The sequence below is a fragment of the Salmo salar genome, chromosome ssa20 (assembly GCF_905237065.1).
Source record: "Salmo salar chromosome ssa20, Ssal_v3.1, whole genome shotgun sequence".
Taxonomy (NCBI): domain Eukaryota; kingdom Metazoa; phylum Chordata; class Actinopteri; order Salmoniformes; family Salmonidae; genus Salmo; species Salmo salar.
The window spans coordinates 45,549-189,727 of record NC_059461.1 but is presented as its reverse complement, the minus strand read 5'-3'; the positions used below and the strand labels follow the sequence as shown (position 1 = coordinate 189,727).

The 144,179-nt window shown below is 41.8% G+C and overlaps 1 pseudogene; it reads left to right on the top strand.

Moving 5' to 3' along the window:
• Nucleotides 1-81,384: 81,384 nt before the first annotated feature.
• Nucleotides 81,385-84,144, top strand: LOC123729322 (piggyBac transposable element-derived protein 4-like; annotated as a pseudogene).
• The last annotated feature ends 60,035 nt before the right edge of the window (nucleotides 84,145-144,179 follow it).

Below are 144,179 nucleotides of genomic sequence, written 5' to 3'. Positions count from 1 at the left end.
ATCGGAATCATCGTTTTTAGGGACAAAATAGAAATCTGCAATTTTTGTGGAAAAGGTTTTAATTTTTTTTTTAGGCCTGTCCAGAATGTCGCTAGTTCGGCATGATCGGAGTCATCGTTTTTAGGGACAATATAGAAATCTGCAATTTTTTGTGAAAATTGTTTTAAAATGTTTTTTTTAGGCCTGTCCAGAATGTCGCTAGTTCGGCATGACCGGGGTCACTGTTTTTGTGTCACGAAAATGAAAAAAAAAAATCTGCAATTTTTTGTGAAAATGGTTTTAAAAAAATTTTAGGCTGTCCAGAATGTCGCTTTTTCGGCATGATCGGAGTCATCGTTTTTAGGGACAATATAGAAATCTGCAATTTTTGTGAAAATGATTTTAAAATGTTTTTTTAGGCCTGTCCAGAATGTCGATAGTTCGGCATGACCGGGGTCACTGTTTTTGTGTCAAAAAATGAAAAAAAAATTCAGAGCTTTTTTTTGGAAAATGGTTCTAAAATGTGTTTTTTAGGCCTGTCCAAAATGTCGCTAGTTCGGCATGATCGGAGTCATCGTTTTTGTGTCACGAAAATGAGAAAAAAAAAATCTGCAATTTTTTGTGAAAATGGTTTTAAAAAAAAATTTTAGGCTGTCCAGAATGTCGCTTTTTCGGCATGATCGGAGTCATCGTTTTTAGGGACAATATAGAAATCTGCAATTTTTGTGAAAATGATTTTAAAATGTTTTTTAGGCCTGTCCAGAATGTCGATAGTTCGGCATGACCGGGGTCACTGTTTTTGTGTCAAAAAATGAAAAAAAAAATTCAGAGCTTTTTTTTGGAAAATGGTTCTAAAATGTGTTTTTTTAGGCCTGTCCAAAATGTCGCTAGCTCGGCATGACCGGGGTCACTGTTTTTGTGTCACGAAAATGATAAAAAAACTGAGCTTTTTTTGTGAAAATGGTTCTAAAATGGGTTTTTTTAGGCCTGTCCAAAATGTCGCTAGTTCGGCATGATCGGAGTCATCGTTTTTGGTGACAAAAATAGAAATCTGCAATTTTTTGTGAAAATGGTTTTAAAATGTTTTTTTAGGCCTGTCCAGAATGTCGCTAGTTCAGCATGACCGGGGTCACTGTTTTTGTGTCACGAAAATGAAAAAAAAAAATCTGCAATTTTTTGTGAAAATGGTTTTGAACATTTTTTTTAGGCCTGTCCAGAATGTCGCTTTTTCGGCATGATCGGAGTCATCGTTTTTAGGGACAATATAGAAATCTACAATTTTTTGTGAAAATGGTTTTAAAATGTTTTTTTAGGCCTGTCCAGAATGTCGCTTTTTCGGCATGATCGGAATCATCGTTTTTAGGGACAAAATAGAAATCTGCAATTTTTTGTGGAAAAGGTTTTAATTTTTTTTTTAGGCCTGTCCAGAATGTCGCTAGTTCGGCATGATCGGAGTCATCGTTTTTAGGGACAATATAGAAATCTGCAATTTTTTGTGAAAATTGTTTTAAAATGTTTTTTTTAGGCCTGTCCAGAATGTCGCTAGTTCGGCATGATCGGAGTCATCGTTTTTAGGGACAATATAGAAATCTGCAATTTTTTGTGAAAATTGTTTTAAAATGTTTTTTTTAGGCCTGTCCAGAATGTCGCTAGTTCGGCATGACCGGGGTCACTGTTTTTGTGTCACGAAAATGAAAAAAAAAATTCTGCAATTTTTTGTGAAAATGGTTTTAAAAAATTTTTTTAGGCCTGTCCAGAATGTCGCTTTTTCGGCATGATCGGAGTCATCGTTTTTAGGGACAATATAGAAATCTGCAATTTTTTGTGAAAATGATTTTAAAATGTTTTTTAGGCCTGTCCAGAATGTCGATAGTTCGGCATGACCGGGGTCACTGTTTTTGTGTCAAAAAATGAAAAAAAATCAGAGCTTTTTTTTGGAAAATGGTTCTAAAATGTGTTTTTTTAGGCCTGTCCAAAATGTCGCTAGTTCGGCATGATGGGAGTCATCGTTTTTGTGTCACGAAAATGAAAAAAAAAATCTGCAATTTTTTGTGAAAATGGTTTTAAAAATTTTTTTAGGCTGTCCAGAATGTCGCTTTTTCGGCATGATCGGAGTCATCGTTTTTAGGGACAATATAGAAATCTGCAATTTTTGTGAAAATGATTTTAAAATGTTTTTTAGGCCTGTCCAGAATGTCGATAGTTCGGCATGACCGGGGTCACTGTTTTTGTGTCAAAAAATGAAAAAAAAATTCAGAGCTTTTTTTGGAAAATGGTTCTAAAATGTGTTTTTTAGGCCTGTCCAAAATGTCGCTAGTTCGGCATGACCGGGGTCACTGTTTTTGTGTCACGAAAATGATAAAAAAACTGAGCTTTTTTTTTGAAAATGGTTCTAAAATGTTTTTTTTTAGGCCTGTCCAAAATGTCGCTAGTTCGGCATGATCGGAGTCATCGTTTTTGTGTCACGAAAATGAAAAAAAAATATCTGCAATTTTTTGTGAAAATGGTTTTAAAATGTTTTTTTTAGGCCTGTCCAGAATGTCGCTAGTTCGGCATGACCGGGGTCACTGTTTTTGTGTCACGAAAATGAAGAAAAAAAAATCTGCAATTTTTTGTGAAAATGGTTTTGAAAAATTTTTTTAGGCCTGTCCAGAATGTCGCTTTTTCGGCATGATCGGAGTCATCGTTTTTAGGGACAATATAGAAATCTGCAATTTTTGTGAAAATGGTTTTAAAATGTTTTTTTTAGGCCTGTCCAGTATGTCGCTAGTTCGACATGACCGGGGTCACTGTTTTTGTGTCACGAAAATGAAAAAAAATCGGAGCTTTTTTTTTGTGAAAATGGTTCTAAAATGTTTTTTTTAGGCCTGTCCAAAATGTCGCTAGTTCGGCATGATCGGAGTCATCGTTTTTGGTGACAAAAAGAAACTGCAATTTTTGTGGAAATGGTTTAAAAAAATTTTTTAGGCCTGTCCAGAATGTTGCTAGTTCGGCATGACCGGGGTCACTGTTTTTGTGTCACGAAAATGAAAAAAAATATCTGCAATTTTTTTGTGAAAATGGTTTTAAAATGTTTATTTTAGGCCTGTCCAGTATGTCGCTAGTTCGGCATGATCGGAGTCATCGTTTTTAGGGACAATATAGAAATCTGCAATTTTTGTGAATATTGTTTTAAAATGTTTTTTTAGGCCTGTCCAGAATGTCGCTAGTTCGGCATGACCGGGGTCACTGTTTTTGTGTCACGAAAATGAAAAAAAAAAATCTGCAATTTTTTGTGAAAATGGTTTTAAAAATTTTTTTTAGGGTGTCCAGAATGTCGCTTTTTCGGCATGATCGGAGTCATCGTTTTTAGGGACAATATAGAAATCTGCAATTTTTTGTGAAAATGATTTTAAAAATTTTTTTTAGGCCTGTCCAGAATGTTGCTAGTTCGGCATGACCGGGGTCACTGTTTTTGTGTCACGAAAATGAAAAAAAAATATCTGCAATTTTTTTGTGAAAATGGTTTTAAAATGTTTATTTTAGGCCTGTCCAGTATGTCGCTAGTTCGGCATGATCGGAGTCATCGTTTTTAGGGACAATATAGAAATCTGCAATTTTTTGTGAATATTGTTTTAAAATGTTTTTTTAGGCCTGTCCAGAATGTCGCTAGTTCGGCATGACCGGGGTCACTGTTTTTGTGTCACGAAAATGAAAAAAAAAAATCTGCAATTTTTTGTGAAAATGGTTTTAAAATTTTTTTTTAGGGTGTCCAGAATGTCGCTTTTTCGGCATGATCGGAGTCATCGTTTTTAGGGACAATATAGAAATCTGCAATTTTTTGTGAAAATGATTTTAAAATGTTTTTTTAGGCCTGTCCAGAATGTCGCTAGCTCGGCATGACCGGGGTCACTGTTTTTGTGTCACGAAAATGATAAAAAAAACTGAGCTTTTTTGTGAAAATGGTTCTAAAATGGGTTTTTTAGGCCTGTCCAAAATGTCGCTAGTTCGGCATGATCGGAGTCATCGTTTTTGGTGACAAAAATAGAAATCTGCAATTTTTGTGAAAATGGTTTTAAAATGTTTTTTAGGCCTGTCCAGAATGTCGCTAGTTCAGCATGACCGGGGTCACTGTTTTTGTGTCACGAAAATGAAAAAAATATCTGCAATTTTTTGTGAAAATGGTTTTAAAATGTTTTTTTAGGCCTGTCCAGAATGTCGCTAGTTCGGTATGACCGGGGTCACTGTTTTTGTGTCACGAAAATGAAAAAAAAAATCTGCAATTTTTTGTGAAAATGGTTTTGAACATTTTTTTAGGCCTGTCCAGAATGTCGCTTTTTCGGCATGATCGGAGTCATCGTTTTTAGGGACAATATAGAAATCTACAATTTTTTGTGAAAATGGTTTTAAAATGTTTTTTTAGGCCTGTCCAGAATGTCGATAGTTCGGCATGACCGGGGTCACTGTTTTTGTGTCAAAAAATGAAGAAAAAAAAAATCTGAGCTTTTTTTGTGAAAATGGTTCTGAAATGTTTTTTTTTAGGCCTGTCCAAAATGTCGCTAGTTCGGCATGATCGGAGTCATCGTTTTTGGTGACAAAAAAAGAAACTGCAATTTTTTGTGGAAATGGTTTTAAAATGTTTTTTTAGGCCTGTCCAGAATGTCGCTTTTTCGGCATGATCGGAATCATCGTTTTTAGGGACAAAATAGAAATCTGCAATTTTTTGTGGAAAAGGTTTTAATTTTTTTTTTTAGGCCTGTCCAGAATGTCGCTAGTTCGGCATGATCGGAGTCATCGTTTTTAGGGACAATATAGAAATCTGCAATTTTTTGTGAAAATGATTTTAAAATGTTTTTTTAGGCCTGTCCAGAATGTCGATAGTTCGGCATGACCGGGGTCACTGTTTTTGTGTCAAAAAATGAAAAAAAAAATTCAGAGCTTTTTTTTGGAAAATGGTTCTAAAATGTGTTTTTTTAGGCCTGTCCAAAATGTCGCTAGTTCGGCATGACCGGGGTCACTGTTTTTGTGTCACGAAAATGATAAAAAAACTGAGCTTTTTTTTTGAAAATGGTTCTAAAATGTGTTTTTTTAGGCCTGTCCAAAATGTCGCTAGTTCGGCATGATCGGAGTCATCGTTTTTGTGTCACGAAAATGAAAAAAAAATATCTGCAATTTTTTGTGAAAATGGTTTTAAAATGTTTTTTTTAGGCCTGTCCAGAATGTCGCTAGTTCGGCATGACCGGGGTCACTGTTTTTGTGTCACGAAAATGAAGAAAAAAAAATCTGCAATTTTTTGTGAAAATGGTTTTGAAAAATTTTTTTTAGGCCTGTCCAGAATGTCGCTTTTTCGGCATGATCGGAGTCATCGTTTTTAGGGACAATATAGAAATCTGCAATTTTTTGTGAAAATGGTTTTAAAATGTTTTTTTTTAGGCCTGTCCAGTATGTCGCTAGTTCGACATGACCGGGGTCACTGTTTTTGTGTCACGAAAATGAAAAAAAAAATCGGAGCTTTTTTTTTGTGAAAATGGTTCTAAAATGTTTTTTTTAGGCCTGTCCAAAATGTCGCTAGTTCGGCATGATCGGAGTCATCGTTTTTGGTGACAAAAAAGAAACTGCAATTTTTTGTGGAAATGGTTTAAAAAAATTTTTTTAGGCCTGTCCAGAATGTCGCTAGTTCGGCATGACCGGGGTCACTGTTTTTGTGTCACGAAAATGAAAAAAAAATATCTGCAATTTTTTTGTGAAAATGGTTTTAAAATGTTTATTTTAGGCCTGTCCAGTATGTCGCTAGTTCGGCATGATCGGAGTCATCGTTTTTAGGGACAATATAGAAATCTGCAATTTTTTGTGAATATTGTTTTAAAATGTTTTTTTTAGGCCTGTCCAGAATGTCGCTAGTTCGGCATGACCGGGGTCACTGTTTTTGTGTCACGAAAATGAAAAAAAAAAATCTGCAATTTTTTGTGAAAATGGTTTTAAAAAATTTTTTTAGGGTGTCCAGAATGTCGCTTTTTCGGCATGATCGGAGTCATCGTTTTTAGGGACAATATAGAAATCTGCAATTTTTTGTGAAAATGATTTTAAAATGTTTTTTTAGGCCTGTCCAGAATGTCGATAGTTCGGCATGACCGGGGTCACTGTTTTTGTGTCAAAAAATGAAAAAAAAAATTCAGAGCTTTTTTTTGGAAAATGGTTCTAAAATGTGTTTTTTTAGGCCTGTCCAAAATGTCGCTAGTTCGGCATGATGGGAGTCATCGTTTTTGGTGACAAAAAAAGAAACTGCAATTTTTTGTGGAAATGGTTTAAAAAAATTTTTTTAGGCCTGTCCAGAATGTCGCTAGCTCGGCATGACCGGGGTCACTGTTTTTGTGTCACGAAAATGATTAAAAAAACTGAGCTTTTTTTGTGAAAATGGTTCTAAAATGGGTTTTTTTAGGCCTGTCCAAAATGTCGCTAGTTCGGCATGATCGGAGTCATCGTTTTTGGTGACAAAAATAGAAATCTGCAATTTTTTGTGAAAATGGTTTTAAAATGTTTTTTTAGGCCTGTCCAGAATGTCGCTAGTTCAGCATGACCGGGGTCACTGTTTTTGTGTCACGAAAATGAAAAAAAAATATCTGCAATTTTTTGTGAAAATGGTTTTAAAATGTTTTTTTTAGGCCTGTCCAGAATGTCGCTAGTTCGGTATGACCGGGGTCACTGTTTTTGTGTCACGAAAATGAAAAAAAAAAATCTGCAATTTTTTGTGAAAATGGTTTTGAACATTTTTTTTAGGCCTGTCCAGAATGTCGCTTTTTCGGCATGATCGGAGTCATCGTTTTTAGGGACAATATAGAAATCTACAATTTTTGTGAAAATGGTTTTAAAATGTTTTTTAGGCCTGTCCAGAATGTCGATAGTTCGGCATGACCGGGGTCACTGTTTTTGTGTCAAAAAATGAAGAAAAAAAAATCTGAGCTTTTTTTGTGAAAATGGTTCTGAAATGTTTTTTTTAGGCCTGTCCAAAATGTCGCTAGTTCGGCATGATCGGAGTCATCGTTTTTGGTGACAAAAAAGAAACTGCAATTTTTTGTGGAAATGGTTTTAAAATGTTTTTTAGGCCTGTCCAGAATGTCGCTTTTTCGGCATGATCGAGTCATCGTTTTTAGGGACAATATAGAAATCTGCAATTTTTTGTGAAAATGATTTTAAAATGTTTTTTTAGGCCTGTCCAGAATGTCGATAGTTCGGCATGACCGGGGTCACTGTTTTTGTGTCAAAAAATGAAAAAAAAAATCAGAGCTTTTTTTTGGAAAATGGTTCTAAAATGTGTTTTTTTAGGCCTGTCCAAAATGTCGCTAGTTCGGCATGATCGGAGTCATCGTTTTTGTGTCACGAAAATGAGAAAAAAAAATCTGCAATTTTTTGTGAAAATGGTTTTAAAAATTTTTTTTAGGCTGTCCAGAATGTCGCTTTTTCGGCATGATCGGAGTCATCGTTTTTAGGGACAATATAGAAATCTGCAATTTTTTGTGAAAATGATTTTAAAATGTTTTTTTAGGCCTGTCCAGAATGTCGATAGTTCGGCATGACCGGGGTCACTGTTTTTGTGTCAAAAAATGAAGAAAAAAAATTCAGAGCTTTTTTTTGGAAAATGGTTCTAAAATGTTTTTTTTAGGCCTGTCCAGAATGTCGCTAGTTCGGCATGACCGGGGTCACTGTTTTTGTGTCACGAAAATGAAAAAAAAAAATCTGCAATTTTTTGTGAAAATGGTTTTAAAAAAAAATTTTAGGCTGTCCAGAATGTCGCTTTTTCGGCATGATCGGAGTCATCGTTTTTAGGGACAATATAGAAATCTGCAATTTTTTGTGAAAATGATTTTAAAATGTTTTTTTAGGCCTGTCCAGAATGTCGATAGTTCGGCATGACCGGGGTCACTGTTTTTGTGTCAAAAAATGAAAAAAAAAATTCAGAGCTTTTTTTGGAAAATGGTTCTAAAATGTGTTTTTTAGGCCTGTCCAAAATGTCGCTAGTTCGGCATGATCGGAGTCATCGTTTTTGTGTCACGAAAATGAGAAAAAAAAAATCTGCAATTTTTTGTGAAAATGGTTTTAAAAATTTTTTTAGGCTGTCCAGAATGTCGCTTTTTCGGCATGATCGGAGTCATCGTTTTTAGGGACAATATAGAAATCTGCAATTTTTGTGAAAATGATTTTAAAATGTTTTTTAGGCCTGTCCAGAATGTCGATAGTTCGGCATGACCGGGGTCACTGTTTTTGTGTCAAAAAATGAAAAAAAAGAATCTGAGCTTATTTTGTGAAAATGGTTCTAAAATGTGTTTTTTTAGGCCTGTCCAAAATGTTGCTAGTTCGGCATGATCGGAGTCATCGTTTTTGGTGACAAAAATAGAAATCTAAAATTTTTGTGAAAATGGTTTTAAAATGTTTTTTTAGGCCTGTCCAGAATGTCGCTAGTTCGGCATGACAGGGGTCACTGTTTTTGTGTCACGAAAATGAAAAAAAAATCTGCAATTTTTGTGATAATGGTTTTAAAATGTTTTTTTTTAGGCCTGTCCAGAATGTCGCTAGTTTGGCATGACCGGGGTAACTGTTTTTGTGTCACGAAAATGAAAAAAAAAAATCTGCAATTTTTTGTGAAAATGGTTTTAAAAAAAATTTTAGGCTGTCCAGAATGTCGCTTTTTCGGCATGATCGGAGTCATCGTTTTTAGGGACAATATAGAAATCTGCAATTTTTTGTGAAAATGATTTTAAAATGTTTTTTTAGGCCTGTCCAGAATGTCGATAGTTCGGCATGACCGGGGTCACTGTTTTTGTGTCAAAAAATGAAAAAAAAAATTCAGAGCTTTTTTTTGGAAAATGGTTCTAAAATGTGTTTTTTTAGGCCTGTCCAAAATGTCGCTAGTTCGGCATGATCGGAGTCATCGTTTTTGTGTCACGAAAATGAGAAAAAAAAAATCTGCAATTTTTTGTGAAAATGGTTTTAAAAAATTTTTTTAGGCTGTCCAGAATGTCGCTTTTTCGGCATGATCGGAGTCATCGTTTTTAGGGACAATATAGAAATCTGCAATTTTTTGTGAAAATGATTTTAAAATGTTTTTTTAGGCCTGTCCAGAATGTCGATAGTTCGGCATGACCGGGGTCACTGTTTTTGTGTCAAAAAATGAAAAAAAAGAATCTGAGCTTATTTTGTGAAAATGGTTCTAAAATGTGTTTTTTTAGGCCTGTCCAAAATGTTGCTAGTTCGGCATGATCGGAGTCATCGTTTTTGGTGACAAAAATAGAAATCTAAAATTTTTTGTGAAAATGGTTTTAAAATGTTTTTTTAGGCCTGTCCAGAATGTCGCTAGTTCGGCATGACAGGGGTCACTGTTTTTGTGTCACGAAAATGAAAAAAAAAATCTGCAATTTTTTGTGATAATGGTTTTAAAATGTTTTTTTTTAGGCCTGTCCAGAATGTCGCTAGTTTGGCATGACCGGGGTAACTGTTTTTGTGTCACGAAAATGCAAAAAAAAAATCTGCAATTTTTTGTGAAAATGGTTTTTAAAAAAAAATTTTAGGCCTGTCCAGAATGTCGCTTTTTCGGCATGATCGGAGTCATCGTTTTTAGGGACAATATAGAAATCTGCAATTTTTTGTGAAAATGGTTTTAAAATGTTTTTTTAGGCCTGTCCAGAATGTCGATAGTTCGGCATGACCGGGGTCACTGTTTTTGTGTCACGAAAATGATAAAAAAACTGAGCTTTTTTTGTGAAAATGGTTCTAAAATGGGTTTTTTTAGGCCTGTCCAAAATGTCGCTAGTTCGGCATGATCGGAGTCATCGTTTTTGGTGACAAAAATAGAAATCTGCAATTTTTTGTGAAAATGGTTTTAAAATGTTTTTTTAGGCCTGTCCAGAATGTCGCTAGTTCAGCATGACCGGGGTCACTGTTTTTGTGTCACGAAAATGAAAAAAAAATATCTGCAATTTTTTGTGAAAATGGTTTTAAAATGTTTTTTTTAGGCCTGTCCAGAATGTCGCTAGTTCGGCATGACCTGGGTCACTGTTTTTGTGTCACGAAAATGAAGAAAAAAAAATCTGCAATTTTTTGTGAAAATGGTTTTGAAAATTTTTTTAGGCCTGTCCAGAATGTCGCTTTTTCGGCATGATCGGAGTCATCGTTTTTAGGGACAATATAGAAATCTGCAATTTTTTGTGAAAATGGTTTTAAAATGTTTTTTTTTAGGCCTGTCCAGTATGTCGCTAGTTCGACATGACCGGGGTCACTGTTTTTGTGTCACGAAAATGAAAAAAAAAATCGGAGCTTTTTTTGTGAAAATGGTTCTGAAATGTTTTTTTTTAGGCCTGTCCAAAATGTCGCTAGTTCGGCATGATCGGAGTCATCGTTTTTGGTGACAAAAAAAGAAACTGCAATTTTTTGTGGAAATGGTTTTAAAATGTTTTTTTAGGCCTGTCCAGAATGTCGCTTTTTCGGCATGATCGGAATCATCGTTTTTAGGGACAAAATAGAAATCTGCAATTTTTTGTGGAAAAGGTTTTAATTTTTTTTTTTAGGCCTGTCCAGAATGTCGCTAGTTCGGCATGATCGGAGTCATCGTTTTTAGGGACAATATAGAAATCTGCAATTTTTTGTGAAAATTGTTTTAAAATGTTTTTTTTAGGCCTGTCCAGAATGTCGCTAGTTCGGCATGACCGGGGTCACTGTTTTTGTGTCACGAAAATGAAAAAAAAAAATCTGCAATTTTTTGTGAAAATGGTTTTAAAAAAAAAAATTTCGGCCAGTCCAGAATGTCGCTTTTTCAGCATGATCGGAGTCATCGTTTTTAGGGACAAAATAGAAATCTGCAATTTTTTTTGTGAAAATGATTTTAAAATGTTTTTTAGGCCTGTCCAGAATGTCGATAGTTCGGCATGACCGGGGTCACTGTTTTTGTGTCAAAAATGAAGAAAAAAATTCAGAGCTTTTTTTTGGAAAATGGTTCTAAAATGTGTTTTTTTAGGCCTGTCCAAAATGTCGCTAGTTCGGCATGATCGGAGTCATCGTTTTTGTGTCACGAAAATGAGAAAAAAAAAATCTGCAATTTTTTGTGAAAATGGTTTTAAAAATTTTTTTAGGCTGTCCAGAATGTCGCTTTTTCGGCATGATCGGAGTCATCGTTTTTAGGGACAATATAGAAATCTGCAATTTTTGTGAAAATGGTTTTAAAATGTTTTTTTAGGCCTGTCCAGAATGTCGATAGTTCGGCATGACCGGGGTCACTGTTTTTGTGTCACGAAAATGAAGAAAAAAAATCTGCAATTTTTTGTGAAAATGGTTCTAAAACTGTTTTTGTGTCAAAAAATGAAAGAAAAAAAATCTGAGCTTTTTTGTGAAAATGGTTCTAAAATGTTTTTTTAGGCCTGTCCAAAATGTCGCTAGTTCGGCATGATCGGAGTCATCGTTTTTGGTGACAAAAAAGAAACTGCAATTTTTGTGGAAATGGTTTAAAAAAATTTTTTTTTAGGCCTGTCCAGAATGTCGATAGTTCTGCATGACCGGGGTCACTGTTTTTGTGTCAAAAATGAAAAAAAGAATCTGAGCTTAATTTGTGAAAATGGTTCTAAAATGTGTTTTTTTAGGCCTGTCCAAAATGTTGCTAGTTCGGCATGATCGGAGTCATCGTTTTTGGTGACAAAAATAGAAATCTAAAATTTTTGGTGAAAATGGTTTTAAAATGTTTTTTAGGCCTGTCCAGAATGTCGCTAGTTCGGCATGACAGGGGTCACTGTTTTTGTGTCACGAAAATGAAAAAAAAATCTGCAATTTTTGTGATAATGGTTTTAAAATGTTTTTTTTAGGCCTGTCCAGAATGTCGCTAGTTTGGCATGACCGGGGTAACTGTTTTTGTGTCACGAAAATGCAAAAAAAAAATCTGCAATTTTTTGTGAAAATGGTTTTAAAAAAAAATTTTTAGGCCTGTCCAGAATGTCGCTTTTTCGGCATGATCGGAGTCATCGTTTTTAGGGACAATATAGAAATCTGCAATTTTTTGTGAAAATGGTTTTAAAATGTTTTTTTTTAGGCCTGTCCAGTATGTCGCTAGTTCGACATGACCGGGGTCACTGTTTTTGTGTCACGAAAATGAAAAAAAAAATCGGAGCTTTTTTTGTGAAAATGGTTCTGAAATGTTTTTTTTTAGGCCTGTCCAAAATGTCGCTAGTTCGGCATGATCGGAGTCATCGTTTTTGGTGACAAAAAAAGAAACTGCAATTTTTTGTGGAAATGGTTTTAAAATGTTTTTTTAGGCCTGTCCAGAATGTCGCTTTTTCGGCATGATCGGAATCATCGTTTTTAGGGACAAAATAGAAATCTGCAATTTTTTGTGGAAAAGGTTTTAATTTTTTTTTTTAGGCCTGTCCAGAATGTCGCTAGTTCGGCATGATCGGAGTCATCGTTTTTAGGGACAATATAGAAATCTGCAATTTTTTGTGAAAATTGTTTTAAAATGTTTTTTTTAGGCCTGTCCAGAATGTCGCTAGTTCGGCATGACCGGGGTCACTGTTTTTGTGTCACGAAAATGAAAAAAAAAATCTGCAATTTTTTGTGAAAATGGTTTTAAAAAAAAAATTTTCGGCCAGTCCAGAATGTCGCTTTTTCAGCATGATCGGAGTCATCGTTTTTAGGGACAAAATAGAAATCTGCAATTTTTTTTGTGAAAATGATTTTAAAATGTTTTTTTAGGCCTGTCCAGAATGTCGATAGTTCGGCATGACCGGGGTCACTGTTTTTGTGTCAAAAACTGAAAAAAAAATATCTGCAATTTTTTGTGAAAATGGTTTTAAAATGTTTTTTTTAGGCCTGTCCAGAATGTCGCTAGTTCGGCATGACCGGGGTCACTGTTTTTGTGTCAAAAACTGAAAAAAAAATATCTGCAATTTTTTGTGAAAATGGTTTTGAAAATTTTTTTTTAGGCCTGTCCAGAATGTCGCTTTTTCGGCATGATCGGAGTCATCGTTTTTAGGGACAATATAGAAATCTGCAATTTTTTGTGAAAATGGTTTTAAAATGTTTTTTTTTAGGCCTGTCCAGTATGTCGCTAGTTCGGCATGACCGGGGTCACTGTTTTTGTGTCACGAAAATGAAAAAAAAAAATCGGAGCTTTTTTTTTGTGAAAATGGTTCTAAAATGTTTTTTTTTTAGGCCTGTCCAAAATGTCGCTAGTTCGGCATGATCGGAGTCATCGTTTTTGGTGACAAAAAAGAAACTGCAATTTTTTGTGGAAATGGTTTTAATTTATTTTTTTTGGCCTGTCCAGAATGTCGCTAGTTCGGCATGATCGGAGTCATCGTTTTTAGGGACAATATAGAAATCTGCAATTTTTTGTGAAAATTGTTTTAAAATGTTTTTTTTAGGCCTGTCCAGAATGTCGCTAGTTCGGCATGAACGGGGTCACTGTTTTTGTGTCACGAAAATGAAAAAAAAAAATCTGCAATTTTTTGTGAAAATGGTTTTAAAAATTTTTTTTAGGGTGTCCAGAATGTCGCTTTTTCGGCATGATCGGAGTCATCGTTTTTAGGGACAAAATAGAAATCTGCAATTTTTTTTGTGAAAATGATTTTAAAATGTTTTTTTAGGCCTGTCCAGAATGTCGATAGTTCGGCATGACCGGGGTCACTGTTTTTGTGTCAAAAAATGAAGAAAAAAAATTCAGAGCTTTTTTTTGGAAAATGGTTCTAAAATGTGTTTTTTTAGGCCTGTCCAAAATGTCGCTAGTTCGGCATGATCGGAGTCATCGTTTTTGTGTCACGAAAATGAGAAAAAAAAAATCTGCAATTTTTTGTGAAAATGGTTTTAAAAAATTTTTTTAGGCTGTCCAGAATGTCGCTTTTTCGGCATGATCGGAGTCATCGTTTTTAGGGACAATATAGAAATCTGCAATTTTTTGTGAAAATGGTTTTAAAATGTTTTTTTAGGCCTGTCCAGAATGTCGATAGTTCGGCATGACCGGGGTCACTGTTTTTGTGTCACGAAAATGAAGAAAAAAAAATCTGCAATTTTTTGTGAAAATGGTTCTAAAACTGTTTTTGTGTCAAAAAATGAAAGAAAAAAAAATCTGAGCTTTTTTGTGAAAATGGTTCTAAAATGTTTTTTTAGGCCTGTCCAAAATGTCGCTAGTTCGGCATGATCGGAGTCATCGTTTTTGGTGACAAAAAAAGAAACTGCAATTTTTTGTGGAAATGGTTTAAAAAAATTTTTTTAGGCCTGTCCAGAATGTCGATAGTTCTGCATGACCGGGGTCACTGTTTTTGTGTCAAAAAATGAAAAAAAAGAATCTGAGCTTATTTTGTGAAAATGGTTCTAAAATGTGTTTTTTTAGGCCTGTCCAAAATGTTGCTAGTTCGGCATGATCGGAGTCATCGTTTTTGGTGACAAAAATAGAAATCTAAAATTTTTGGTGAAAATGGTTTTAAAATGTTTTTTTAGGCCTGTCCAGAATGTCGCTAGTTCGGCATGACAGGGGTCACTGTTTTTGTGTCACGAAAATGAAAAAAAAAATCTGCAATTTTTTGTGATAATGGTTTTAAAATGTTTTTTTTTAGGCCTGTCCAGAATGTCGCTAGTTTGGCATGACCGGGGTAACTGTTTTTGTGTCACGAAAATGCAAAAAAAAAATCTGCAATTTTTTGTGAAAATGGTTTTAAAAAAAATTTTTAGGCCTGTCCAGAATGTCGCTTTTTCGGCATGATCGGAGTCATCGTTTTTAGGGACAATATAGAAATCTGCAATTTTTTGTGAAAATGGTTTTAAAATGTTTTTTTTAGGCCTGTCCAGTATGTCGCTAGTTCGACATGACCGGGGTCACTGTTTTTGTGTCACGAAAATGAAAAAAAAAATCGGAGCTTTTTTGTGAAAATGGTTCTGAAATGTTTTTTTTAGGCCTGTCCAAAAATGTCGCTAGTTCGGCATGATCGGAGTCATCGTTTTTGGTGACAAAAAAGAAACTGCAATTTTTGTGGAAATGGTTTTAAAATGTTTTTTTAGGCCTGTCCAGAATGTCGCTTTTTCGGCATGATCGGAATCATCGTTTTTAGGGACAAAATAGAAATCTGCAATTTTTTGTGGAAAAGGTTTTAATTTTTTTTTTAGGCCTGTCCAGAATGTCGCTAGTTCGGCATGATCGGAGTCATCGTTTTTAGGGACAATATAGAAATCTGCAATTTTTTGTGAAAATTGTTTTAAAATGTTTTTTTTAGGCCTGTCCAGAATGTCGCTAGTTCGGCATGACCGGGGTCACTGTTTTTGTGTCACGAAAATGAAAAAAAAATCTGCAATTTTTGTGAAAATGGTTTTAAAAAAAAAAATTTCGGCCAGTCCAGAATGTCGCTTTTTCAGCATGATCGGAGTCATCGTTTTTAGGGACAAAATAGAAATCTGCAATTTTTTTTGTGAAAATGATTTTAAAATGTTTTTTTAGGCCTGTCCAGAATGTCGATAGTTCGGCATGACCGGGGTCACTGTTTTGTGTCAAAAACTGAAAAAAAATATCTGCAATTTTTTGTGAAAATGGTTTTAAAATGTTTTTTTAGGCCTGTCCAGAATGTCGCTAGTTCGGCATGACCGGGGTCACTGTTTTTGTGTCAAAAACTGAAAAAAAAATATCTGCAATTTTTTGTGAAAATGGTTTTGAAAATTTTTTTTTAGGCCTGTCCAGAATGTCGCTTTTTCGGCATGATCGGAGTCATCGTTTTTAGGGACAATATAGAAATCTGCAATTTTTTGTGAAAATGGTTTTAAAATGTTTTTTTTTAGGCCTGTCCAGTATGTCGCTAGTTCGGCATGACCGGGGTCACTGTTTTTGTGTCACGAAAATGAAAAAAAAATCGGAGCTTTTTTTTGTGAAAATGGTTCTAAAATGTTTTTTTTTTAGGCCTGTCCAAAATGTCGCTAGTTCGGCATGATCGGAGTCATCGTTTTTGGTGACAAAAAAGAAACTGCAATTTTTTGTGGAAATGGTTTTAATTTATTTTTTTTGGCCTGTCCAGAATGTCGCTAGTTCGGCATGATCGGAGTCATCGTTTTTAGGGACAATATAGAAATCTGCAATTTTTTGTGAAAATTGTTTTAAAATGTTTTTTTTAGGCCTGTCCAGAATGTCGCTAGTTCGGCATGAACGGGGTCACTGTTTTTGTGTCACGAAAATGAAAAAAAAAAATCTGCAATTTTTTGTGAAAATGGTTTTAAAAATTTTTTTTAGGGTGTCCAGAATGTTGCTTTTTCGGCATGATCGGAGTCATCGTTTTTAGGGACAAAATAGAAATCTGCAATTTTTTTTGTGAAAATGATTTTAAAATGTTTTTTTAGGCCTGTCCAGAATGTCGATAGTTCGGCATGACCGGGGTCACTGTTTTTGTGTCAAAAAATGAAGAAAAAAAATTCAGAGCTTTTTTTTGGAAAATGGTTCTAAAATGTGTTTTTTTAGGCCTGTCCAAAATGTCGCTAGTTCGGCATGATCGGAGTCATCGTTTTTGTGTCACGAAAATGAGAAAAAAAATCTGCAATTTTTTGTGAAAATGGTTTTAAAAATTTTTTTAGGCTGTCCAGAATGTCGCTTTTTCGGCATGATCGGAGTCATCGTTTTTAGGGACAATATAGAAATCTGCAATTTTTGTGAAAATGGTTTTAAAATGTTTTTAGGCCTGTCCAGAATGTCGATAGTTCGGCATGACCGGGGTCACTGTTTTTGTGTCACGAAAATGAAGAAAAAAAATCTGCAATTTTTGTGAAAATGGTTCTAAAACTGTTTTTGTGTCAAAAAATGAAAGAAAAAAAAATCTGAGCTTTTTTTGTGAAAATGGTTCTAAAATGTTTTTTTAGGCCTGTCCAAAATGTCGCTAGTTCGGCATGATCGGAGTCATCGTTTTTGGTGACAAAAAAGAAACTGCAATTTTTGTGGAAATGGTTTAAAAAAAATTTTTTAGGCCTGTCCAGAATGTCGATAGTTCTGCATGACCGGGGTCACTGTTTTTGTGTCAAAAAATGAAAAAAAAGAATCTGAGCTTAATTTGTGAAAATGGTTCTAAAATGTGTTTTTTTAGGCCTGTCCAAAATGTTGCTAGTTCGGCATGATCGGAGTCATCGTTTTTGGTGACAAAAATAGAAATCTAAAATTTTGGTGAAAATGGTTTTAAAATGTTTTTTTAGGCCTGTCCAGAATGTCGCTAGTTCGGCATGACAGGGGTCACTGTTTTTGTGTCACGAAAATGAAAAAAAAAATCTGCAATTTTTTGTGATAATGGTTTTAAAATGTTTTTTTTTAGGCCTGTCCAGAATGTCGCTAGTTTGGCATGACCGGGGTAACTGTTTTTGTGTCACGAAAATGCAAAAAAAAAATCTGCAATTTTTGTGAAAATGGTTTTAAAAAAAATTTTTAGGCCTGTCCAGAATGTCGCTTTTTCGGCATGATCGGAGTCATCGTTTTTAGGGACAAAATAGAAATCTGCAATTTTTTGTGAAAATGGTTTTAAAATGTTTTTTTTTAGGCCTGTCCAGTATGTCGCTAGTTCGACATGACCGGGGTCACTGTTTTTGTGTCACGAAAATGAAAAAAAAATCGGAGCTTTTTTTTGTGAAAATGGTTCTAAAATGTTTTTTTTAGGCCTGTCCAAAATGTCGCTAGTTCGGCATGATCGGAGTCATCGTTTTTGGTGACAAAAAGAAACTGCAATTTTTGTGGAAATGGTTTAAAAAAATTTTTTAGGCCTGTCCAGAATGTCGCTAGTTCGGCATGACCGGGGTCACTGTTTTTGTGTCACGAAAATGAAAAAAAAATATCTGCAATTTTTTTGTGAAAATGGTTTTAAAATGTTTATTTTAGGCCTGTCCAGTATGTCGCTAGTTCGGCATGATCGGAATCATCGTTTTTAGGGACAAAATAGAAATCTGCAATTTTTTGTGGAAATGGTTTTAATTTATTTTTTTGGGCCTGTCCAGAATGTCGCTAGTTCGGCATGATCGGAGTCATCGTTTTTAGGGACAATATAGAAATCTGCAATTTTTTGTGAAAATTGTTTTAAAATGTTTTTTTTAGGCCTGTCCAGAATGTCGCTAGTTCGGCATGACCGGGGTCACTGTTTTTGTGTCACGAAAATGAAAAAAAAAAATCTGCAATTTTTTGTGAAAATGGTTTTAAAAAAATTTTTTAGGGTGTCCAGAATGTCGCTTTTTCGGCATGATCGGAGTCATCGTTTTTAGGGACAAAATAGAAATCTGCAATTTTTTTTGTGAAAATGATTTTAAAATGTTTTTTTAGGCCTGTCCAGAATGTCGATAGTTCGGCATGACCGGGGTCACTGTTTTTGTGTCAAAAACTGAAAAAAAATATCTGCAATTTTTTGTGAAAATGGTTTTAAAATGTTTTTTTTAGGCCTGTCCAGAATGTCGCTAGTTCGGCATGACCGGGGTCACTGTTTTTGTGTCACGAAAATGAAAAAAAAAATCTGCAATTTTTTGTGATAATGGTTTTAAAATGGGTTTTTAGGCCTGTCCAGAATGTCGCTAGTTTGGCATGACCGGGGTAACTGTTTTTGTGTCACGAAAATGCAAAAAAAAAATCTGCAATTTTTTGTGAAAATGGTTTTGAAATTTTTTTTTTTGGCCTGTCCAGAATGTCGCTTTTTCGGCATGATCGGAGTCATCGTTTTTAGGGACAATATAGAAATCTGCAATTTTTGTGAAAATGGTTTTAAAATGTTTTTTTAGGCCTGTCCAGTATGTCGCTAGTTCGGCATGACCGGGGTCACTGTTTTTGTGTCACGAAAATGAAAAAAAAAATCGGAGCTTTTTTTGTGAAAATGGTTCTAAAATGTTTTTTTTAGGCCTGTCCAAAATGTCGCTAGTTCGGCATGATCGGAGTCATCGTTTTTGGTGACAAAAAGAAACTGCAATTTTTGTGGAAATGGTTTAAAAAAATTTTTTTAGGCCTGTCCAGAATGTCGCTAGTTCGGCATGACCGGGGTCACTGTTTTTGTGTCACGAAAATGAAAAAAAAATATCTGCAATTTTTTTGTGAAAATGGTTCTAAAATGGGTTTTTTTAGGCCTGTCCAGTATGTCGCTAGTTCGGCATGATCGAGTCATCGTTTTTAGGGACAATATAGAAATCTGCAATTTTTTGTGAATATTGTTTTAAAATGTTTTTTTAGGCCTGTCCAGAATGTCGCTAGTTCGGCATGACCGGGGTCACTGTTTTTGTGTCACGAAAATGAAAAAAAAAATCTGCAATTTTTTGTGAAAATGGTTTTAAAAAAATTTTTAGGGTGTCCAGAATGTCGCTTTTCGGCATGATCGGAGTCATCGTTTTTAGGGACAATATAGAAATCTGCAATTTTTTGTGAAAATGATTTTAAAATGTTTTTTAGGCCTGTCCAGAATGTCGATAGTTCGGCATGACCGGGTCACTGTTTTTTGTATCAAAAAATGAAAAAAAAATTCAGAGCTTTTTTTGGAAAATGGTTCTAAAATGTGTTTTTTAGGCCTGTCCAAAATGTCGCTAGTTCGGCATGATCGGAGTCATCGTTTTTGGTGACAAAAAAGAAACTGCAATTTTTGTGGAAATGGTTTAAAAAATTTTTAGGCCTGTCCAGAATGTCGCTTAGCTCGGCATGACCGGGGTCACTGTTTTTGTGTCACGAAAATGATAAAAAAAACTGAGCTTTTTTGTGAAAATGGTTCTAAAATGGTTTTTTTAGGCCTGTCCAAAATGTCGCTAGTTCGGCATGATCGGAGTCATCGTTTTTGGTGACAAAAATAGAAATCTGCAATTTTTTGTGAAAATGGTTTTAAAATGTTTTTTTAGGCCTGTCCAGAATGTCGCTAGTTCAGCATGACCGGGGTCACTGTTTTTGTGTCACGAAAATGAAAAAAAAATCTGCAATTTTTGTGAAAATGGTTTTGAAAATTTTTTTTGGCCTGTCCAGAATGTCGCTTTTTCGGCATGATCGGAGTCATCGTTTTTAGGGACAATATAGAAATCTGCAATTTTTTGTGAAAATGGTTTTAAAATGTTTTTTAGGCCTGTCCAGTATGTCGCTAGTTCGGCATGACCGGGGTCACTGTTTTTGTGTCACGAAAACGAAAAAAATAATCTGAGCTTTTTTTGTGAAAATGGTTCTAAAATGTTTTTTTTAGGCCTGTCCAAAATGTCGCTAGTTCGGCATGATCGGAGTCATCGTTTTTGGTGACAAAAAAGAAACTGCAATTTTTTGTGGAAATGGTTTAAAAAAATTTTTTTAGGCCTGTCCAGAATGTCGCTAGTTCGGCATGACCGGGGTCACTGTTTTTGTGTCACGAAAATGAAAAAAAAATATCTGCAATTTTTTTGTGAAAATGGTTTTAAAATGTTTATTTTAGGCCTGTCCAGTATGTCGCTAGTTCGGCATGATCGGAGTCATCGTTTTTAGGGACAATATAGAAATCTGCAATTTTTTGTGAATATTGTTTTAAAATGTTTTTTTAGGCCTGTCCAGAATGTCGCTAGTTCGGCATGACCGGGGTCACTGTTTTTGTGTCACGAAAATGAAAAAAAAATCTGCAATTTTTTGTGAAAATGGTTTTAAAATTTTTTTTAGGGTGTCCAGAATGTCGCTTTTTCGGCATGATCGGAGTCATCGTTTTTAGGGACAATATAGAAATCTGCAATTTTTTGTGAAAATGATTTTAAAATGTTTTTTAGGCCTGTCCAGAATGTCGATAGTTCGGCATGACCGGGGTCACTGTTTTTGTATCAAAAAATGAAAAAAAATTCAGAGCTTTTTTTGGAAAATGGTTCTAAAATGTGTTTTTTTAGGCCTGTCCAAAATGTCGCTAGTTCGGCATGATCGGAGTCATCGTTTTTGGTGACAAAAAAGAAACTGCAATTTTTGTGGAAATGGTTTAAAAAAATTTTTTTAGGCCTGTCCAGAATGTCGCTAGCTCGGCATGACCGGGGTCACTGTTTTTGTGTCACGAAAATGATAAAAAAACTGAGCTTTTTTTGTGAAAATGGTTCTAAAATGGGTTTTTTTAGGCCTGTCCAAAATGTCGCTAGTTCGGCATGATCGGAGTCATCGTTTTTGGTGACAAAAATAGAAATCTGCAATTTTTGTGAAAATGGTTTTAAAATGTTTTTTAGGCCTGTCCAGAATGTCGCTAGTTCAGCATGACCGGGGTCACTGTTTTTGTGTCACGAAAATGAAAAAAAAATATCTGCAATTTTTTGTGAAAATGGTTTTAAAATGTTTTTTTTAGGCCTGTCCAGAATGTCGCTAGTTCGGTATGACCGGGGTCACTGTTTTTGTGTCACGAAAATGAAAAAAAAAAATCTGCAATTTTTTGTGAAAATGGTTTTGAACATTTTTTTTAGGCCTGTCCAGAATGTCGCTTTTTCGGCATGATCGGAGTCATCGTTTTTAGGGACAATATAGAAATCTACAATTTTTTGTGAAAATGGTTTTAAAATGTTTTTTTAGGCCTGTCCAGAATGTCGATAGTTCGGCATGACCGGGGTCACTGTTTTTGTGTCAAAAAATGAAGAAAAAAAATCTGAGCTTTTTTGTGAAAATGGTTCTGAAATGTTTTTTTTAGGCCTGTCCAAAATGTCGCTAGTTCGGGCATGATCGGAGTCATCGTTTTTGGTGACAAAAAAGAAACTGCAATTTTTTGTGGAAATGGTTTTAAAATGTTTTTTTAGGCCTGTCCAGAATGTCGCTTTTTCGGCATGATCGGAATCATCGTTTTTAGGGACAAAATAGAAATCTGCAATTTTTTGTGGAAAAGGTTTTAATTTTTTTTTTTAGGCCTGTCCAGAATGTCGCTAGTTCGGCATGATCGGAGTCATCGTTTTTAGGGACAATATAGAAATCTGCAATTTTTGTGAAAATTGTTTTAAAATGTTTTTTAGGCCTGTCCAGAATGTCGCTAGTTCGGCATGACCGGGGTCACTGTTTTTGTGTCACGAAAATGAAAAAAAAAAATCTGCAATTTTTTGTGAAAATGGTTTTAAAAAAAATTTTAGGCTGTCCAGAATGTCGCTTTTTCGGCATGATCGGAGTCATCGTTTTTAGGGACAATATAGAAATCTGCAATTTTTTGTGAAAATGATTTTAAAATGTTTTTTTAGGCCTGTCCAGAATGTCGATAGTTCGGCATGACCGGGGTCACTGTTTTTGTGTCAAAAAATGAAAAAAAAAATTCAGAGCTTTTTTTGGGAAAATGGTTCTAAAATGTGTTTTTTTAGGCCTGTCCAAAATGTCGCTAGTTCGGCATTATCGGAGTCATCGTTTTTGGTGACAAAAAAAGAAACTGCAATTTTTTGTGGAAATGGTTTAAAAAAAATTTTTTAGGCCTGTCCAGAATGTCGCTAGCTCGGCATGACCGGGGTCACTGTTTTTTGTCACGAAAATGATAAAAAAACGGAGCTTTTTTTGTGAAAATGGTTCTAAAATGGGTTTTTTTAGGCCTGTCCAAAATGTCGCTAGTTCGGCATGATCGGAGTCATCGTTTTTGGTGACAAAAATAGAAATCTGCAATTTTTGTGAAAATGGTTTTAAAATGTTTTTTTTAGGCCTGTCCAGAATGTCGATAGTTCGGCATGACCGGGGTCACTGTTTTTGTGTCACGAAAATGAAGAAAAAAAAATCTGCAATTTTTTGTGAAAATGGTTCTAACACTGTTTTTGTGTCAAAAAATGAAAAAAAAGAATCTGAGCTTATTTTGTGAAAATGGTTCTAAAATGTTTTTTTTAGGCCTGTCCAAAATGTTGCTAGTTCGGCATGATCGGAGTCATCGTTTTTGGTGACAAAAATAGAAATCTAAAATTTTTTGTGAAAATGGTTTTAAAATGTTTTTTTAGGCCTGTCCAGAATGTCGCTAGCTCGGCATGACCGGGGTCACTGTTTTTGTGTCACGAAAATGATAAAAAAACGGAGCTTTTTTTGTGAAAATGGTTCTAAAATGGGTTTTTTTAGGCCTGTCCAAAATGTCGCTAGTTCGGCATGATCGGAGTCATCGTTTTTGGTGACAAAAATAGAAATCTGCAATTTTTTGTGAAAATGGTTTTAAAATGTTATTTTAGGCCTGTCGAGAATGTCGCTAGTTCAGCATGACCGGGGTCACTGTTTTTGTGTCACGAAAATGAAAAAAAAATATCTGCAATTTTTTGTGAAAATGGATTTAAAATGTTTTTTTTAGGCCTGTCCAGAATGTCGCTAGTTCGGCATGACCGGGGTCACTGTTTTTGTGTCACGAAAATGAAAAAAAAAAATCTGCAATTTTTTGTGAAAATGGTTTTTAACATTTTTTTTAGGCCTGTCCAGAATGTCGCTTTTTCGGCATGATCGGAGTCATCGTTTTTAGGGACAATATAGAAATCTGCAATTTTTTGTGAAAATGGTTTTAAAATGTTTTTTTAGGCCTGTCCAGAATGTCGATAGTTCGGCATGACCGGGGTTTTTGTGTCACGAAAATGAAGAAAAAAAAATCTGCAATTTTTTGTGAAAATGGTTCTAAAACTGTTTTTGTGTCAAAAAATGAAAGAAAAAAAAATCTGAGCTTTTTTTGTGAAAATGGTTCTAAAATGTTTTTTTTAGGCCTGTCCAAAATGTCGCTAGTTCGGCATGATCGGAGTCATCGTTTTTGGTGACAAAAAAAGAAACTGCAATTTTTTGTGGAAATGGTTTAAAAAAAAATTTTTAGGCCTGTCCAGAATGTCGATAGTTCGGCATGACCGGGGTCACTGTTTTTGTGTCAAAAAATGAAAAAAAAGAATCTGAGCTTATTTTGTGAAAATGGTTCTAAAATGTGTTTTTTTAGGCCTGTCCAAAATGTTGCTAGTTCGGCATGATCGGAGTCATCGTTTTTGGTGACAAAAATAGAAATCTAAAATTTTTTGTGAAAATGGTTTTAAAATGTTTTTTTAGGCCTGTCCAGAATGTCGCTAGTTCGGCATGACAGAGGTCACTGTTTTTGTGTCACGAAAATGAAAAAAAAAATCTGCAATTTTTGTGATAATGGTTTTAAAATGTTTTTTTAGGCCTGTCCAGAATGTCGCTAGTTTGGCATGACCGGGGTAACTGTTTTTGTGTCACGAAAATGCAAAAAAAAAATCTGCAATTTTTTGTGAAAATGGTTTTTAAAAAAAAATTTTAGGCCTGTCCAGAATGTCGCTTTTTCGGCATGACAGGGGTCACTGTTTTTGTGTCACGAAAATGAAAAAAAAAATCTGCAATTTTTTGTGAAAATGGTTTTTAAAAAATTTTTTTAGGCCTGTCCAGAATGTCGCTTTTCGGCATGATCGGAGTCATCGTTTTTAGGGACAAAATAGAAATCTGCAATTTTTTGTGAAAATGGTTTTAAAATGTTTTTTTTTAGGCCTGTCCAGTATGTCGCTAGTTCGACATGACCGGGGTCACTGTTTTTGTGTCACGAAAATGAAAAAAAAAATCGGAGCTTTTTTTTGTGAAAATGGTTCTAAAATGTTTTTTTTAGGCCTGTCCAAAATGTCGCTAGTTCGGCATGATCGGAGTCATCGTTTTTGGTGACAAAAAGAAACTGCAATTTTTGTGGAAATGGTTTAAAAAAATTTTTTAGGCCTGTCCAGAATGTCGCTAGTTCGGCATGACCGGGGTCACTGTTTTTGTGTCACGAAAATGAAAAAAAATATCTGCAATTTTTTGTGAAAATGGTTTTAAAATGTTTATTTTAGGCCTGTCCAGTATGTCGCTAGTTCGGCATGATCGGAATCATCGTTTTTAGGGACAAAATAGAAATCTGCAATTTTTGTGGAAATGGTTTTAATTTATTTTTTTTGGCCTGTCCAGAATGTCGCTAGTTCGGCATGATCGGAGTCATCGTTTTTAGGGACAATATAGAAATCTGCAATTTTTTGTGAAAATTGTTTTAAAATGTTTTTTTTTAGGCCTGTCCAGAATGTCGCCAGTTCGGCATGACCGGGGTCACTGTTTTTGTGTCACGAAAATGAAAAAAAAAAATCAGCAATTTTTTGTGAAAATGGTTTTAAAAATTTTTTTTAGGGTGTCCAGAATGTCGCTTTTTCGGCATGATCGGAGTCATCGTTTTTAGGGACAAAATAGAAATCTGCAATTTTTTTTGTGAAAATGATTTTAAAATGTTTTTTTAGGCCTGTCCAGAATGTCGATAGTTCGGCATGACCGGGGTCACTGTTTTTGTGTCAAAAACTGAAAAAAAATATCTGCAATTTTTTGTGAAAATGGTTTTAAAATGTTTTTTTAGGCCTGTCCAGAATGTCGCTAGTTCGGCATGACCGGGGTCACTGTTTTTGTGTCACGAAAATGAAAAAAAATCTGCAATTTTTGTGATAATGGTTTTAAAATGTTTTTTTTTAGGCCTGTCCAGAATGTCGCTAGTTTGGCATGACCGGGGTAACTGTTTTTGTGTCACGAAAATGCAAAAAAAAAATCTGCAATTTTTGTGAAAATGGTTTTGAACATTTTTTTTAGGCCTGTCCAGAATGTCGCTTTTTCGGCATGATCGGAGTCATCGTTTTTAGGGACAATATAGAAATCTGCAATTTTTTGTGAAAATGGTTTTAAAATGTTTTTTTTTAGGCCTGTCCAGTATGTCGCTAGTTCGGCATGACCGGGGTCACTGTTTTTGTGTCACGAAAATGAAAAAAAAAATCGGAGCTTTTTTTTTGTGAAAATGGTTCTAAAATGTTTTTTTTTAGGCCTGTCCAAAATGTCGCTAGTTCGGCATGATCGGAGTCATCGTTTTTGGTGACAAAAAAGAAACTGCAATTTTTTGTGGAAATGGTTTAAAAAATTTTTTTAGGCCTGTCCAGAATGTCGCTAGTTCGGCATGACCGGGGTCACTGTTTTTGTGTCACGAAAATGAAAAAAAAATATCTGCAATTTTTTTGTGAAAATGGATTTAAAATGTTTATTTTAGGCCTGTCCAGTATGTCGCTAGTTCGGCATGATCGGAATCATCGTTTTTAGGGACAAAATAGAAATCTGCAATTTTTTGTGGAAATGGTTTTAATTTATTTTTTTTGGCCTGTCCAGAATGTCGCTAGTTCGGCATGATCGGAGTCATCGTTTTTAGGGACAATATAGAAATCTGCAATTTTTTGTGAAAATTGTTTTAAAATGTTTTTTTTAGGCCTGTCCAGAATGTCGCTAGTTCGGCATGACCGGGGTCACTGTTTTTGTGTCACGAAAATGAAAAAAAAAAATCTGCAATTTTTTGTGAAAATGGTTTTGAACATTTTTTTAGGCCTGTCCAGAATGTCGCTTTTTCGGCATGATCGGAGTCATCGTTTTTAGGGACAATATAGAAATCTACAATTTTTTGTGAAAATGGTTTTAAAATGTTTTTTTAGGCCTGTCCAGAATGTCGATAGTTCGACATGACCGGGGTCACTGTTTTTGGTGACAAAAAAAGAAACTGCAATTTTTTGTGGAAATGGTTTTGAACATTTTTTTTAGGCCTGTCCAGAATGTCGCTTTTTCGGCATGATCGGAGTCATCGTTTTTAGGGACAATATAGAAATCTACAATATTTTGTGAAAATGGTTTTAAAATGTTTTTTAGGCCTGTCCAGAATGGCGCTTAGTTCGGCATGACCGGGGTCACTGTTTTGTGTTACGAAAATGAAAAAAAAAAACTGAGCTTTTTTGTGAAAATGGTTCTAAAATTGTTTTTTTAGGCCTGTCCAAAATGTCGCTAGTTCGGCATGATCGGAGTCATCGTTTTTGGTGACAAAAATAGAAATCTGCAATTTTTGTGAAAATGGTTTTAAAATGTTTTTTAGGCCTGTCCAGAATGTCGATAGTTCGGCATGACCGGGGTCACTGTTTTTGTGTCACGAAAATGAAGAAAAAAAATCTGCAATTTTTTGTGAAAATGGTTCTAAAATGTTTTTTTTTAGGCCTGTCCAGAATGTCGCTAGTTCGGCATGACCGAGGTCACTGTTTTTGTGTCACGAAAATGAAAAAAAAATCTGCAATTTTTTGTGAAAATGGTTTTACATTTTTTTTTAGGCCTGTCCAGAATGTCGCTTTTTCGGCATGATCGGAGTCATCGTTTTTAGGGACAATATAGAAATCTGCAATTTTTGTGAAAATGGATTTAAAATGTTTTTTTAGGCCTGTCCAGAATGTCGATAGTTCGGCATGACCGGGATCACTGTTTTTGTGTCAAAAAAGAAAAAAAGAATCTGAGCTTATTTTGTGAAAATGGTTCTAAAATGTTTTTTTTTAGGCCTGTCCAAAATGTCGCTAGTTCGGCATGATCGGAGTCATCGTTTTTGGTGACAAAAAAGAGACTGCAATTTTTTGTGGAAATGGTTTAAAAAAATTTTTTTAGGCCTGTCCAGAATGTCGCTAGTTCGGCATGACCGGGGTCACTGTTTTTGTGTCACGAAAATGAAAAAAAAATATCTGCAATTTTTTTGTGAAAATGGTTTTAAAATGTTTTTTTTAGGCCTGTCCAGTATGTCGCTAGTTCGGCATGATCGGAATCATCGTTTTTAGGGACAAAATAGAAATCTGCAATTTTTTGTGGAAATGGTTTTAATTTATTTTTTTGGCCTGTCCAGAATGTCGCTAGTTCGGCATGATCGGAGTCATCGTTTTTGGTGACAAAAATAGAAATCTGCAATTTTTGTGAAAATTGTTTTAAAATGTTTTTTTAGGCCTGTCCAGAATGTCGCTAGTTCGGCATGACCGGGGTCACTGTTTTTGTGTCACGAAAATGAAAAAAAATATCAGCAATTTTTTGTGAAAATGGTTTTAAAATGTTTTTTTAGGCCTGTCCAGAATGTCGCTAGTTCGGCATGACCGGGGTCACTGTTTTTGTGTCACGAAAATGAAAAAAAAAATCTGCAATTTTTGTGAAAATGGTTTTGAACATTTTTTTAGGCCTGTCCAGAATCTCGCTTTTTCGGCATGATCGGAGTCATCGTTTTTAGGGACAATATAGAAATCTGCAATTTTTTGTGAAAATGGTTTTAAAATGTTTTTTTAGGCCTGTCCAGAATGTCGATAGTTCGGCATGACCGGGGTCACTGTTTTTGTGTCACGAAAATGAAGAAAAAGAATCTGCAATTTTTGTGAAAATGGTTCTAAAACTGTTTTTGTGTCAAAAATGAAAGAAAAAAAATCTGAGCTTTTTTTGTGAAAATGGTTCTAAAATGTTTTTTTTAGGCCTGTCCAAAATGTCGCTAGTTCGGCATGATCGGAGTCATCGTTTTTGGTGACAAAAAAAGAAACTGCAATTTTTTGTGGAAATGGTTTAAAAACATTTTTTTAGGCCTGTCCAGAATGTCGCTAGTTCGGCATGACAGGGGTCACTGTTTTTGTGTCACGAAAATGAAAAAAAATCTGCAATTTTTGTGATAATGGTTTTAAAATGTTTTTTTTAGGCCTGTCCAGAATGTCGCTAGTTTGGCATGACCGGGGTAACTGTTTTTGTGTCACGAAAATGCAAAAAAAAAATCTGCAATTTTTTGTGAAAATGGTTTTGAAAAATTTTTTTTAGGCCTGTCCAGAATGTCGCTTTTTCGGCATGATCGGAGTCATCGTTTTTAGGGACAATATAGAAATCTGCAATTTTTTGTGAAAATGGTTTTAAAATGTTTTTTTTAGGCCTGTCCAGTATGTCGCTAGTTCGGCATGACCGGGGTCACTGTTTTTGTGTCACGAAAATGAAAAAAAAAAATCGGAGCTTTTTTTTTGTGAAAATGGTTCTAAAATGTTTTTTTTTAGGCCTGTCCAAAATGTCGCTAGTTCGGCATGACCGGGGTCACTGTTTTTGTGTCACGAAAATGAAAAAAAAAAATCGGAGCTTTTTTTTTGTGAAAATGGTTCTAAAATGTTTTTTTTTAGGCCTGTCCAAAATGTCGCTAGTTCGGCATGATCGGAGTCATCGTTTTTGGTGACAAAAAAGAAACTGCAATTTTTTGTGGAAATGGTTTAAAAAAAATGTTTTAGGCCTGTCCAGAATGTCGCTAGTTCGGCATGACCGGGGTCACTGTTTTTGTGTCACGAAAATGAAAAAAAAATATCTGCAATTTTTTTGTGAAAATGGTTTTAAAATGTTTTTTTTAGGCCTGTCCAGTATGTCGCTAGTTCGGCATGATCGGAATCATCGTTTTTAGGGACAAAATAGAAATCTGCAATTTTTTGTGGAAATGGTTTTAATTTATTTTTTTTGGCCTGTCCAGAATGTCGCTAGTTCGGCATGATCGGAGTCATCGTTTTTGGTGACAAAAATAGAAATCTGCAATTTTTTGTGAAAATTGTTTTAAAATGTTTTTTTTAGGCCTGTCCAGAATGTCGCTAGTTCGGCATGACCGGGGTCACTGTTTTTGTGTCACGAAAATGAAAAAAAAATATCAGCAATTTTTTGTGAAAATGGTTTTAAAATGTTTTTTTAGGCCTGTCCAGAATGTCGCTAGTTCGGCATGACCGGGGTCACTGTTTTTGTGTCACGAAAATGAAAAAAAAAAATCTGCAATTTTTTGTGAAAATGGTTTTGAACATTTTTTTTAGGCCTGTCCAGAATCTCGCTTTTTCGGCATGATCGGAGTCATCGTTTTTAGGGACAATATAGAAATCTGCAATTTTTTGTGAAAATGGTTTTAAAATGTTTTTTAGGCCTGTCCAGAATGTCGATAGTTCGGCATGACCGGGGTCACTGTTTTTGTGTCACGAAAATGAAGAAAAAGAATCTGCAATTTTTGTGAAAATGGTTCTAAAACTGTTTTTGTGTCAAAAATGAAAGAAAAAAAAATCTGAGCTTTTTTGTGAAAATGGTTCTAAAATGTTTTTTTAGGCCTGTCCAAAATGTCGCTAGTTCGGCATGATCGGAGTCATCGTTTTTGGTGACAAAAAAAGAAACTGCAATTTTTTGTGGAAATGGTTTAAAAACATTTTTTTAGGCCTGTCCAGAATGTCGATAGTTCGTGTCACGAAAATGATAGTCGATAGTTTGTGTCACGAAAATGAAAAAAAAAAATCTGCAATTTTTTTTGAAAATGGTTCTAAAATGGTTTTTTTTAAGCCTGTCCAGAATGTCGCTAGTTCGGCATGATCGGAGTCATCGTTTTTGGTGACAAAAATAGAAATCTGCAATTTTTTGTGAAAATGGTTTTAAAATGTTTTTTTTTAGGCCTGTCCAGAATGTCGCTTTTTCGGCATGATCGGAATCATAGTTTTTAGGGACAAAATAGAAATCTGCAATTTTTTGTGAAAATGGTTTAAAAAAAATGTATAAGGCCTGTCCAGAATGTCGCTTTTTCGGCATGATCTTAGTCGTCGTTTTTAGGGACAAAATAGAAATCTGCAATTTTTTGTGAAAATGGTTTTAAAATGTTTTTTAGGCCTGTCCAGAATGTCGCTAGTTCGGCATGACCGGGGTCACTGTTTTTGTGTCACGAAAATGAAAAAAAAATATCTGCAATTTTTGTGAAAATGGTTTTTAATTTTTTTTTTAGGCCTGTCCAGAATGTCACTTTTTCGGCATGATCGGAGTCATCGTTTTTAGGGACAAAATAGAAATCTGCAATTTTTTAAGAAAATGGTTTAAAAAAAAATGTTTAGGCCTGTCCAGAATGTCGCTTTTTCGGCATGATCGGAGTCATCGTTTTTAGGGACAAAATAGAAATCTGCGATTTTTTGTGAAAATGGTTTTAAAATGGTTTTTTAGGCCTGTCCAGAATGTCGATAGTTGGGCATGACCGGGGTCACTGTTTTTGTGTCACGAAAATGAAAAAAAAATATCTGGAATTTTTTGTGAAAATGGTTTTCAATTTTTGTTTTAGGCCTGTCCAGAATGTCGCTTTTTCGGCATGATCGGAGTCATCGTTTTTAGGGACAAAATAGAAATCTGCAATTTTTTGTGAAAATGGTTTTAAAATGTTTTTTTAGGCCTGTCCAGAATGTCGATAGTTCGGCATGACCGGGGTCACTGTTTTTGTGTCACGAAAATGAAAAAAAAATATCTGCAATTTTTTGTGAAAATGGTTCTAAAATGTTTTTTTTTAGGCCTTTACAAAATATCACTAGTTCGGCATGATCGGAGTCATCATTTTTGGTGACAAAAATAGAAATCTGCAATTTTTTGTGGAAATGGTTTTAATTTTATTTTTTAGGCCTGTCCAGAATGTCGCTAGTTCAGCATGACCGGGGTCACTGTTTTTGTGTCACGAAAATGAAAAAAAAATATCTGCAATTTTATTGTGAAAATGGTTTTAAAATGTTTTTTTAGGCCTGTCCAGAATGTCGCTAGTTCGGCATGACCGGGGTCACTGTTTTTGTGTCACGAAAATGAAAAAAAAATCTGCAATTTTTGTGAAAATGGTTTTAACATTTTTTTAGGCCTGTCCAAAATGTCGCTAGTTCGGCATGATCAGAGTCATCGTTTTTGGTGACAAAAATAGAAATCTGCAATTTTTGTGAAAATGGTTTTAAAAAGTTTTTTAGGCCTGTCCAGAATGTCGCTAGTTCAGCATGACCGGGGTCACTGTTTTTGTGTCACGAAAATGAAAAAAAAATATCTGCAATTTTATTGTGAAAATGGTTTTAAAATGTTTTTTTTAGGCCTGTCCAGAATGTCGCTAGTTCGGCATGACCGGGGTCACTGTTTTTGTGTCACGAAAATGAAAAAAAAAATCTGCAATTTTTTGTGAAAATGGTTTTAACATTTTTTTTTAGGCCTGTCCAGAATGTCGCTTTTTCGGCATGATCGGAGTCATCGTTTTTGGTGACAAAAATAGAAATCTGTAATTTTTTGTGAAAATGGTTTTAAAATGTTTTTTTAGGCCTGTCCAGAATGTCGCTAGTTCAGCATGACCGGGGTCACTGTTTTTGTGTCACGAAAATGAAAAAAAAATATCTGAAATTTTTTTGTGAAAATGGTTTTAAAATGTTTTTTTTAGGCCTGTCCAGTATGTCGCTAGTTCGGCATGATCGGGGTCACTGTTTTTGTGTCACGAAAATGAAAAAAAAAAACTGAGCTTTTTTTGTGAAAATGGTTCTAAAATGGTTTTTTTTAGGCCTGTCCAAAATGTCGCTAGTTCGGCATGACCGGGGTCACTGGTTTGTGTCACGAAAATGAAAAAAAAAATCTGCAATTTTTGGTGAAAATGGTTTTAACATTTTTTTTTAGGCCTGTCCAGAATGTCGCTTTTTTGGCATGATCGGAGTCATCGTTTTTGGTGACAAAAATAGAAATCTGTAATTTTTTGTGAAAATGGTTTTAAAATGTTTTTTTAGGCCTGTCCAGAATGTCGCTAGTTCAGCATGACCGGGGTCACTGTTTTTGTGTCACGAAAATGAAAAAAAATATCTGCAATTTTTTTGTGAAAATGGTTTTAAAATGTTTTTTTTAGGCCTGTCCAGTATGTCGCTAGTTCGGCATGATCGGGGTCACTGTTTTTGTGTCACGAAAATGAAAAAAAAAACGGAGCTTTTTTGTGAAAATGGTTCTAAAATGGGTTTTTTAGGCCTGTCCAAAATGTCGCTAGTTCGGCATGATCGGAGTCATCGTTTTTGGTGACAAAAATAGAAATCTGCAATTTTTTGTGAAAATGGTTTTAAAATGTTTTTTTAGGCCTGTCCAGAATGTCGCTAGTTCAGCATGACCGGGGTAACTGTTTTTGTGTCACGAAAATGAGAAAAAAAATATCTGCAATTTTATTGTGAAAATGGTTTTAAAATGTTTTTTTTAGGCCTGTCCAGAATGTCGGTAGTTCGGCATGACCGGGGTCACTGTTTTTGTGTCACGAAAATGAAAAAAAAAATCTGCAATTTTTTGTGAAAATGGTTTTAAATTTTTGTTTTAGGCCTGTCCAGAATGTCGCTTTTTCGGCATGATCGGAGTCATCGTTTTTAGGGACAAAATAGAAATCTGCAATTTTTTGTGAAAATGGTTTTAAAATGTTTTTTTTAGGCCTGTCCAGAATGTCGATAGTTCGGCATGACCGGGGTCACTGTTTTTGTGTCACGAAAATGAAAAAAAAATATCTGCAATTTTTTGTGAAAATGGTTCTAAAATGTTTTTTTTTAGGCCTTTCCAAAATATCACTAGTTCGGCATGATCGGAGTCATCGTTTTTGGTGACAAAAATAGAAATCTGCAATTTTTTGTGGAAATGGTTTTAATTTTATTTTTTAGGCCTGTCCAGAATGTCGCTAGTTCGGCATGCCCGGGGTCTCCGTTTTTGTGTCACGAAAATGAAAAAAAAATATCTGCAATTTTTTGTGAAAATGGTTTTAAAATGTTTTTTTAGGCCTGTCCAGAATGTCGATAGTTCGGCATGACCGGGGTCACTGTTTTTGTGTCAAAAAATGAAGAAAAAAAAATATCTGCAATTTTTTGTGAAAATGGTTTTAAAATGTTTTTTTAGGCCTGTCCAGAATGTCGATAGTTCGGCATGACCGGGGTCACTGTTTTTGTGTCAAAAAATGAAGAAAAAAAAAATCGGAGCTTTTTTTGTGGAAATGGTTTCAAAAATTTTTTTTAGGCCTGTCCAGAATGTCGCTAGTTCGGCATGACCGGGGTCACTGGTTTGTGTCACGAAAATGAAAAAAAAAACGGAGCTTTTTTTGTGAAAATGGTTCTAAAATGGGTTTTTTTAGGCCTGTCCAAAATGTCGCTAGTTCGGCATGATCGGAGTCATCGTTTTTGGTGACAAAAATAGAAATCTGCAATTTTTTGTGAAAATGGTTTTAAAATGTTTTTTTAGGCCTGTCCAGAATGTCGCTAGTTCAGCATGACCGGGGTCACTGTTTTTGTGTCACGAAAATGAGAAAAAAAATATCTGCAATTTTATTGTGAAAATGGTTTTAAAATGTTTTTTTTAGGCCTGTCCAGAATGTCGGTAGTTCGGCATGACCGGGGTCACTGTTTTTGTGTCACGAAAATGAAAAAAAAAATCTGCAATTTTTTGTGAAAATGGTTTTAAATTTTTGTTTTAGGCCTGTCCAGAATGTCGCTTTTTCGGCATGATCGGAGTCATCGTTTTTAGGGACAAAATAGAAATCTGCAATTTTTTGTGAAAATGGTTTTAAAATGTTTTTTTTAGGCCTGTCCAGAATGTCGATAGTTCGGCATGACCGGGGTCACTGTTTTTGTGTCACGAAAATGAAAAAAAATATCTGCAATTTTTGTGAAAATGGTTCTAAAATGTTTTTTTTTAGGCCTTTCCAAAATATCACTAGTTCGGCATGATCGGAGTCATCGTTTTTGGTGACAAAAATAGAAATCTGCAATTTTTTGTGGAAATGGTTTTAATTTTATTTTTTAGGCCTGTCCAGAATGTCGCTAGTTCGGCATGCCCGGGGTCTCCGTTTTTGTGTCACGAAAATGAAAAAAAATATCTGCAATTTTTGTGAAAATGGTTTTAAAATGTTTTTTAGGCCTGTCCAGAATGTCGATAGTTCGGCATGACCGGGGTCACTGTTTTTGTGTCAAAAAATGAAGAAAAAAAAATATCTGCAATTTTTTGTGAAAATGGTTTTAAAATGTTTTTTTAGGCCTGTCCAGAATGTCGATAGTTCGGCATGACCGGGGTCACTGTTTTTGTGTCAAAAATGAAGAAAAAAAAAATCGGAGCTTTTTTGTGGAAATGGTTTCAAAAATTTTTTTTAGGCCTGTCCAGAATGTCGCTAGTTCGGCATGACCGGGGTCACTGGTTTGTGTCACGAAAATGAAAAAAAAACGGAGCTTTTTTTGTGAAAATGGTTCTAAAATGGGTTTTTTAGGCCTGTCCAAAATGTCGCTAGTTCGGCATGATCGGAGTCATCGTTTTTGGTGACAAAATAGAAATCTGCAATTTTTTGTGAAAATGGTTTTAAAATGTTTTTTAGGCCTGTCCAGAATGTCGCTAGTTCAGCATGACCGGGGTCACTGTTTTTGTGTCACGAAAATGAGAAAAAAATATCTGCAATTTTATTGTGAAAATGGTTTTAAAATGTTTTTTTAGGCCTGTCCAGAATGTCGGTAGTTCGGCATGACCGGGGTCACTGTTTTTGTGTCACGAAAATGAAAAAAAAATCTGCAATTTTTTGTGAAAATGGTTTTAAATTTTTGTTTTAGGCCTGTCCAGAATGTCGCTTTTTCGGCATGATCGGAGTCATCGTTTTTAGGGACAAAATAGAAATCTGCAATTTTTGTGAAAATGGTTTTAAAATGTTTTTTTAGGCCTGTCCAGAATGTCGATAGTTCGGCATGACCGGGGTCACTGTTTTTGTGTCACGAAAATGAAAAAAAATATCTGCAATTTTTTGTGAAAATGGTTCTAAAATGTTTTTTTTAGGCCTTTCCAAAATATCACTAGTTCGGCATGATCGGAGTCATCGTTTTTGGTGACAAAAATAGAAATCTGCAATTTTTTGTGGAAATGGTTTTAATTTTATTTTTTAGGCCTGTCCAGAATGTCGCTAGTTCGGCATGCCCGGGGTCTCCGTTTTTGTGTCACGAAAATGAAAAAAAAATATCTGCAATTTTTTGTGAAAATGGTTTTAAAATGTTTTTTAGGCCTGTCCAGAATGTCGATAGTTCGGCATGACCGGGGTCACTGTTTTTGTGTCAAAAAATGAAGAAAAAAAATATCTGCAATTTTTTGTGAAAATGGTTTTAAAATGTTTTTTTTAGGCCTGTCCAGAATGTCGATAGTTCGGCATGACCGGGGTCACTGTTTTTGTGTCAAAAAATGAAGAAAAAAAAAATCGGAGCTTTTTTTGTGGAAATGGTTTCAAAAATTTTTTTTAGGCCTGTCCAGAATGTCGCTAGTTCGGCATGACCGGGGTCACTGGTTTGTGTCACGAAAATGAAAAAAAAATATCTGCAATTTTTTTGTGAAAATGGTTTTAAAATGGTTTTTTTAGGCCTGTCCAGTATGTCGCTAGTTCGGCATGATCGGGGTCACTGTTTTTGTGTCACGAAAATGAAAAAAAAAAACTGAGCTTTTTTTGTGAAAATGGTTCTAAAATGTTTTTTTTTAGGCCTGTCCAAAATGTCGCTAGTTCGGCATGATCAGAGTCATCGTTTTTGGTGACAAAAATAGAAATCTGCAATTTTTTGTGAAAATGGTTTTAAAATGTTTTTTTAGGCCTGTCCAGAATGTCGATAGTTCGGCATTGTTTTTGTGTCAAAAAATGAAGAAAAAAAAAATCGGAGCTTTTTTTGTGGAAATGGTTTCAAAAAATTTTTTTAGGCCTGTCCAGAATGTCGCTAGTTCGGCATGACCGGGGTCACTGTTTTTGTGTCACGAAAATGAAAAAAAAATATCTGCAATTTTTTTGTGAAAATGGTTTTAAAATGTTTTTTTTAGGCCTGTCCAGTATGTCGCTAGTTCGGCATGATCGGGGTCACTGTTTTTGTGTCACGAAAATGAAAAAAAAAAACGGAGCTTTTTTTGTGAAAATGGTTCTAAAATGTTTTTTTTTAGGCCTGTCCAAAATGTCGCTAGTTCGGCATGATCGGAGTCATCGTTTTTGGTGACAAAAATAGAAATCTGCAATTTTTTGTGAAAATGGTTTTAAAATGTTTTTTAGGCCTGTCCAGAATGTCGCTAGTTCAGCATGACCGGGGTCACTGTTTTTGTGTCACGAAAATGAGAAAAAAAATATCTGCAATTTTATTGTGAAAATGGTTTTAAAATGTTTTTTTTTAGGCCTGTCCAGAATGTCGCTAGTTCGGCATGACCGGGGTCACTGTTTTTGTGTCACGAAAATGAAAAAAAAAATCTGCAATTTTTTGTGAAAATGGTTTTCAATTTTTGTTTTAGGCCTGTCCAGAATGTCGCTTTTTCGGCATGATCGGAGTCATCGTTTTTAGGGACAAAATAGAAATCTGCAATTTTTTGTGAAAATGGTTATAAAATGTTTTTTTTTAGGCCTTTCCAAAATATCACTAGTTCGGCATGATCGGAGTCATCGTTTTTGGTGACAAAAATAGAAATCTGCAATTTTTTGTGGAAATGGTTTTAATTTTATTTTTTAGGCCTGTCCAGAATGTCGCTAGTTCGGCATGACCGGGGTCACCGTTTTTGTGTCACGAAAATGAAAAAAAAATATCTGCAATTTTTTGTGAAAATGGTTTTAAAAAGTTTTTTTAGGCCTGTCCAGAATGTCGCTAGTTCAGCATGACCGGGGTCACTGTTTTTGTGTCACGAAAATGAAAAAAAAATATCTGCAATTTTATTGTGAAAATGGTTTTAAAATGTTTTTTTTAGGCCTGTCCAGAATGTCGCTAGTTCGGCATGACCGGGGTCACTGTTTTTGTGTCACGAAAATGAAAAAAAAAATCTGCAATTTTTTGTGAAAATGGTTTTAACATTTTTTTTTAGGCCTGTCCAGAATGTCGCTTTTTCGGCATGATCGGAGTCATCGTTTTTGGTGACAAAAATAGAAATCTGTAATTTTTGTGAAAATGGTTTTAAAATGTTTTTTTTAGGCCTGTCCAGAATGTCGCTAGTTCAGCATGACCGGGGTCACTGTTTTTGTGTCACGAAAATGAAAAAAAATATCTGCAATTTTTTTTGTGAAAATGGTTTTAAAATGTTTTTTTAGGCCTGTCCAGTATGTCGCTAGTTCGGCATGATCGGGGTCACTGTTTTTGTGTCACGAAAATGAAAAAAAAAAACTGAGCTTTTTTGTGAAAATGGTTCTAAAATGTTTTTTTTAGGCCTGTCCAAAATGTCGCTAGTTCGGCATGATCGGAGTCATCGTTTTTGGTGACAAAAATAGAAATCTGCAATTTTTTGTGAAAATGGTTTTAAAATGTTTTTTAGGCCTGTCCAGAATGTCGCTAGTTCAGCATGACCGGGGTCACTGTTTTGTGTCACGAAAATGAAAAAAAATAAATCTGCAATTTTTTGTGAAAATGGTTTTAAAATGTTTTTTTAGGCCTGTCCAGAATGTCGCTAGTTCGGCATGACCGGGGTCACTGTTTTTGTGTCACGAAAATGAAAAAAAAAAAATCTGCAATTTTTTGTGAAAATGGTTTTAACATTTTTTTTAGGCCTGTCCAAAATGTCGCTAGTTCGGCATGATCAGAGTCATCGTTTTTGGTGACAAAAATAGAAATCTGCAATTTTTTGTGAAAATGGTTTTAAAAAGTTTTTTTAGGCCTGTCCAGAATGTCGCTAGTTCAGCATGACCGGGGTCACTGTTTTTGTGTCACGAAAATGAAAAAAAAATATCTGCAATTTTATTGTGAAAATGGTTTTAAAATGTTTTTTTTAGGCCTGTCCAGAATGTCGCTAGTTCGGCATGACCGGGGTCACTGTTTTTGTGTCACGAAAATGAAAAAAAAAATCTGCAATTTTTTGTGAAAATGGTTTTAACATTTTTTTTTAGGCCTGTCCAGAATGTCGCTTTTTTGGCATGATCGGAGTCATCGTTTTTGGTGACAAAAATAGAAATCTGTAATTTTTTGTGAAAATGGTTTTAAAATGTTTTTTTAGGCCTGTCCAGAATGTCGCTAGTTCAGCATGACCGGGGTCACTGTTTTTGTGTCACGAAAATGAAAAAAAAATATCTGCAATTTTTTTGTGAAAATGGTTTTAAAATGTTTTTTTTAGGCCTGTCCAGTATGTCGCTAGTTCGGCATGATCGGGGTCACTGTTTTTGTGTCACGAAAATGAAAAAAAAAACTGAGCTTTTTTTGTGAAAATGGTTCTAAAATGTTTTTTTTTAGGCCTGTCCAAAATGTCGCTAGTTCGGCATGATCGGAGTCATCGTTTTTGGTGACAAAAATAGAAATCTGCAATTTTTTGTGAAAATGGTTTTAAAATGTTTTTTAGGCCTGTCCAGAATGTCGCTAGTTCAGCATGACCGGGGTCACTGTTTTTGTGTCACGAAAATGAAAAAAAAAATCTGCAATTTTTTGTGAAAATGGTTTTCAATTTTTGTTTTAGGCCTGTCCAGAATGTCGCTTTTTCGGCATGATCGGAGTCATCGTTTTTAGGGACAAAATAGAAATCTGCAATTTTTTGTGAAAATGGTTTTAAAATGTTTTTTTAGGCCTGTCCAGAATGTCGATAGTTCGGCATGACCGGGTCACTGTTTTTGTGTCACGAAAATGAAAAAAAATATCTGCAATTTTTTGTGAAAATGGTTCTAAAATGTTTTTTTAGGCCTTTCCAAAATATCACTAGTTCGGCATGATCGGAGTCATCGTTTTTGGTGACAAAAATAGAAATCTGCAATTTTTGTGGAAATGGTTTTAATTTTATTTTTTAGGCCTGTCCAGAATGTCGCTAGTTCGGCATGCCCGGGGTCTCCGTTTTTGTGTCACGAAAATGAAAAAAAAATATCTGCAATTTTTTGTGAAAATGGTTTTAAAATGTTTTTTAGGCCTGTCCAGAATGTCGATAGTTCGGCATGACCGGGGTCACTGTTTTTGTGTCAAAAAATGAAGAAAAAAAAATATCTGCAATTTTTTGTGAAAATGGTTTTAAAATGTTTTTTTAGGCCTGTCCAGAATGTCGATAGTTCGGCATGACCGGGGTCACTGTTTTTGTGTCAAAAATGAAGAAAAAAAATCGGAGCTTTTTTGTGGAAATGGTTTCAAAAATTTTTTTTAGGCCTGTCCAGAATGTCGCTAGTTCGGCATGACCGGGGTCACTGGTTTGTGTCACGAAAATGAAAAAAAAATATCTGCAATTTTTTTGTGAAAATGGTTTTAAAATGTTTTTTTTAGGCATGTCCAGTATGTCGCTAGTTCGGCATGATCGGGGTCACTGTTTTTGTGTCACGAAAATGAAAAAAAAAACTGAGCTTTTTTTGTGAAAATGGTTCTAAAATGGTTTTTTTTAGGCCTGTCCAAAATGTCGCTAGTTCGGCATGATCGGAGTCATCGTTTTTGGTGACAAAAATAGAAATCTGCAATTTTTTGTGAAAATGGTTTTAAAATGTTTTTTTAGGCCTGTCCAGAATGTCGCTAGTTCAGCATGACCGGGGTCACTGTTTTTGTGTCACGAAAATGAGAAAAAAAATATCTGCAATTTTATTGTGAAAATGGTTTTAAAATGTTTTTTTTAGGCCTGTCCAGAATGTCGCTAGTTCGGCATGACCGGGGTCACTGTTTTTGTGTCACGAAAATGAAAAAAAAAATCTGCAATTTTTGTGAAAATGGTTTTAAAAAATGTTTTTAGGCCTGTCCAGAATGTCGCTTTTTCGGCATGATCGGAGTCATCGTTTTTAGGGACAAAATAGAAATCTGCAATTTTTTGTGAAAATGGTTTTAAAATGTTTTTTTAGGCCTGTCCAGAATGTCGATAGTTCGGCATGACCGGGGTCACTGTTTTTGTGTCACGAAAATGAAAAAAAATATCTGCAATTTTTTGTGAAAATGGTTCTAAAATGTTTTTTTTTAGGCCTTTCCAAAATATCACTAGTTCGGCATGATCGGAGTCATCGTTTTTGGTGACAAAAATAGAAATCTGCAATTTTTTTGTGAAAATGGTTTTAAAATGTTTTTTTTAGGCCTGTCCAGTATGTCGCTAGTTCGGCATGATCGGGGTCACTGTTTTGTGTCACGAAAATGAAAAAAAAAAACTGAGCTTTTTTTGTGAAAATGGTTCTAAAATGGTTTTTTTTAGGCCTGTCCAAAATGTCGCTAGTTCGGCATGATCGGAGTCATCGTTTTTGGTGACAAAAATAGAAATCTGCAATTTTTTGTGAAAATGGTTTTAAAATGTTTTTTTAGGCCTGTCCAGAATGTCGCTAGTTCGGCATGACCGGGGTCACTGTTTTTGTGTCACGAAAATGAAAAAAAAAATCTGCAATTTTTTGTGAAAATGGTTTTCAATTTTTGTTTTAGGCCTGTCCAGAATGTCGCTTTTTCGGCATGATCGGAGTCATCGTTTTTAGGGACAAAATAGAAATCTGCAATTTTTTGTGAAAATGGTTTTAACATTTTTTTTTAGGCCTGTCCAGAATGTCGCTTTTTTGGCATGATCGGAGTCATCGTTTTTGGTGACAAAAATAGAAATCTGTAATTTTTGTGAAAATGGTTTTAAAATGTTTTTTTAGGCCTGTCCAGAATGGCGCTAGTTCAGCATGACCGGGGTCACTGTTTTTGTGTCACGAAAATGAAAAAAAAATATCTGCAATTTTATTGTGAAAATGGTTTTAAAATGTTTTTTTTAGGCCTGTCCAGAATGTCGCTAGTTCGGCATGACCGGGGTCACTGTTTTTGTGTCACGAAAATGAAAAAAAAAATCTGCAATTTTTTGTGAAAATGGTTTTAACATTTTTTTTTATGCCTGTCCAGTATGTCGCTAGTTCGGCATGATCGGGGTCACTGTTTTTGTGTCACGAAAATGAAAAAAAAAACAGCTTTTTTTGTGAAAATGGTTCTAAAATGTTTTTTTTTAGGCCTGTCCAAAATGTCGCTAGTTCGGCATGATCGGAGTCATCGTTTTTGGTGACAAAAATAGAAATCTGCAATTTTTTGTGAAAATGGTTTTAAAATGTTTTTTTAGGCCTGTCCAGAATGTCGCTAGTTCAGCATGACCGGGGTCACTGTTTTTGTGTCACGACAATGAGAAAAAAAATATCTGCAATTTTATTGTGAAAATGGTTTTAAAATGTTTTTTTTTAGGCCTGTCCAGAATGTCGCTAGTTCGGCATGACCGGGGTCACTGTTTTTGTGTCAAAAAATGAAAAAATACATTCTGAGATTTTTTTTTGAAAATGGTTCTAAAATGTGTTTTTTTAGGCCTGTCCAAAATGTCGCTAGTTCGGCATGATCGGAGTCATCGTTTTTGGTGACAAAAATAGAAATCTGTAATTTTTTGTGAAAATGGTTTTAAAATGTTTTTTTAGGCCTGTCCAGAATGTCGCTAGTTCAGCATGACCGGGGTCACTGTTTTTGTGTCACGAAAATGAAAAAAAAATATCTGCAATTTTTTTGTGAAAATGGTTTTAAAATGTTTTTTTAGGCCTGTCCAGTATGTCGCTAGTTCGGCATGATCGGGGTCACTGTTTTTGTGTCACGAAAATGAAAAAAAAAACTGAGCTTTTTTTGTGAAAATGGTTCTAAAATGGTTTTTTTTAGGCCTGTCCAAAATGTCGCTAGTTCGGCATGATCGGAGTCATCGTTTTTGGTGACAAAAATAGAAATCTGCAATTTTTTGTGAAAATGGTTTTAAAATGTTTTTTTAGGCCTGTCCAGAATGTCGCTAGTTCAGCATGACCGGGGTCACTGTTTTTGTGTCACGAAAATGAGAAAAAAATATCTGCAATTTTATTGTGAAAATGGTTTTAAAATGTTTTTTTTAGGCCTGTCCAGAATGTCGCTAGTTCGGCATGACCGGGGTCACTGTTTTTGTGTCACGAAAATGAAAAAAAAAATCTGCAATTTTTTGTGAAAATGGTTTTAACATTTTTTTTTAGGCCTGTCCAAAATGTCGCTAGTTCGGCATGATCAGAGTCATCGTTTTTGGTGACAAAAATAGAAATCTGCAATTTTTTGTGAAAATGGTTTTAAAAAGTTTTTTTAGGCCTGTCCAGAATGTCGCTAGTTCAGCATGACCGGGGTCACTGTTTTTGTGTCACGAAAATGAAAAAAAAATATCTGCAATTTTATTGTGAAAATGGTTTTAAAATGTTTTTTTTAGGCCTGTCCAGAATGTCGCTAGTTCGGCATGACCGGGGTCACTGTTTTTGTGTCACGAAAATGAAAAAAAAAATCTGCAATTTTTTGTGAAAATGGTTTTAACATTTTTTTTTAGGCCTGTCCAGAATGTCGCTTTTTCGGCATGATCGGAGTCATCGTTTTTGGTGACAAAAATAGAAATCTGTAATTTTTGTGAAAATGGTTTTAAAATGTTTTTTTAGGCCTGTCCAGAATGTCGCTAGTTCAGCATGACCGGGGTCACTGTTTTTGTGTCACGAAAATGAAAAAAAATATCTGCAATTTTTTGTGAAAATGGTTTTAAAATGTTTTTTAGGCCTGTCCAGTATGTCGCTAGTTCGGCATGATCGGGGTCACTGTTTTTGTGTCACGAAAATGAAAAAAAAAACTGAGCTTTTTTGTGAAAATGGTTCTAAAATGTTTTTTTTTAGGCCTGTCCAAAATGTCGCTAGTTCGGCATGATCGGAGTCATCGTTTTTGGTGACAAAAATAGAAATCTGCAATTTTTTTGTGAAAATGGTTTTAAAATGTTTTTTTAGGCCTGTCCAGAATGTCGCTAGTTCAGCATGACCGGGGTCACTGTTTTTGTGTCACGAAAATGAAAAAAAAAATCTGCAATTTTTTGTGAAAATGGTTTTCAATTTTTGTTTTAGGCCTGTCCAGAATGTCGCTTTTTCGGCATGATCGGAGTCATCGCTTTTTAGGGACAAAATAGAAATCTGCAATTTTTTGTGAAAATGGTTTTAAAATGTTTTTTTAGGCCTGTCCAGAATGTCGATAGTTCGGCATGACCGGGGTCACTGTTTTTGTGTCACGAAAATGAAAAAAAAATATCTGCAATTTTTTGTGAAAATGGTTCTAAAATGTTTTTTTTAGGCCTTTCCAAAATATCACTAGTTCGGCATGATCGAGTCATCGTTTTTGGTGACAAAAATAGAAATCTGCAATTTTTGTGGAAATGGTTTTAATTTTATTTTTAGGCCTGTCCAGAATGTCGCTAGTTCGGCATGCCCGGGGTCTCCGTTTTTGTGTCACGAAAATGAAAAAAAATATCTGCAATTTTTTGTGAAAATGGTTTTAAAATGTTTTTTTAGGCCTGTCCAGAATGTCGATAGTTCGGCATGACCGGGGTCACTGTTTTTGTGTCAAAAATGAAGAAAAAAAATATCTGCAATTTTTTGTGAAAATGGTTTTAAAATGTTTTTTTAGGCCTGTCCAGAATGTCGATAGTTCGGCATGACCGGGGTCACTGTTTTTGTGTCAAAAAATGAAGAAAAAAAAAATCGGAGCTTTTTTTGTGGAAATGGTTTCAAAAATTTTTTTTAGGCCTGTCCAGAATGTCGCTAGTTCGGCATGACCGGGGTCACTGGTTTGTGTCACGAAAATGAAAAAAAAATATCTGCAATTTTTTTGTGAAAATGGTTTTAAAATGTTTTTTTTAGGCATGTCCAGTATGTCGCTAGTTCGGCATGATCGGGGTCACTGTTTTTGTGTCACGAAAATGAAAAAAAAAAACTGAGCTTTTTTTGTGAAAATGGTTCTAAAATGGTTTTTTTTAGGCCTGTCCAAAATGTCGCTAGTTCGGCATGATCGGAGTCATCGTTTTTGGTGACAAAAATAGAAATCTGCAATTTTTTGTGAAAATGGTTTTAAAATGTTTTTTTAGGCCTGTCCAGAATGTCGCTAGTTCAGCATGACCGGGGTCACTGTTTTTGTGTCACGAAAATGAGAAAAAAAATATCTGCAATTTTATTGTGAAAATGGTTTTAAAATGTTTTTTTAGGCCTGTCCAGAATGTCGCTAGTTCGGCATGACCGGGGTCACTGTTTTTGTGTCACGAAAATGAAAAAAAAATCTGCAATTTTTTGTGAAAATGGTTTTAAAAAATGTTTTTTAGGCCTGTCCAGAATGTCGCTTTTTCGGCATGATCGGAGTCATCGTTTTTAGGGACAAAATAGAAATCTGCAATTTTTGTGAAAATGGTTTTAAAATGTTTTTTTAGGCCTGTCCAGAATGTCGATAGTTCGGCATGACCGGGGTCACTGTTTTTGTGTCACGAAAATGAAAAAAAAATATCTGCAATTTTTGTGAAAATGGTTCTAAAATGTTTTTTTTAGGCCTTTCCAAAATATCACTAGTTCGGCATGATCGGAGTCATCGTTTTTGGTGACAAAAATAGAAATCTGCAATTTTTTGTGGAAATGGTTTTAATTTTATTTTTTAGGCCTGTCCAGAATGTCGCTAGTTCGGCATGACCGGGGTCACCGTTTTTGTGTCACGAAAATGAAAAAAAATATCTGCAATTTTTTGTGAAAATGGTTTTAAAATGTTTTTTTAGGCCTGTCCAGAATGTCGATAGTTCGGCATGACCGGGGTCACTGTTTTTGTGTCAAAAAATGAAGAAAAAAAAATATCTGCAATTTTTTGTGAAAAAGGTTTTAAAATGTTTTTTTAGGCCTGTCCAGAATGTCGCTAGTTCGGCATGACCGGGGTCACTGTTTTTGTGTCACGAAAATGAAAAAAAAAATCAGCAATTTTTTGTGAAAATGGTTTTAACATTTTTTTTTAGGCCTGTCCAGAATGTCGCTTTTTCGGCATGATCGGAGTCATCGTTTTTGGTGACAAAAATAGAAATCTGTAATTTTTTGTGAAAATGGTTTTAAAATGTTTTTTTAGGCCTGTCCAGAATGTCGCTAGTTCAGCATGACCGGGGTCACTGTTTTTGTGTCACGAAAATGAAAAAAAAATATCTGCAATTTTATTGTGAAAATGGTTTTAAAATGTTTTTTTTTAGGCCTGTCCAGAATGTCGCTAGTTCGGCATGACCGGGGTCACTGTTTTTGTGTCACGAAAATGAAAAAAAAAACTGAGCTTTTTTTGTGAAAATGGTTCTAAAATGTTTTTTTTAGGCCTGTCCAGAATGTCGCTAGTTCGGCATGACCGGGGTCTCTGTTTTTGTGTCACGAAAATGAAAAAAAAAATCTGCAATTTTTTGTGAAAATGGTTTTCAATTTTTGTTTTAGGCCTGTCCAGAATGTCGCTTTTTCGGCATGATCGGAGTCATCGTTTTTAGGGACAAAATAGAAATCTGCAATTTTTTGTGAAAATGGTTTTAAAATGTTTTTTTAGGCCTGTCCAGAATGACGCTTTTTCGGCATGATCGGAGTCATCGTTTTTGGTGACAAAAATAGAAATCTGTAATTTTTTGTGAAAATGGTTTTAAAATGTTTTTTTAGGCCTGTCCAGAATGGCGCTAGTTCAGCATGACCGGGGTCACTGTTTTTGTGTCACGAAAATGAAAAAAAAATATCTGCAATTTTATTGTGAAAATGGTTTTAAAATGTTTTTTTTAGGCCTGTCCAGAATGTCGCTAGTTCGGCATGACCGGGGTCACTGTTTTTGTGTCACGAAAATGAAAAAAAAAATCTGCAATTTTTTGTGAAAATGGTTTTAAAATTTTTTTTTATGCCTGTCCAGTATGTCGCTAGTTCGGCATGATCGGGGTCACTGTTTTTGTGTCACGAAAATGAAAAAAAAAAGCTTTTTTTGTGAAAATGGTTCTAAAATGTTTTTTTTAGGCCTGTCCAAAATGTCGCTAGTTCGGCATGATCGGAGTCATCGTTTTTGGTGACAAAAATAGAAATCTGCAATTTTTTGTGAAAATGGTTTTAAAATGTTTTTTTAGGCCTGTCCAGAATGTCGCTAGTTCAGCATGACCGGGGTCACTGTTTTTGTGTCACGAAAATGAAAAAAAAAAATCTGCAATTTTTTGTGAAAATGGTTTTGAACATTTTTTTTAGGCCTGTCCAGAATGTCGATAGTTCGGCATGACCGGGGTCACTGTTTTTGTGTCACGAAAATGAAAAAAAATATCTGCAATTTTTTGTGAAAATGGTTTTAAAATGTTTTTTTAGGCCTGTCCAGAATGTCTTTAGTTCGGCATGACCGGGGTCACTGTTTTTGTGTCACGAAAATGAAAAAAAATATCTGCAATTTTTGTGAAAATGGTTTTAAAAAATGTTTTTAGGCCTGTCCAGAATGTCGCTTTTCGGCATGATCGGAGTCATCGTTTTTAGGGACAAAATCGAAATCTGCAATTTGTTGTGAAAATGGTTTTAAAATGTTTTTTTAGGCCTGTCCAGAATGTCGATAGTTCGGCATGACCGGGGTCACTGTTTTTGTGTCACGAAAATGAAAAAAAAAAATCTGCAATTTTTTGTGAAAATGGTTTTGAACATTTTTTTTAGGCCTGTCCAGAATGTCGATAGTTCGGCATGACCGGGGTCACTGTTTTTGTGTCACGAAAATGAAAAAAAAATATCTGCAATTTTTTGTGAAAATGGTTTTAAAATGTTTTTTTAGGCCTGTCCAGAATGTCCCTAGTTCGGCATGACCGGGGTCACTGTTTTTGTGTCACGAAAATGAAAAAAATATCTGCAATTTTTTGTGAAAATGGTTTTAAAAAATGTTTTTAGGCCTGTCCAGAATGTCGCTTTTTCGGCATGATCGGAGTCATCGTTTTTAGGGACAAAATAGAAATCTGCAATTTGTTGTGAAAATGGTTTTAAAATGTTTTTTTTAGGCCTGTCCAGAATGTCGATAGTTCGGCATGACCGGGGTCACTGTTTTTGTGTCACGAAAATGAAAAAAAAATATCTGCAATTTTTTGTGAAAATGGTTTTAAAAAATGTTTTTAGGCCTGTCCAGAATGTCGCTTTTTATTCATGATCGGAGTCATCGTTTTTAGGGACAAAATAGAAATCTGCAATTTTTTGTGAAAATGGTTTTAAAATGTTTTTTTAGGCCTGTCCAGAATGTCGATAGTTCGGCATGACCGGGGTCACTGTTTTTGTGTCACGAAAATGAAAAAAAAAAATCTGCAATTTTTTGTGAAAATGGTTTTGAACATTTTTTTTAGGCCTGTCCAGAATGTCGATAGTTCGGCATGACCGGGGTCACTGTTTTTGTGTCACGAAAATGAAAAAAAAATATCTGCAATTTTTTGTGAAAATGGTTTTAAAATGTTTTTTTTAGGCCTGTCCAGAATGTCTTTAGTTCGGCATGACCGGGGTCACTGTTTTTGTGTCACGAAAATGAAAAAAAAATATCTGCAATTTTTTGTGAAAATGGTTTTAAAAAATGTTTTTAGGCCTGTCCAGAATGTCGCTTTTTCGGCATGATCGGAGTCATCGTTTTTAGGGACAAAATCGAAATCTGCAATTTGTTGTGAAAATGGTTTTAAAATGTTTTTTTTAGGCCTGTCCAGAATGTCGATAGTTCGGCATGACCGGGGTCACTGTTTTTGTGTCACGAAAATGAAAAAAAAAATCTGCAATTTTTTGTGAAAATGGTTTTGAACATTTTTTTAGGCCTGTCCAGAATGTCGATAGTTCGGCATGACCGGGGTCACTGTTTTTGTGTCACGAAAATGAAAAAAATATCTGCAATTTTTGTGAAAATGGTTTTAAAATGTTTTTTTTAGGCCTGTCCAGAATGTCGCTAGTTCGGCATGACCGGGGTCACTGTTTTTGTGTCACGAAAATGAAAAAAAATATCTGCAATTTTTTGTGAAAATGGTTTTAAAAATGTTTTTAGGCCTGTCCAGAATGTCGCTTTTTCGGCATGATCGGAGTCATCGTTTTTAGGGACAAAATAGAAATCTGCAATTTGTTGTGAAAATGGTTTTAAAATGTTTTTTTTAGGCCTGTCCAGAATGTCGATAGTTCGGCATGACCGGGGTCACTGTTTTTGTGTCACGAAAATGAAAAAAAAATATCTGCAATTTTTTGTGAAAATGGTTTTAAAAAATGTTTTTTTTGGCCTGTCCAGAATGTCGCTTTTTCGGCATGATCGGAGTCATCGTTTTTAGGGACAAAATAGAAATCTGCATTTTTTTGTGAAAATGGTTTTAAAATGTTTTTTTAGGCCTGTGCAGAATGTCGATAGTTCGGCATGACCGGGGTCACTGTTTTTGTGTCACGAAAATGAAAAAAAAATATCTGCAATTTTTTGTGAAAATGGTTTTAAAAAATGTTTTTAGGCCTGTCCAGAATGTCGCTTTTTCGGCATGATCGGAGTCATCGTTTTTAGGGACAAAATAGAAATCTGCAATTTTTTGTGAAAATGGTTTTAAAATGTTTTTTAAGGCCTGTCCAGAATGTCGCTAGTTCGGCATGACCGGGGTCACTGTTTTTGTGTCACGAAAATGAAAAAAAATATCTGCAATTTTTTGTGAAAATGGTTTTAAAATGTTTTTAGGCCTGTCCAGAATGTCGCTTTTTCGGCATGATCGGAGTCATCGTTTTTAGGGACAAAATAGAAATCTGCAATTTTTGTGAAAATGGTTTTAAAATGTTTTTTAGGCCTGTCCAGAATGTCGCTAGTTCGGCATGACCGGGGTCACTGTTTTTGTGTCACGAAAATGAAAAAAAATATCTGCAATTTTTTGTGAAAATGGTTTTAAAATGTTTTTTTAGGCCTGTCCAGTATGTCGCTAGTTCGGCATGATCGGGGTCACTGTTTTTGTGTCACGAAAATGAAAAAAAAAACTGAGCTTTTTTTTGTGAAAAATGGTTCTAAAATGTTTTTTTTAGGCCTGTCCAAAATGTCGCTAGTTCGGCATGATCAGAGTCATCGTTTTTGGTGACAAAAATAGAAATCTGCATTTTTTGTGAAAATGGTTTTAAAATGTTTTTTAGGCCTGTGCAGAATGTCGATAGTTCGGCATGACCGGGGTCACTGTTTTTGTGTCACGAAAATGAAAAAAAATATCTGCAATTTTTTGTGAAAATGGTTTTAAAAAATGTTTTTTAGGCCTGTCCAGAATGTCGCTTTTTCGGCATGATCGAGTCATCGTTTTTAGGGACAAAATAGAAATCTGCAATTTTTTGTGAAAATGGTTTTAAAATGTTTTTAAGGCCTGTCCAGAATGTCGCTAGTTCGGCATGACCGGGGTCACTGTTTTTGTGTCACGAAAATGAAAAAAAATATCTGCAATTTTTGTGAAAATGGTTTTAAAAAATGTTTTTTAGGCCTGTCCAGAATGTCGCTTTTTCGGCATGATCGGAGTCATCGTTTTTAGGGACAAAATAGAAATCTGCAATTTTTTGTGAAAATGGTTTTAAAATGTTTTTTTAGGTCTGTCCAGAATGTCGCTAGTTCGGCATGACCGGGGTCACTGTTTTTGTGTCACGAAAATGAAAAAAAATATCTGCAATTTTTTGTGAAAATGGTTTTAAAATGTTTTTTTAGGCCTGTCCAGAATGTCGCTAGTTCGGCATGACCGGGGTCACTTTTTTTGTGTCACGAAAATGAAAATAAAAAATCTGCAATTTTTTGTGAAAATGGTTTTACATTTTTTTTAGGCCTGTCCAGAATGTCACTTTTTCGGCATGATCGGAGTCATCGTTTTTAGGGACAATATAGAAATCTGCAATTTTTTGTGAAAATTGTTTTAAAATGGTTTTTTAGGCCTGTCCAGAATGTCGATAGTTCGGCATGACCGGGGTCACTGTTTTTGTGTCAAAAAATGAAAAAAAAATCTGAGCTTTTTTTGTGAAAATGGTTCTAAAATGTGTTTTTTTAGGCCTGTCCAAAATGTCGCTAGTTCGGCATGATCGGAGTCATCGTTTTTGGTGACAAAAATAGAAATCTACAATTTTTTGTGAAAATGGTTTTAAAATGTTTTTTTTAGGCCTGTCCAGAATGTCGCTTTTTCGGCATGATCGGAGTCATCGTTTTTAGGGACAAAATAGAAATCTGCATTTTTTTGTGAAAATGGTTTTAAAATGTTTTTTTAGGCCTGTGCAGAATGTCGATAGTTCGGCATGACCGGGTCACTGTTTTTGTGTCACGAAAATGAAAAAAATATCTGCAATTTTTTGTGAAAATGGTTTTAAAAAATGTTTTTAGGCCTGTCCAGAATGTCGCTTTTTCGGCATGATCGGAGTCATCGTTTTTAGGGACAAAATAGAAATCTGCAATTTTTTGTGAAAATGGTTTTAAAATGTTTTTTTAGGCCTGTCCAGAATGTCGATAGTTCGGCATGACCGGGGTCACTGTTTTTGTGTCACGAAAATGAAAAAAAAATATCTGCAATTTTTTGTGAAAATGGTTTTTAAAAAATGTTTTTAGGCCTGTCCAGAATGTCACTTTTTCGGCATGATCGGACTCATCGTTTTTAGGGACAAAATAGAAATCTGCAATTTTTTGTGAAAATGGTTTTAAAATGTTTTTTTAGGTCTGTCCAGAATGTCGCTAGTTCGGCATGACCGGGGTCACTGTTTTGTGTCACGAAAATGAAAAAAAAATATATGCAATTTTTTGTGAAAATGGTTTTAAAATGTTTTTTTTTAGGCCTGTCCAGTATGTCGCTAGTTCGGCATGATCGGGGTCACTGTTTTTGTGTCACGAAAATGAAAAAAAAAATCTGCAATTTTTTGTGAAAATGGTTTTAACATTTTTTTTTAGGCCTGTCCAGAATGTCGCTTTTTCGGCATGATCGGAGTCATCGTTTTTAGGGACAAAATAGAAATCTGCAATTTTTTGTGAAAATGGTTTTAAAATGTTTTTTAGGCCTGTCCAGAATGTCGATAGTTCGGCATGACCGGGGTCACTGTTTTTGTGTCAAAAAATGAAAAAATTAAATCTGAGCTTTTTTGTGAAAATGGTTCTAAAATGTGTTTTAGGCCTGTCCAGAATGTCGATAGTTCGGCATGACCGGGGTCACTGTTTTTGTGTCACGAAAATGCAAAAAAAAAATCTGCAATTTTTTGTGAAAATGGTTCTAAAATGTGTTTTTTTAGGCCTGTCCAAAATGTCGCTAGTTCGGCATTGTTCGGAGTCATCGTTTTTGGTGACAAAAATAGAAATCTACAATTTTTTGTGAAAATGGTTTTAAAATGTTTTTTTTAGGCCTGTCCAGAATGTCGCTTTTTCGGCATGATCGGAGTCATCGTTTTTAGGGACAAAATAGAAATCTGCAATTTTTTGTGAAAATGGTTTTAAAATGTTTTTTTAGGCCTGTCCAGAATGTCGATAGTTCGGCATGACCGGGGTCACTGTTTTTGTGTCACGAAAATGAAAAAAAAATCTGCAATTTTTTGTGAAAATGGTTTTAAAAAATGTTTTTAGGCCTGTCCAGAATGTCACTTTTTCGGCATGATCGGACTCATCGTTTTTAGGGACAATATAGAAATCTGCAATTTTTTGTGAAAATGGTTTTAAAATGTTTTTTAGGCCTGTCCAGAATGTCGCTAGTTCGGCATGACCGGGCGTCACTGTTTTTGTGTCACGAAAATGAAAAAAAAATATCTGCAATTTTTTGTGAAAATGGTTTTAACATTTTTTTTTAGGCCTGTCCAAAATGTCGCTAGTTCGGCATGATCAGAGTCATCGTTTTTGGTGACAAAAATAGAAATCTGCAATTTTTTGTGAAAATGGTTTTAAAATGTTTTTTTAGGCCTGTCCAGAATGTCGCTAGTTCAGCATGACCGGGGTCACTGTTTTTGTGTCACGAAAATGAAAAAAAAATATCTGCAATTTTTTTGTGAAAATGGTTTTAAAATGTTTTTTTTAGGCCTGTCCAGAATGTCGCTTTTTATTCATGATCGGAGTCATCGTTTTTAGGGACAAAATAGAAATCTGCAATTTTTTGTGAAAATGGTTTTAAAATGTTTTTTTAGGCCTGTCCAGAATGTCGATAGTTCGGCATGACCGGGGTCACTGTTTTTGTGTCACGAAAATGAAAAAAAAAATCTGCACTTTTTTGTGAAAATGGTTTTGAACATTTTTTTTAGGCCTGTCCAGAATGTCGATAGTTCGGCATGACCGGGGTCACTGTTTTTGTGTCACGAAAATGAAAAAAAAATATCTGCAATTTTTTGTGAAAATGGTTTTAAAATGTTTTTTTTAAGGCCTGTCCAGAATGTCGCTAGTTCGGCATGACCGGGGTCACTGTTTTTGTGTCACGAAAATGAAAAAAAAATATCTGCAATTTTTTGTGAAAATGGTTTTAAAAAATGTTTTAGGCCTGTCCAGAATGTCGCTTTCGGCATGATCGGAGTCATCGTTTTTAGGGACAAAATAGAAATCTGCAATTTGTTGTGAAAATGGTTTTAAAATGTTTTTTTTAGGCCTGTCCAGAATGTCGATAGTTCGGCATGACCGGGGTCACTGTTTTTGTGTCACGAAAATGAAAAAAAAAATCTGCAATTTTTTGTGAAAATGGTTTTAACATTTTTTTTTAGGCCTGTCCAGAATGTCGCTTTTTCGGCATGATCGGAGTCATCGTTTTTAGGGACAAAATAGAAATCTGCAATTTTTTGTGAAAATGGTTTTAAAATGTTTTTTTAGGCCTGTCCAGAATGTCGATAGTTCGGCATGACCGGGGTCACTGTTTTTGTGTCAAAAAATGAAAAAATAAATCTGAGCTTTTTTTGTGAAAATGGTTCTAAAATGTGTTTTAGGCCTGTCCAGAATGTCGATAGTTCGGCATGACCGGGGTCACTGTTTTTGTGTCACGAAAATGAAAAAAAAAAATCTGCAATTTTTTGTGAAAATGGTTCTAAAATGTGTTTTTTTAGGCCTGTCCAAAATGTCGCTAGTTCGGCATTGTTCGGAGTCATCGTTTTTGGTGACAAAAATAGAAATCTACAATTTTTTGTGAAAATGGTTTTAAAATGTTTTTTTTAGGCCTGTCCAGAATGTCGCTTTTTCGGCATGATCGGAGTCATCGTTTTTAGGGACAAAATAGAAATCTGCAATTTTTTGTGAAAATGGTTTTAAAATGTTTTTTAGGCCTGTCCAGAATGTCGATAGTTCGGCATGACCGGGGTCACTGTTTTTGTGTCACGAAAATGAAAAAAAAATATCTGCAATTTTTTGTGAAAATGGTTTTAAAAAATGTTTTTAGGCCTGTCCAGAATGTCGCTTTTTCGGCATGATCGGAGTCATCGTTGTTAGGGACAAAATAGAAATCTGCAATTTTTTGTGAAAATGGTTTTAAAATGTTTTTTAGGCCTGTCCAGAATGTCGCTAGTTCGGCATGACCGGGGTCACTGTTTTTGTGTCACGAAAATGAAAAAAAATATCTGCAATTTTTTGTGAAAATGGTTTTAAAAAAATGTTTTTTAGGCCTGTCCAGAATGTCGCTTTTCGGCATGATCGGAGTCATCGTTTCTAGGGACAAAATAGAAATCCGCAATTTTTTGTGAAAATGGTTTTAAAATGTTTTTTTAGGCCTGTCCAGAATGTCGATAGTTCGGCATGATCGAGTCATCGTTTTTGGTGACAAAAATAGAAATCTACAATTTTTTGTGAAAATGGTTTTAAAATGTTTTTTTTAGGCCTGTCCAGAAATGCGGCTAGTTCAGCATGACCGGGGTCACTGTTTTTGTGTCACGAAAATGAAAAAAAATATCTGCAATTTTTGTGAAAATGGTTTTAAAAAATGTTTTTAGGCCTGTCCAGAATGTCACTTTTTCGGCATGATCGCACTCATCGTTTTTAGGGACAATATAGAAATCTGCAATTTTTTGTGAAAATGGTTTTAAAATGTTTTTTTAGGCCTGTCCAGAATGTCGCTAGTTCGGCATGACCGGCGTCACTGTTTTTGTGTCACGAAAATGAAAAAAAAATATCTGCAATTTTTTGTGAAAATGGTTTTAACATTTTTTTTTAGGCCTGTCCAAAATGTCGCTAGTTCGGCATGATCAGAGTCATCGTTTTTGGTGACAAAAATAGAAATCTGCAATTTTTTGTGAAAATGGTTTTAAAATGTTTTTTTAGGCCTGTCCAGAATGTCGCTAGTTCAGCATGACCGGGGTCACTGTTTTTGTGTCACGAAAATGAAAAAAAATATCTGCAATTTTTTGTGAAAATGGTTTTAAAATGTTTTTTTAGGCCTGTCCAGAATGTCGCTTTTTATTCATGATCGGAGTCATCGTTTTTAGGGACAAAATAGAAATCTGCAATTTTTGTGAAAATGGTTTTAAAATGTTTTTTTAGGCCTGTCCAGAATGTCGATAGTTCGGCATGACCGGGGTCACTGTTTTTGTGTCACGAAAATGAAAAAAAAATCTGCACTTTTTTGTGAAAATGGTTTTGAACATTTTTTTTAGGCCTGTCCAGAATGTCGATAGTTCGGCATGACCGGGGTCACTGTTTTTGTGTCACGAAAATGAAAAAAAATATCTGCAATTTTTTGTGAAAATGGTTTTAAAATGTTTTTTTAGGCCTGTCCAGAATGTCGCTAGTTCGGCATGACCGGGGTCACTGTTTTTGTGTCACGAAAATGAAAAAAAATATCTGCAATTTTTTGTGAAAATGGTTTTAAAAAATGTTTTAGGCCTGTCCAGAATGTCGCTTTTTCGGCATGATCGGAGTCATCGTTTTTAGGGACAAAATAGAAATCTGCAATTTGTTGTGAAAATGGTTTTAAAATGTTTTTTTAGGCCTGTCCAGAATGTCGATAGTTCGGCATGACCGGGGTCACTGTTTTTGTGTCACGAAAATGAAAAAAAAATATCAGCAATTTTTTGTGAAAATGGTTTTAAAAAATGTTTTTAGGCCTGTCCAGAATGTCGCTTTTTCGGCATGATCGGAGTCATCGCTTTTTAGGGACAAAATAGAAATCTGCAATTTTTGTGAAAATGGTTTTAAAATGTTTTTTAGGCCTGTCCAGAATGTCGCTAGTTCGGCATGACCGGGGTCACTGTTTTTGTGTCACGAAAATGAAAAAAAAATATCTGCAATTTTTTGTGAAAATGGTTTTAAAATGTTTTTTTTAAGGCCTGTCCAGAATGTCGCTAGTTCGGCATGACCGGGGTCACTGTTTTTGTGTCACGAAAATGAAAAAAAAATATCTGCAATTTTTTGTGAAAATGGTTTTAAAAAATGTTTTTAGGCCTGTCCAGAATGTCGCTTTTTCTTCATGATCGGAGTCATCGTTTTTAGGGACAAAATAGAAATCTGCAATTTTTTGTGAAAATGGTTTTAAAATGTTTTTTTAGGCCTGTCCAGAATGTCGATAGTTTGGCATGACCTGGGTCACTGTTTTTGTGTCACGAAAATGAAAAAAAAAAATCTGCAATTTTTTGTGAAAATGGTTTTGAACATTTTTTTTAGGCCTGTCCAGAATGTCGATAGTTCGGCATGACCGGGGTCACTGTTTTTGTGTCAAAAAATGAAAAAATAAATCTGAGCTTTTTCTGTGAAAATGGTTCTAAAATGTGTTTTAGGCCTGTCCAGAATGTCGATAGTTCGGCATGACCGGGGTCATCGTTTCTAGGGACAAAATAGAAATCTGCAATTTGTTGTGAAAATGGTTTTAAAATGTTTTTTTAGGCCTGTCCAGAATGTCGATAGTTCGGCATGACCGGGGTCACTGTTTTTGTGTCACGAAAATGAAAAAAAAATATCTGCAATTTTTTGTGAAAATGGTTTTAAAAATTTTTTTTAGGCCTGTCCAGAATGTCGCTAGTTCGGCATGACCGGGGTCACTGTTTTTGTGTCACGAAAATGAAAAAAAAATATCTGCAATTTTTTGTGAAAATGGTTTTAAAAAATGTTTTTAGGCCTGTCCAGAATGTCGCTTTTCGGCATGATCGGAGTCATCGTTTTTAGGGACAAAATAGAAATCTGCAATTTGTTGTGAAAATGGTTTTAAAATGTTTTTTTTAGGCCTGTCCAGAATGTCGATAGTTCGGCATGACCGGGGTCACTGTTTTTGTGTCACGAAAATGAAAAAAAAATATCTGCAATTTTTGTGAAAATGGTTTTAAAAAATGTTTTTGGCCTGTCCAGAATGTCGCTTTTTCGGCATGATTGGAGTCATCGTTGTTAGGGACAAAATAGAAATCTGCAATTTTTGTGAAAATGGTTTTAAAATGTTTTTTTAGGCCTGTCCAGAATGTCGCTAGTTCGGCATGACCGGGGTCACTGTTTTTGTGTCACGAAAATGAAAAAAAATATCTGCAATTTTTGTGAAAATGGTTTTAAAAAATGTTTTTAGGCCTGTCCAGAATGTCGCTTTTTCGGCATGATCGGAGTCATCGTTTCTAGGGACAAAATAGAAATCCGCAATTTTTGTGAAAATGGTTTTAAAATGTTTTTTAGGCCTGTCCAGAATGTCGATAGTTCGGCATGACCGGGCTCACTGTTTTTGTGTCACGAAAATGAAAAAAAAATCTGCAATTTTTTGTGAAAATGGTTTTAAAAAATGTTTTTTAGGCCTGTCCAGAATGTCGCTTTTTCGGCATGATCGGAGTCATCGTTTTTAGGGACAAAATAGAAATCTGCAATTTGTTGTGAAAATGGTTTTAAAATGTTTTTTTAGGCCTGTCCAGAATGTCGATAGTTCGGCATGACCGGGGTCACTGTTTTTGTGTCACGAAAATGAAAAAAAAATATCTGCAATTTTTTGTGAAAATGGTTTTAAAAAATGTTTTTAGGCCTGTCCAGAATGTCGCTTTTTCGGCATGATCGGAGTCATCGTTGTTAGGGACAAAATAGAAATCTGCAATTTGTTGTGAAAATGGTTTTAAAATGTTTTTTTAGGCCTGTCCAGAATGTCGCTAGTTCGGCATGACCGGGGTCACTGTTTTTGTGTCACGAAAATGAAAAAAAAATATCTGCAATTTTTTGTGAAAATGGTTTTAAAAAATGTTTTTAGGCCTGTCCAGAATGTCGCTTTTTCGGCATGATCGGAGTCATCGTTTCTAGGGACAAAATAGAAATCCGCAATTTTTTGTGAAAATGGTTTTAAAATGTTTTTTTAGGCCTGTCCAGAATGTCGATAGTTCGGCATGATCGGAGTCATCGTTTTTGGTGACAAAAATAGAAATCTACAATTTTTTGTGAAAATGGTTTTAAAATGTTTTTTTTAGGCCTGTCCAGAATGTCGCTAGTTCAGCATGACCGGGGTCACTGTTTTTGTGTCACGAAAATGAAAAAAAAATATCTGCAATTTTTTGTGAAAATGGTTTTAAAATGTTTTTTTTAGGCCTGTCCAGAATGTCGCTAGTTCGGCATGACCGGGGTCACTGTTTTTGTGTCACGAAAATGAAAAAAAATATCTGCAATTTTTTGTGAAAATGGTTTTAAAAAATGTTTTTAGGCCTGTCCAGAATGTCGCTTTTTCGGCATGATCGGAGTCATCGTTTTTAGGGACAAAATAGAAATCTGCAATTTTTTGTGAAAATGGTTTTAAAATGTTTTTTTAGGCCTGTCCAGAATGTCGATAGTTCGGCATGACCGGGGTCACTGTTTTTGTGTCACGAAAATGAAAAAAAATATCTGCAATTTTTTGTGAAAATGGTTTTAAAATGTTTTTTTTAGGCCTGTCCAGAATGTCGCTAGTTCGGCATGACCGGGGTCACTGTTTTTGTGTCACGAAAATGAAAAAAAAATATCTGCAATTTTTTGTGAAAATGGTTTTAAAAAATGTTTTTAGGCCTATCCAGAATGTCGCTTTTTCTTCATGATCGGAGTCATCGTTTTTAGGGACAAAATAGAAATCTGCAATTTTTTGTGAAAATGGTTTTAAAATGTTTTTTTAGGCCTGTGCAGAATGTCGATAGTTCGGCATGACCGGGGTCACTGTTTTTGTGTCACGAAATTGAAAAAAAATATCTTCAATTTTTGTGAAAATGGTTTTAAAATGTTTTTTTAGGCCTGTCCAGAATGTCGCTAGTTCGGCATGACCGGGGTCACTGTTTTTGTGTCACGAAAATGAAAAAAAATATCTGCAATTTTTTGTGAAAATGGTTTTAAAAAATGTTTTTTAGGCCTGTCCAGAATGTCGCTTTTTCGGCATGATCGGAGTCATCGTTTTTAGGGACAAAATAGAAATCTGCAATTTTTTGTGAAAATGGTTTTAAAATGTTTTTTTAGGCCTGTCCAGAATGTCGCTAGTTCGGCATGACCGGGGTCACTGTTTTTGTGTCACGAAAATGAAAAAAAAATATCTGCAATTTTTTGTGAAAATGGTTTTAAAAAATGTTTTTAGGCCTGTCCAGAATGTCGCTTTTTCGGCATGATCGGAGTCATCGTTTCTAGGGACAAAATAGAAATCCGCAATTTTTTGTGAAAATGGTTTTAAAATGTTTTTTTAGGCCTGTCCAGAATGTCGATAGTTCGGCATGATCGGAGTCATCGTTTTTGGTGACAAAAATAGAAATCTACAATTTTTTGTGAAAATGGTTTTAAAATGTTTTTTTTAGGCCTGTCCAGAATGTCGCTAGTTCGGCATGACCGGGGTCACTGTTTTTGTGTCACGAAAATGAAAAAAAATATCTGCAATTTTTGTGAAAATGGTTTTAAAATGTTTTTTTAGGCCTGTCCAGAATGTCGCTAGTTCGGCATGACCGGGGTCACTGTTTTTGTGTCACGAAAATGAAAAAAAAATATCTGCAATTTTTTGTGAAAATGGTTTTAAAAAATGTTTTTAGGCCTGTCCAGAATGTCGCTTTTTCGGCATGATCGGAGTCATCGTTTTTAGGGACAAAATAGAAATCTGCAATTTTTTGTGAAAATGGTTTTAAAATGTTTTTTTAGGCCTGTCCAGAATGTCGATAGTTCGGCATGACCGGGGTCACTGTTTTTGTGTCACGAAAATGAAAAAAAAATATCTGCAATTTTTTGTGAAAATGGTTTTAAAATGTTTTTTTTAAGGCCTGTCCAGAATGTCGATAGTTCGGCATGACCGGGGTCACTGTTTTTGTGTCACGAAAATGAAAAAAAATATCTGCAATTTTTGTGAAAATGGTTTTAAAAAATGTTTTTAGGCCTATCCAGAATGTCGCTTTTTCTTCATGATCGGAGTCATCGTTTTTAGGGACAAAATAGAAATCTGCAATTTTTTGTGAAAATGGTTTTAAAATGTTTTTTTAGGCCTGTGCAGAATGTCGATAGTTCGGCATGACCGGGGTCACTGTTTTTGTGTCACGAAATTGAAAAAAAAATATCTTCAATTTTTTGTGAAAATGGTTTTAAAATGTTTTTTTAGGCCTGTCCAGAATGTCGCTAGTTCGGCATGACCGGGGTCACTCTTTTTGTGTCACGAAAATGAAAAAAAAATATCTGCAATTTTTTGTGAAAATGGTTTTAAAATGTTTTTTTTAGGCCTGTCCAGAATGTCGCTAGTTCGGCATGACCGGGGTCACTGTTTTTGTGTCACGAAAATGAAAAAAAAATATCTGCAATTTTTTGTGAAAATGGTTTTAAAAAATGTTTTTAGGCCTGTCCAGAATGTCGCTTTTTCGGCATGATCGGAGTCATCGTTTCTAGGGACAAAATAGAAATCCGCAATTTTTGTGAAAATGGTTTTAAAATGTTTTTTTAGGCCTGTCCAGAATGTCGATAGTTCGGCATGATCGGAGTCATCGTTTTTGGTGACAAAAATAGAAATCTACAATTTTTTGTGAAAATGGTTTTAAAATGTTTTTTTAGGCCTGTCCAGAATGTCGCTAGTTCAGCATGACCGGGGTCACTGTTTTTGTGTCACGAAAATGAAAAAAAAATATCTGCAATTTTTTGTGAAAATGGTTTTAAAATGTTTTTTTAGGCCTGTCCAGAATGTCGCTAGTTCGGCATGACCGGGGTCACTGTTTTTGTGTCACGAAAATGAAAAAAAATATCTGCAATTTTTTGTGAAAATGGTTTTAAAAATGTTTTTAGGCCTGTCCAGAATGTCGCTTTTTCGGCATGATCGGAGTCATCGTTTTTAGGGACAAAATAGAAATCTGCAATTTTTTGTGAAAATGGTTTTAAAATGTTTTTTTAGGCCTGTCCAGAATGTCGATAGTTCGGCATGACCGGGGTCACTGTTTTTGTGTCACGAAAATGAAAAAAAATATCTGCAATTTTTTGTGAAAATGGTTTTAAAATGTTTTTTTTAAGGCCTGTCCAGAATGTCGCTAGTTCGGCATGACCGGGGTCACTGTTTTTGTGTCACGAAAATGAAAAAAAAATCTGCAATTTTTTGTGAAAATGGTTTTAAAAAATGTTTTTAGGCCTATCCAGAATGTCGCTTTTTCTTCATGATCGGAGTCATCGTTTTTAGGGACAAAATAGAAATCTGCAATTTTTGTGAAAATGGTTTTAAAATGTTTTTTTAGGCCTGTCCAGAATGTCGATAGTTCGGCATGACCGGGGTCACTGTTTTTGTGTCACGAAATTGAAAAAAAATATCTTCAATTTTTTGTGAAAATGGTTTTAAAATGTTTTTTTAGGCCTGTCCAGAATGTCGCTAGTTCGGCATGACCGGGGTCACTCTTTTTGTGTCACGAAAATGAAAAAAATATCTGCAATTTTTTGTGAAAATGGTTTTAAAATGTTTTTTTAGGGCCTGTCCAGAATGTCGCTAGTTCGGCATGACCGGGGTCACTGTTTTTGTGTCACGAAAATGAAAAAAAATATCTGCAATTTTTTGTGAAAATGGTTTTAAAAATGTTTTTAGGCCTGTCCAGAATGTCGCTTTTTCGGCATGACCGGAGTCATCGTTGTTAGGGACAAAATAGAAATCTGCAATTTTTGTGAAAATGGTTTTAAAATGTTTTTTAGGCCTGTCCAGAATGTCGCTAGTTCGGCATGACCGGGGTCACTGTTTTTGTGTCACGAAAATGAAAAAAAATATCTGCAATTTTTTGTGAAAATGGTTTTAAAAAATGTTTTTAGGCCTGTCCAGAATGTCGCTTTTTCGGCATGATCGGAGTCATCGTTTCTAGGGACAAAATAGAAATCCGCAATTTTTTGTGAAAATGGTTTTAAAATGTTTTTTTAGGCCTGTCCAGAATGTCGATAGTTCGGCATGATCGGAGTCATCGTTTTTGGTGACAAAAAATAGAAATCTACAATTTTTTGTGAAAATGGTTTTAAAATGTTTTTTTAGGCCTGTCCAGAATGTCGCTTTTTCGGCATGATCGGAGTCATCGTTTTTAGGGACAAAATAGAAATCTGCAATTTTTTGTGAAAATGGTTTTAAAATGTTTTTTAGGCCTGTCCAGAATGTCGCTAGTTCGGCATGACCGGGGTCACTGTTTTTGTGTCACGAAAATGAAAAAAAAATATCTGCAATTTTTTGTGAAAATGGTTTTAAAATGTTTTTTTTAAGGCCTGTCCAGAATGTCGCTAGTTCGGCATGACCGGGGTCACTGTTTTTTGTGTCACGAAAATGAAAAAAAATATCTGCAATTTTTTGTGAAAATGGTTTTAAAAAATGTTTTTAGGCCTGTCCAGAATGTCGCTTTTTCTTCATGATCGGAGTCATCGTTTTTAGGGACAAAATAGAAATCTGCAATTTTTTGTGAAAATGGTTTTAAAATGTTTTTTTAGGCCTGTCCAGAATGTCGATAGTTCGGCATGACCGGGGTCACTGTTTTTGTGTCACGAAAATTGAAAAAAATATCTTCAATTTTTGTGAAAATGGTTTTAAAATGTTTTTTAGGCCTGTCCAGAATGTCGCTAGTTCGGCATGACCGGGGTCACTCTTTTTTGTGTCACGAAAATAGAAAAAAATATCTGCAATTTTTGTGAAAATGGTTTTAAAATGTTTTTTTAGGCCTGTCCAGAATGTCGCTAGTTCGGCATGACCGGGGTCACTGTTTTTGTGTCACGAAAATGAAAAAAAAATATCTGCAATTTTTGTGAAAATGGTTTTAAAAAATTTTTTTAGGCCTGTCCAGAATGTCGCTTTTCGGCATGATCGGAGTCATCGTTGTTAGGGACAAAATAGAAATCTGCAATTTTTTGTGAAAATGGTTTTAAAATGTTTTTTTAGGCCTGTCCAGAATGTCGCTAGTTCGGCATGACCGGGGTCACTGTTTTTGTGTCACGAAAATGAAAAAAAATCTGCAATTTTTTGTGAAAATGGTTTTAAAAAATGTTTTTTAGGCCTGTCCAGAATGTCGCTTTTTCGGCATGATCGGAGTCATCGTTTCTAGGGACAAAATAGAAATCCGCAATTTTTTTGTGAAAATGGTTTTAAAATGTTTTTTTTAGGCCTGTCCAGAATGTCGATAGTTCGGCATGATCGGAGTCATCGTTTTTGGTGACAAAAATAGAAATCTACAATTTTTGTGAAAATGGTTTTAAAATGTTTTTTTAGGCCTGTCCAGAATGTCGCTTTTTCGGCATGATCGGAGTCATCGTTTTTAGGGACAAAATAGAAATCTGCAATTTTTGTGAAAATGGTTTTAAAAATGTTTTTAGGCCTGTCCAGAATGTCGCTAGTTCGGCATGACCGGGGTCACTGTTTTTGTGTCACGAAAATGAAAAAAAAAATCTGCAATTTTTGTGAAAATGGTTTTAAAATGTTTTTTTTTAAGGCCTGTCCAGAATGTCGCTAGTTCGGCATGACCGGGGTCACTGTTTTTGTGTCACGAAAATGAAAAAAAAATCTGCAATTTTTTGTGAAAAATGGTTTTAAAAAATGTTTTAGGCCTATCCAGAATGTCGCTTTTTCTTCATGATCGGAGTCATCGTTTTTAGGGACAAAATAGAAATCTGCAATTTTTTGTGAAAATGGTTTTAAAATGTTTTTTAGGCCTGTCCAGAATGTCGATAGTTCGGCATGACCGGGGTCACTGTTTTTGTGTCACGAAAATGAAAAAAAATATCTTCAATTTTTTGTGAAAATGGTTTTAAAATGTTTTTTTAGGCCTGTCCAGAATGTCGCTAGTTCGGCATGACCGGGGTCACTCTTTTTTGTGTCACGAAAATGAAAAAAAATATCTGCAATTTTTTGTGAAAATGGTTTTAAAATGTTTTTTTAGGCCTGTCCAGAATGTCGCTAGTTCGGCATGACCGGGGTCACTGTTTTTGTGTCACGAAAATGAAAAAAAAATCTGCAATTTTTTGTGAAAATGGTTTTAAAAAATGTTTTTAGGCCTGTCCAGAATGTCGCTTTTTCGGCATGATCGGAGTCATCGTTGTTAGGGACAAAATAGAAATTGCAATTTTTTGTGAAAATGGTTTTAAAATGTTTTTTTAGGCCTGTCCAGAATGTCGCTAGTTCGGCATGACCGGGGTCACTGTTTTTGTGTCACGAAAATGAAAAAAAAAATCTGCAATTTTTTGTGAAAATGGTTTTAAAAATGTTTTTAGGCCTGTCCAGAATGTCGCTTTTTCGGCATGATCGGAGTCATCGTTTTCTAGGGACAAAATAGAAAAAAAATCCGCAATTTTTTGTGAAAATGGTTTTAAAATGTTTTTTAGGCCTGTCCAGAATGTCGATAGTTCGGCATGATCGGAGTCACCGTTTTTGGTGACAAAAATAGAAATCTACAATTTTTTGTGAAAATGGTTTTAAAATGTTTTTTTAGGCCTGTCCAGAATGTCGCTTTTTCGGCATGATCGGAGTCATCGTTTTTAGGGACAAAATAGAAATCTGCAATTTTTGTGAAAATGGTTTTAAAATGTTTTTTTAGGCCTGTCCAGAATGTCGCTAGTTCGGCATGACCGGGGTCACTGTTTTTGTGTCACGAAAATGAAAAAAAATATCTGCAATTTTTTGTGAAAATGGTTTTAAAATGTTTTTTAAGGCCTGTCCAGAATGTCGCTAGTTCGGCATGACCGGGGTCACTGTTTTTGTGTCACGAAAATGAAAAAAAATATCTGCAATTTTTGTGAAAATGGTTTTAAAAAATGTTTTTAGGCCTGTCCAGAATGTCGCTTTTTCTTCATGATCGGAGTCATCGTTTTTAGGGACAAAATAGAAATCTGCAATTTTTTGTGAAAATGGTTTTAAAATGTTTTTTTAGGCCTGTCCAGAATGTCGATAGTTCGGCATGACCGGGGTCACTGTTTTTGTCTCACGAAAATTGAAAAAAAATATCTTCAATTTTTTGTGAAAATGGTTTTAAAATGTTTTTAGGCCTGTCCAGAATGTCGCTAGTTCGGCATGATCGGGTCACTCTTTTTGTGTCACGAAAATGAAAAAAAAATATCTGCAATTTTTTGTGAAAATGGTTTTAAAATGTTTTTTTTAGGCCTGTCCAGAATGTCGCTAGTTCGGCATGACCGGGGTCACTGTTTTTGTGTCACGAAAATGAAAAAAAATATCTGCAATTTTTTGTGAAAATGGTTTTAAAAAATGTTTTTAGGCCTGTCCAGAATGTCGCTTTTTCGGCATGATCGGAGTCATCGTTTTTAGGGACAAAATAGAAATCTGCAATTTTTTGTGAAAATGGTTTTAAAATGTTTTTTTAGGCCTGTCCAGAATGTCGATAGTTCGGCATGACCGGGGTCACTGTTTTTGTGTCACGAAAATGAAAAAAAAATCTGCAATTTTTTGTGAAAATGGTTTTAAAATTTTTTTTAGGCCTGTCCAGAATGTCGCTAGTTCGGCATGACCGGGGTCACTGTTTTTGTGTCACAAAAATGAAAAAAATAAATCTGATTTTTTCTGTGAAAATGGTTTTAAAATGTTTTTTAGGCCTGTCCAGAATGTCGCTAGTTCGGCATGACCGGGAGTCATCGTTTTTAGGGACAAAATAGAAATCTGCAATTTTTTGTGAAAATGGTTTTAAAATGTTTTTTTAGGCCTGTCCAGAATGTCGCTAGTTCGGCATGACCGGGGTCACTGTTTTTGTGTCACGAAAATGAAAAAAAAATCTGCAATTTTTTGTGAAAATGGTTTTAAAAAAATGTTTTTTTAGGCCTGTCCAGAATGTCGCTTTTTCGGCATGATCGGAGTCATCGTTTTTAGGGACAAAATAGAAATCTGCAATTTTTTGTGAAAATGGTTTTAAAATGTTTTTTTAGGCCTGTCCAGAATGTCGCTAGTTCGGCATGACCGGGGTCACTGTTTTTGTGTCACGAAAATGAAAAAAAATATCTGCAATTTTTTGTGAAAATGGTTTTAAAAAATGTTTTTTAGGCCTGTCCAGAATGTCGCTTTTTCGGCATGATCGGAGTCATCGTTTTTAGGGACAAAATAGAAATCTGCAATTTTTTGTGAAAATGGTTTTAAAATGTTTTTTAGGCCTGTCCAGAATGTCGATAGTTCGGCATGACCGGGGTCACTGTTTTTGTGTCACGAAAATGAAAAAAAAAATCTGCAATTTTTTTGTGAAAATGGTTTTGAACATTTTTTTTTAGGCCTGTCCAGAATGTCGCTAGTTCGGCATGACCGGGGTCACTGTTTTTGTGTCACGAAAATGAAAAAAATATCTGCAATTTTTTGTGAAAATGGTTTTAAAATGTTTTTTTAAGGCCTGTCCAGAATGTCGATAGTTCGGCATGACCGGGGTCACTGTTTTTGTGTCACAAAAATGAAAAAATAAATCTGAAGTTTTTTGTGAAAATGGTTTTAAAAATTGTTTTTAGGCCTGTCCAGAATGTCGCTAGTTCGGCATGATCGGGGTCATCGTTTCTAGGGACAAAATAGAAATCTGCAATTTGTTGTGAAAATGGTTTTAAAATGTTTTTTTAGGCCTGTCCAGAATGTCGATAGTTCGGCATGACCGGGGTCACTGTTTTTGTGTCACGAAAATGAAAAAAATATCTGCAATTTTTTGTGAAAATGGTTTTAAAATGTTTTTTTAGGCCTGTCCAGAATGTCGCTTAGTTCGGCATGACCGGGGTCACTGTTTTTGTGTCACGAAAATGAAAAAAAATATCTGCAATTTTTGTGAAAATGGTTTTAAAAAATGTTTTTTAGGCCTGTCCAGAATGTCGCTTTTTCGGCATGATCGGAGTCATCGTTTTAAGGGACAAAATAGAAATCTGCAATTTTTTGTGAAAATGGTTTTAAAATGTTTTTTAGGCCTGTCCAGAATGTCGATAGTTCGGCATGACCGGGGTCACTGTTTTTGTGTCACGAAAATGAAAAAAAAAATCTGCAATTTTTTGTGAAAATGGTTTTAAAAAATGTTTTTTAGGCCTGTCCAGAATGTCGCTTTTTCGGCATGATCGGAGTCATCGTTGTTAGGGACAAAATAGAAATCTGCAATTTTTTGTGAAAATGGTTTTAAAATGTTTTTTTAGGCCTGTCCAGAATGTCGCTAGTTCGGCATGACCGGGGTCACTGTTTTTGTGTCACGAAAATGAAAAAAAATATCTGCAATTTTTTGTGAAAATGGTTTTAAAAAATGTTTTTTAGGCCTGTCCAGAATGTCGCTTTTTCGGCATGATCGGAGTCATCGTTTTTAGGGACAAAATAGAAATCCGCAATTTTTGTGAAAATGGTTTTAAAATGTTTTTTTAGGCCTGTCCAGAATGTCGCTAGTTCGGCATGACCGGGTCACTGTTTTTGTGTCACGAAAATGAAAAAAAATATCTGCAATTTTTTGTGAAAATGGTTTTAAAATGTTTTTTTAGGCCTGTCCAGAATGTCGATAGTTCGGCATGACCGGGGTCACTGTTTTTGTGTCACGAAAATGAAAAAAAAATCTGCAATTTTTTGTGAAAATGGTTTTAAACATTTTTTTTTAGGCCTGTCCAGAATGTCGCTTTTTCGGCATGATCGGGGTCACCGTTTTTGTGTCACAAAAATGAAAAAAATCTGCAATTTTTGTGAAAATGGTTTTAAAATGTTTTTTTAGGCCTGTCCAGAATGTCGATAGTTCGGCATGACCGGGGTCACTGTTTTTGTGTCACAAAAATGAAAAAAATAAATCTGCAAGTTTTTCTGTGAAAATGGTTTAAAATGTGTTTTTAGGCCTGTCCAGAATGTCGCTAGTTCGGCATGACCGGGTCATCGTTTCTAGGGACAAAATAGAAAAATCTGCAATTTGTTGTGAAAATGGTTTTAAAATGTTTTTTTAGGCCTGTCCAGAATGTCGCTAGTTCGGCATGACCGGGGTCACTGTTTTTGTGTCACGAAAATGAAAAAAATATCTGCAATTTTTTTGTGAAAATGGTTTTAAAAAATGTTTTTAGGCCTGTCCAGAATGTCGCTTTTTCGGCATGATCGGAGTCATCGTTTTTAGGGACAAAATAGAAAATCTGCAATTTTTGTGAAAATGGTTTTAAAATGTTTTTTAGGCCTGTCCAGAATGTCGCTTAGTTCGGCATGACCGGGGGTCACTGTTTTTGTGTCACGAAAATGAAAAAAATATCTGCAATTTTTTGTGAAAATGGTTTTAAAAATGTTTTTAGGCCTGTCCAGAATGTCGCTTTCGGCATGACCGGAGTCATCGTTTTTAGGGACAAAATAGAAATCTGCAATTTTTTGTGAAAATGGTTTTAAAATGTTTTTTAGGCCTGTCCAGAATGTCGCTAGTTTCGGCATGACCGGGGTCACTGTTTTTGTGTCACGAAAATGAAAAAAATCTGCAATTTTTGTGAAAATGGTTTTAAAAAATTTTTTTAGGCCTGTCCAGAATGTCGCTAGTTCGGCATGACCGGGGTCACTGTTTTTGTGTCGCGAAAATGAAAAAAAAATCTGCAATTTTTTGTGAAAATGGTTTTAAAATGTTTTTTTAGGCCTGTCCAGAATGTCGCTAGTTCGGCATGACCGGGGTCACTGTTTTTGTGTCACGAAAATGAAAAAAAATCTGCAATTTTTTTGTGAAAATGGTTCTAAAAATGTTTTTTAGGCCTGTCCAGAATGTCGCTAGTTCGGCATGATCGGAGTCATCGTTTTTAGGGACAAAATAGAAATCTGCAATTTTTTGTGAAAATGGTTTTAAAATGTTTTTAGGCCTGTCCAGAATGTCGATAGTTCGGCATGACCGGGGTCACTGTTTTTGTGTCACGAAAATGAAAAAAAAAAATCTGCAATTTTTGTGAAAATGGTTTTAAAAATGTTTTTTTTAGGCCTGTCCAGAATGTCGCTAGTTCGGCATGACCGGAGTCACTGTTTTTGTGTCACGAAAATGAAAAAAATATCTGCAATTTTTTGTGAAAATGGTTTTAAAAAATGTTTTTAGGCCTGTCCAGAATGTCGCTTTCGGCATGATCGGAGTCATCGTTTTTAGGGACAAAATAGAAATCTGCAATTTTTTGTGAAAATGGTTTTAAAATGTTTTTTTAGGCCTGTCCAGAATGTCGATAGTTCGGCATGACCGGGGTCACTGTTTTTGTGTCACGAAAATGAAAAAAAATATCTGCAATTTTTTGTGAAAATGGTTTTAAAAATGTTTTTTTAGGCCTGTCCAGAATGTCGCTTTTTCGGCATGATCGGAGTCATCGTTTTTAGTGACAAAATAGAAATCTGCAATTTTGTGAAAATGGTTTTAAAAATGTTTTTAGGCCTGTCCAGAATGTCGCTAGTTCGGCATGACCGGAGTCACTGTTTTTGTGTCACGAAAATGAAAAAATATCTGCAATTTTTGTGAAAATGGTTTTAAAAAATGTTTTTAGGCCTGTCCAGAATGTCGCTTTCGGCATGATCGGAGTCATCGTTTTTAGGGACAAAATAGAAATCCGCAATTTTTTGTGAAAATGGTTTTAAAAATGTTTTTTTAGGCCTGTCCAGAATGTCGATAGTTCGGCATGACCGGGGTCACTGTTTTTGTGTCACGAAAATGAAAAAAATTCTGCAATTTTTTGTGAAAATGGTTTTAAAAATGTTTTTTAGGCCTGTCCAGAATGTCGCTTTTCGGCATGATCGGAGTCATCGTTTTTAGGGACAAAATAGAAATCTGCAATTTTTGTGAAAATGGTTTTAAAATGTTTTTTTTAGGCCTGTCCAGAATGTCGCTAGTTCGGCATGACCGGGTCACTGTTTTTAGTGTCACGAAAATGAAAAAAATATCTGCAATTTTTGTGAAAATGGTTTTAAAAAATGTTTTTTAGGCCTGTCCAGAATGTCGCTTGTTCGGCATGATCGGAGTCATCGTTTTTGGGACAAAATAGAAATCCGCAATTTTTGTGAAAATGGTTTTAAAATGTTTTTTTAGGCCTGTCCAGAATGTCGCTAGTTCGGCATGACCGGAGTCATCGTTTTTGGTGTCACGAAAATAAAAAAATCTGCAATTTTTGTGAAAATGGTTTTAAAATGTTTTTTTAGGCCTGTCCAGAATGTCGCTTTTTCGGCATGATCGGAGTCATCGTTTTTGGTGACAAAATAGAAATCTGCAATTTTTTGTGAAAATGGTTTTAAAATGTTTTTTTTAGGCCTGTCCAGAATGTCGCTAGTTCGGCATGACCGGGGTCACTGTTTTTGTGTCACGAAAATGAAAAAAATATCTGCAATTTTTTGTGAAAATGGTTTTAAATGTTTTTTTTAGGCCTGTCCAGAATGTCGCTAGTTCGGCATGACCGGGGTCACTGTTTTTGTGTCACGAAAATGAAAAAAAATTCTGCAATTTTTGTGAAAATGGTTTTAAAATGTTTTTTAGGCCTGTCCAGAATGTCGCTTTTTCGGCATGATCGGAGTCATCGTTTTTAGGGACAAAATAGAAATCTGCAATTTTTTGTGAAAATGGTTTTAAAATGTTTTTTTAGGCCTGTCCAGAATGTCGCTAGTTCGGCATGACCGGGGTCACTGTTTTTGTGTCACGAAAATGAAAAAAAAATATCTGCAATTTTTTGTGAAAATGGTTTTAAAATGTTTTTTTAGGCCTGTCCAGAATGTCGCTAGTTCGTCACTGTTTTTGTGTCACGAAAATGAAAAAAAAATATCTGCAATTTTTTGTGAAAATGGTTTTAAAATGTTTTTTTAGGCCTGTCCAGAATGTCGCTAGTTCGGCATGACCGGGGTCACTGTTTTTGTGTCACGAAAATGAAAAAAATATCTGCAATTTTTAGAAAATGGTTTTAAAAATGTTTTTTTAGGCCTGTCCAGAATGTCGCTTGTTTCGGCATGATCGGATCATCGTTTTTGGTGACAAAATAGAAATCTGCAATTTTTTGTGAAAATGGTTTTAAAATGTTTTTTTAGGCCTGTCCAGAATGTCGCTTGTTCGGCATGACCGGAGTCATCGTTTTTGGGACAAAATAGAAAAAAATCTGCAATTTTTGTGAAAATGGTTTTAAAATTTTTTTTTAGGCCTGTCCAGAATGTCGCTAGTTCGGCATGATCGGGGTCACCGTTTTTGTGTCACGAAAATGAAAAAAATATCTGCAATTTTTTGTGAAAATGGTTTTAAAATGTTTTTTTAGGCCTGTCCAGAATGTCGCTAGTTCGGCATGACCGGGGTCACTGTTTTTGTGTCAAAAAAATGAAAAAAAATCTGCAATTTTTTGTGAAAATGGTTTTAAAATGTTTTTTTTAGGCCTGTCCAGAATGTCGCTAGTTCGGCATGACCGGGGTCATCGTTTTGTGTGACAAAATGAAAAAATATCTGCAATTTTTTGTGAAAATGGTTTTAAAATGTTTTTTTAGGCCTGTCCAGAATGTCGCTAGTTCGGCATGACCGGGGTCACTGTTTTTGTGTCACGAAAATGAAAAAAAATCTGCAATTTTTGTGAAAATGGTTTTAAAAATTTTTTTTAGGCCTGTCCAGAATGTCGCTAGTTCGGCATGACCGGGGTCACTGTTTTTGTGTCACGAAAATGAAAAAAATCTGCAATTTTTTGTGAAAATGGTTTTAAAATGTTTTTTTAGGCCTGTCCAGAATGTCGCTTTTTCGGCATGATCGGAGTCATCGTTTTTAGGGACAAAATGAAATCTGCAATTTTTGTGAAAATGGTTTTAAAATGTTTTTTAGGCCTGTCCAGAATGTCGCTAGTTCGGCATGACCGGGGTCACTGTTTTTGTGTCACGAAAATGAAAAAAAATATCTGCAATTTTTGTGAAAATGGTTTTAAAAATGTTTTTTTAGGCCTGTCCAGAATGTCGCTTTTCGGCATGATCGGGTCATCGTTTTTAGGGACAAAATAGAAATCTGCAATTTTTGTGAAAATGGTTTTAAAATGTTTTTTTAGGCCTGTCCAGAATGTCGCTAGTTCGGCATGACCGGGGTCACTGTTTTTGTGTCACGAAAATGAAAAAAAATATCTGCAATTTTTTGTGAAAATGGTTTTAAAAATGTTTTTTTAGGCCTGTCCAGAATGTCGCTTTCGGCATGATCGGGGTCATCGTTTTTGTGTCACGAAAATAGAAAATTCTGCAATTTTTGTGAAAATGGTTTTAAAATGTTTTTTTAGGCCTGTCCAGAATGTCGCTAGTTCGGCATGACCGGGGTCACTGTTTTTGTGTCACGAAAATGAAAAAAATATCTGCAATTTTTTGTGAAAATGGTTTTAAAAAATGTTTTTTAGGCCTGTCCAGAATGTCGCTAGTTCGGCATGATCGGAGTCATCGTTTTTAGGGACAAAATAGAAAATCTGCAATTTTTTGTGAAAATGGTTTTAAAATGTTTTTTTAGGCCTGTCCAGAATGTCGCTTGTTCGGCATGACCGGGGTCACTGTTTTTGTGTCACGAAAATGAAAAAAAATCTGCAATTTTTTGTGAAAATGGTTTTAAAAATGTTTTTTTAGGCCTGTCCAGAATGTCGCTTATTCGGCATGATCGGAGTCATCGTTTTTGGGACAAAATAGAAATCTGCAATTTTTTGTGAAAATGGTTTTAAAATGTTTTTTTAGGCCTGTCCAGAATGTCGCTAGTTCGGCATGACCGGGGTCACTGTTTTTGTGTCACGAAAAATGAAAAAAAAATCTGCAATTTTTTGTGAAAATGGTTTTAAAATGTTTTTTTAGGCCTGTCCAGAATGTCGCTAGTTCGGCATGATCGGAGTCATCGTTTTTGTGACGAAAATGAAAAAAATATCTGCAATTTTTGTGAAAATGGTTTTAAAATGTTTTTTAGGCCTGTCCAGAATGTCGCTTTTCGGCATGATCGAGTCATCGTTTTTAGGGACAAAAATAGAAATCTGCAATTTTTTGTGAAAATGGTTTTAAAATGTTTTTTTTAGGCCTGTCCAGAATGTCGCTAGTTCGGCATGACCGGGGTCACTGTTTTTGTGTCACGAAAATAGAAAAAAATCTGCAATTTTTTGTGAAAATGGTTTTAAAATGTTTTTTTAGGCCTGTCCAGAATGTCGCTAGTTCGGCATGACCGGGGTCACTGTTTTTGTGTCACGAAAATGAAAAAAAAATCTGCAATTTTTTTGTGAAAATGGTTTTAAAATGTTTTTTTAGGCCTGTCCAGAATGTCGCTTTTTCGGCATGATCGGAGTCATCGTTTTTAGGGACAAAATAGAAATCTGCAATTTTTTGTGAAAATGGTTTTAAAATGTTTTTTTAGGCCTGTCCAGAATGTCGCTAGTTCGGCATGACCGGGGTCACTGTTTTTGTGTCACGAAAATGAAAAAAAAATCTGCAATTTTTTGTGAAAATGGTTCTAAAATGTTTTTTTAGGCCTGTCCAGAATGTCGCTTTTTCGGCATGATCGGAGTCATCGTTTTTAGGGACAAAATAGAAAATCTGCAATTTTTTGTGAAAATGGTTTTAAAATGTTTTTTTAGGCCTGTCCAGAATGTCGCTAGTTCGGCATGACCGGGGTCACCGTTTTTGTGTCACGAAAAATAGAAAAAAATCTGCAATTTTTTGTGAAAATGGTTTTAAAATGTTTTTTTAGGCCTGTCCAGAATGTCGCTAGTTCGGCATGACCGAGGTCACTGTTTTTGTGACGAAAATGAAAAAAAAATCTGCAATTTTTTGTGAAAATGGTTTTAAAAATGTTTTTTTAGGCCTGTCCAGAATGTCGCTTTTTCGGCATGATCGGAGTCATCGTTTTTGGTGACAAAAATAAAAATCTGCAATTTTTTGTGAAAATGGTTTTAAAATGTTTTTTTAGGCCTGTCCAGAATGACGCTAGTTCGGCATGACCGGGTCACTGTTTTTGTGTCACGAAAATGAAAAAAAAATCTGCAATTTTTTGTGAAAATGGTTTTAAAATGTTTTTTTTAGGCCTGTCCAGAATGTCGCTTGTTCGGCATGATCGGAGTCATCGTTTTTAGTGACAAAATAGAAATCTGCAATTTTTGTGAAAATGGTTTTAAAATGTTTTTTTAGGCCTGTCCAGAATGTCGCTAGTTCGGCATGACCGGGGTCACTGTTTTTGTGTCACGAAAATGAAAAAAATCTGCAATTTTTTGTGAAAATGGTTTTAAAAATGTTTTTTTAGGCCTGTCCAGAATGTCGCTTTTTCGGCATGATCGGAGTCATCGTTTTTAGGGACAAAATAGAAATCTGCAATTTTTGGTGAAAATGGTTTTAAAATTTTTTTTTAGGCCTGTCCAGAATGTCGCTTGTTCGGCATGATCGGGTCACCGTTTTTGTGTCACGAAATAGAAAAATCTGCAATTTTTTGTGAAAATGGTTTTAAAATGTTTTTTTAGGCCTGTCCAGAATGTCGCTAGTTCGGCATGACCGGGGTCACTGTTTTTGTGTACGAAAATGAAAAAAAAATCTGCAATTTTTGTGAAAATGGTTTTAAAATGTTTTTTTTAGGCCTGTCCAGAATGTCGCTTTTTCGGCATGATCGGAGTCATCGTTTTTAGGGACAAAATAGAAATCTGCAATTTTTTGTGAAAATGGTTTTAAAATGTTTTTTTTAGGCCTGTCCAGAATGTCGCTAGTTCGGCATGACCGGGGTCACTGTTTTTGTGTCACGAAAATGAAAAAAAATCTGCAATTTTTTGTGAAAATGGTTTTAAGATTTTTTTTAGGCCTGTCCAGAATGTCGCTTTTTCGGCATGATCGGAGTCATCGTTTTTTAGGGACAAAATAGAAATCTGCAATTTTTGTGAAAATGGTTTTAAAATGTTTTTTAGGCCTGTCCAGAATGTCGCTAGTTCGGCATGACCGGGGTCACTGTTTTTGTGTCACGAAAATGAAAAAAATCTGCAATTTTTTGTGAAAATGGTTTTAAAAATGTTTTTTAGGCCTGTCCAGAATGTCGCTTTTTCGGCATGATCGGAGTCATCGTTTTTGGGACAAAATAGAAATCTGCAATTTTTTGTGAAAATGGTTTTAAAATGTTTTTTTAGGCCTGTCCAGAATGTCGCTAGTTCGGCATGACCGGGGTCACTGTTTTTAGTGTTACAAAAATGAAAAAAAAATCTGCAATTTTTGTGAAAATGGTTTTAAAATGTTTTTTAGGCCTGTCCAGAATGTCGCTAGTTCGGCATGATCGGGGTCATCGTTTTTGTGTCACGAAAAATAGAAATCTGCAATTTTTTGTGAAAATGGTTTTAAAAATGTTTTTTTAGGCCTGTCCAGAATGTCGCTTGTTCGGCATGACCGGAGTCATCGTTTTTAGGGACAGAAAATGAAAAATTCTGCAATTTTTTGTGAAAATGGTTTTAAAATGTTTTTTTAGGCCTGTCCAGAATGTCGCTTTGTTCGGCATGACCGGAGTCATCGTTTTTAGGGACACAAATAGAAAAAATATCTGCAATTTTTTGTGAAAATGGTTTTAAAATGTTTTTTTAGGCCTGTCCAGAATGTCGCTAGTTCGGCATGACCGGGGTCACCGTTTTTGTGTCACAAAAATGAAAAAAAATCTGCAATTTTTTGTGAAAATGGTTTTAAAAATGTTTTTTAGGCCTGTCCAGAATGTCGCTTAGTTCGGCATGACCGGGATCATTGTTTTTGTGTCAAAAATGGAAAAAATCTGCAATTTTTGTGAAAATGGTTTTAAAAATGTTTTTTTTAGGCCTGTCCAGAATGTCGCCCTTTTTCGGCATGATCGGAGTCATCGTTTTTAGGGACAATATAGAAATCTGCAATTTTTGTGAAAATGGTTTTAAAATGTTTTTTTAGGCCTGTCCAGAATGTCGCTAGTTCGGCATGACCGGGGTCACTGTTTTTGTGTCACAAAAATGAAAAAAAATCTGCAATTTTTTTGTGAAAATGGTTCTAAAATGTGTTTTTTTAGGCCTGTCCAGAATGTCGCTAGTTCGGCATGATCGGAGTCATCGTTTTTGGTGACAAAATAGAAATCTGCAATTTTTGTGAAAATGGTTTTAAAATGTTTTTTTAGGCCTGTCCAGAATGTCGCTAGTTCGGCATGACCGGGGTCACTGTTTTTGTGTCACGAAAATGAAAAAAAAATCTGCAATTTTTTGTGAAAATGGTTTTAAGATTTTTTTTAGGCCTGTCCAGAATGTCGCTATTTCGGCATGATCGGAGTCATCGTTTTTAGGGACAATATAGAAATCTGCAATTTTTTGTGAAAATTGTTTTAAAATGTTTTTTTAGGCCTGTCCAGAATGTCGCTAGTTCGGCATGACCGGATCACTGTTTTTGTGTCACAAAAATGAAAAAAAATCTGCAATTTTTTTGTGAAAATGGTTCTAAAATGTTTTTTTTTAGGCCTGTCCAGAATGTCGATTGTTCGGCATGATCGGAGTCATCGTTTTTGGGGCACGAAAATGAAAAAAATATCTGCAATTTTTGTGAAAATGGTTTTAAAATGTTTTTTTAGGCCTGTCCAGAATGTCGCTAGTTCGGCATGACCGGGGTCACTGTTTTTGTGTCACGAAAATGAAAAAAAAATCTGCAATTTTTTGTGAAAATGGTTTTAAAATGTTTTTTTAGGCCTGTCCAGAATGTCGCTAGTTCGGCATGATCGGGGTCACTGTTTTTGTGTCACGAAAATAGAAAAAAATATCTGCAATTTTTTGTGAAAATGGTTTTAAAAATGTTTTTTTGGCCTGTCCAGAATGTCGCTTTTTCGGCATGATCGGAGTCATCGTTTTTGGGACAAAATAGAAATCTGCAATTTTTGTGAAAATGGTTTTAAAATGTTTTTTAGGCCTGTCCAGAATGTCGCTAGTTCGGCATGACCGGGGTCACTGTTTTTGTGTCAAAAAATGAAAAAAAATTATCTGCAATTTTTTTGTGAAAATGGTTCTAAAAATTTTTTTTAGGCCTGTCCAGAATGTCGCTAGTTCGGCATGATCGGAGTCATCGTTTTTGGTGACAAAATAGAAATCTGCAATTTTTTGTGAAAATGGTTTTAAAATGTTTTTTTAGGCCTGTCCAGAATGTCGCTAGTTCGGCATGACCGGGGTCACTGTTTTTGTGTCACGAAAATGAAAAAAAAATTCAGCAATTTTTTGTGAAAATGGTTTTAACAAATTTTTTTTAGGCCTGTCCAGAATGTCGCTTTTTCGGCATGATCGGAGTCATCGTTTTTAGGGACAAATAGAAATCTGCAATTTTTTGTGAAAATGGTTTTAAAATTTTTTTTAGGCCTGTCCAGAATGTCGCTTGTTCGGCATGACCGAAGTCACCGTTTTTAGTGTACAAAATGAAAAAAAATCTGCAATTTTTTGTGAAAATGGTTTTAAAATGTTTTTTTAGGCCTGTCCAGAATGTCGCTTTTCGGCATGATCGGAGTCATCGTTTTTAGGACAAAATAGAAATCTGCAATTTTTTGTGAAAATGGTTTTAAAATGTTTTTTTAGGCCTGTCCAGAATGTCGCTAGTTCGGCATGACCGGGGTCACTGTTTTTGTGTCACGAAAATGAAAAAAAAATCTGCAATTTTTGTGAAAATGGTTTTAAAATGTTTTTTTTAGGCCTGTCCAGAATGTCGCTAGTTCGGCATGATCGGAGTCATCGTTTTTAGTGACAAAATAGAAATCTGCAATTTTTTTGTGAAAATGGTTTTAAAATTTTTTTTTAGGCCTGTCCAGAATGTCGCTTTCGGCATGACCGGGGTCACCGTTTTTTTGGTGACAAAAATAAAAAATCTGCAATTTTTGTGAAAATGGTTTTAAGTTTTTTTTGGGCCTGTCCAGAATGTCGCTTTTCGGCATGATCGGAGTCATCGTTTTTAGGGACAATATAGAAATCTGCAATTTTTGTGAAAATTGTTTTAAAATGTTTTTTAGGCCTGTCCAGAATGTCGATAGTTCGGCATGACCGGGGTCACTGTTTTTGTGTCACAAAAATGAAAAAAAAATCTGAGCTTTTTTGTGAAAATGGTTCTAAAATGTTTTTTTTTAGGCCTGTCCAGAATGTCGCTTTTCGGCATGATCGGAGTCATCGTTTTTGGTGACAAAATAGAAATCTGCAATTTTTTGTGAAAATGGTTTTAAAATGTTTTTTTAGGCCTGTCCAGAATGTCGCTAGTTCGGCATGACCGGGGTAACTGTTTTTGTGTCACGAAAATGAAAAAAAAAATCAGCAATTTTTTGTGAAAATGGTTTTAACAATTTTTTTTAGGCCTGTCCAGAATGTCACTTTTTCGGCATGATCGGAGTCATCGTTTTTAGGGACAATATAGAAATCTGCAATTTTTGTGAAAATGGTTTTAAAATTTTTTTTAGGCCTGTCCAGAATGTCGCTTTTTCGGCATGATCGGAGTCATCGTTTTTAGGGACAAAATAGAAATCTGCAATTTTTTGTGAAAATGGTTTTAAAATGTTTTTTTAGGCCTGTCCAGAATGTCGCTAGTTCGGCATGACCGGGGTCACTGTTTTTGTGTCAAAAAATGAAAAAAAAATCTGCAATTTTTTTGTGAAAATGGTTCTAAAATGTTTTTTTAGGCCTGTCCAAAATGTCGCTTAGTTCGGCATGATCGGAGTCATCGTTTTTGGTGACAAAATAGAAATCTGCAATTTTTTGTGAAAATGGTTTTAAAATGTTTTTTTTAGGCCTGTCCAGAAAGTCGCTAGTTCGGCATGACCGGGGTAACTGTTTTTGTGTCACGAAAATGAAGAAAAAAAAATCTGCAATTTTTTGTGAAAATGGTTTTACCAATTTTTTTTTAGGCCTGTCCAGAATGTCGCTTTTTCGGCATGATCGGAGTCATCGTTTTTAGGGACAATATAGAAATCTGCAATTTTTGTGAAAATGGTTTTAAAATGTTTTTTTAGGCCTGTCCAGAATGTCGCTAGTTCGGCATGACCGGGGTCACTGTTTTTGTGTCACGAAAATGAAAAAAAAATCTGCAATTTTTTGTGAAAATGGTTCTAAAATGTTTTTTTAGGCCTGTCCAGAATGTCGCTAGTTCGGCATGACCGAGGTCATCGTTTTTGGGTACAAAATAGAAATCTACAATTTTTTGTGAAAATGGTTTTAAAAATGTTTTTTTAGGCCTGTCCAGAATGTCGCTAGTTCGGCATGACCGGGGTCACTGTTTTTGGTGACACGAAAATAAAAAAATCTGCAATTTTTTGTGAAAATGGTTTTAAAAAATTTTTTTAGGCCTGTCCAGAATGTCGCTTTCGGCATGATCGGAGTCATCGTTTTTAGGGACAAAATAGAAATCTGCAATTTTTTGTGAAAATGGTTTTAAAATGTTTTTTTAGGCCTGTCCAGAATGTCGATAGTTCGGCATGACCGGGGTCACTGTTTTTGTGTCACGAAAATGAAAAAAATAATATCTGCAATTTTTGTGAAAATGGTTTTAAAATTTTTTTTTAGGCCTGTCCAGAATGTCGCTTTTTCGGCATGACCGGAGTCACCGTTTTTTGTAGGCCGACAATATAAAAATCTGCAATTTTTTGTGAAAATGGTTCTAAAATGTTTTTTTAGGCAATTCCAGAATGTCGCTAGTTCGGCATGACCGGGGTCATCGTTTTTGTGTCACAAAAATTAAAAAAAATCTGCAATTTTTTGTGAAAATGGTTTTAAAATGTTTTTTTTAGGCCTGTCCAGAATGTCGCTGTTCGGCATGACCGGAGTCATCGTTTTTGTGCACAAAAATGAAAAAAATCTGCAATTTTTTGTGAAAATGGTTTTAAAATTTTTTTTTAGGCCTGTCCAGAATGTCGCTAGCTCGGCATGACCGGAGTCACCGTTTTTGGGTCACGAAAATGAAAAAAAAATCTGCAATTTTTTGTGAAAATGGTTTTGAAAATTTTTTTAGGCCTGTCCAGAATGTCGCTTTTTCGGCATGATCGGAGTCATCGTTTTTAGGGACAATATAGAAATCTGCAATTTTTTGTGAAAATGGTTTTAAAATGTTTTTTAGGCCTGTCCAGAATGTCGCTAGTTCGGCATGACCGGGGTCACTGTTTTTGTGTCACGAAAATGAAAAAAAAATTCTGAAGCTTTTTTTTTGAAAATGGTTCTAAAATGTTTTTTTTAGGCCTGTCCAGAATGTCGCTAGTTCGGCATGACCGGGGTCACCGTTTTTGTGTCACGAAAAAAGAAAATCTACAATTTTTTGTGAAAATGGTTCTAAAAATGTTTTTTTAGGCCTGTCCAGAATGTCGCTAGTTCGGCATGACCGGGGTCACTGTTTTTGTGTCACGAAAATGAAAAAAAAATTTCTGCAATTTTTTGTGAAAATGGTTTTAAGATGTTTTTTTTAGGCCTGTCCAGAATGTCGCTTGTTCGGCATCACCGGGGTCATCGTTTCTGGGTGACAATAATAAAAATCTGCAATCATTTGGTGAAAATTGTTTTAAAATTTTTTTTAGGCCTGTCCAGAATGTCGCTAGTTCGGCATGACCGGGGTCACTGTTTTTGTGTACAATAATAAAAAAAATCAGAATTTTTTTTGAAAATGGTTCTAAAATGTTTTTTTAGGCCTGTCCAGAATGTCGCTAGTTCGGCATGACCGGGTAACTTTTTGTGTCACGAAAAGAAAAAAAATATCTGCAATTTTTGTTGAAAATGGTTTTAAAATGTTTTTTTTAGGCCTGTCCAGAATGTCGCTAGTTCGGCATGACCGGGGTCACTGTTTTTGTGTCACGAAAATGAAAAAAAAAATCTGCAATTTTTTGTGAAAATGGTTTTAAAATGTTTTTTTTAGGCCTGTCCAGAATGTCGCTAGTTCGGCATGACCGGGGTCACTGTTTCTGTGTCACGAAAATGAAAAAAAAATCTGCAGCAATTTTTGTGAAAATGGTTTTAAAAAATCTTTTTGGGAGGCCTGTCCGAATGTCGCTAGTTCGGCATGACCGGGGTCACTGTTTTTGTGTCACGAAAATGAAAAAAAAATCTGCAATTTTTTGTGAAAATGGTTATAACCCTCCCGTTGTCCAGGCCGGGTCAGAGCGACCCGCCGGCTCGGCCGCGCGTTAGGAGCCGTTCCCCCGCGTCCAGGCCGGGTCAGAGAGACCCCCCCTGGCTCGGCCACGCGTTAGGAGCCGTTCCACCCCGAGTCCAGGCCGGGTCAGAGAGACCCGGGGGGAAGCGTCAGCAGCGCGTACGTCGTAATCACCCCTCTGCAGTTGTCCAGGCCCGGGTCAGAGAGACCCCCCCGGGGGCCGGGCGCGCGTCAGCAACGCGTACGTCGTAATCACCCCTCTGCAGTTGTCCAGGCCCGGGTCAGAGAGACCCCCCCCCGGGGCCGGGCGCGCGTCAGCAACGCGTACGTCGTAATCACCCCTCTGCAGTTGTCCAGGCCCGGGTCAGAGAGACCCCCCCGGGGGCCGGGCTCGCGTCAGCAGCGCGTACGTCGTAATCACCCCTCTGCAGTTGTCCAGGCCCGGGTCAGAGAGACCCCCCCGGGGCCGGGCGCGCGTCAGCAACGCGTACGTCGTAATCACCCCTCTGCAGTTGTCCAGGCCCGGGTCAGAGAGACCCCCCGGGGGCCGGGCGCGCGTCAGCAACGCGTCGGCGGCGCGTTAGGAGCCGTTCCACCCCGAGTCCAGGCCGGGTCAGAGAGACCCGGGGGAAGCGTCAGCAGCGCGTACGTCGTAATCACCCCTCTGCAGTTGTCCAGGCCCGGGTCAGAGAGACCCGGGGGGAAGCGTCAGCAGCGCGTACGTCGTAATCACCCCTCTGCAGTTGTCCAGGCCCGGGTCAGAGAGACCCCCCCCGGGCCGGGCGCGGCGCGTCAGCGTGCAGTCGGCCGGCCGTAGAGAGGCTACTAATATTGTCAGGAAGAAGAAGAAGAAGAAGAAGAAGAAGAAGAAGAAGAAGAAAAAGAAAAAGAAAAAGACAAACACGACGAACACGACGAGGACGACGATGAGGACGATGGCGAGGTGTACGGCCCCGCCGAGCGCGAGGCAGCAGCCGGCGCCTCGCCGCGGTCCCGATTTCAGCGCGGCTCAGGTCCTGGAACAGATAGCCTCCAGCGTCGACCGAGAAGACGAAGAAGACTTTTGCGATTCCGAAGAGGAGGACGTTTCGGAAGACGAAGACGGCGAGGAATACGACCCCGAACGTGACGCGGACGACTCGGCCTTGCGGTCGCGCTCCTCTTCTTCTTGTTCTTCTTCTTCTTCTTCTTGTTCTTCGGAGGAGGAAGAGCGAGAGGGAGACACGGCCGCCGCCCGAGAGCGAGACAGAGAGCCAGAGCCAGAGGACACGGCGGGCGGCGGGCGGCGGCGCGGCGGCCTCTGCCCAAAGGGGCCCGAAGGGAGACGTTGCTGTCAAAAAACGGCAAAATCAAATGGTCCTCCGAGGCCTATCGCGGCCCCGGACCCGCCTCGCGCCGTCCGCCACCCCGGCCCCGCGGTGACGCCCGGCCCTACGGCCTACGCGGGCGTCGCGCGCGCTCGACATCGAGTCCGCCTTCCGGCTGTTTGTCACGCCCGGCGATAGAAAGGATCGTGGTGGACATGACCAATCTGCAGGGGGTGAGAAAATACGGCGACGGCTGGCGACCCATGGACTCGGTCGACCTGCGCGCCTACCTAGGGCTGCTGATCCTAGCGGGCGTCTACAGGTCCCGGGGCGAGGCCGCGGCCAGCCTGTGGGACGCGGAGAGCGGCAGGACCGTGTTCCGAGCCACCATGCCGCTCAAGGTCTTTCACAAGTACTCGAGGCTGCTGCGATTCGACGACCGCCGGTCGAGACCCGCGAGACTCGCCGCCCGACAGACTGGCGGCCATAAGAGAGGTCTGGGACCTGTGGGAGGAGCGGCTGCCGGCCCTCTACAACCCGGGGCCCGACTTGACGGTGGACGAACAACTGGTCCCGTTCAGAGGTACCGTCTGCGTGTGTGTGCGTGTGTGTGCGTGTGTGTGCGTGTGTGTGCGTGTGTGTGCGTGTGTGTGCGTGTGTGTGTGCGTGTGCGTCTGCTGTGAGTGTCTGTGCGTCTGCTGTGAGTGTCTGTGCGTATCTGCAGTGAGTGTACTATAGAGAGGTAGCGTCGGCGTGTAACATAAACGCCGTGCGTGCGCCCCCGATGATGAGCCAGCGGTAGTATAGAGGGGTAGCGGCATCATCGTCGGCAACAGCATCATCATCGTCGGCAACAGCGGCGTCGTCAGCAACAGCAGCAGTAGCATCAGCAGCAGTAGCATCAGCAGCACGACGCTGCTAATCTCCTTCCTCTCAACCCGGGGTCTGACTTGACGGTGGACCAACAACTGGTCCCGTTCAGAGGTACCGTCTGTGTATCTGTGTATCTGTGTATCTGTGTATCTGTGTATCTGTGTATCTGTGTAGTATAGAGAGGTAGCGTCAGCGGTAGCATCGGCGGCGTGTAACATAAACGCCGTTCGACCCCCACCCCAATGATGAGCCAGCGGTAGTATAGAGGGGTAGCGGCATCATCATCATCATCAACATCATCATCATCATCATCATCATCATCAGCAGCAGCATCAGCGTCAGCATGACGCTGCTTGATGAGCCAGCGGTAGTATAGAGAGTTAGCGTCAGCATCAGTGACTCCGCCGCCGCCGCCGCCTCCTCTAATCTCCTTCCTCTCCCTCTCCCGAAAGGGCGCTGTCCTTTCCGACAGTACATCCCCAGCAAGCCGGCCAAATACGGAATCAAGTCGTGGGTGGCCTGCGACGCCAAGTCCAGCTACGCTTGGAAGATGCAAGTCTACACCGGTAAGGCGGCCGGCGGAGCCCCCGAGAAGAACCAGGGCGCCCGCGTCGTCCTCGATCTCACGCAGGGGCTGCCCGCCGGTCACAACGTCACCTGCGACAATTTCTTCACCTCCTACGAACTCGGCCAGCGGCTCCTCGAGAGGAACCTCACCATGGTCGGCACGGTGCGAAAGAACAAGCCCGAGCTCCCTCCCGCTGCTCCAGTCAAAGGGCAGACAGGTCTCGTCCTCCAGGTTCGCCTTCACGCCCACCGCCACTCTGGTGTCCTACCTGGCAAAGAGAAATAAGAACGTGCTGCTCCTGAGCACGCTGCACGCGGAGGCCGACGTCAGCGATCGCCGCGACCGGAAGCCGGCCCTCATCCTAGACTACAACCGCAACAAGGGCGGCGTGGACAACCTAGACAAGGTGGTCGGCACCTACAGCTGCAGACGGATGACCGCCCGCTGGCCCCTGGTCATCTTCCACAACATCCTCGACGTGTCCTCCTACAACGCCTTTGTCATATGGCGAGAGATCAAGCCCGACTGGATGCCTCGGAAGCGGAACAAGAGGAGGGTGTTCCTGGAGCAGCTGGGAAAGGCGCTTGTCAAGCCCTTGATACAAAGAAGGCAGCGTCTCCCCCGCACCGAAGCCGCGTCCGCGCTCGTCAAAGTCCTGCAGAGTGCCGACCGCGACGCCGCTCCTCCGCCGGCCCGGGAGCGCGCCGCCGGCCCGGACGCCGCTGGCCCGGCCGCCGCCCCGCTGGTGGCCAGTAAGAGGAAGAGGTGTCAGCTCTGCCCGCCCAAGAAGGACGCCAAGACACACACGGCGTGCTGCAGGTGTAAGAAATACATCTGCAAAGGCTGTTCGCACGCCTACTGTCACACTTGTGCCCTCTGGGCCTTTAGCCGAGACGGGACAGGGTGACCCGCCCGGGGACACGGGGAGTAGGCAGAATGGGAGGACAACGGGAGGGTTATATAACAACAAACACACACAATGTCCACATCAAAGGGAAGGTAGTGTAGGAAGGGGGGGCGTTTTTAGAATCCATACCCAAACTCACACGGGGCCCAAGGGCAGTACGGGGGCCACCTGGCTGTTCGCGAACAGAGCCCTTGGTCGGAATGTGTCGCGTGTGAGAATAGATCCAGCTATCAGTAGTGTAGCAACCCATGTATCAGTTATCCAACGTTTGATGTTCTACCCAACGTAATAATACAGGGAAGTACTTATATGTCAGTTCGGGTTGTTAGAAGAGTTTACATTTATCAACAACACTGGGGAAGAGGTATCAGCTACAGCTATATCCAGCATGACTATTATGTGTAACCTGTTCATCTTTGTTGCAACAATGCACTTGTCTCTATGTGTGCATCTGTACGGAAAGCACAGTGTCATCAGTGATGGACCTGTACTTGAAGAAAACTACCTGGGTGTGGATGGGGGACTTGAACTTGACGGAGAATATCATGGTATGGACGGGGGACCTGAGTTTGTCGGAGAAGACGGGGTTGTGACCCGAGGCCTTGAGTTCGACAGACCCCGATTACAAGGGAGATCTAGAGTGTCCCGCTCTATCCGAGGTGGTTCGAATGACCACTCTACGCCTGACCTCATTCGGGTAGACAATGGTTATTGCTACAGAAACATTTGTAGGCAATTTGACACCTGGAACGTAACTTACCGGGTGACATTGATGAAACCATACCAAGTGTATACATTTGATGGTAAATGTCTGCCTATCACTCTAGTGCACTACTACGGAAAAGGAAAGCCTGACGTCTCAGTGTTCGCTGTGGTGTTTAACTGGAAGACAACGTCTACTCAGTCTCTATTACCCAGTGTATCACAATACAAGGCAGGTGCACAGCTCTTGGTGAACTGTGCATCTGGAAGAGACATGGATGGCCCCGGAACAGCCGTGGTAGATCGGCCTTACTACGCAGCCTGTCCTGTGGACTGTACCGGATACAACGTGAACACTGGCGCCAGACTACATTCCCTGGGTCTCAGTGTACTGAAGACTGAAGGTGTGAGGATGATGGACCCGGCATCGGTCTCACTGAATATGACACTGCTCCGTGAAAGTATGGGGGAGATGTAATTATCCTAACAGTTGAAATGTTATATTGTATTCATTTGGTAATATGGACCTCTTTTATCAATAAAGTACTTGACAGTTGCTTGTCTGAGCATACTTTATTTGTACTTGCATTCAACACTATTATAAACTATAACATGGCTATAATGTTAGTGTAATGGTGCTATTTACAAGTGTAGCTGTACATTTCACTTTCCATGTCATTACCTAGAGCATAGTGGTTAATAACATGTCCATAATAGCCTCATACCCAAGCCCTCTCAGTGAGCAAGCCAGGAAACCTTATGGGCTCCTGTGGCTTCTGTCAAGCTCTGTGTGATTGATGACGCATTCCTTTAGGCCCGCACTATCATGACTCAGTGAGCAAGCCTGGAAACCTTATGGGCTCCTGTGGCTTCTGTCAAGCTCTGTGTGATTGATGACGCATTCCTCTAGGCCCGCACTATCATGACTCAAGTGAGCAGAACTGTGTGTCTTTGACAATAGGGGTCAAATCGATATATTAATGACTATACTGATGTCTCTCAAGAAGCAGAACAGATTGTATAATGGCACATGGGGAATCACAGTCTTTCTATAAACTCAGATGTGGTAATACAGCAAAGGAAAATGACAGTAGTGACGACTCAGACATTGACTTTGTCAGTGACAGCACATGCAGAGAGCTGCAGTTCAACCCTGTTACAGTTGAAGATGCCCAGTTGCTGTGTACTAGGCTGAAGGTGCAGTGTAAGAAGAGGTCTCTCAGTCAAACTGCGTCTGGTGTGTTAGGTGCTCCTTGTAAGAATGTGAAAATAAAAGCTGACGGAAATTGTTTCTTCAGAGCGGTCAGTGAAGCACTATGTGGTACAGAGGAGTACCATGAACCGATTAGACATGCGGTGGTGCAGCAGCTACAGAGCAACCAACATAGGTATAGGACCATCCTGAGAGTGTGTTACCGTTCAGTGTCAGAGTACATTACGGAGTCCAAAATGAATTGTGTAGGTAGTTGGGCGACCGAAGTGGAGATTCAAGCCGCTGCAGACATTTTGGGTGTAAGCATATATACATACTATACCAACCGTTGGATTGAATACAGATCTAATGGTTCAGAGGTGTCTAAGCAGGGCATATATTTAGAGAATAGTCGGAACCATTATGAGACAGTTGTTTGTGTCAAGAGGCCTCAGTCTCAGTCTTGTTACGGTTACTGCCAGGTTTATGAGATTGAGAACAGCGGTATACCACAAGCAGTTAGGTCCTCAGGCTCGAACTCATCCGATTCCGAAAACAGTTGTAACTCGGCCATGGCAGGTGACTACGAGGATTGGATGTGTGATGATTATCAGGACTATTGTCAAGAGGACTATACCCATGACCGAGATACTCCCGATGCTGACACAGAGGATACCAGAGACCAGGAGGCTGAAACTAGTCCCCATGATCGTTCAACCGATAGTCTTGTGGACTACGATATTTTCGACTCCGAGGAGTCAGACTACGAGGTCCACAACCAAGACGTCGATAGTGAACAGCTCTACTGTGAACAGGTTGACGACGAAGATGTGGTATACTGCGAAGAGGTCTACGGTGAAGAGGTTGACACCGGCGCTGTCGTGGAATGTGAACAAGTCTATGATGACGAAGTGGTGGACTGTGGTGACGCGGTGTACGATGAAGAGGTTTACGATGACAAAGTGGTGGACAGCAACGAAGGATACGATGAAGAGGGTGGCGAGAGACAGGTTTACTGTGAAGAGGGTGACGACTCGATTCGAGCTGTGCAAGATTCGGGAAAGCAACATCAGATGGAAAGCATGCTTAATTGGTCTATACTGAACACATCATGGCATTCCTTCCTAGAATGGCTGGGGGAGCGCTGGTGGGGATCAGTCTCTAAAGAGCAGATTATCACATTCATGGATACAGCTGACAGTCGCAAAGGGGACATTGTCGTCGCAGCACACTTCGGTGGCATGCAAGGAGGAGTGTGTTCTATTATGGTGAAGACACAGGATTCTGTCATGACCTTTACTGTTGTTATTAGTCGAGGCAGGTACATCTGTACCGATATGGTACAAGGTCTATTTTCAACTCCTATTGACATTATGAAAGTTCTGGTGCGTAAACTGGGAGAAGGACACTTGCTACGTAGACCCAGGTGGATGGCTCATAACCCCAAATACTTTGCTATGACACAAATAGTGGACGAGCTGTGCTATGTTGTAAAGCTGATGAAAGACTCATGGTGGGAAGCTACATTCCTCAGTTTGGAATTGTCCCCACCACATGGTAAAGTGATAGAGCTTCTACGAATGAGGACAGACATGTACACCAACCCAGCTGCCGCAATCCATTATATGAACGAGGACAGTTTGGGATACCTGTTTGATATTGTAACTGCCAAGGGAAAGAGATTCAAGGTGACGTTTGATAACTTGGGGTTTACGATTGGGACAGGTGCACGCTTTCCAGATATCACATCTGTACTTTCCCGCATCTGCCGCCTTGAAGATGCAACCTTTGTAGGCCGACCAAAGAACGACGAAGACCTGGAACGTCACCCAGGTGTGACAGATGCCAGAAACACTATCTAGAGTAGGAAATGTATAGGTGGAGATCATATGTAATCACTGTCATATAGCTTGGTAAATGTGCCATTACAAAGTGCTTGTGGTGTATTATTCAATGTTCAGATCCTTATGTGAATAAAGACAATAATATTCTGAGCAAGAATACCAGGTCACATTTATTTACAGAGTATATTACATTTAAATACATCCACACCAAAACTAGGACATAGTGGCAGCTCAAAAAGGAATAAATGGGTTCTGTGTAGTCAGGTCCCAACACATTGCAACCTAGTCATGTCCATCTTCATCATCTCCATATCCATCCTCACCATATCCATCGTCACCGTCTCCATCCTCATAATTTCCGTCCTCATCATCAGCCATATACTTGAGAGAAAGAGACATAACCGCATTACCAACAAGTCATACACACAATCAAAAGTGTAATCACTGTATACACACCATATCTACCATATAATCTTCTACATTCAGCTGGGGAAGAGGAGGTAATGCTAGGTGAGGTTGAGGCTGGTCATGGTTGACCACTTCTGGGGGTAACAATTGAGGAGCTTGTTCCAATACAAGGTTCCGAGGTCCATCATCGTCAGATGATAGTAGGTAATCACTCTCCTGAATGTGTATTAAAGGCATGGGAAATATATCACATATAAAGATGGTATATTGTACAATAGTGAATGGCAGGACAGCAAACATAGTTAGTCTCAATCAATCGGAGTACCTACAGAACGGCTCAGACTTATGGGAGACACCTGTGGAAGAGAGTTGAGTGTTAGAATCAGTACAAGCTATATGTCTATGGTCAGCATGGTCTATGAACACGTTGTGTATAGAGTATAATATAACCATGAGTGTAGCTTACCAGGCTCAGCTCGCTATTGTCAGTTTCTATACCACTGTCCTCTGACATGATTGTAGGTCTGAAATCTACAATTGCCTGAGGTAAGGAGATAGAGGTCTATGATTAGCTGTTAAATGTGACAGTTACAGTTAGGCATGGTTGTACAGAGGTGAACGTTGTTAATAAGGCTGCATATGATCATTATCATGATGAGCAACTAGCCACATCTCTAGCAACAGTTAGAAACATAAGGCCATTTCCTTGCGTTGGTAACGGTGTGCGACGGTGGGGTATTTCCTACTATTTACAATTGCTGAATCACAAGAACTATGACACACACGAACACAGAGGCTGGAGGTTCTTAAATGAAACTCAACTGTGAATTGTTACAATATATGACTTTCTTTGAACATGTGTCAATAAAAACTCACCAGACTCTCATTACATGGTTCCCTTGTCATTTATTCACATACATAGCAAGGAACGAAATATAAAACAGACCATGTGTTATATAACAAGTGTTTAGAATGGCACGTAGGGTCTATTCTTGAGGGACTGTCTTCCGAAGGCCCCAGTGCAGACCATCTGCTAATCTCTATTGCTGATGTAGCTCCTGACAAAATGGAGAGTGTAACCACAATGTAAGAAACATTTAGGGTTCCTTGTAAAATATAATAATAGCCAGACCTATTAAGTAAAGGTTTCCCAATGATCTCAGGGGAGCCCTGAGGGGTTGGTGACTGCCTGCGTGGTCGAACTGAGGTACAGCTCCGAGCTCCCCTTTGCCCCTCGGCTGCATGGGCTGAGACTTTTGGGGGGAGAGGCTGGAGGTCCTTAAATGAAACTCGACTGTGAATTGTAAGAGTTGATGCTTCTGCTGAAGTAGTCACGAGCTGTGGAGGGGATGGGCACGGCCTCGGGGATGTCTCGCGGAGCATCAACCGTGGCCACTTCGTGCTTCCCCTTTAGCACGGTTGACGTCAGCACCATGGTCACCACATACATGATGTAGATTATGATGTTGAACACTGCGATGGCGCACTCCATGTTATGCAACCTTTGTGCGTCGCTGATCATAGGTTGGTAAAGCAGCTCCATGCAGCCCGCGATCACAGCCATGAACAGCTCAATGTTCATCATGACGAGGCACGCAATCACGGTCCTGGTGCTCCTCACGGCCTCTGGATGCTTGTAGGGGCCTTCGAGTCGTCCATTTTGCGCTTGCTCTTGGAGGCGAAGTAGCTGAGTACTATGCTCACCACCATGGCAAGACAGCCAAGCGTGATGAGGGCAATCCCCGAGTGGATGTACGCGTACTCGTAGTCAGGTCTGCCTTGGGAAGAGGGAGTCGTACTCAAGTCTGAGTTCTGCCTGCATGTGGTCCTTGTACCATGCTTGTTGTTGATGAAGTAGAGAATGTTGTTGGGGATGGTAAGAAACCCCACGGTGAGAGATGTGATGACAGCGATGGAGGCTCCCAGCTTGCCCCTGAAACGGGCAGCGTTCAGTATGTTGCCGTTTGGAACCCCTAACTTTCTGCTGTTAAACAGCTCCTTGCTCGCGGATATCAGAGACTCGACGCCTCCCATGATTGGTTTCTTGCGATTCATATCTCTAATCTCTAACGGGGGATCTCTCGATCCTTGTTCCCAGCTTCTGCTTTGTACTTCTTTACTTACTGACGGTGCAATACTACGGGTCACTTTAGCTGTGCCACTTTCTGTTTCTCACAAAGGGATACGGTTATCACAGCAACCTACCGCTCATATAACATTTAATACAATGAAGCTCCAGGACCCCGTGATCGAGTTCCGGGGCTCCGGTGGTGAGCTGTGTGCAAAGTCGACAGCTGACCACCGTTGGTACAAGGTCAAGGGTATCACCAGAACCCTAACTTCTATCATGTGCTGCAGGAAGCGCTCAGATGGGCACAATATGATAAGCATGGATCTGTTCACCAGGGTTGTGAAGGACCTGAATGCCAACCCCGAGAGCTCGCTCGAGTGGCTGCCTGAGTACCTAAGAAGCCTTAACGCTCCCGATTCCAAGGGGTCTGCGTTCAAGGAAGAGCTGCTGCAACTGTTCAGGTGTAGAGCCCTGACTCCAGACGCCTGCAGACGTCTGTGGGACAGGAGCCGTATGTCCACAGGCATAGGCGTTGCGGTAGACTCGCAGTGCAAGGGCGTGTTTAATGGAAAAAAGAAACTGTGCGATGTAGGACCCGTGTCCCGCCTCATTCTCACGCAGCTCGAGGCTCTGCGTCTCGCTCCCATTTGTGCAGGCCTCAAGGTTGCCGGGGTGCCAACGCCCGACAGGCTCCTTAAATCCGGATCCTACACGTACCACAACGACTGTACGCGAGGCTGCAAGTCCATCCGCTGCACATGGGGCTTCTACACCGAGGTGGACCTAGTGGCCCACGACACCGTAACCGGAAACGTAGCACTGCTGGAGCTTAAGACCAGGAACAAAGACATTCTTGACCAGGTCACGTTGTGGCGATACAACACGCAACTGTGGCTTACGTGGCTGATGTTCTCGCTCACGTATCCCAGCATGGCAGAGAGGTCTGCCGCGTATCTGGTGATAGTCAGGCCAGGCACCAACCAGGTTACCATACGGAGTTGTTTAAGGCCAACGATCTCTAAGACTATGCGACGCAAGTTCCCGTGGCTGACCTGTTTCTGCTCCCAGGTGCTCAACTGTCTGGCTCCTACGTGTGTGAACATGAGAGTCGAGACCAGCGGAGCGTCAAATGCAAGGGGAGAGTCCTCTCGATTAGAGCCTACCGATCTGTGTTACAGGAACATACTTTTCAATCAAGCGAAAGTGAACACCAGGAACAGTGTACCGGTGATAACCACCTGAGACGCCGACGCAGTCTGCCCTGTTTGGAATCGACCAGGGTGAACAGGAATAAATGTACATGTTGCGTCCATGCTAGCAACACAATAGCACCCTTGCAACCCATCCAAACAGGGCTCGCGTCGCCAGCACTAGAGCACTTCGTTGTAGCAGGGCTCATTGACCACCGAGGGCTCCGACCGTACAGCATTTACCCACCGAGGTGCACGAAAACTCCAACCAAGGGTGACCCAGGGCTACATATTGCCTGGCTACACTGTCCCGCTAGACAGACTTCACACCTACTCAGTCCCGCTCCCGCTCAACTGAATAACGCATTGACCGACATGGGGTTGAAACACAAGGCCATTCACGCGATGTTCGCAAACCCTCACTTGGCGTCGTTTGAATTGATCGACAGACCGTGGCAAAAACAGGATTGGACTCTGATAGACCATCTCATGGTAATCCACAAAGTGAAGGACACTGACTATATCTGGGATGATCCTCAGACGTCCATAGTTAGCATGGCCAGAACCCTGGCGAGTTATTACATCTGGGAAAGGACAGGCAGTCAGTGTGTAGTCCTTGTAAAGGACGGAGCGAAAGCGCCGAAGCCGGCAGTGAGGGAGATGAGACTAAACCGTCCCCCCGTACCTCACATTGACTTCTGTAAGCGCAATCTGTGCGCCATAGAATACACCATGATGAAGCTTTTGGCCGACATGGGTATGAAAAACAAGTTGTTTCTAGTGACCGGCGCCAAGGGAGACTCCTCTGGCGATCAGCTCCTAGAGGGAACCTCGGTCGATAACCTGGTGTCTTTCCACCAGAAGTACCTGGACTACCAGGAGTACCAGGATGACTGTCTATTCGGCAACACGCTCGAAGATCTGAACCCTCCTGAGGGTGAACTGTCAGACCTAGATGCCAGTTATGCCGACGGCTCGATAGACAGGCCTGAGGGACACGAGGGCGTCTTTGTGGCAACCTTCGCGGACCCCGAGACTATACAATTGTCTACACTGAGAGACGCCTGTCTAGCGTGTACGAGCACAGAGGCCGACACGCTGCTCGTGGAGTTGGCAAACGTTCTGAAAGGTAGTGTGACCGTGTGCACAGGAGACTCGGACCTGGTGGCCGTGCTGACGGCTTGTGGCCGCGAGGGCATTACTATGAGGCTAGACAACAAGAGCTACCGGGAGGAGCGTGACATGCACATGTCGATCTTCGGAGAGCTGCTGTTTGACATTCCTGACAACCGCACACCCAAGCTTAAGTTTAGGGACTTGGCTTCAAGTGACGATAGGTTCCGAGTGCTCTGCGACATCGGCACTGAGGACGAATACCTGCTTCCGATGACTCGAAAGGAACACGACTCATTCGAGGTCATTCTGGACAAGCACCGTAACGTCAACTTTAAGACAACAGTAGCTATGTACCTGTACCTAGTCGGGATCAGGGGATCTCTCTACCGTACCTTCCTGTCTAGGTTTTTCGAGTCGAACGCCCGGGACAGATTGGATCAGTTGGGGCTCATTGTAGACAAGGGCTGTGTCAGTACAAAGACGGTGTGTTACGTCTTCGAAACGCTATGCCCGGCATCTGACCAGAGTCCGCTATCCGGCTCAGAATCGGATACCCCACCATGTACCGGTGAGAAGAGGAAGATCTTGTGTCAGCAGGAGGACGAGGTCCCCGGGCCCTACCTAGACGACAGCTCGCAATATAGGATGGTCATGAGCAAAGACCAGAAACATGTCATGAACGGCCTCAAGCGGTTGAGTAATGCCTACGTGAACGGGATGGTACCGAGGGGCAGTTACGGCCGTTTCTTGAGGATGAACCGAGCGGGCAGGCACTTTTTCCTGCGTATCAAAGGAGATGTAATCCGAGACGAGACAGAGCGAAGGGAAAAGCTCTTTTTCATGGCGCTGTGTGGGACCGACTACAACATAGTTCCGATGGGACTGGGAATTAAGAGATTGATGACCGGAGTGGTGACCAACTACAAGGCCTTTTCCTCTTGGTGCCGAGAGCTGAAGAGTCTACTCTGGAGCTTCGGGGGCGCTTCTTCTCAGGACTGCGACTATTACAAAATGGGTATGAAGCTGGCCGGGTTCACAAAGGTCCCAGCGACGATTCGGGCTAAGTACTGGACCGAGGTGAATTGTCGATTAATGGCTAAGACAATGAAATACGTCTGCGAACTGTGGACCCTGAAGAACCCGAGACCCGGATCCGAGTACGGCTTCTCTGTGTGCGACGGTGTAGTCCGATTCGACTGCGACAACGACTCACTCACAGTAGACGAAGCATTGTGAAATGTACCTCGCGTTGACAAAATGGGATCTTGATGTGGGATCTTAATGATAAAAAAGGCAGAATGCACGGGCACTAAGGAGAAGAATGTGATCTGTAATACAAGTCTGTGTTGTGTACAATAATAAACTATATCACCTGGACTGTCTGTGAGAGTGTTTTCTATGCCATACTCTTTGTGACATGTTTTCCACCAATATTCATTTCAACTCTATGAGTTATAGGATGAGTTATAAGGGTTATGATTTCATGCCGTCTTGGGACCTCACAAGGGTCCTTGTTCCATGTCGTCAGTGCTCAACTAGGGCCCTGTAGCAATGTTTATCTTTTGAACAACTCATTATACTTGGAATAAAATAACATAGTGTATGTGTGATTGTTTGTGGTATATCCATCATGCTCATTGACTCCACTAGACAATAGGATAATCAACCAGGGACATATGTGTAATGCACACCTTATTTTTTTGTAAAGGTCAGGACATTTTTGGGTGCCTATCATCCTATGGACCTTTATACATATAAGTAAAGGACTCCTATGGTAATAAAGGGAAACATCAAAACATTTATTTTCACCAGTGTTTATTTCCTTTGTAATACATAGATGAACAACATGGGTTGGCACAGGACTCACTCACTGTACTATACATACACAAAGACATCGTTCATTCGCATGGTTATAATGTTGGGAATATCAAACACATGCATGTTAAAGGAAGACACTACCAAGGAGATGAACTTTCGGTTCGGTTCAGGGATGGTAGTGTCCCTGATCATGTCTTCCAGTTGCTTAATCATAGCATTGTCATTGTTGCGGTTTAACCAGAACTCTGCACGGTCTTCTGGAAGCAGTTGGTCGTGAGACACTAGTACGTCTAGCACGGACATGATAACCGTGATCCTCCGGCTGTAAGCGGGTATCATAATCATGGACCATAGATCGTGGACCTTGTCACCGAGTGCAGTGCACACCTTGTCTGTCAATTTCACAACGGGAGGATCTTTCCTGACTGAAACAAAGACACAGGAGAGCAGTTTAGTTATAGAGATGGTGATGATCCATTCATCCAGGCCCTCTTTTCACTATATGTGGTTGTACTCACCGAACTTTCCCAGTGGTTTGGTTTTTTGCAGGTCATCATATAAAAACGGATCCGTTTTATGTAACGCCTTGAGGAATTTCGCCGCTAGTTCCTCGGTCTGGAGGCAGTGGTCAATGAGCTCATGCATCATCTTAACCTGATTACCCTTACTGTGAAAATAACTGAGTAGATTCGCATCATCGGGGTTGTTTGTCAGGACCTCATCCACGATAGGTCTGATGTAACAATGCCTCTCGGCTATGTCGTCCTTGTAACTCTTCAACAACTGGCAATTCATTATACAGAAAGAGGAGGTTGTATCTAGTGAATTTATATCTAGTCAATAGTGGAACATTGGTGCTCCCACTTTATAATAAATAACATATTCATACATAACGGAACAATAGCAACATGTGGTGTCACTTCAACTTGTTTATTTCGTTTGTAATACAAGGATACACATCATGGGTTGTTACAGGGCCCAGTTGTACTATGCAAACAGAACGACATCTTCCATTGACATAATGTTCGGAATGTCAAACACATGCATGTTAAATGAAGACACTACCAAGGAGATGAAGTTGCGGGACGACTCGGGGATGGTAGTGTCCCAGCACATCTCTTCCAGTTGCACAATCATAGCTTTGCAATCGTTGCTGTTTACCCGGAACTCTGCATATTCTTTGGGAAGCAGTTGGTCATAAACGTACAGTACGTCTAGCGCTGGCACGATAGACGTGATCCTCTGGTTGTAGAAGGGTATCATAGTCATCGACCATAGATCGTGGACCTTATCACCGAGTGTCATGCGCACCTTGTCTGTCAATGTCACGACAGGAGGATCTTTCCTCACTGAAACAAATACACAGAACGTGATTTAGTGTACGAGCACGTGTCGATCCATTACAGCCCTTACCATTACAACCCTTACGCTCACTGTACATGTGTTTATACCCACTGAAACTTCCCTGTGGCCCGTGGTTTTGCAGGTCATAGTATAAGCAGGGATGTGTTTCACATAACACCTTGAGGAATCTCTCGGCTCTTTCCTCGGTCTTGAGGCAGTGTTCAATGACCTTATGCATCATCGTAACTGTATTGCTCTTACTGTGAAAAGACCCGAGTAGATTCTCACCCTCGGGTCTTTTTGTCAGGACCGGATCGGAGATACTTCTGAAGCCCCGATGCCTCTCGGCTATGTCCTCCTTGTAACTGTTCAATAACTGGCAATTCATTTTACAGACCAGAGGTTGTGAATAATGGAACTGTGTTGAGCTGCATGTCTCTATATATAAATATATATATGGTAAAGTCTGAATCGTGGCATGATACATCACCCATGGTTGTATGAATGTTCTCTCGTAGAAGTACCCTTGGTTGGATACATTTGGTAGGATACATGAGCCCTGTTTGGATGTATGGTCCTCGGTGGGAAAGGTGAGCCCTTGCTGTATGAAGTGCGTTTTAAGTAGAAACTTGGAGTTCCCCGAACTCACCGCTTTGGTCGACTTTACCACCAGTACCATCTAGAGGTTCACATTGGCAAACAACAGGTTTATGAAAAGATTCTACAAACAGAAACATGTCTTCTGAACCCATTTTATTGACGTGTAATTCTATGAAATGTTTGTTGATATCAGCCCCACTGTCGAGCTTCTGATACCACAGACGCACAGTGTCTGTGTTGTTAAGTAGAACCCGAGTTGTACCCGATTCATTCACCTTGGTCCAGTTTACAATAAGTTCCATCTGAGTCGAGACCTCTAAAGGTACACCCTCGGCATCTTGGGTGAGCTCAATGATCCTGGATGCAGACATGGTTGTCGTCCGGTCGATACTGAGCTGTGTGTACAAGGACAACCTCACCGTTTGATTTGAGACAACCCGTGTAATAATGTTCCTTGATGGGGTGAATAACTACTGGTTGGATGATACACGGTCAATCTGCATTGTTAAGGATGAGCTATGTTATCTAAATGGGTCTGAACACACCAAGGTCAGAGTCGGTAGTCTTTGCATGTATATTTAATATTGGAGAAACGTATAGCATTACCATAACAATGTAAACCTACAAAACATTGATTGTACACTTGCCATATCCATCCAAGGTGCATATTCATTCACTACATAATAAAGGTTACATAAGCCTGTTAAAAAGGTAGCAATTTAACAGCTGTGGTTAGAAACGTATACATTTAAAAACCTGTGGATGTTTCCAGGTTTGCATGTGGATGATACACAGTTGCTATCCTATTGGATTTCTGTCTCATACAATAGCCACAACAGCATACCATACAAGCAGTTGCACTGATAATCAACACAGCTGCAACACAGATAATTATATACAACCAATAACTTTCCCAAAAGAGGACACTTTTGTCTGGGTGGTCCTGGTGTAGATCTTGGCCTCTCACAAGGTCCTCCTTTTCAGCCTCGAGGTACCTAAATAGATTCGTGTAGTTGATCTCACCGTCCTCCAAATGGGTCTCGATCTCTTCCTCTTCTTCTTTGCTCAGTGGGCGACCGGTCAATTCAACCAATGCCTTTAGTCCCCCATCAAAATCTCTCGTGTAAAAGGAGTTACCCAGTCGAATGATCTGATCCATGTTCTTCATGGAGTCTTCAGGAACTCCAATAACCTTGGCTAGTTTGAGGATGTTGTCTTTGTTGTTGATCACTGTGGCGCCTATTGCCGATGCTACCCCTTTGGCATTGTCAGAGGTGACAAATGTCTTGATCTTTTCCAGGGACTGTTTAAGTTTTTCGGTTTTTGAGGTCTTTGTATCAACTTGATAGGTACCTCTAGCTATAGATACTCTACCAGAACTAACCTTCTTGGTTCCGACATAGACCTCACAGTTCTTTGAATTCTTGCATTCATCACATTGAGTAGTCAGGCATTGTTTCATGGTAGAACTGGTGTAACAGAGTACCTTCTTGACATCGCCTCCAGGACATTTGTAGGACACTTCGATTTCATCTGACCCGTAATTCTTCAGACTTAGACCAGCCAAATTACCTAAATTCACGATTCTGTCACCATCATTCTTCTTCTTGAAGTTATCAAACAGTCTTGTTTCTTTACAGTTCGTCACACCGCAGGCAACACAGACAACTTCCTTATAGTCTTTATATTTGGAAATCATGTTTATGTCAGGAGCCTCTACCCTTAGGGTTGAGCCACTAAGACAATGGACATTGTAGGTCTTGGTCGAGGCTAGGACCTTGTATGCAGCAATAAGAACTACTATTACGATTATGTTCATGGTTGTCCCCATGGTTTGGGTTTCAACTTAGTAGGACCTCTGTGAATGTGAATGCTGAGGGAGTTGTTACAGCTTGCATATATACACACACACACCCTGTATCTGGAAATCCCCTGGCATGAGGCTTGGGTAAAGGATTGCTCTGGTTGGGGGGGATCCTCTGTTATCGGACGTTTCTACATAGATATGTTTAACAGTGGTTGGGGGACTCCTCTGTTATCGGACTTTTCTACATAGATATGTTTAACAGTGGTTGGGGGAATCCTCTGATATTGGACGTATCTACTTACATATGTTTAACAGTGGTTGGATAACACCTACTTGGTTTTTGCTTACATATTGGTTGAAAGGGTCCTCCATGGTTGGAATGTTGTGAAACCTTTAACTAGGCTATAAAAAGGCTGGTCTCTTTCTTCAAACCATGTCGCAGTCATGTTTACATTACTGGTGCTGGTGTATCTTGTTACCCCGAACAAAGGCTGTGGATTGAATGACAATTGTTGCAAGTGTCCACCTGGGGCAAGGCTGGGTGACAGCGGAACATGTGAGGATCCCCAGTGTACACCTTGTGAGAATGACGAATATATGCCATCGTACAACCGGGAAAGAATATGTCGTCTACAACCATACTGTGATCCCAACCTAAACTTTGAGATACGACATTATTATGATCTGACTAAAAGACACACCTGTAGGTGTAAAAAAGGCTTCCATTGTTCCAATTCTGATTTTTGTTTACTATGCATTCCTCATTCCACATGTGAAAAAGATTATGTTGCTATTTCCCTGGGTAACCACACTCATGATGTTGAGTGTGGACCTAGACCGGACCGGCCATCTACTTTTAACCCGATGTTATTACTTTGCGGGATTCCTGTCTTGGCTGTGGTAGTGGGCATGGTTGTGATCTGCACAAAACAAGTCCCGGTACAATGTCCAGATGTACTTAATGTGTTCAGATGCCTTTATAATTTCCTTACGATTAGGACCGAAGGAATGGTCACTGATGTTAATGGCACAGAAGGCCTCGAACTAGAAGGAGTGGTCACTGATGTTAATGACACAGAAGGCCTCGAGCTAGAAGGAGTTACGCATACAAAGTCCTATATCAGCAATGGTGAACAACAGGGACAGCAACAGGGACCTCGTATAATGCGGTGTATTTGTAAACTACCAAAGACCGTATGCCTCATCATGGTCATAACCTTGCCTTTGGGACTGAGCTGTGCACTCATTACCGTGGTGGACTGGTGCTTGGCAGCTTACTGCGACGCTTCGGTTTCTATCTACACTTTCCCCTTAGGTCATTCCATAACATCACATGGCCTTGGACAGATTGAGGCTATACCACTGTCTACTTTTTTGAACAGATGCAAAAATCAAAATGAGTTCACTGTACCCGGGACTGTGAGGTTCCACAAGGCTATCAAGTGTGTCAGGACAACCAAGTATCATAAACAAGGCAATTCTGGGACATACTCGCGAAAGAACAATACTGGTTCAAAGGATTCAATTTCGGTACACGCGGGAGCGTCTGGATCATTTGTTGGAGTGACTGCTTCGGCAGAAGCGTCTTTCAGCAAAATCGACGCTGTGGAGAACACAGTAGAGAGCAGTGTCTCGAATAGCGACAACGTGGCAATCTCTCTTACATCATACAAATGCGAAGTGGGTACTGTGATGTTTTCCTCCTACACGCCCAGTAGTGCACTCAAACAAGACATACACACCCTTAACCAAGATCCTTACAAGACCATCGATGACTTTTTACATAACTGGGGTTACGCATTTGTGAGCTCTACTACAGTGGGTGGATATTACAGTTCATTCAATATATTTTCAACCTGTAACAAGGACGCAATGACAAGTCTGGACTTTGCCACAGAGCACTGTAATGAATTTGGTGCGAAAGCAGAGGCAACAGGTGGTGTGTTTGGAGCAAGTGTTGGTGTGGAAAAGGTCAAATGTAACACTGAAGGGTTGTCTGACTCCCAAAGACAAACATTGACGGACATCACCAAAGAATCTCAGACACTTCAGGTTGGGGGTGATACTCTGGGAGGTGAGGCGAACTGGGAACTGACATTGAAAATGAATCCATACCCATTACAAATGACAATAACCCCGATAACAACAATTGTTGGATTCTCCGAAGAGTCTGTGACCCTGATAAAGAGCAGAGCTGCAAATGTTCAGCTATCTGTGGCTTCCTTGATGGAGAAGGTGCCTGATATGACAAGACAGTGTTAGCAATGTCTATCTAACCAATTGCTGCCATTGCTATGGTATATGTAGTTATCCAATAGGGATGTTTATGGGGTTGCCAGAGTGAGGAACCTCTTTCCTTTGTCATAGTAAAAGAGTGTGCAATGTAACTAGTGATGTATACCCTATATCTATGTGAATGTAAATACAGGTTTTATATTGATGGTACAAGCATGTTACACGAACCTTATCCATTGACCGAAGAGTGTGTAATGGTGATGTATACCCTATACCTATGTGAATGTGAATAAAAGTTTTATATTGCTGGTACAAGAGTCTCACATCCTTGAACATGTGTGGAGAATGATTTATCCAACAACATTGGACTAGGAATATGTAAGCTGAATCAGACCTAGTTCATTTCGTTGTATATTCATATAATATTTTATTCTGACTTGGAGGAACGATCACCGATCTGATATACGACCTATATTCGGATGACTGTTCTCACATACACACAATATCGGTTGGATAAGTGTAAGAAGCATAACTTATGCCATATACATTCACACTTGCAGTATCCTTGCAATAACTACAATTGTAGGCATGTCTCTCTGTTCCGATGAAAACATGGCTCCTCTCTCTACCTCGAGATCATGGTCAGAATCACATTCGCCTCACAACGTATTCGGATACCGGGTACGACATATGGACCGGTACACCATAAAGTGTAGTTATAAGGACCATGACACTATCAAGAAGGCACTGGACACATGTCCGTTTTTTGGCATGTTGGACAAGAGTGATATGGGTAACATTCGGATCCTGAGAAGTCCCGACTGTTTGTGGCTGCCTCACAACTTTCCCTGTAATATTATACCTGATATCAAGGTAGGCAATGACCTTAACCTAATTGTGGAACGTACCTCTACTCCCCAAGCACACTATCCAGAGAGAAGCGTAAGGCCACGAAATGGACTCTTCACTATAAAGATAACTGTAAAGGACGGTTCCGCAGGTGTTCGTAAACTCAATGTAAAAAGGACAGCTTTAACACCTCCAGTATTATTGGTGGTGGTGGACCCAAAGAAGACCATAAGGGAATCTTTAAAAGAGGATGGTCGGTTCAGCACAGAAGTACTGGAAGGCATCTACACTCACCTCAGCTCTGAATCCGGGCTGTACCCAGCTGATATACCCGGTGAGGTTCTGGAATGTAATACCTGGTACGATATATATACCAAAACACCTAGAGCTCTTCGGCTTGGTCCTAGGCGTCCTAGGCGTCGTAGCCGAAACTCTCCAGAACTTTAATGGTCCCTCAACGATGTTTCAGACATTTCTGAATAACCGAGAGATAAGAGGAACTTTGAGAGTGTCTCCAAAAGTAATTGGTGTGGTATCCTCATAGCCAGTGATACTTTGTTTTCTGGCCAAACATATCCCTGATCTGTCTGTGTTTCATGATAGATGTCTTTGTTACAAATACAAAAACCATGTGATGTTTATGAAACTAAATAAACTATTCCCAATCTATTACATTTTAATGTGCAGTGTGTGTTTTGTTTTAAGATTGTCATCGTAATACGGGTAAGGGGTTGTTGAATCATGCCTTCCACGCGCAGTAGTTCATCTCTGTGCAGAAAGAGGACCCGAGAAGAGTCATCTGGTCAGTGTGATGACTGTTCCCACATAAAGATGATAGCAGACTTGAAACGTCAAATCCTTGAACTTAACAAGTCACTGGATGTGGAGCACGAACAGAGGATTGAGTTTCTCCGTCAAAGAACTGAGTGGAGCGCGGGACGTGTGAAATGGGACGGAGAACCAACATCGGCGGGAGGAGACGTGATAGAGGATACAACGCTAAAAACCACTATCAACGGCTCGGGTGATACCAGCATGCACACGCTGCATGAACTTGAGTTGTGTAAACGGGAGCTGGAGGATACAAGAGAGGCACTCCAAGAAGCCTGTGAAGAACGAGAAGCCCTGAGAACTAAGTTGTCAGAGAGCCAGACTAGCAAGGCTGTGGAGGCCAAGGAAGCAGCAGGTGACACGGACAAGATCGAAGAGTCACACCCTCACTTAGATTGGGTAGGGAGACATTACCTTGCGGTGTCGATCCCGGAGGATCGCATGTTCAAACCAGGTCAGTCCGTCACTCCGGTCGGGGTGTTACAGAAGCTGTTTGAGATGAGGGTAGGCGATAAACTTGCGGTTGGGTTCAGTGTGCTGTTAGAGAATATAAACATCATGCTATCTCAACTGGAGCCCGAGTGGTACGCCAAACAGTTTGGGTTCTGTAGAGCCTACGCGCATGGCAACAAATACAGACTCACCGACAGGGTGGACACGGAAGACTTTGCGTGGCTGTTGTTCGAGTACGGAGCGCATGCTCCCTTGATTGAAGTGCTAGCAGGCCTCCAGAATATCCTACAAAGCACGGGAAAGGGAGGGGTGACCACCGCAGCTCTGTACACGAGCAAGAACATGTACAGCTCGTATGTGACACTGTTCAGAGACACGGTGTCAAGGGCCTATGAGGGGTTGATGCGTGTGCGCGAGAGAGCTCTGAGGGTGCGGAAGGCTCAAGGTGTTGTGTACGTGCCTCTCACAGCAGGCTTGGGTGGGGATCAGAGCGAATCTCAAGGAGGCTCCCACTCTGTCAGGAACAGAGTATTGCGCTCTGTACTGGAAGGGATCGAAGCCCCCGCTCACATCAGCAGCGCGGTGGCAAGCTCTGAGACAGACAGAATCTCGCGTGAAGATCCCCTTCGGTTGGAACAGTCACTGTCTGCGTTCATGAAACGTAGAGGTCTGGAGGATCAGGGTAAAGTTGGGAGGTCCTCTGGTCATCGGAGTAACCAGGAACACTTCCCCGTTAAGGCGGCGACCTCAAGTGTCGTACCAGGACCTCTTGAAAAGCGGGTGCTGTTCGATTCACCTTGGTCAACCGATCTACCCGCTCTGTAGCTTTTGTACAAGGACGAGAGTAGTAGGGAGATATATAGTTAGAGAGATACAGTTAGAGAGATATAGTCAACCATACGGACATGAGTGGGTCCTCTGAGCCACACAGAGATGAGCTACTGGCAAGGGAGCCTGAGAGCAGCAAGACACTGTGTCTGGAAGAAGATGACCTGAGAACAAAAGCAATGTTGGCAATGTCTAGATACTGTCAGGAACAATGGGTGAGAACAATGGTAAAGATGCACATGTCTCGAGGCGAGCGTATCAAACTGGCTCTGCTGAGCGGAGACGCTGGCTGTGGCAAGTCGTACGCTATATCACTGCTGGAGAAGAAGCTAAGGCTCATGAACATCAGTGTGGTTGTGAGTGCCATGACCAACAAGGCAGCGGGCACCCTGATGGAATCCTGCTCGCTGGACCAAGTCTACACATTCCACAAGATGATGGGGTTCAAAAAGGAACTGTTGAACGACAAGATGTCGCTCGAAGACTTTACTCGACTGTACTGCAAATTATACTGGAACGTGATGTCTCGCTTCAATACACTGCACCAGTCCGACTTGCCCCCTGAGCGGAACGAGGTGATCACACGACACTCGTGTAGACAACTGAGACCCGAATCGTGTGCTGTGTGTAGTAAGTTGTTCGAGCAGCTGAGGGTGGCTAGGAACCCAGGGGACCTGGCCCCCATGGAGAACGCTCCTCCGTTCCTGGGGGTGAACGTTCTGATCATAGACGAGTACGGCCTGCTGAACGTGGAGCTGCTAGAGAGGATGCTGTGCTGCCTTGCTCTCTTCTACGGAACCGGAAAGGGTCCTTTGATAATCTTCTCGGGCAGCGTCTCGCAATTGCAGCCTGTGGGATCTAATCTGCGCATTTGGGAAACGGAGCGGTTCGAAGGGCTCCTCTCGTCTTCGACTCCGCTCTTTGTCAACAGGCGGCAGTTCAAGGACCCCGGTTACGCTGAGGCGTTGACGTACCTTCAGTTCAACACGGTCACGGAAGAATCGCGTCGCATTTTCAGGAGCCTGGTGTCTGTCAGCGAGCTAGACATTATGGATCCCGAATACGAACCAGACAAGCTGCGGATCTTCCACCAGGATGAACAGCAGATGGCGTTCACGACGAGATACATGAACAAGGCGAAAGACAATGCCCGTGTGGGGGACAAGTTTCTCAGCGTCACTCGAACCCGGACGTCCTACAAAGGACCCAACGCTTGGTACGATGTGCTGAAGCAAGCTGCACAGACGCTGCCCAAGCTCTTTTCCGTGCCCAGATACCGCAAAGGGATCCTCCCCACGGAAAGAGACTATCTGAAGGTGGACAAGCTCTGGGTAGGTTGCAAGGTGCGAATGATCTGGCACATGGACTTCAACGGTATACAGGTTGCCAAAAGAAAGACAAGACCATCATATGCCTTGCCGGGTGGGCAGCAAACAGGGGAGGACCCGCAATCGCCTTCCGTGTCAGACACGGAAGGTGTAGTGGAGGGCATTCGTTTCAAGCCGGAAGGACAGTTCAACGAGTTCTACGTGAGAGGGGGGCTGACGGGAACCCTGTACAGGGTCGCACCTTCCAATTGGAATCACATGAACTGGACTGTGACCACGCACCCGTTGGCCTGTCTGTTGGCGATGAACACGACGACTGCCAAGGCTGCACCGTGCACGGGCAAGTGCTCTACCACCCACCAAGGCATTTCTCCATGTCGCCGATAAAGCCCTCGGTGTACGTTGTGCTCACTAGGGTGGTGAAAAGAGAGGCTATACAAATGACAAACTGCAACTTTGCCGAGAACATAGGCACTGTCGACTTTTACAATGACAGACTGGTGGCTTACCGCAAGAGGGTGGAGATGAACTATTCATCTTGACACACCTATGCAATAAGCACCCAGCCCATAGCCATACACAAAGAGCCTTGGGTGAGGAGGGTTCATTTCAGCTGTCACCGTTGACATTACAACCACAACAGTAGCACATGAGGCAAGGAGATGAGCTGGGCTACTACGCTGCACAGGCTAACACTGGAAGAGTTGATATGCCTCACGTCATCAAAGTCTCTAAGTGAACTCACTAAAGACTACGATATGAAGCCTAATCCAGTTCAGCTGTTGATCAATAAGGAACGGTCCACGTGTGAGCTGGACAACAGTCTCATACCACCCAAAGCAAGTGCACAGGACGATCTCAATACTTACATCATTCTAAGGTGGTGTCCTTGGTTTTCCCAAACGTTCGGTGTGCTTTCGGATTCAAATCTTAACATGCTTACGGTCAGGCTGCTCAGGCTCAACAGTGAAGAAGCACCTATTCTCTTGGAGGTACTGACAGCGGTGTCGCTCGTGCTCAAGCAACCCAACGTACCGTACTCTCCAACCTGTCCAGATCCATCTCGAGCAGAGAGATTCATATTCTGCAGCTGAAAGCGTATTGCTGTGATAGCGCATAGTCTGACATATCCCACGGGACAAAAAGATCCACATCGCCTTAGACATCGACTATGTCGTCCACCAGAGTGCACAACCCTATTCGTACATACACACACAATCTCAGTGAACATAGGACCGCAACCACAGACATACCCTACGGATGCTACAAATACGAGTCGGCTAAGAACTACCTACCCGGTGGCCTGTTCCACTTTGTGAAAGATGCAGATTCGTACGTGCCGACGCTACACGGGCTGAGCGCGGACTCACTCGGAACCCTAAAAGAGGTGGCTGTGTGTGCCACCAGCAGCTCCATTGCAAATAGACCGTTCCTGAACACACCGCACCTGTACGAAGTGGAGCTCATCAACACGGGACACCAGTACATGAAGCAGGGAGACCGTTTCACAGTGCAGCTCCCTAACCGAGAGGACACGGCGGCTCAACGTGAGGTGAACCTCAATCTAGGTTACAATATGTCCGTGAACAAGGGCATATGGGGAGGACTGCTGGCTACCAGAAGAGTGAACTGTGAGGCAGGAGGAGACCCCGTGGAGGAGGTGATACAGGCTATTAAGCACGATCAGGATTTGGACATATTCCAACTCGTTTCACCTTACACACCCCAAAGTATACTGTCAATGATGACACTGGTGGCAAACGGGGCTGACTATCATGAAGTGCCTGATGTGATGAGAACCAGCGCAGCCGCAGCTGTCAACGAGGACTTTGACGCTGTTACCATTAGCAGCATCGTAGAGAATGACATTGTGAAACGGTTTCTTAGGACCGTGGTCATGCATGCAATGAACATCGTGGAAAGCGTGCAAGGATTCGCAGGAGGACAGGTGGTGCGAGCCTGCAATGGTTATAATTTCAGCGAAATCAAGACCGGTGACAGATTCATGGCCCAGCTGAACATGAACAGATGGCTCTTGTGAAAGACTCCATTGAAACCTAGATATGGACATTCCCTACTCTAGTTTGACTTTGTGTAGTAGACAGTTGCACCCTATCTTGTATTATAATTGTGACCTTGTGCCTAGGCACTCATTTGTATACCATGTTGTGTGTTGTATTATAATAACCGTTGACAAATAAAGTGACTTTAACCGTGTACCTGTGTTACATACTTTTATTTGTTTCACAAACACATACAAATTATACAGTTTCGCCTCAGCATCTAAACTAACATCACACCGAATGGTCAGGGGATTTCCTTTTCGGGTTGCGCTCTGGGTTCTCGAAGGACAGCTTCTTGCACTTTTTCATACCCTTCAGGATATCCTTATCCTGGATGTTGTGTGCGTCTAGCGGGGTTAGCATGTTCAACTTTAGCATAGAGCATCTGAACCATGCTACATGTGTCTAGGGAATGGTCGAGTCTGTTGGATACACAGGCTGCGTTAGAGTCACCGGCAGCCCTTCTGGGGCTCACAGCCTGGCCAGTCACGATTGAGTTGTTAGAGCTATGGATGTTGACTGGTGGTTGTTGGCTCTTGGTGGCAGACTCAGCAGCAGGAGCAGGAGCACTCTCTTCCTTCCCACACGCAATTGCTGTCCACCATTGCTCGCAGCGCAGATCGCTACTCATATTGTGTGGTTCAACGGTCTTGTCTTTCGAAAGGGTTATCCACCATTTTTCCTCCTGAAGACGATCCATTCGCAGTTCGGATCTCGAGTCGTCTCCCTTGTTACTCAACTATGGCGCTGGTATGGAAACAGAGTCTAGCAAACCACAGGCCAATGTTCAATAATACCAGTATGCATAGGAGTACAGTAATACACTGATCCAGACGTTTATCCAGTGAACCAGAGTCACTTGCTATTGTCCTGACTTTGGGCTCTCCCTCCAGATCCGTGTTGACCATTGCGGTAGACCATATCCTATGCCACGTAGTGAGACTGGTTGCGTCTTTACTTAATACAAGAGAAATTGTCTTCAACCTAACATCATCGTGGTCGCTCTCATAGCTGCCCAGTAGAGCACGTAAGCGGGCGCACCGCAGAATAGGGGCGATGTGTACGACATGGGGACAATAGCCAGATGGGCCGTGTTGTAGAGGAGCAGCAACGCCACGAGAGTGCACCAGAAGACTGGAGGTGGGTTGTATTGGTCATAAGGGTGAAAAAGTATCTGCCCGCCATGTCTAAACGCTCGGTTGCTGTAGCGCACCTCGGGGCTGTCGACCTGAGACAGTCTCTCCTCCCTGTGCAAAGCCAGTGCCTCACCTTTGCTCGTGGTCGAGACAGCCGAGCACTGCAACTGCCTGGTCCTCTCGACTATGGTGTCCAGTTTAAGGCATACGTAAGATGTGACCGATTTCACAGCAGCAGCCAAGAAGATCAACTTGTACCCAGCTAGCCACATTGAGTTGATTGCCACCAGATCCCCAAGTGCCAAGTCGTAGGACAGGTAGACAATGGAAAATGAGACAAAGTATAACCGAGTCCCTTGGTAGGGTGACATGAGTTCAATTGGATCGAACTAGTCTGACGAAGCCAATTGTGTTAATCCAGACAAACACGAACGCTGTCCATTTTAGAATTGGGAACAGAGAGGGCCCTCGTCTGTCCGCGCATTCAATCCAAGAGACAAGGACCTCGGTACCACCGCAGACTTCGTAGTATAGCCAGGTGTAAATATAGGTGGCTAAGAAGAATATTGCCATGACCACTTTCTGGGAGACGGCTACACCAGCCATTGGGTCCACGATCACGATGGTGTCACTGGCACAGCTTCGTCTCTCCGAACTCAGGACGGTAAGAATGGAACCGCTCATCAAGGTGACGCACACCATGAGAGACCACAGGCTTCCGAGTACACCCCATGCAAAAAAGGTCAACAATCTCATAATGTGTAAAAGGATAGTGGCAGCAACCAGCAGGGTTGAGATAGCCTTGACTATGTTGGAAACTACTCGCTTGACACGCTGCACCTGCGCACAGGTCCGATTGAGCCAGCATACGATTGGAGGTAGGTAGAGGGGATGAACGTTTGTTGTCATCATAGTCCTGTTCAGAGAGGCGAACATGATCACGTCATGATCAGGTAAAAAGGTTCTGGGTAACATTGTATATGGTAGGTTAGAGCAGACGCGACACACCGTAAGGTATTGAGTCTACGTGTTTCATGCGTGTTGACAAAATCAATATTTGGGTCGCTAAGCTTGCTTTAGCACTCTAGCCGAGTCGCCTGTGTTACCCGACAGCGTGGTGCTTTCAAACTTGGAGACTGTTTCCTGCCCAATTGTAGTCATCCTATTGAACACGGTGTAGTTATAATATCTCCACTCACAGAACCCTTTGCACCTGAAGGTGTTCCCAGTCCTGTTACCTATATGTACGTAGTAGCAGTTTTGGCTGTTTCGCAGGTGGTCTTGCAGTGCGTCTTCGTTCGGGACCCAGACGAGACCTAGTGTCGCACCGGCTTCGTCTCCTAAAACTGTAACATTATTTCCCGTGGAGGGTACGGATTTCGCTATTAGGTATAGTTTCCCAGCGTGCATAGCATCCTCCCCGGGAACTGTGGTGTTTTCCACCTCGCCTGTGTGGTACACCGTGCCCGATGTGGATGCAATGGAGCCCACCAGCTGCAGAACCCGCCTGACCATTGACGGCTTTGACACGATAGAGTGTAGTACGAACCATAAATGGTCACTTACAATCGGTACGTTCTTAAGCGCGATCTCTGTCACGTTGGACACCAGGGTGATGCGACGCTGCCGTTGGGTCTGTCGGTCACCCAAGCCGTCGCTCCTGATCATATCGTGGAACTGTTGGAGCGACTTGTTCCACTCCGAGACAAATGTGTGGATCGGGATTGTGGGGATGTACAGTTCCTCGGTGCCTGTGTAGCTGTTTATACACCGTCTGGCTATCAGTGCGCTCCCCTTTGCGATGTAAGTGTTGTACAGGTCCACGATGGAAGAGTATTCTTCGGCTTGACAGACGATGGGCATCATTCTGACACACACGTCTCCGACTCCAGGACGGTGTTTGGTAGTCGAAGCGATCAGTTGAGAGGGTACGTGATTGAAGTCAAGATTACCCAGGGCTAGGTTGTTCCATTCACCCTTGTAGCCATTCAGCCCCGATACCAGCACCTGGTTATCGCTGCGGTCATCAGTCACCAAGTTCCTCCGTGCGGAAATTGGCTGGGCTAGGACCACTGTCAGAGGTTGTTTGTTGAGCATGAAACAGATGGACCTCTGCCTGGTCATAGTAGCATACGGTATAGTCTCGATGGTCGAGTGTCAGATTGTTGTAGACTGTTGGAAGGTGTGTGTCGTTAGTGGCTTGCTTACTGGCGTGTAAACAGTTTATCATCATAACCCATTCCCAGTAGATCAACTGCCATGACAAGGTATAAAAGGAAACAAACACTTTACACCCAAGGATGTTTTGTAAGACTTTATTTCGATTATGGGATACATCAAGACATATAATAGAAACAATTTCAAAGGATGTACAAAACAAGTAGTATACTCCCCAATATGGTACCGTACACTGTCTGGCTAATGCAATATGGAGATATATTCTATATCTTGGTGACAACAGCCGAGATAAAATCAGCCACCGAGGTGGAATTGTTAAGGCCTCCTCTTCCACCAGAGGGTACCGAGTACCCGGCTTGTTGTTTGTTTATCACTGCCATAGTCGCCTGATGTGCTGGGGGCTGAGACTGTTGGCTGTTGACTGACGAGGTTGTTGCTGTCGTCATCTCTTCCGTGTCCATGGTGACCATGTCACAGCTCTCCTCGCTTGAGCCGATGTTGCCACGCTTTGAGATCTGCTTCGTGAGTTCGCGTAGTTCGTTCATCAATTTAGAGACATCACCAGGATCGTGGTCATCATCCTTGGCTTGTTTGCGCGCACGCTTATACGGAGTGTCTCTCGCTAAACTCTGCAATGTATCCATACTGGACTGGTTAGATGTGGCCTCCTGTGACACCGAACTGCGCTGCTGTTCTACAAGTACGTCTCTTATGCTGGACTTTATCGACTCTATCATCTTCTCTTGCTCTTTCTGGGAGATTGCCTGTCTCTCAGATTCTTCCTTGTTGTACTCCATGGCTATCTTCCTCCTTTGCTCCTCAGTCATAGTCCCGTACTGAACAGATTTCCCACCAAGATTAGGTGAACCGCTCGGGTTGTACATAGTCTCCCCCTGTAGAACCCTTGCCCCGTCTGCTGCTGCTGCTGCTGCTGGCTTGAGGTTGGGTAAAATTCTGAAGTGCGGGGACCAAATGCATGAAACTCTGGAGAGCTTGGAGTTGTGCTTGCGACTGCTGATATGGTTGATTCTGAGGCAGAGCCGGCTGAGGGAGATTCGGCTGCTGCTGCTGCTGCAAAATCTTGATCAGATTATCTATTTGGGTCTGAGTAACGGCCATTGTATCTTCCATCTGTTTGTGATCAGGCGCTAGCGTATCTCCTGTAGGGTATGTCACTCCCCTGTTAGTATCTTCGTCAGTAGGTTTAATACCAGCGCAGAGTTTAGTTTTCACCCCAGTGCGTTGGGTGAAATCATTTGCTCCTTGCATCGTGAACAATGTGTCCGGATCGTCAGGACATGTCAGGCTCTGAGTTAGTACGGTATACTGAACCTTGATGGCCTCTAACAGATCCTTCAGCGCTCGCACCTCGGCAGCTTGGTGTAGCACAGCCTTCCTTAGGGAGATAACTGTCTCCGTCATAGTCTGGCCCTGTGAGCTCTCGTCCAATGCGTCTGAGGCTGTTACGGTCGAACCACATACAACCGGCGCCGTATCCTTCGAGTCGATGCCCGCGTCGAGAGCCGAGTCCTTCAGTGTGGAGAATCCCATCCTGGTCATTGTCTGGGTCAGATATTGCCCTGTCACCATGGTGCAAAAGCAGCCCGGTCTCATGGGCACAGAAACTAAACTACACTCTTCCGTTATGGGGCCGCTCTTGTTATCTCCCACTGTGCCTAAGCTGAAGGCGATACTCATCTCGGGATTCAATACGCAATTGGTGTACTCTGTGTCATCGCACGCCACACAGCAGTACAGGTAGGTTTTGTCCACTGACCTACTGTGCACGTGCCAGTAACACTTAACGCGACCAATGTCCTTTTTGACCTTGTGTAGAAATACAGCCTTTCCGGGTTGAGGCTGACACGCTCCAGAGTAAGCCATGTCGTTGCTCACAATGAAATCTTTCCTCGACTCTGGGTAATTCTCACCCTGAGACACTCCATACACGCTACACACCCCAACGAGAAACTTGTCACTCTGACTAGAAACAATAGTAGCCATGGCCTCTGTGTAATCGGCATCGTTGGTGCCGTAGCACTCTGCGCAGAAGATCGGCACAAATAGAGACGGGTCGGAATGCAGAGGCCCTTCGGGGTACTCGCCTCTATCTGCATAGTCGACTAGGGTCATGCTGGTAATGTTTACCACAGCTCTCTTGTTGTCCTGGGTTGACACTTTCACAAATGCGCACATGTCTTTCTGGCAGAACACGGGGCCTATCCTAGACCCCTGGCTCACCAAGGGTCTTATCTCGCTGGGGGACATTGCAGAGGAGGCGAAGATCTAGACTTCTGTCACCTGTCTCGGTTACTGCGAACCCGACTGACAACGGTCCACCTTGGTGTTGAAGATGAGATTGTCTCCCCAGACAAAGTCCTTGTCAAACTCGACAAGTTTCCGGAGCGCGAGACTAGAAATGTGTGTCACGGTCTCAACTGTGCAATAGGGAGGTGTACAGGTTACAGGGAAGCTGTGCCTTTCGCTCTTGGTTTGGGTACGCGTCAGCTCGAATATCAGTTCAGATAGCCTCATAGAGTCCGACAAGGACATTTGGAACATGCCACGTAAGTAGGCTCTAGTCCTGCCTTCGTCAACATCGCTCTCTTTAACAGGTGTAGACGAAGCGCCTTTGCACCATTTACAATGCGCACTGTTTACTATGACAATTACGTGTTTGGAACTGACACGGAATAAACAGTGGCCATCCCACAGTGAGCTGCAACACGACCCTATAAGCCCTCCTGCCACAGTGCATTTATCACTTTCGATAAATCCAGCCACATCCAGGTATAAGTCTCCGTTTTTACCAACAGCGGAAGATGGCAGAACGGGCTTCCTCTTCACCTTCTTGCTCTTCCTCGCCTTCTGGGTGTTATCCTCAGCAACTTCCATCATCGACCGAGGGTGGTCGAGTCAGCCTCCCGGAGAGAGGAAAACTGAATAAGAGGGTAAGGGTTAGACCCGAACGGGATGACGCTAACACACAACCTCAGACTAAGAGGCGAACGACAACTGCCTGCTACAGTCACCATCAGGCTACCCCGGGTGAGATGCGAGCATCGGTTTCTATTAGTAACCCTAACATGCCTCGCGATGGCTATTCAGAGTCCTCAGAGGATGGGGCCCCGAACGACGGTTCGTCTGACACGAGACCTGCATCGAAGAGAGGATATTCTTCCGATATGGCAGCGGACGCTATATTCCACATGTTTCCTGAGCCCGCCGAGCAACAGGATCAGGAGCTGTACAAGCTCAGCGAGAATGACCGCTTCTTACAGAAACAATACCCTATGCTGTATATGAACCTCAACGCTAGCGAGCATCCCGCCATAGTCGAAGTGCAGTACGACAACGAGGGTATCGGTTGTCCCGTGTGCGAATTAGACAAGAACACATTGGACTCCATCAAAGTGCTGAAGTCCCATGAGGTGAAAGGTTACCTCGACTCTTACAACCACAAGTTCACAGAGCAACAAGTCAACATTCATCTAGGCCACACCATGAGGGATGACAATGTCATAGATGTGATACAGAACATGTCCGTGGACCTGATTGGCAAATCGTACTCGCTAGCCAATGCCGCTTCTCACGCATCATGAACCGCATCACCACTCACATGGGTAGACCGCTTTTCGTTCCGGACCACGACGTGGCTAAGGTTCACAATGATGCCGTTAAACAGTTCATTGGTCTTGCGTCTACATGTCAAGCCTTGATGAAATACAAGCACACCGACAATGACAGGGTTCCAGCTCCTAATCCTCTGTTATAACCCTTTCAGCAATAATAAGGTACTATATATAACCTTACCATATCACAGTGTGACTGACTGTGTTATCCTAATTTAGTCTATGCATCACAAAGACTTGACATTTTATTCTGCCTCGAGCCCTTCACCGCAACCCCAAATAGCACCATGAGGCTTCTGCTAGTGATCTCACTGTCATGGCTCTCATACCTAATCTGCTCCCCCGTCAAAAACAACGTCAAAAACAACGATCCTTACGGATATGCTCCTTACGTTTGGATTACGGCCATCACATGCAACAGCCAGACAGGCTGGTGTCAGGGTAGGAGCCAAAGCGGCTTTGCTTTAAATGTCAACAACTACACAAGAACTAGAGACATGTGCACACACTACTGCCCGGGGAGGATCTTCGCCCACTGGAGACCCTTCGGGGACTCGGTGGGCGATCTCGACAGGTACCGAGCCGAAGGGTCCATACTTGGTGCCTATGTTAGGAGGTTGGACAGGACCTCCTGTCTAGTGATCCCAGGAGGGTTCAATTGTTCAGACCGTGTTGTGGCAAACACCCCGTTGAATAAGATTTCAATTCTACTCCACGCCACACCTGCTAACAGAGACTATTACTTTGGCAAGGACCCCATGGCTGACTGCGGGCCAGATCCTCAGTGCTCAGCTTACAAGCTGTTGAGAAGGACGCTACACGCCCCCGATGCAAGCAGAATATGGCCAGAGACAGATGAGGTCCTTACTATCCGGAACTCTCATTACGCCTGTGTTCTCACCTACGTAGGCCTCGGGGACGTCGAGTCGATAGGTACATGTTACGCTCAACTGGGGGAAAATTGTTTTCATTCAAAAGGCAACAGGTTCTGCATAGCCAATTCCAGAGCACCTGGTGTGGGTATAACCAACGCAGATAGTGCCGCATCGGCGCCGATTGCAATCTGCGAGCTCTCGAGTGCGGCGAGTCTAAAGCATCGCGACCCCGCGTACATCCCCACTGCGACAGAGATCAGGGACTTTCTCACACCCTCCTCTTGCGATGCCACTATCCTCTCTCTGGACCGAGCCGTTTACAGGTCAAACTATCTATCGGTACAGCTCGACGTACCCACGTTCTACACAGTGGCAGAAGCGGGCCAAGTAATCATGAAGGTTATATTTGACGAGTGCCTCATTCCGATAGCATCCACAAGCCGAGATCTGACCAAGGTCGTGAGTACCGTAGCAGAAACGCTAGCCAAGGTACGAGTGTCCACGCACTCGACCGCTATCATGCTGGACGCTACTGACTGGGGTACGACTGAGTGCCAGGGGGTAAAATGGAAAGGCTCTAATTTCACCAGGGTTGCAGCAGAGCTCTCATCAGCCCTCATCAGAGAGGGGGTGGTGAAACTATTCCTCAGGCTGCCCAGATCCCACAAGCTGTTGAGCACCATAGACCTCTTGCAGCTGGGCTCGTTCGATGCTTTCATCACACCCCAGGGGTTGGTTGACATGGATAAACCTGGCCGCTGTCAGAACATGTGGGCGCCCGGGAGCGGAGACGACACCTCGAAGGGGGTTATGGCGTACCTCTTGACTATGCTAAGGCAACAAGTCAGGGCCAACAAGATAATCTTCACACTGTCTCTTACAGGGGGACTGAAGATTAGGCCGCTGGAAAATAGGGATTCTCAGCATACCGAGATAAAGGGCAATCTATCTTTGGCTGACATGGAAACGAACACCGTGTTAAACTGTGAAGAGAACCTAAGCACCAAGTGCTGCTCCGGGTCCAGTGCAACTCTGTGGGCTAGGAACCTGATGGTGAACATCACCGTGACCACTACTTCATTCGAGATGCTCAAGCGGTTTCCCGAGCTGGTAGCGGTCGCGTTCGGTGTAAACCAGTTTGTGATATCCCCGATTGATTCCGATTTCAAACGAGGCGTTCGATCCGACACCCCGGCGATACTGGGTATCACATCGGCGGTGCACAGGCTCAGGGACTGGAAGAGGCAGCAGATGGCGGCAGGCATATCTACTGTCCCAGCAAAGTCTAGCGACAGAAACAGGCGCTCCGCTTCTGATGTCAACAACCCCGGGGTGATGAAGTTGGACGACGTCCTCATCCACATCCCCGAAAGCCAATACAAGGACCCGGCCTCTGGTTCAAAGAACTGTCTCGACCCCCAGTACAACATAGGGTTGAGTAGCACGATTGTGTGTCCCGGGCTCATAGTCGCTCACGGGGCTTTGGGTATATTCAAGGAGCCCCACAAGGAGCTCTACAGCACCAGCTACGATAAAATCTACATAGCCGATTTGTACAAGCTCGAGTCGTGCACCCCGGGAGAACCCAGCAAGAAGGCCGCTATCTCCACGACACCTCCTCAGGTCGCAGTGAACATCAACACATTTATCCCCACGACAGATCTTAACCACTATATGGTAGGCATCCTGGATTTGGTACGCGTTGTCGAGTACGCGCCTCCCGTGAACAAGGTGTGCACCGCATACAACACGGGGGACATCACACACAGTATGAACTTAGTGTGGGTGGACGACGGTTATACTGTGGACAAACCTGTGGTTGAAGCCGAACATGGTGTGATGGTGAAACCCGTAGAAGCTCTGTATTTTGTCTCCAACTTCACCCCGGGCATAGACTACATCAACCTGAATGTGAGTTGCGTCAATTACGACGTGAGCTCCCTGCGGCCCTGTCTGATTGCCATATGCGGCGGAGACAACAGTTGCAGGAAGGACTACGGGAGGCTCTGCAACTCGGCGCACGAGATCATCAACGACGCTCGCAGGGCCGGGGAGCTGATGAGGGAAGGACTCGAGGAGCTAGCTGTACAGGAGAAGAAGGCTAGGATGTACGAGCTGCCTGACAACGCTCCCTTCCCCTGGCTTGACAAACCACAGAGAGGCAGCGCTAGGCCCAAGAGGTTTATTGGTATCGTGACAGGATCAACCGCCTTAGGTTTGGCGTGGCACATTTCTAATAGGGTCAACGCATTGGAGGAGCAAATGGACACACATAAGAACTCATACGTTTTCGTGTCGAATACCTTAGTGGAAGTGAGCAACAAGCTCGACTCCAACATAGCCCTAGTCAATGGTAGGATCGAGGACCAGGAGAAGAAGATACAGAAGAATAACGACATCGTCAACAGCAACTTTGCCATGCTGAGGGACGCGATGATGAGGAACACGGAGGCCGCTTTGCGTGACACCAACGTCAAGTTCTCAGTCATGGCCAGTTATCAAATGTGGTATGCTCAAATGCAGAGCGTCACCCATCAGATGATGCAGGCCGCCATGCACACCAAGTTCATGACCAGAGGAGTGGAAAATTGTCTGAGGCAGATAGCATCGAAGCGCTCAGGCAGCTGCCCCAGTGGCATGGCAATCATGCAGGAGCACCCAGGCCTGTCCGAGTTTCCCACCGTCGGCACAGCCCTGTACAAAGACAGAAAGCTTTTCATAGCACACTCTATCCCGGGGACCGTTAAGAAGACCGTAGTAAGAGGGATCATACCCATGCCCAAGATGAGCACGGACGGAGTCCCTTGTTGGCCAGACTACAAAGTGTGGTTGATAGATGGCAAGTATTACGAACCGTCCGACTGTTATGGCAAGTACTGTCACAAACCCGAGCTTCACGTGAGGTACCTGAGATGCGTTAAGGACCCAGGTGAATGCAAAACAGTATGCTCCCCTTGTCACCGAGGTATTTGTTACCAGGACAAGAAAGTCACTTGGATGGAGGGTTCTGCCTCCATAGAGATCGAGTCTCCTCCGCTAAAACCCTTCTCAAGGCCGCACATATCGGACGGACCCATGTCTTTCTCAGAGCTAGTGAAAGAAAGCATTCCAGACATGTCAGAGCTTGAGTTGCTGCGTGCCATAAACACCAGCGTAAAGCTCCTGGACGTGAGAGGCGACCTGGATAATATAACAAGAAACCTACAAGAGTTTGACAAGCGGTATGATGAGATTACGGCTAGCAGGGTAACGTTCGGAGGTTGGCTTTCAGGATTTGCCAGTGATACGGCCCTATGGACATCTGTAGCTATTCTAATGACGTGGTCCACGGCTCTATCATTTGGGATCGGGTACATGTTTTTCTTTGGTGGAGGAGGTGGTGGTGGAGGTGGTTTACCGAACCTAACAAAGATGAGGTATAAAATGTTATAGACACCAACACCCTTGTATATATGTATATAACCTGGACATCTCATTGTCCCTTTGCCTGTCGATACTTGAATAAATCTCCTAAAGACTCTGTGTCCTTGTGATTGTGTCTTTTATTATATGATAGTAGGATGGTGGGTAACACAGATAGCAACATTGATTTCAAACACGCTTTTTTCGTTAAACATCTTTATTACACGTTATTCATTTCACTTTAACACAATGGACAAAGATAAACTGCAAACTGTCTACACATTTCAAGTTCGACCCTTAGTTTATACAATTGGCCCAATAGTTCACCCACTCAAAGTTTCACTAGAAGACCTGTACAATGGAAGACTTTATTTTATATTTATACTTTATTTCTGTACAGCTCACATGCGGTCACAGGCGATCTCTATTCAGATCGGAAAGTCATTGAAACACTACAACAATCTTGGTGTGGATATCATGCCTATCTCCTGATCGTCCGTAACTGACTGGCATCAGTAACACTGCCACAGTCCCGGACGCGACAACTCCTCCGCCTGAGCGCAACACAACCGATGCGTCCCCCCTCGAGATAACCAAATCGGCACGTTCAACAATTGCCAGGTCTGGTTGCTTCTCAGGGATCACCATCTCTTTCGGTGGCTGGAACCATTCGTTCGAGTGTTCCCCAAAGAACCAGCCCCGGGGTAGACTGACATACATTTGTTCAAGCGAATGTAGAGGTCAATGATCATGGAACCCTTGACATGTATGTCGCGAATACCCCCGTTGACATCAGGTTCGATCTTGGTATAGCCGATTCTGGTCATAGTCAGGTCTTCCGTGTCTTCTTTCTCTTGGGCTAGTATAAAATTAGGAGCCAGGACCAGTACACCGTGTGAGCTAACGGCAGGGTCATCTTTATCGGTATAAACAACCAGGGCGCCATTAGCCTCTGTGTCATAGTGTAAACCCAGGCCCTCTCCGATGTCTTGCTCAAATTTAGCCAAGGCTCCCCTGGAAATGAACACTCTGCCCTTTGATGTTACATGTTCATAGTCCCCGAAACGAACACTGGTGCCATCTCTGGATATGACAACATCGGTGTTGGATGATTCCTTCTGGTCACCTGGGGTAGACTGGTAGCGTTGTGTTCTGCGCAGGTTTGGATGGATTACATTTGTGAAATCCCCTTCAATTTTCATATTCTCGTAACGATCTGACACAACCGAACCCTCCTTGTTGTTCCCGTTGTCGATTACTACATCCATGGACACTGAGCCATCATAGACAGTCCGCTTGGCCTGATCACATTCATAACATATAGTTGTGTGAGACATGGTTATAGTCCACTGTGTGTTGACAATCTCTACTGCTATGGGATCCTAAGGATCCAACAGTGTTAAGCATACAGTGAGTGAGTGAGTGAGTGAGCTCTCTTGATCACATTTATACAAAGGTAATAGCCAACCAAGCCTCTCTAACATAGGCTACAATATCCACCCGTGGGCTGACTATCACATACACACACAGACAACATAATAAAGCTCCGGCCGGACACATGAGCCATGCTGTGATAGATAGGATTAGTCTCGGTTGGACATTTGAACTTGGGTTGGAAACAGGAGCCATGGCCCTGTTGTAAACATGAGCCACGGTCGGACGTTTCGATCCTGTCTCGATTTTAAACGTGAGCCAACAAGTTTTTCAAAGTGCCAAGTCGACACTGGAGCCCCGTGGCCTCACAAAACAGGCGACGCCTGGGCTCATCAGGGCTCGGCGACCGTCGGACGTTTCGATCCTGTCTCGATTTTAAACGTGAGCCAACAAGTTTTTCAAAGTGCCAAGTCGACACTGGAGCCCCGTGGCCTCACAAAACAGGCGACGCCTGGGCTCATCAGGGCTCGGCGACCGTCGGACGTTTCGATCCTGTCTCGATTTTAAACGTGAGCCAACAAGTTTTTCAAAGTGCCAAGTCGACACTGGAGCCCCGTGGCCTCACAAAACAGGCGACGCCTGGGCTCATCAGGGCTCGGCGACCGTCGGACGTTTCGATCCTGTCTCGATTTTAAACGTGAGCCAACAAGTTTTTCAAAGTGCCAAGTCGACACTGGAGCCCCGTGGCCTCACAAAACAGGCGACGCCTGGGCTCATCAGGGCTCGGCGACCGTCGGACGTTTCGATCCTGTCTCGATTTTAAACGTGAGCCAACAAGTTTTTCAAAGTGCCAAGTCGACACTGGAGCCCCGTGGCCTCACAAAACAGGCGACGCCTGGGCTCATCAGGGCTCGGCGACCGTCGGACGTTTCGATCCTGTCTCGATTTTAAACGTGAGCCAACAAGTTTTTCAAAGTGCCAAGTCGACACTGGAGCCCCGTGGCCTCACAAAACAGGCGACGCCTGGGCTCATCAGGGCTCGGCGACCGTCGGACGTTTCGATCCTGTCTCGATTTTAAACGTGAGCCAACAAGTTTTTCAAAGTGCCAAGTCGACACTGGAGCCCCGTGGCCTCACAAAACAGGCGACGCCTGGGCTCATCAGGGCTCGGCGACCGTCGGACGTTTCGATCCTGTCTCGATTTTAAACGTGAGCCAACAAGTTTTTCAAAGTGCCAAGTCGACACTGGAGCCCCGTGGCCTCACAAAACAGGCGACGCCTGGGCTCATCAGGGCTCGGCGACCGTCGGACGTTTCGATCCTGTCTCGATTTTAAACGTGAGCCAACAAGTTTTTCAAAGTGCCAAGTCGACACTGGAGCCCCGTGGCCTCACAAAACAGGCGACGCCTGGGCTCATCAGGGCTCGGCGACCGTCGGACGTTTCGATCCTGTCTCGATTTTAAACGTGAGCCAACAAGTTTTTCAAAGTGCCAAGTCGACACTGGAGCCCCGTGGCCTCACAAAACAGGCGACGCCTGGGCTCATCAGGGCTCGGCGACCGTCGGACGTTTCGATCCTGTCTCGATTTTAAACGTGAGCCAACAAGTTTTTCAAAGTGCCAAGTCGACACTGGAGCCCCGTGGCCTCACAAAACAGGCGACGCCTGGGCTCATCAGGGCTCGGCGACCGTCGGACGTTTCGATCCTGTCTCGATTTTAAACGTGAGCCAACAAGTTTTTCAAAGTGCCAAGTCGACACTGGAGCCCCGTGGCCTCACAAAACAGGCGACGCCTGGGCTCATCAGGGCTCGGCGACCGTCGGACGTTTCGATCCTGTCTCGATTTTAAACGTGAGCCAACAAGTTTTTCAAAGTGCCAAGTCGACACAGGGGCAGAAATAGGGAGTTTGAGAAGGAAAGCTAGAAAAAGGGTGGGAGGGAAGAATAGCCCTAAACTGAGAAAAGTCTGAAATGTGGTTGGTGAGAGAGGACATGGGCGTGCGAAAGAAAGAGAAAGGGTGGGAGGGAAGAATAGCCCTAAATTGAGACATTTGAAACATGAGCCATGGCTCAGTTGGAGAGTCTTGTTTGGAAACATTATCCATGATTGGATATCTATGGTAGCTCCGCCTCCCGCTCATAGTCCCATACCCAAAATGTGCTCAGTCTGTCAGTGACTGGGCTAGGGTGAACATCTCCCTTGGCTATTATTTAACTTTTTCAAAGTTTGAAGTTGTTTAGTGCGAGGTAGAAACCCGGAGCCCATGGCCCCCACCTAGGCCAATTCAGGCCACATCGGTGCCTCATGTGGGTCTCGGGATTCATTGTTGGTCAAGGTTGGATACTTTTTCACATCAAACTTACCATATGGGACCAGACTCAGTTAGGACAGAACAGAGTAGGAAAGGGTAGATTAGGAAAAGGTAGAATAGTACATAATATGATAGACACCCTTTGCCTATTGAGATCTATCTAAAGATTATACTCACGTCATTACTGGATGCCAAGAAGTGAGCAAAGGAAGAGCCCTTGTAACCGGGGTCAAATCTGTAGATCCTATTCTCTGGGTTACCACAAATGGTCACTGGTTTCTCTGTGTGTTGAAAAGACTGCAGGTGCTGGAGTTCTTCCATGGCGCTCTCCACCCCAACTCTCAAGGTGTTGCACATGTGTTTATTCTGTGCCTGAACCATGACGTTGATATCGAGGTGTAGGAGAACAGCCGCTAGTAACAGCCTCATCATTAAACTTTTTCCACACTGTCTCGGGGCTAGGCAAAGTGTGTAAGGGTTGGCGTAGCGAGAGAACTCTCTCCACCTGGTAAAGGTGACCAAGGGCAGGGTTGACGTGGTCATAGTTCTCTGAGCCTAAAGGGGCTAGGCAAAGTTTCTCAAGCAGAGGGTGTTTATACTTGAAGAGAGAGTCTCCAAATTGACTACTGGTAACACCCAACACCACGCCCCTGAAGAGCTCTATCTGAAACGGTTCCATACGCATTCCTTTGACTTGGAAATATTCAAACACTCTATCTATCATACGTTCAAACCGGTACATTACGGAGTTTGACTTATCGTTCACCGATGCTCCGTACAGCTGTAACTCGAGCATCCTCGCTTTAGCACGCTCCACCCCGAGCTCCTTTATTAGCGCAGCTTGTGCAAATCGGTCTTTCATCAGTCTATTGTACTCGGTCATTCTATCGGTATTCATCCGCTCCCTTTCTCTGTTGACATCGGCCTTGGAGAGCCTGGCTCTCACGCAGTCGACAGCAATCCCGATAGGGGCAGACCTAGCGTTGTCAATGGGGTCGCTGACTAACTGGCTAAATAACCACGAGGTCTCGCTCGGGTTTGAGGACAGCGCTCGGTGGTGCGGTCGCGACCCTGTTGACGCGTTACACCCAGAGCTTAGCTGGAGCTCAGGTGAATCCGATAATGTCATACTGTGCCCCAGTGAATGCATCACGGACAACATTTCCATGTGTCACACGGGTAAGGAGCAATTGAATCCCTCGCAATCGACCGTACTAGAGTTTGTGTTACCGATGAAAATTCACTTCAGATACTGTTGGCTTTTCTCTGGTGTGCCCTGCCACACCGCAAAGCGTCTTTGGAACAGAGCAGAACCGCTAACTGACAGAGAACTGCTCTGGGTTAACCGCACGCTAATGACAGGCGAAGAACCCGAGCTGTGCAGCCAGGTGTGTTGTGACAAGATCGACTTCCAGCAGGATATCAAATCATTTTGGTTGACGACTGACGGCCGATTGGTCTACGTGGATAGACTCTCTGAAGACATTAAGTTCCGCCGCATCAGACTTCAGAACATGCGAGTTGCATTGTCACTGTGGACTACCAACCCAGAGCTGTGTGGACAAGCGATGAGGGAGTCGGGGTTGGCTCACGGTAACCTTATCGGAATATGCGGAGAGGCAGCCCGTCTAAGCAACGGCAACTTCTACAACCTATACACGAAGTACCCTCTCCCGATTAACACTGACGGTGAAAAGACAAAGAACCTTTCAATAGAGTTAATCTGGGTGTCAGAGAAGGCAATTGACTCAAAGGAGATAAGGAGTGGTGGGGAGTTACTGCTGCAGCTGCAGCCTCTCTACTCTGCCTATTTCAGCTTCATAATGGACAAGGCCGCTTGTAACGAACTGAGGGAGAGAGTCGTGCGTTTGGGTGCTGAGTGGTTGGTGCAACAGGACTATTCCGAGGTTGAGTCGTCGCTGAACCTCAGAAGGAACTGGGTTACAAGGATTGTCATTACATTGGCTCTCTTTCTGGCTATGCCGTGAACAAGGAGCAACTGGGACATGAAGCACGGTTGGAAAAGCCTGTTGACACGGGAGATTAAAAGGGAAAAGGTTCCCGACCGGATGAGTTACTTCTGGCCAGAGTCAATTTAGAGTCCTTTATCTGGGCATGTGGAGAGTACTCACATTAGAAACCTGACTAGCTAAGACAAAAGGCTATATTAACTAGCAAATAGAATGTCAACACTGGGGCAGATTGGAATCAGGACCGACAGCGCTGAACCAAACACGATCATGTTTCCCAACCGGTCCTGCGGAGGCATCCTGCGAAAGACACCTAACTACGCCGCTGGAAAGGAAGACCCGGCGGCCGCTTGGGCTGCACAGATGCTCTCACGGAGGTTTGTCAGCAAGCAGAATGTGAATGAAGCTATTGCAGATATGTGTAACAAACCTGTCGGGTATTACATTTTCATAAGGCCTGACAACATGGAACAGGACAGGTTTGAGGTGCTGGTGAGGCACCAAGATAAGACTGTTAGCTACAACATCCTTCCAGACAAAGACTACAGCGTATACATAATGGCCACCCTGGAGGGCGTAGGGGTACGGTACAATACTATATCAGAGCTTGTACAGCAATGGGACGACAGTGGCGACGACTACGAGATGATCAGAAACATGGAGCTGGACGAGAATTATTCTGGTTTGACACAGCAACAGGAGAGGCTAGACACCTTGTACAATGTAATAGGGGCAGTAAAACAGTCAGATCGGACCAGACCCCTCCGATCTACAGATCCCAGAAGCTGCAACACTACCGGAACGCTGCGACAGGTGTCAAGGAGGACCCCAGCTCTATGAGGGTGGAATCAAAGGATCCAAGATCACATAGTCACGGCAGCCTAGACAGCGTGCACAGTTCCCTAGCAAACGTGAAACCGTCTGACCGTTGCACACGGCCCAGTATCCACAGAAGTCGTAAGGTGCGTCTGCACCAGGACGTTGCTCCTCGGGTTGGAAAAGAACACGTGAACCTGGTACAGCGTGACTATGAGCAGGCTGAAGGTACAAACAAGGATGGGGACTCAGAGTGCTATGAGGTCGACTACTACCAGGACGAGTACTATGATGTCAATCCAAACACTGGTACTAAGGCTAAGGTTGATTTTGGAGCAATTGGGAGAATTAGACGAACAAACACATTTCAGTAGCCACACCATTGCCTCCACTTGATAGAGAACACATTGTTTACTTTTACAGACCATGTATTATGTATGTACAATAATGTATGTACCTGTGTGTGTATATGTGTGCAGAATAAAGACAGAACCGTAATATACATTTGCTACCTGGTGTGCTTTATTATCAACACAATTGGTATCTGACAGAATTATTAGGACATTTCATAATGATACAATAGATAATGACAACATGTGTGAGCGATCACTATTCTATGGCTTTCACGGCCTCTTCAGCTAGGAGCATCAGCTTGTTATCGTGATAAATCCAGTCTTTGTGATGCCCGAGTAGTGTAGTTTGTCTTCTCCTATGCCTAGTCCGACACAGGTCTAGTGTGGTGGTCCTTCTCAGCATGATGGACATCATTATCATTGTATGAGGCTAGAGCCCCTTCACTCAGAGAGTCCAAGGCTTTAACGGCCTCTTCGGCTAGGAGCATCAGCCTGTTATCATCTTGCCGTAATATATAATCGTACATGGCTGCCTTGTCCTTGGGTTGCATGGTCGCAGTAGTGTGGTGGTCCTTCTCAGCATGATGGACATCATTATCATTGTATGAGGCTAGAGCCCCTTCACTCAGAGAGTCCAAGGCTTTAACGGCCTCTTCGGCTAGGAGCATCAGCCTGTTATCATCTTGCCGTAATATATAATCGTACATGTCTGCCTTGTCCTTGGGTTGCATGGTCGCAGTAGTGTGGTGGTCCTTCTCAGCATGATGGACATCATTATCATTGTATGAGGCTAGAGCCCCTTCACTCAGAGAGTCCAAGGCTTTAACGGCCTCTTCGGCTAGGATCATCAGCCTGTTATCATCTTGCCGTAATATATAATCGTACATGTCTGCCTTGTCCTTGGGTTGCATGGTCGCAGTAGTGTGGTGGTCCTTCTCAGCATGATGGACATCATTATCATTGTATGAGGCTAGAGCCCCTTCACTCAGAGAGTCCAAGGCTTTAACGGCCTCTTCGGCTAGGATCATCAGCCTGTTATCATCTTGCCGTAATATATAATCGTACATGTCTGCCTTGTCCTTGGGTTGCATGGTCGCATGGGGTTCTTCTAGGATGGTCTCCATAGTAGGTCTGTTAGTGAATGTAGAAGGTGAGGACGTGCCCAGCACTGTTCTCTACATCAGCCTGTTTATCCTAACACTACTAGTTTATACCAAGAATACTTACTCATTTCATCCAGCCAGCCAGCTCTGGTGCTCTGTTATGTGTTATGTGACTCTTCCCTTAGCTTTCCTCTACCACCTACGGTCGGTCTGTCATTCTGCAACAACTAAAAAAGTAGGCAGCTCTTCCCTGCCACTGTTAGATGGAAGACATTGATTCACACGGTTCGAAAGAGTCTAACGGGTTCGGTGACTCTCAGTAGGACTCAGGCATTAACTAATGTATGCTCCCAAATGTACCTCTAAGGTCTAGACAAAAAGAGTAGTTGGGAACAGTAATGGCGAGCAGGGCTAACAGTGTAGGTCAACAAGGCACCGGGCAACACGCTGGGTCAATAAGGGATGTCAACGTGAAACGACTGTTTCAAGCTTGGATAGGGCACACTCCTGCTAACCTGGACATGTCATTTGAAGAGTTTCTGCTCATGTCATCACGGGAAACTAATGCCTTTGGTGTTGAGTTCGCTACAAAGCACAGCGAAATGATCAAGAGGATTCTCATTAGCTATGCTGGCTCTGTCAATATCATACACGCCTTGTCTGGAGTCAGGGACACTAGACACACCAGTCGACTCGGGTACGGAGTCGGGGAGACTAGACTCCACAGTCCACTCGGACACGACCGATACAACAGCGACGTGGACCGACACGGTGCTACTGGGTATGACTATGATGACCAGGATAGATTGTACGCAGAGGAGTTTGAGGTGGACGATGATCTCGCAGACTACGTCACTGAGATAAGGCTTCAAGAGGGGTTGAAACGAGGCAATGCTAGTCATAGCAGAACACACCAGTGAGCTTAGCTTCTAGTAGCCTGGCGACCTTGGTGCTGGGGTTTAACATACACAGTGAATGTGCAGGTTACACAACACGCTTTCTTTCTATTATTAACTACAAGCAAACCTATAAGGACCAGTAAAACCCTCTGTTATAGATCACACAAGGGAAGGACTCGATATGGAGAAGATTGACACCCGTGTAAAAGCGTTCCTAGATAGGCACGGTCACGCGAATGACAGTTCCAAGTTCCTGGGGATGAAGTTTCTAGTGTTTACAGCTTTGCCGGTGAACGCTCACGTGCCATGGGTGTCACTGAGAAGTTCATATGTGACCATAAACAACTTGTACAAAATGTCACCCAAAAGTGGCTGGGCCCACATGTGCAGATGCAGCAAGACGAGCAGGTAGAGCAAGTACAGCAGCAACAAAGAGGAGAGCGGAAAGCTAGACCATGGATGCAGGAGCACAATCGTGCCACCGCACGCTCCACAAGCCCTGATTTTGCTTATCGCACTCCAGCTGTGCCAGCTGATACGGTATGTGCCACTTATCAGCAAAAGCTCGGGGACAATTGCGGCGGACACTCTGTCGGAGATAACCATGTATGGGATCAGAGTCCCGAAGCGAGTTGCGCTGAACCATCTCAAAGCAAACAGCAGCTGAGCTCAGAATGTAGAAGGGATATGCGGCTGAGGTCTGATGTTACAAAGGACATGAACCAGCCCAGGTCTGCTGTCAGAAAGGGCATGGGCCAGATGAGGTCCGATGCGGACCGTTGGGGGTTAGAGTAGCACCAGGTGAAAATATTGAACCAACATCATCGCAATCATGCATATGAGAAGAGACAGGCTTACTCTGAACAGAGTGCTCATTCCTCCAACCATGGGTAGCATTTGAGAAAAGGATGGATGTCTCACCGAAAAGGTTTAGATAAAAGGCAGTTGGGTCGGGAAAGCAGACCTGTACTGAACAGTTCCCTTTGGTCTATATCATATTTAAGAGCGGACTCAACTCATAACACACTACATCCTAATCATTTGGTTAAGACTCACCCTGCAGTCAACCCGTTTATCTGTGCAGAGTGAAAGCCACTCAACAGGTGCTGCATCTGGGTTGCTCACACCAGCCGTGCCTGATACAGGACTCCGCTAGCTGCAGCTGTAATGAACTATACCACAGCCCCAGTCTCAGCTCTAACCCACACCCCGACCAGCGGCTCCAGCACTGGGAGCACTACTACCCTTACCTTGTCACAAACTGAAAAGAGGTCTACCCCTCTCACTATACCAAGTCACAGCACGGCCACGACCAGACACTACCCTTTGCAGTTGTGTGAGAACCCAGGCCATTGCAACCCGTTCCTAAAGTACATCATGGACATGGAGTATGAGAATGAACAGCTTCGAATCTACACCAAAGGTGACCGGGATACTGACGAGGATGACACTGATTCCGAGGAGTCGTACGAGGACGACACTGACACTAGGGATGAGGGTCCCTTCATGGAAGAAGAGGAAGAGTGTTATTGGTCAGACCCAGACATTGATCCCGCTCTCAGAAGCTACCACGAGGATGAGGTTGCGTACCGACGTAGTAATGGCCTAGACTTCTACGACCAAGGTGACGGTGGGGTTTGGTATAACCCTGGTGGATACATCAAGATCGAAGGAAGAGCGACAGGAGTTGTGTTTGAAGATGAATAGCACCATTGTTTGCAAACCCTTGTGCTTATATATTATAACCTCAGATTGCTAATAATAAAGACACTCTCCACATGATTTGTACACATTGGGAATTGTTTATTGAATCACTGTGCCCTCAGATTGCTAATAATAAAGACACTCTCCACATGATTTGTACACATTGGGAATTGTTTATTGAATCACTGTGCCCTCAGATTGCTAATAATAAAGACACTCTCCACATGAGTTGTACACATTGGGAATTGTTTATTGAATCACTGTGCCCTCAGATTGCTAATAATAAAGACACTCTCCACATGAGTTGTACACATTGGGAATTGTTTATTGAATCACTGTGCCCTCAGATTGCTAATAATAAAGACACTCTCCACATGAGTTGTACACATTGGGAATTGTTTATTGAATCACTGTGCCTGTTGATTGTTATAGATACTTGCTACTTGTAATAAACCTCACCACCTAGGCTGATAGACGTCTCACCGCTGTATATCTCATCTCTGGTGTGGCATAGAAGTAAGAACGCTGAAAGCATATCGTCTCTGGTGTACTCTCCCTGTACAGACTTCTTGCCACCGGTTGTCACGATGCTACCTTTCGCTGACTCTGAGATGGTTACCATTGACATTTCTTCTCTCAATTTCCCCAGTAGCATTTTCCCCTGCTCGGCGTGAGCCTTGTCAGTGAGCCGATCCACAGGTAGGGCTATGATGTCACGTGTCTCCAACACACCAGCCATTATATCTGTGGCGACATTAACTCCTTTTCGTGAGCGCCTATACATGAACACGTCCATGTTGGAGCCCATCTTGTTGCTGGAGCCAGCACCCTTGGAGGTGCCCATGGTCGACTCGAGCATCCTAGTGTTTTTAGTGGCCTCGGATAACACTGCCCATCCCAGGGACATTACTGTGTCACAGTAATAAAGGGTTTCTCTATTGATCGCAAACACCGTACTGAGAACCATTGCGAGTTTGGTCTTGGCACCAACGTGCTTCCCTAGCATGTACTTGTTGTTGATATGTGACCACTTGCTGTAGAACAGGACCTTGAACCCCGAGCGCACTAGGGTGTTCTCGATTAAATGTTTGACATCGACCAGTGCGTTGACGTAGGTGTTTTGTTCAAATACCACGATAACAGGCACTTCCTTCCACATTACTCTGGGCATCACAACTTTCAGTAGTCTGATGTGAGCACTTAGAAGAGCGGCGTACACACGAGTAACCTGATCCAAATCGCGTATCTCCAGTTCCTCCAGGGCCATAACCTGAGAGAAAAGGATAGAGATAGTACATTAGACATATCAGTTATAAACACATTGCTATTGATAGAGCTATTGCTGACGAGAAAGCACAAGAACGACTCTAGCCACTATGTTGTGTCCAGCTTGCACAGCTGCTCGTGAGTCCGTGGCAGCATTGATGACGGCTCCATGGGAGTACCTCCTTTCACAGTACGAGTTCATGATAGTGTTCGCCTCCTTCCAGCGCAACATTATCTTCTACTCTAACATGGATCACGGCCAGCTGAAAACCCTATATAGTCAGATCGTATCTTTCTCACCTGCTAGGATACTCATGGTCGACGCCTTAATCTCAGTTTACACCAAAGGCCGACTCGGTAATCACCTACACTGTTATTCGTTTGATGTGCCCTGTGAGTTGGCGAGGACTATAACACTTGCCATAGGCAACCAGGTCCCGGAGCAGTTCATACACGAGTGCATCTCGAGCTGTCACTGGAAGGGGTACGGCGATATGGTGCTTGCGGCGTTCGCTTCAGCTGAATCAATTCGCAGCGGACCCCTTAAGTACTTGGCCGTTATCAAAGAGAGCCTAAGGGAAAGAGGATCTCTTCACACCATCATATCTCTAGCGGTTACCGCGTGGATGGTGAAACTCTCAGACTCCAAATGCACATGCGGCACCTGGTGTCAGGCCGTGGAACTGATCTCGTGCTTCGTACCAGACACCGAGACAACGCTGACGATCCAGGACGAGGCTCGTATAAGAGCTTACATTTGCACCCTGTTAGACCTGAGTCCGCCTCCAAACACATCGTCTCGTGGCGGGGAACACAAGAACTTAGATTACGGATACATGTTTAGAGACCTTCTGGTATCGGTCTTTGATTCGGCTGACGACGTGACAACTCACCACTAGCTTTCCGCTTGTCAACTCCACCGCACAGCACACGCCGGCACACGATTTAGAGCCTCCTCCGAATGTCGGGTCGAGACACAGGTACGCTCTGGCCACAGACGCCCGACTCATGTATTCCAGGGTGACACTGTTATTCGACAGGAACTTGTTTATGACCGAGGCCTCGAAGGGAGTGCTGTTGTCCGTCTTTGTATCCGTGGACGAAGTGCTGCTGCTACCCGTGACTTCGCTCTCGAATCCTTTCGGCGTGACCATGTTCATCAGCTCCTTCAGATGGTTGTCTACGGATATATGTTGTGGACAGTACACTCCGAGGCAGAAGCAGGTCGGTCCCGGTTCCCTTTCGTGATACCTGCACTTGAAGCTCTGCGACACAACGTGGTACGCGGGCTCCCCGTCGTCCCCGCGGATATCCGCCACTTTGTTCAGCCACGGAGTGTTGTTGACATGACTTGTGATGTGCACTTGCTTTCGCCCTCTGAATGCAATGTTCGGCAGCACAGCCAGTAGCACCTTAGAATTAACAAAGCCCACTTCGTCCACCAGAATGAGATCGGCGCTCTGTCCTCTGCTAGCCTGGGAAGAGACAACACATGGAGAGATGTGAGTGGTTACGCTGTGGTGTTGTCATGCCATTCATTCAAGATAATAACACAGGTGATTGTACGGTACGGTTCATATTGTCAAGAAAGAGAGTGGAGAGGAAGGTGCTATTGGAGGAAGTGAATAGACAGAAGAAGGAGAAGAATAGCAAGAGGAAAAGGAAAGCAGCGGAGCCCGATAGGTAGCGGACCCGGGATGAACCATTCACACATAGAGTTAATAGAGGATCCCCAATGGGTTTCCTACTGTGTTGAGAATGAATGCTCTTTCAGAGATCACATTCAGGGGTACGTGTGCAGAACACACTGCAGCAGACACGTGTGCTCAGGTTCCAGTTGCTCCTTGATACAAACCATGGTAACTCGAACCCGGTATCAGACCGGGTCCTTTGGCTCTTCGTGTCCCGTTGCGGCTCTGCTCGTGTTTCACAAACCTGAGTTGGAGTTCAGAGGTCCGTACTACATACCCGACAAAGGGGATCCTGTCGAACTGGGTTATGGTGCGAAAGAATATCAACCAGCGAAGGGGGTGTGCTGCTCGGATGGGGACGGTGACCATATAATAATCAAAGCCAGCCTGTCTGTCATAGTGGCATTGTTCTCAACAGCGCTGTCCGAAGGATTCCGTACTCAATATGATATAATCGACAAGAGTCAGGGTGTGAACACTTCGACAGGTACCCCGTCCTTGCCATGGATGGCAAAGATATTCGAGCTGGCTGAGGTGATAGAGCTTAAGACCAAGCCCGAGCTGCCTTGCTCACTAGAGATGTCTTTGGTTGTAAAGGAGGCCGCGTTGAAGACCGCCGTGTCCATATCTACCCTGTTCAACTCGCGTAGAGACATGATCAAGCGGTTCATGAAGAGAGTAACGTGCAGGTACAACGACAAACACGCAAAGAGAGCGGACTTTTATACCATGGTGGTAATGTTGACGTTATGTTTCTTCCCATATTTAAAGCATCGTGTACTGTGTGACCTATTTAACAACAGGACCTTGGTGATTATGTGCTTCGACAAGACTCGTACCAGACACAACCAGTGGTCTACACTCTCGACTCACGTCCACCTGCACGTCAACCAGCCCGAGTTTGTAAACAGGGTGCTGTCCACCAGCAATCTCGACCGGGGCTGCCGATCGTGGTTACTGTAACCTTGACCAAGTACATTGCGGAAGCTAGCTACTCTGACAGAGACAGTGCTATGGCTCACATCCAGACTCCCGGGGATCGCAGGGATCGACTCGAACAATGCGAGGTTACAAATGAGCCTGAGACGGGAAAGGTCTCCTCGCTACACGAAATCAAGCCTAAGCGAATCATGGGGAAGAGGAGGACACCTTGCTCGGCTGGCTATTACGAAACACACGAGGGCAGAGTGGATGGGAAGGTGATGCGTTTACAGTGGCAATAGCAGTGGCAATCGAGGCCACTGTTGCTCTGTGTATATGTTGTCAATGCTGTTGTGTTCACATTAGTGCACAAGGCATGTGTTATTCTATGTCACTGTACAATAATAATAAAACTGTATTCACAACCCATTACACTATGTCGTCTCCTTGGTTGTTTAATTCATATGAGGGTACTTAGTAAAGGAAATGAATGGAAGCCATTGATTCATGTACAGTCATTGTACTTTATTCAGATATTGCTGCATAGATATAAACACCACAGGTTCACGTGAGTCTGGTGTCCATAGTGTCAAAGTGGTACAGGTGATTCATCGGGTTGTCTTTCACCCGGTGATTTAGCAGACCTTTTCTTCTTCTTCTTCTTCTTCTTTTGCATGCAGACGGGTCTTTTCCAAGTCATTGTAGCATTACTCTTAGGTTGTTGCTTAGGGCGCACAGCCTGCCGACTCTGCCGACTCTGCCGACCCTGTCTCGTTGCCGTGTAATCAGAGAGTAATGTTTCGTATTTGTCAGCAGAGCATCTTGAGCGCTCCGAGTTGTACTTTTCCAGTGCCTCGCGTTTCCACTGTAAGTTGACAATGTTGGTTATGGGAGCGTCACCGAACTGCACCAGTGCGTCGTACGAGTGCTCGGGGCCGGCTCTGATGACTCTATCAGCGAAGTCTCTCCTGAACGCTATCCCGCAGTGCAAGCAGTTCCAAAACTCGTGAGAAGGGCATGTATGCCGAGGCTGCCGCTCCTGGACACACGGAATGTGTTGCACCTGTGAGCTCAGGCTCTCGGGACAATCTGAAGCCAACGTGATCTTGGTCAAAGACGTAGATGCCTTCACAGGCCATGTCCTTTGGGGAGTCTCCCATTCGTACGTAGCCATGATCCAGCTGTCGAAGCGTACAGTAGGCAGTGATGTGGGAAAATAACCATATGAGAGAAGCTATCTTTCTGTTATAAGTGGTAGGTTGTACGGTTTTGTGCAACTGTAGCTCTACCCCCTTGTCCAAGGGTAAAGCGATCATAGAGACTCTCTTGGACACGGCTATGTTCTTCACCAGACCTGAGGCAGTCTGTATAGGGAAGCCCGATGCTATCAAGTGCTTGAATAACACCACTCTCTCAGCCGTGCAGTTATATCTCAAGTTGTATCTACGGACTGGGCCTATCATCGCCATGCACATGTAAGAGAGCAGCTTATCGTTGGTGCCTGTGGAAGCTGTTGACATTAGGTTCATTCTCAGATCTTCCACTTTCAACAGAGCCCTGAGGCTGTCCAGCTCCGCTTCGGGGTACTGCCCAGACAGGAACTGGGCTCTCTCCCGACTCCTATTCAGAGATCCGTAAAATTGGTAGAGGCAACGCAGGGGATAGGAGCTCAGATATCTAGGTGCCTCTAGCTCCTCCAGGGTGTGGCTATGCGATTGGAGTTGGTGGAATATGTCTTTACCCAACGTCTTCTGCTTGGTTATCTCATCACGTCTCTTCAGGGACTCCAACTGCTCTAGGAACTTGATGGGTTTCACACTTTCACCGGCGCATCGATCATCGTTGGTGGCATCGGGTAGGAAAACGCTGCCACAAGGTCCGGCTCGCACCATTTCGTCGCTGTCGTCGATCCGGAGTTGACACGAGTCCGCGGCTTCAACGGTGATGTCTTTCTGTCCGAACATGAACTGCTCGTGCCTGAGCGTGAAGTGGTAGCACATAATCTTCCTCCTCACTTCTTCCCAGGTATCGACCGTGATGTCCGTTTCAAATAAACACTCGGGACACTCCTTGGTGTCCATAGCCAGCTGCGGCACCATGGGGTACCGGAGCAATAGCGAAAGGAAGTCCTGTAGCGAATCCAAGGTGTTGAGGGACTCTTCGTGAGAGCACGTCATGACATCTCTGCCCAGCTTCGCGTACACACTGACTGCCTCTGACAGTGTAAGCGGTTGATTTGGGGTACCGACTATGGTTTCTCCCTTCTCTACGCCTCGGCACGTGAGCCACACTGTGTACTCGTTCACCTGTTTGTCACAAGGTTCTTCCGGCGTCAATGACGACCGCTTGGGCTCCTCAAATGAGTCTAGGAATTGCTCCAGTTGTGAGTCAATCTCTCCCAGTAACCTCGCTCTGCACGCCAAGTCGTACAGGTCGATCACTGTCGTTGTCATTCTCTGCCCTTCCCGATGCTCGAGATCAGAGCCTCTAGCGCTCCCGGGGCTACAGTGTCTGCGATCTGTCTCCGCCCCTCCCACTCCGCTAGACACAACATGAGTCCTATCCATCTGGGGTCTCGTGAGCACGCTGGGTGGTTCACGTCGCTTCTCTTGGAAACAGAGGGCCAAAGTGTCGTCAGTTGGGCAAATGCCGATACTCCAGCGTCACAGATAAACTTCTCTGGCAACGGGTAGTGAGAGGTAGGCCTGTCGTGTCCCGCCCAAGGCAAGCTGGCCTCTCTTTCTAGGTTGGGCCGTAACTCCCTGAACGCGTAGGATAGTGCGCCCGCTCTCTTCCTACAGCCCGTGGTAACGACGATGCAGCGACTGACCTCCCGAGCTAGTTTAAGAATTTCCTCTCTCCCCTCGTGTACCACGATGGCAATCCTTGCCTTTATAGGATATACAGCCGGGGAGACTCTGTCGGCTAGGCAAAGTGTTGCCATTACCGTGTTAAGAACATTAGACCCAGCGGCGTCTGACTGGCCGTGTACAAACACGGGTCTCAGTCCACACCCGTAAACAAGTACGGTGTAAACATCGTACATCACGGAGAAGAACTTGTGCGGTTTGTAATACTTCACTAGCCTGCCCTTGTTGTCCAATTGCGCCCTGGTCCTGTAGTCCTCGTTGTGGACGGGTTCGAAGAACACATGTCCTCCGTCACCAGGGAGCCCGGGAATGAACTCAATTTCCAGACATGAATTGAGTATCATGAAACATGAAACTCCCCTCTCACGCCACTCACAGTTCACCATAATGGGCCCCGGGGTCCCATCGTCTGCTACGTCGTCTTGGTCTTTCTTGTTGTCACTACCTTTGACGTCTTCGTCTTCTACACTTTCTTCAGATCCGCTCTCGTCGTGATCATCAACCACTCGGGATCCGCTTTCCTCGTCTGCTTGGGCATCGTCTTTGTCGTCTTCATCTTCTACACTTTCTTCCGACCCGCTCTCCTCGTGATCATCAACCCCCTCGGATTCGCTTTCCTTCTCAGAGTCCCCATCCGAGGACTCTCCGCTGCTGTCGGAGACCCCTGGTTCGCGTTCATCGTAGCTCACGACTTCACCTTCCTTACGTCTAGCAAAGGACTCCTTGTAGTCGATCAGGTACCAAAACCTCTCTCGCCTAGGTATCAGTTTCCCATCGGAACACCTCTTCCATTCTCGCAGCTGCTTGCCATACCAAAAGCGACCCGCAGAGTCTCGAGCGGGTGCCTCCGTGAAGTCCGCGCGCCCAGACTCCCATCTGTACTTTAACTCGGACACCTTGGTGCAAAATGAACCCGGGTCCCTCTTTGACCACGGTAAGGGTTTCTTCCAGGTTTCAGGGCCTCGAATTCCCTTTGGTAGACAGCGCAGCTTGCAGAACTCACTAAGTGAACGGTTGCAACGAACGTGTACCTCCGAACAGTCAATCTCCCCGCATTTCACGCTGTCCAGGGGTGTCTTGATGACAGCGTGCACGCCTGCTTCCCCTTGCATCGCTGACACCTTCAATGTCCCTGGGTTCGAATGTAACACCAGGTTCCCGGACGAGTTGACACGAATAACCCCTTTAGACTTTGCGAGCAGAGCGGTCACGTCCTCCCTACTGCAGCAAGGCTTTTTGCAGGAGATGAGATACCCGGTGCTACATGTTTTCAGAACGTCTAAACCTGGGGGTAACGTGTGAGTCCACCGTTGTGTACCGGAGTCAGCTTCGGGCGTGAAGACAGTCACAGTTCGGGATCTGAATGGTCCCGTTGCACCCGCAAACCAGGCCAGTGCCCGCTGCAGGTACTTGTAGACCCCGCGTCGTAGGCATTGTACCTCGAGCTCTTCGTGAACCTCTCCCGAGAGCATTCTACACGCTAGGGCCTCGACAAACTCTGAAGCTGAGCATACCTCTCTGTGGTAAATCAGACTCACGTCAACAGGACTGTCCCGCTTGGTGCCATCGCCTTGGCCATTGGAACCGTGACATGGGGACGCGTACCACTCTCCGGGCTCGACTATCAGGATTAGGTTGGAGATGGGCACCAGAGCGTCACGTCTGAACGTAGCGAGTCCTTTGTTCACCACCTTAGAAGTACCTCTCGTCCAGACCTTTTCTCTAGGGCACGTCAGCACCCGGGAGCACAGGTCGTCGAATCCTTTCCACGCAGCGGGGTCTCGGATTCGAGCCGTCCTAGAGTCGAGCTCCACACGCCCGAGCACCGGGAGCATTCCTGTCACCCGTTTGCCTCGAGAACTAGTCAGCCCCAAAGGAACACTGGCAGGAGGAGCGTCACACAGCCACTTTACAGCAGCTACGTGAGAACACAGGCTCCCTATCGCGTTCAGGTTCTCGGAAAGAGGGTATTCCTGCTCCCAGTCCTGATCCTGCGACGCCTCACCGGGGGCCTTGTTGAACGTCCACTGAGTAGCTATCAGTTTTTTCCAAGACCTCTGGTTCGCCTCGTACCCCTCTAAGGGGTCCCGGCCTCCGCTGCGCATGAACATGTCGTTGATCACGGAGCTCTTATTTTTACACTTGATGCGTTCTCGGGAGTCTATCGTATCGGGACCTGGCCACTCGGGGTCCTCTTTCTTCAACACATCCGTTCTGTACAGAGAGCTGCTCTCTACGACTATTGCCACGGACTCGAGCTTCTGCACCAATGGGCCCTCGTCCCTCAGGTAAAACAGTGGGGACTCGGACGCCGAACGCTACAGTGTAACCGTCTACCACCGTGGTGCCAGGGTATCGGTTGACACCGTAGGACCTGCTCGCTAACCGCATGAACGACCAATCACCCAGACTGCTCCTGACCTTACTCGGGAAACACTCTACCTTCTCAAACTCAAACACGGGGCCCAGCGTACTTGAGTAGGCTCGCAAGAGGAGCTGTTCTTCGTCTCCGCGAGGCAACAGCTCGCACCCTTCCCAGAGTTCGGAGGCCTGTACGGGCGAGGGGTTGCAACACCTCGACAGCAGAGGCGCCAGCCTATGATCCTGAGCGCACAGGAAGGCCCCGATGGTGTTTGCCCTCAGCCTCTGTGAGTGGAACGGCTCGTCCGCGCCCCTCGTCCACACCGATGATCCTCTGTGTCTAGTGAGCGTGATCAACTTGCACATGGGGAAGCAGTTTACCCTGCAGCTTTCCGCCAAATGGCTCAGGAGAGCGTAGACCGGAGACAGCTCGCCCCTGCCGTGCACGGTGAACTCGTAGTCAAGCATCACGTCTCCTACGGCCATGTCCGGCACGCACGGGTGAACTGATCTGTAGAACCAGGTCAGACAGGCGCTCACATCAAAGTTCCTCTTGGCGCCCCGTGTGACAGAGACCCTGGCGCAGTGTCCCAGTAGCACTGCCTCGTCTAAGCACGCCTCGTAAACGGAGCCGCATTCGCCTGGAGCCCTGTCTGCCCTAACCATGGAGTAGTGATTCGGGTAACACTTGACTGTGAGGTTGAGATTGTATTCCGACAGGGGGTAGGAGAGCATGTCTTCGTCACTCTCGTCCAAGTCGGTTTCTTTCGCTATCTCGATAGAAGGGAAGAACTCTCCATCTCCTATGGTGGACAGGGCCACCGAGGAGCCGAGCTTCTGCCTTTGCAACCTAAGCCAAGATCTTTTGTACAGAGGCCGTCTACAGCCAGGGTCTGCAATATCGGGGTCGTCGACGGCCACGTCGAACAGGCACTGTTGTACCTTCCTGCGACAGGTCTTGAAGAGACGAAAGAGTTTATGTTCCTCGTAGCCTCTCGCGTCCTCGCTACATACGGCCTGCTCGATCCTTGACATCTCCACGACTATACCCCCATCGGCAAAGGAACCCGAGTCGACTTTGGCCCTGCCGGTCTTGGGAGAGTAATTGAGTTGAAAAAAGCAGTCGTTGTTATCGAGTAACCGCGTTTGCAGGGAGCTGGGTCTTTTCTCTGGTACAATGACACAGAAGTCATCGGTAAGCAATGTAGGTTCGCCTGCCCAGCTGGATTGGGGTACAACTCCGTTCGTGTTCGGGATCTTCAACATGGCTCTGCTGTGTCCGTGCTTGGAGTTGAAGACCCCGCAAGCCCTCAATATTCTCAGGTTTACCAGCCCCAGAGTCCGTATCCCGATCGTGATCCACTTGAAACTCGCTTTGCAACCTTGCCCGCGCCCAAACAGGACCAAATGTCCCGTTGTCTGTCCGGTCCTGGGAACGGTGCCGATGACTGTGGATATGTTTGCTACGACTCGATCTTCATCGTCCGTGTCATCCTCGGCTTCACCGTCAGAGCTACAGCACTCGCTGTCTTCCTCACGGGTGTAGTTACTTTCCTCCTCACCTGTGTCTTTGCTTTCCTCATCCTCATCTCCCTGACTGTCCTCCCAATCGTAATCTTCGGTGTCTCCCTGGCTGGAGTCCTCGCTGTCCTGTCTTTGCTCGCTTTCCTCCCCGTTGCTATCCCAGTTGCTGTCGTCCTTGCTATCTTTGCAAGCTAACCCGTGTCGGATTCGCAATATCTCACCTTCCAGCTCCTCGCACATTACCTCCTCTGCACCCGAAAGTTCCAAGTCCACGAGATCGGAGTGGACTCTTGGGTTCGCAGACACGATCTTTCTGAGTTCTGACAAGATCGAAAGGGATTTCACCGTCAACCTGAAACAGCTCTTATCCGAGGCGACGAATGATTCCTTCAGACACAGGTAGGACAAAAGCAGAGTCTGAGCCTCTCTCAGGCTCAGGGTGGACATGAACGAAAGCTGAACGGGGCTGCTAGCGAGCTCTGACGGGGAGACACTTAGTTGCCTGAAGACATTGAACGCGTACATGATGGCGACGCAGCCCGCGAAACGTAACACCCTCGGTGCGACTATGTCCATTGTTTCAGGCAACAGGCATACCGATTGATTGAAGATGTGACTGCTTGACCTAAACCCTCTCGGTAGGACCCTTTCATACGCCGAGTGTCTTGTGACGTGTAGCGTCGGCACCTCGCTTTTCAAACCTTCTTTCCCCAGGTGACCGTCTTCCTCACCCCGGCAAAGGCTGCAGTGGATCACGACAGGAGGCACGCCCGGGATACCCCTCTCAACTCTAAACAGACAGCGATCACACGGGAACCATTCCGTTATATAGCCGCTCGGAGCCGACATGTTACTTGTCCTTAACTGAACCGTCCCTCGGTCTCCCTTTGTCATGCTAGCCATAGTCTTGGGTACGATCACCACAGCGTCTCTCAATAGGTGTCTCAACACCACAACGTCCTGGTTCTCTGCAAGGATAGAGAACCCCGAGGGGAGTCTGGTCATGTCTCTCAAAGACGCTAAGCCCTCGTGATTATAGTGACTAAGGGGGCTCGAGTGTCGATCTGTGAGAGGCTCGAGTTTAATCTCCCGGGGGATGCATGTATCTGGTAGAGCCGAGCCTGACTCTAGAGGGTCCAGGTCTCTCATATCAAAGCACTTGCCTTGATCAGGCAGAACACATTTAAGTCTGAACTGGATGCCCAACATGCTGTCCCCTATAGCCAGAGCGCACAGTGTGCGGACTATCTCCTCTCGGCAGCCTTCGTCAAAGATCAGACATATGTCAGTCTTCAACGAGGAGACCAAGCTGTACAGAGATACACCGTCTGTCGTGTAGATGTAGCCCGATAGCACCTTCAGGCCTCGAATGTCACGCTCCTTGACCGTGTAACGCGTCTGCCAGTTTGAACACAAGCTTGCCGCGGTACCTTGTGAGTCTGAGCGTCGACAGATCACCAGGGAAGGAAGGGCTGGCGCTCCGCCACCTTGTATCCTAAACGCCACGTCTGAGAACACGGATAGGGTCTCCTCAAAGACAGCAAATGCAGTCTCGCCAAACGACAATTTCCTGGGGAGACTGAGGTCTGTGTAATTCTCGATTTGGACGATATGTCCTCTGCTGTCAGCGGTTGTGAACGTACCCGGGCCGGTCCGCGCCCTGTACACGTTATTGGATATACTGAGGGGTGACATATCAAGAGACCTCTTGAGTTCCCCTTCGTACAAGATCCTGCACCTCATCATGAACCTAGATATCCATTTAGGATCTAACTGGGCGAATAAATCACTGTGTGAGCCGAACAAGCACGAGAGTTCATCTTCCGTGAGCCGGAACTTTCGCCATTTGAGACAGGTGTAGATGTAGAAGATGTACTTATCACACATACGAACAAGAGATCTCGCACTACACTGTTTTGGCCTCATCGCAAGGATAGAGTCGTATACAGCACTACCGGGCACGCTTGTATCAATGCAATGGCCAGCGTGAAGGAAACCCTTTCGCTCTGGAAGAGGGCTGACACCTTTGATCATTATCTCCCCTTGAGAGACACGCTGACCAGAGTGGTTAAAGATATCTTCTCAAAATACGACAATGTCTTCAGGGCCGAGGCGATGTCCTTTGCGAGGCCGGACACAGCTCTGTCGACCTGTCCCCTGGACTCTGTAAAGGAAGACACGGTGAAATCAATGGAACAAGGCTCTGTGACATATGAACATGGGAGTGAGAAGAAGCAAGAGTTCCACGACATCAGTATGAGTTCAGAATATTCCCTAGATGATTTACCTAGGAACCCGCTTAGAGTTATACGTTTTGGAAATAGCGACAGTGAAGAGAGCATGTCAATAGCGTGCTCCGACCAGGGCAACGACCACGATTACTACTATGACCACGACCACGACAATGACGAGGACACTCCCGGAGCGGGGCAGATTCACGTTCCGTCGTGGAGAGTTACAAAGTGGACCTCGGGAGACCTAGATAGAGAAAAGCCGCACGGAGGAGGACGCGGTGTTCGATCGACCGGTTCCAAACGTAGATGCATGCGATGCGAAGCTTATGACTCCCACTGTAAGGCAGCAGCTGAGAACTACAGACGGACCCTCGCCAGCTATACCAAGACAGTGTCTGAGCTTATGATAGGCTTCAAGAAGGTCCTGGAAAGGTACCCCGAGCTTAGAGTCGATTCGAGTGACGACCATCTCCACTACATGGTGCAGGCTGCACTGGGGCGTAACAACCTCGTACAGGAGATGGTTCGCCTGGCTGCAAAGAGACAAGCTATAGATGTTGTCAAAACAGAGTCTGGTCTTGAAGATGGTAAGTGTAACAGTGACATTGTTGCCGTACACGAAGCCCTCAACGCGTGCTACACAGACAGCGAGACGCTCAGGATGATCCTGCAACGCTACACCAATCTGTACGTTCGATACATAGAGGTGTGGAGAGAGATGTGTTCCAAGGTGTCAAAGGACATCACGGTGATGGAGTTCATCAACCTGACGCAGGACAGGCCTGGGTTAATCCACGGCGAGCCTTGGTCTGAGGCAAAGGCCTACGTGGCTCGCATGCTACCCAAGGTGGGTCATATCACCCCAAGGGTCGTGGGAGAGGCTTGCGCCCGGGCACTGAAGAATATAGATTACAACCTCTCGAAAGCGCCTAGGGACTTTGACAAACGTAAAGGGCTCGTTGACGCCTCGATACAGGACATCCGCAGTCGGTTAGACAACAGTTCAGCAGCGTGGAGTTGGGACTCGTGCATGACCGACCTACACTTTGACATCCGCAGCGACCTCACGGTGCTCGAGGACCTGGTCGGAGTCGGGGAGATCTCTGTGAAGACTCTGCTTTACGAGAGGTCTATGCTTGTCTCCCAAGTGAGAAAGATGACCAGGAACCAGGGCTCTCTCGAGCTGCAGGTTGGTCAGATGCAATCAGAGCTCAGAGACTCGCTATCTCGGTGCCGGTACGCAGAGATGAAAGCTTTGCAGTGACCAACCCTGCCGGCTACGAGGCAATGTTGGAGCGGCGTGTGTAGGTACTAATCTAGCACTTGTATCCAGGATAGGGCTCCTAAAGAATGGATTCAGATTGCGATTACCTGCTCTACAGCAGAGGAGAAGATACCCGCGATGGGGACGATGTCGACTACGAGTCATGTCTACACTGTTGCGATTATTCGAGTCAAGCAGAGTCAATACGATGTAACGACATACACAATAGCCTGGAAGTAACATTCCAAGTGGCGCTGACCGGGCGCATGGTACCTTACGTGGAGGCGTTGGAAGCTAGCGACCAGGCAACACGGGTCAGATGTGCATCATTTGAAACCTCCGAGACTCCCGTTTTCTATGTAAACAATAGCACGGTTATTTCCCTACAAGGTGCGATACACATGCAGGACGTATCGCCGAACGGCACATGGCTATCTGCAAAGGACACGTGTATCCACTCGGTACTGAGGTTGAGGCTCGCGGGTCTGATCTGCACACATATGCCAGAACTAAACAGAATAGTCCTTGAACAAAAAAACGACGATGGGCTACTCTATCTGGCAAACAAGTGGCTGTTGAACAAAAACAACATGAACGAAGGCATAGAGTTATTCGGACCCTTTGTCTGTGACGCAATGCTGGCTCCGGTGCTTCATGAAATCCTTCGTTCAGATTGGATCGAAGAGCGCAAGGAATTAGCCGATAACAACAACGAGCTGAAGCTAGGATGGGCCCAGGAGTTTTATGATTGGACCAGTGTCATGAAGAACAAGACCGGGTCAATGGTATTCGCTTACCATGGAACATGTCCGAGCAACCACAAAAATGCTCACAGTTACAGATTGGTAACGGTCATCTTGGACAAGATGAGATGGTGCGGCTACACTCCTTGGTCCGCTGTGCAGGCAGTGCGCAGCTCTGAAGGTCGCATTAGCAAACTCACCTGTGTCCAATGTAAGAGTCGACTCCTAGCGTCGTGTGTGTTTCTCATGGAGTGCGCCGCGGTGGAGGCGTCTCGGCAGCGGGACTGGCTGGTGCGAAACGAAGCTGTGATTCAACTGTGCTTGCTCCTGTATTACATCCACATGCCTAAGGCCAAGGGGTGTGATGTCCATGACTTGCTACAAGCGTGGACAGAGTGCACCGTGATACACTCAGCAAGGTACCAGGACTACAGAGAGAAGGCTGCGTCGTCTGACCTAGAGGCTCTCGTTGTTATGTTCGCCAATGATCACCTGCCAGCTGGGCCCAACACAACCAAATGCAAGCGCCCCCAGCCCAGTTACGACAACGGTGTTCCCTGTCTCAACCGCGAGCTGTTACAGTTGATTATTCAAAACGACAGGTTCTCCCCGAAGCGAAAGACTGTTGTGTACCCGATTAGAAGCGAGGACGACGTCAACATCTGCACAGCCGTGGACGTACTACCCAAGGCCCCAGATAATATGGAAGCCAGAGCCCAAGAGGTAGACGTGATAGCACGAGCCCTAGTGCTGTGCTTCCCTAGAGTGGC